The 144,179-nt window shown below is 48.2% G+C and overlaps 2 protein-coding genes across 2 annotated transcripts; one reads left to right on the top strand and one right to left on the bottom strand.

Annotated features, from left to right (window-relative positions):
* The first annotated feature begins 54,933 nt into the window (after nt 1-54,933).
* LOC141197781 (microtubule-associated serine/threonine-protein kinase 3-like) lies at nt 54,934-86,820 on the top strand. The gene is made up of 8 exons (XM_073662867.1): nt 54,934-54,960; nt 55,459-55,624; nt 55,731-55,829; nt 56,072-56,194; nt 56,339-56,448; nt 56,551-56,642; nt 57,039-57,175; nt 86,729-86,820. Exons 1-8 carry the CDS (start codon nt 54,934-54,936, stop codon nt 86,818-86,820), a joined length of 846 nt encoding a protein of 281 aa, XP_073518968.1.
* An 8,133-nt stretch (nt 86,821-94,953) lies between these two features.
* LOC141197780 (microtubule-associated serine/threonine-protein kinase 3-like) lies at nt 94,954-135,057 on the bottom strand. Its single transcript, XM_073662866.1, has 9 exons — nt 135,049-135,057; nt 131,494-131,659; nt 131,289-131,387; nt 130,924-131,046; nt 130,670-130,779; nt 130,476-130,567; nt 129,943-130,079; nt 129,362-129,454; nt 94,954-95,045 (listed from the first exon to the last, which is right to left on the bottom strand). Exons 1-9 carry the CDS (start codon nt 135,055-135,057, stop codon nt 94,954-94,956), a joined length of 921 nt encoding a protein of 306 aa, XP_073518967.1.
* Between the last annotated feature and the right edge of the window lie 9,122 nt (nt 135,058-144,179).

The following is a 144,179-nucleotide window of genomic DNA, read 5'->3' as shown; positions in this document are numbered from 1 at the left end:
TGGCACGGGCAGGAGCGGACTGGCCGTGTCGGCTTCTCACTTTTTGGATTTTAGAAGGGCATGACATGCCTATATCTGTGTCTCCCCCTCCTTTTACTCCTCCACCTCTTTTATTTTCGCATGACTATATGTACTTGTCACTTTTCCATGTGTTAGTTATGTCTTCTGAGCAGTTTGTCAGCTTTTGGACACCTTTGAAGGTGTTTTCTATGTGTTTCTATGTGTTTTTGTTTGCCTGCCATTGGTTTTAACGGTGTTCGAAGGTGTTCGACGAACAGTTCGACGAACAGTTCGGCGAACACACGGGTGTTCGACGAACCGAACCGAACTCGAACACTACGGGGGTGGCTCAACACTACTTTTAATCCACCCCTGTGTATATACATCATATAGGATACGTTGGGGACGATGTATATATGACGCGCCCCCTGGGCCATGTTCAAGGGACACCCGGAGCCGGATCTGGATAGGGGTAGTAGTCCTTGTGGCGGTGACCCGGTCCGTGCCCAGGGTGGTCAAACTAAGTGTGTGGCAGTCTTTTGTAGATGTTGTTTAAGTGTCGACTACGCCACCCGTTGATTGCGGCTAGGAGGCCGCCGCTGCAGAGCAGTCCGCTGAGGCCGGTGGTAGGATTGTGCAGCAAGGATGGTATAACCCCCAACGGGAGGGGTATGGCCTCAGGGCAGCAGATGTGGAAGATGGTGGTTGTGATGGTGCAGCAAGGAAGCTCAGAGACATGCGATGCAGTTTCAGGGTTTTTACTCACAGGTGTTGTTCCGGTCACTCCGGCCTTGAGTGACCACCCGAGCCGTGCTGCGTCCACCAGGTGTGGGACTCGGCCAACTCCCAGGCAGTCCAGAGCGTGGTCCTGAGCTCCCCTCTCTTCCTTCCTACTGGCCGTTCCCACCAGGGATCCACCTTTGTCCGGCTCCCTCGGGCCTCTTGGTGGTAAAACCTTCTCTGGCTTTCCTGACCCTATTCGTGGTGTGCCTTCCTGGTGGATGTGGTGAGGGTCGCGCCAAAACTTGACCACGACCTCCGGTTCCTGGCTGAGGATCATTAGCCTCCACCAGTTTGGGTTCCGGTACCCTTTTCTGCCAACCCTTCACCCCTTTTGGTTTACTTCTGGGATCTCAGGGTTCCCTCTTGTCTTGCGTCTCTGGGCCTCTCTTCCTCCTCCTTTCCACTGCAGGCCTGGCCCTGGAGCTGGGCCCAGCCGGAGCCACAGCTCCCTGTCAGCCCTCCTGGCTGAACTCTCCCTCTGACTCCCTCAGCTCTGCTCTCCCTGTCTCTAGATGGTGCCCACCATATATACTCCCTCTATGTGTGAGCCCAGGTGACTAGCACCCAATGGGCTCCTACCTCTATGCCCAGAGTCCCTCCCCTATCTGCCCCTACACTACTGGGATGTTCCTCCCCCCCTCCCACTCCAGCCAGGGACAGACGCTGTCGTACCTGCACATCTATCTGGTGGGAGTACCGTTGTTCTGTCCCCCGGAAATGGGATGAGTGTAGTGCATGCAGCTAGCTGAGCTCAGTCCCACACTCCATCCTTACCCGAGAGTGGAATACCACACCTCTGGATCGAGGTGCAATACCCCTGTAGCAGCCGAGTCCTCGGGGTGCTACATATACATCACATGGGATACACTGGGGCCGATGTATATATAGGTGCATCTCACTAAATTATAATATCATCAAGAAGTTAATTTATTTCAGTTCTTCAATACAAAAAGTGAAACTCATATATTATATAGAGTCATTAATATAATTGTCTTATCCCGTCTGTCTGTCTGTCCTTCTGTCCAGGAAATCCTGCGTCGTTGATTGGTCCGGCGCTGTCAATCAGCGAGGCGGCATTTCAGAAAAAGATGGCGGATGTTAGCGGCTCATCTGCCGCACGGAGGTCAGCGGCGATGCAGCCGGGAGATGCAGCCGGCTGCTCGCAGCATAAGTCCCCCACCGGAGGCGCTGCTGACCTCCATGCGGCTACCGTCGGGAGATCAGCGGCTACGGCCGCTTATCTCCCGACGGCAAGTGTGACGCCCCCCCTCCCCTCTCCTCTCCCCCCCTCTCCCCTCCTCTCCCCTCTCCCCCCTCCCCTCTCCCCGCTTGCTCAGGGCCCCGGCACCCGGCGCCATACTTACCCCTCCCTGTGCCTCCGCAGCAGCTCCTGTGTCTGCCGCTGCTGCTCTGTGACGTCTCAGGTCAGAGGGCTCAGTGACGTCTTTACACTGCGCTCTCTCCTGAGCGGTCACAGCGTGCAGCGGGAAGATGCCGGCTACGCTGGAGTCCGGAGCAGCAGCTGAGAAGTGAGGTGAGTATTGGATTTTTTTTTTTTATTGTATGGGGGCATAGGGCATTAAATGGTGGGGTGGGGGTGTGTGACATTGTGGAGGGGCCATTATAAGCGAGGGGGGGGTGTGACATCCTGCATGGGCCACTATGGGGGGATGTGACATCCTGCATGGGGTATTATATAAGGGGGATGTGACTTTCTGCATGGGGCATTATCAGGGAGGGGGGGATGTGACATGCTGCATAGGGCACTATGGGGGGGATGTGAGTTCCTCCATGGGGTATTATATAGGGGGGATGTCACTTCCTGCATGGGGCATTATAAGGGAGGGGGCGATGTGACTTCCTCTATGGGGCATTATAAGGGGGGTGGTGACATCCTGCATGGGGCATTTATATGGTGGGGGGGAGTGACATCCTGCATGGGGCATTATAAGGGAGGCGGGGATGTGACATCCTGCATGGGGCACTATGGAGGGGATGTGACTTCCTCTATGGGGCATTATATAGGGGGGATGTCACTTTCTGCATGGGGTATTATATAGGGGGGATGTGACTTCCTGCATGGGGCATTCTATAGGAGGGATGTGACATCCTGCATGGGGCATTATAAGGAAGGGGGGGGATGTGACATCCTGCATGGGGCATTATACAGGGGGGGGATGTGACATCCTGCATGGGGCATTATCCTGCATGGGCCATTATATGGGGGGGATGTGACATCCTTTTTGGGGCATTATAAGGGAGGGGGGATGTGACTTCCTGCATGGGGCATTATAAAGGAGGGGGATGTGACATCCTGCATGGGGCATTATATGGGAGGGGGGTGACATCCTGCATGGGGCATTATAAGGGATGGGGGGATGTGACATCCTGCATGGGGCATTATATGGGGGGGGGGAGTGACAACCTGCATGGGGCATTATAAGGCAGGTGGATACTCCCCGGTCCTCACTAACACGGTTCGCTGATTGGTCGCAGCCGCGACCAATCAGCGATTTCGGCGCCAAATTTAAACACCGCTCTGCTGATTGCTCGCGGCCGCCCGCGGCGACCAATCTGCGATTGTGGCGCCAAATTTATACACGGTCTCCGGCCAATTGGCGGCAGATTTAAAATAAGTATGCCACCGTCGGGAGACATTCTAGAATACCCGATGCGTTAGAATCGGGCCACCATCTAGTATATTATATAGAGTCATTACAAACAGAGTGATCTATTTCACGTGTTTATTTCTGTTAATGTTGATGATTATGGCTTACAGCCAATGAAAACACAAAAGCCATTATCTCAGTGAATTAAAATAATTAACAAAAAAACACATGCAAAGGCTTCCTAAGCATTTAAAAGGTCCCTTAGTCTGTTTCAGAAGGCTCCACAATCATAGGAAAGACTGCTGACATGACAGATGTCCAGAAGGCAGTCATTGACACACTCCACAAGGTCCCAGAGTTCCAATTTTCATTTGGAAATCAAGGTCCCAGAGTCTCGAGGAAGAGTGGAGAGGCCACAATCCAAGCTGCTTGCGGTCTAGTGTGAAGTCTCCACAATCGGTGATAGTTTGGGGAGCCATGTCATCTGCTGGGACTTGACACTAGAGTTGAGCGAGTATGTTCTATTAACCCTTTCGCCGACTATGCTCGGGCCGAGCTCCGAGTATTTCCAGCTGCTCGGTGATAAGGTTAAATTGCTTCTGTGTGCATGATTTGCAACTGTTTGACAGCTTTATTACATGTGAGGAATGTCTATTTCTTACACATTCCTCACATGTAATAAAGCAGTCAAACAGTTGCAAATCATGCACACGGGAGCAATTTAACCTCATCACCGAGCAGCTGGAAATACTCGGAGCTCGGCCCGAGCATACTCGGTCAGAACATACTCGCTCAACCCTACTTGGCACCTGTCCACACTGCCAAAAATACCAATACCTGGTTTAAAAACAACAGTATCACTGTGCTTGATTGGCCAGCAAACTCGCCTGACCTAATCCCCATAGAGAATCTATTATAGAGAATCTATGGGGTATTGTCAAGAGGAAGATGAGAGACACCAGACCCAACAATGCAGACGAGCTGAAGGCTGCTATCAAAGCAACCTGGGCTTCCATAACACCTCAGCAGGGCCACAGGCTGATCACCTCCATGCCACATTGCCGCATTGATGCAGTAATTGATGCAAAAGGAGCCCCGACCAAGTATTGAGTGCATTTACAGAACATACATTTCAGTCGGACAACATTTCGGATGTTAAAAACATTTTTCAAGCTGTTGTTATAAAGTATTCTAATTTACTGAGATAATGACTTTTGTTCATTGGCTGTAAACCATAATCATCAACATTAACAGAAATAAACACGTGAAATAGATCACTCTGTCTGTAATGACTCTATATAATATATGAATTTCACTTTTTGCATTGAAGAACTGAAATAAATTAACTTTTTGATGACATTCTAATTTAGTGAGATGCACCTGTACATCATATAGGATGCTGGGGCTGATCAGTATACATAATGTAAGATACACTGGGGCTGATGTATATACGTCATGTAGGATACACTGGTGATGATGTACATACATTACATAGGATATGCTGGAGACTATGTATATACATCATATAGGATACGCTTGTGCCAGTGTATATGCATCTCTATAGGATACCTTGGGAGCGATGTACATAGATCATATAGGATATGCTGGGGCCGATATATATACATCATATAGAATACACTGGGGCTGTGTCATGGTGTGACTGTGGGATAGCAAGTGTGCTCCTATTCTGACCCTCAGGCTAGGGGTCCCTAGCTATTTCTGTTCCCAGGATTACTCCTGAATGTGGAGATGCCCGAGCCTCGTTCCTTACTATGCTCCTAAGCAGCACTAGTTTGTACAGTGTATGGGGGGAATACAAAACAAGATAGGACAGAACTGAAGCACAGTCACACAACACGCTCTCAGGGAAATACACAAAGGAATATAAAGTCTAAAACCTGAGAGGCAACAAAGTAATATAAAGACACCTAGGGAAAAAGGAAAGGGTTACCAAACAACGCTTGCAACAACTTTAGCAATAACCACTAAACCAGTATGTGTTCACCTTTCCAGAACAGGATAGAGAAAAACGATACTGGCATTGCCAGCAAAGCACAGCCGGCTTAAATGGAGAAACAGCAGACACGACTGGTTCTCCTCTAGCATGTGATCAAAGGCAGTCAACAACCTCAGCCCAGCAAAGACTAACTTTTGCTCACCTGCCAAGGAGCTGCAGCTCTAAGAGTCGATGCCCTAGTCACCCTGCACTGACCATAGCTATCAATGGAGTTACAAGGAGCAGTATATGAATCTGTGGAATCCACAGACTTGGACGCCGCCATCACAGTTTGTGATGTTAGAGAAAACCTCCTTGTGACATGCTGATGTACAAACATCATATAGAATGCACTAGGGCTGATGTATATATATCATATAGGATACACTAGGGCTGATGTATATATAGTACATCTTAAAGGATATACGGGTGCTAATGTAGAGTATATACATCATATAGGATACACTGGGGCTGATGTACAAACATCATATAGGATACACTAGGGCTGATGTATATATAGTACATCTTAAAGGATATACGGGTGCTAATGTAGAGTATATACATCGTATAGGATACACTGGGGCTGATGTATATATATCATATAGGATACACTAGGGCTGATGTATATATAGTACATCTTAAAGGATATACGGGTGCTAATGTAGAGTATATACATCATATAGGATACACTGGGGCTGATGTACAAACATCATATAGGATACACTAGGGCTGATGTATATATAGTACATCTTAAAGGATATACGGGTGCTAATGTAGAGTATATACATCATATAGGATACACTGGGGCTGATGTATATACATCGTATAGGATACACTAGGGCTGATGTATATATATCATATAGGATACACTAGGGCTGATGTATATACATCACATAGGATACACTGGGGCTGATGTATATACATCGTATACGATACACTAGGGCTGATGTATATATAGTACATCTTAAAGGATATACTGGTGCTAATGTACAGTATATACATCGTATAGGATACACTGGGGCTGATGTATATACATCATATAGGATACACTAGGGCTGATGTATATATAGTACATCTTAAAGGATATACTGGTGCTAATGTACAGTATATACATCGTATAGGATACACTGGGGCTGATGTATATACATCGTATAGGATACACTAGGGCTGATGTATATATAGTACATCTTAAAGGATATACGGGTGCTAATGTAGAGTATATACATCATATAGGATACACTGGGGCTGATGTATATACATCGTATAGGATACACTAGGGCTGATGTATATATATATCATATAAGAGATACTGGAGCTAATGTACAGTATATACATCGTATAGGATACACTGGGGCTGATGTATATACATCATATAGGATATACAGGTGCTGATGTACAGTATATACATCGTATAGGATACACTGGGGCTGATGTATATACATCATATAGGATATACAGGTGCTGATGTACAGTATGTACATCACATAGGATACACTGGGGCTGATGTATATATATCATATAAGAGATACTGGAGCTAATGTACAGTATATACATCATATAGGATACACTGGGGCTGATGTATATACATCATATAGGATATACAGGTGCTGATGTACAGTATATACATCATATAGGATACACAGGTGCTGATGTACAGTATGTACATCACATAGGATACACTGGGGCTGATGTATATATATCATATAAGAGATACTGGAGCTAATGTACAGTATATACATCGTATAGGATACACTGGGGCTGATGTATATACATCGTATAGGATTGACTGGGGCTGATGTATATACATCATATAGGATATACAGGTGCTGATGTACAGTATGTACATCACATAGGATACACTGGGGCTGATGTATATATATCATATAGGATATACAGGTGCTGATGTACAGTATGTACATCACATAGGATACACTGGGGCTGATGTATACACATCATATACAGTAGGATACACTAGGGCTGATGGTACATACATTACATGGCCTCAGCTTGTTAACTCATCCATAGCCTGGAGATGAATCAGTGTAGCATGCAGCCCTCCCAGAGCTTGAAGATGAGTCTGCAGGAAAGTAAGGAGGCGGCGCGCAGAGAGCGGTAGCCCCTCCTACCAAGAACATCCTGATAACACTATCTGGCACTAGGCCTGGCAAAGAGTACGCCACTGCGGTGTACTGAACGCTGTGCGTGTGCGTCGTGCATGGGCGCGCATGGGCGGGTACACACGACATGGACATGAAAAAATATTAAAAGGCCAGCAGCTGCAAAACCACGGCCGATGGCCCACAATGTAGGTGAGGGCTGCAGCCCAGTGAGCATGTGCCTGTTGGGCTTGTAGTAGTGGCATGGTTCTAGAGGTCAATATATCTTTGAACATAAGTATGAGATATACAACCAATACCATTTTAATGGCAACTCTCGTATATATATATATAGACAGTGTCGGACTGGGGTGTCTGGGGCCCACAGGAGGAATTTATCCTCAGGGCCCACCCTACAGCTATATGTAAATACCTGATAGCCGATATCCCCGTTATAGTGGAGCGTCTGCTGTAAATCACAGGCGGCTCCTGCACATCTACTGTGCACATGCTATAACTAGGATGTACAATTACGGTAGTTTGCAGTAAAGGGGTTCTTTGGTTAAAACAAGTTATCACCGATCCAAGGGCTCCATGGGATAGGTGATAACTGACTGATCGTTTGGGTCCGAACATTGGAAACCGCACCGATCAGAAGAATGGGGAAGTTTTATCCCTGTCAGGACACTTATCCCCATTTTAAAATGCAGCGGCAGGTGGGACGTCTGACTGCAGCTCCCTTCATTCTCTTTGGGGTTTCCAGATAAAAAACAAGAACAGCCACTGAGGGAATGAATGGATCAGTGGTCAAGTCGCACATGAGCTCCAGTCTAATGGGGATAAAAGCTCCACATTCTACCAATCGGTGCAGGTCCCAGCATTCAGACCCCCACTAATCAATAACTTATCACTTATCCTGTGGAGAGGTGATTACTTGTTTTCATCGGAGAACCCCTGTAAGTGCATCTTGTTCCAAGTATTTAATTAATCACTAATGGAAATAAAGAATCTTCTCCTAATTAATATCAGAGAGAACAAATGACTGCCATACACAACACAATCCACTGTACCAACACAAACAGTACTACATACAAGGGAGAAATACTGCCACACCATGACTGGACTACATATTACTACCACATAGTGACCGAATAATACTACGTATAAGGGAGAAATACCACCACACGATGACCAGACCACATATTACCACCTCATAGTGACTGAATAATACCACATACAAGGGAGAAATACCACTAAACCATGACCAGACCACATATTACCACCACATAGTGATCGAATAATACTACATATAAGGTAGAAATACCACCACACCTTGACCAGGCCAGATATTACCACCCCATAGTGACCGAATATTACTACATACAAGGGAGAAATACCACCATGCCATGACCAGACCAGATATTAACAGCAAATAGCGTCCAAATAATTCCCCATCATTTCTCTCTACTACCTCCATAATTGCTCTTCTCCATCCCAATCATTGCTCTCCCCCACCTTCTCCAACATTGTCATATCTCCCCCACCTTCTCCATCATTGCCATATCTCCCCCCACCACCTCCATCATCATTGCCATATCTCCCCCCACCACCTCCATCATTGCCATATCTCCCCCCACCTGCTCCGTCATCATTGCCATATCTCCCCCACCTGCTCTGTCATCATTGCCATATCTCCCCCAAACTGCTCCGTCATCATTGCCATATCTCCCCCCACCTACTCCATCATCATTGCCATTTCTCCCCCCACCTGCTCCACCATCATTGCCATATCTCCCCCACCTCCTCTATCACTAATGCCATGTCATATCTCCACCTACCTCCTCCATCACCATGCCATGCATATCTCCCCCCACCTCCCCCATTGCCATGCCATATATCCCCCACCATGTCATATCTCGCCGCACCTGCTCAATCACCATTGTTCTCCCTCAAAAAAACCCAAAACTTGTCTCTCAGCGCGCTCCCCCGCAGCACTGTCCTCTGCTTCCTGCCCGGCATCTTTCTCCCTGACACAGGCCCATGCTGCATGATGACATCATCAAGCAGCGCGAGCCTGTGTGAGGGAGGAAACGCCGGGCAGAAAGCAGAGGTGAGGACGGATCCCTGCAGCTATGCTGCCATTTTCCTCCTGTCGGCAGTGGAGCTGGAGGGATCGCTCCTTGCCTGCCGCACAGGATGAGGGCAATCTGCCCATGGGACCGAGAAGCAGGCCAGATTGCCTTCATCAGCCGCACTGCAAGGGCCCCTCTGACCCTCCAGGCCCTTGCAGTGCGGAGCACCGGCGGCCATGTTAACCAGGGGCACCCGTGTGTCCTGCTCGGGGGCCCGCTGAGGACCCGGGCCCACCGGAGAATTCTCCGGTGTCTCGGTGCCCCAGTCCGACCCTGTTTATAGACACACTTACACATTGGTGTGTACATACAGTACATGTGCATGTGTGTGAGTATATACTGTATGTGTATATGTGTATAGTGGCGTTGCTCGCAGTTTATAGACCCTGTAAGGCAGCGCTAGTCATCATGCTGGGGGACACTCGCTGCATCGGGTCAATTAAAGCACACCAGCCACGTTTTCCAGTATTTCACAATCCAGCAGTTTATTACACTTCACTACTGCTTATCACCGAGTCCAACTCAGTGGCTCACCGACATACACATATAATGTCCAGGAGCCTTTCAAGTGGCAGACAGGCCCACTTGGCTCCAGTTACAGCCATCAGCAAAGTCACTTATATCAACGTCCATATAATGCAGTGCTTTACCTTTGCCCGGTTTTAGCTGCTTCAGTCAGATTTGTTCTGCCACCACTGTGGCTTTACGGCTTCCCAGATGGGGGTCTCCAGCCCTCGTTCCTTCAAAGGCTACTGGTATGTTTTCTCACCTAACATCCAGCCTATGCCTTCCAGGGCTCTTGCCTTTCAAGCCTCTGGCCCTCCAAGGCTACTGGTATCGCTTACACGTAAGGATCCAGCCTCTGCCTTTCAGGCTTCACTAGGCCTCACTAAGCCTCTCCAGGCTAACAGTGTCCCACACACGGGAACAGGCCTCACGCCTTTCACACCTGTCTCAAATCTACCAGGGTTTATATATCCTCTAGTGCACACACAGGACCTGTGCTGATGTCACAGTCATGTGATAAGACCTTCTGTATGCACAGGACCTGTGCGATGTCACAGTCATGTGATCAGTAACCTCGGGAGGTACATGGCCGGCCAAAACACACCCTGGACCATTACAGTAATGCCGCAAGCCGCTGCCCCCAACCATTACAGATCTTTAATAGTACTGGTGTTCTCTTATGGGCCAAAAGGATATTTTGGCCCCATAGGCTCCAGGGCTAAGTGCGACTGCAACACATGTACCTACTATAGTTATGTCTCTATGTTTGTATCTGGACAATCAGACAGGCATTTACCATGTAGCCTATAGTTATTCTGTCCTATTCTGTAGTAGATGTGTAGGTACTGTAATAATCTGGCAATTCACCTATATCTCTGCTCTGTACAACAGCTGCATTTGCTCCTTGGTCTGAAATACGTGAGCTGCGGGGACTTTTACAGCTACTTACTGATGAAGGGGCAGCTTGACATCCCCAGTGCAAGGTAAAGTTTTATTTTTATGTAATTATACACGAATAGAAATATACAGTATATATAAACAGCAGTTCCGTCATCAGTATTGATTGCTCTTTGATGCCAATATGGATTAGACTAAAGCAATATATTAGTCATCAGAACCTGGACAGAATCCTGACCGGCCACTTTATTACACTATGGATATGTAGCACCCCGAGGACTCGGCTGCTACAGGGGTATTGCACCTCAGACCAGAGGTGTGGTATTCCACTCCCGGGTAAGGATGGAGTGTGGAACTGGGCTCAGTTAGCTGCATGCACTACACTCACCCCATTTCCGGGGGACAGATCAACGGTACTCCCACCAGATAGATGTGCAGGTACGACAGCTTCTGTCCCTGGCTGGAGTGGGGAGGGGGGAGGAACATCCCAGTGGTGTAGGAGCAGATAGGGGAGGGACTCTGGGCAGAGGTAGGAGCCCATTGGTTGCTCGTCACCTGGGCTCGGGTGTCAGAGGTAGTATATAAGGTGGGCACCATCTTAGGACAGGGTCTTTTTGGTCTGCTCTGTGCAGAGAGGAGCTCAGCCAGAGAGGGCTGACAGGGAGCTGTGGCTCCGTCTGGGCCCAGCTCCAGAGCCAGGCCTGAAGCAGAGAGAGAGAGAAGTCAGAGGAAGAAGGAACAGAAACACCAGGAAAGGCCCAGAGACGCAAGAGAAGAGGGAACCCTGAGATCCCACGAGTTAACGGGTGAAGGGTTGGCAGAACAGGGTACCGGATCCCAAACTGGTGGAGGCCAATTATCCTCAGCCAGGAACCGGAGGTCGTGAACAAGTTTTGGCGCGACCCCTCGCCATATCCACCAGGAAGGCATACCACGTATAGGGTCAGGGAAGCCGGGAGAGGTTTCACCACCAGAAGGCCCGAGGGAGCTGGACAAAGGTGGATCCCTGGTGGGGACGGCCAGTAGGAAGGAAGAGAGGGGAGCTCAGGACCACGCTCTGGAACTGCCTGGGAGTTGGCTGAGTCCCGCACCTGGTGGACGCAGCACGGCTCGGGTGGTCACTCTTGGCCGAAGTGATCTGAACACCAACTGTGAGTAAAGCTGTGAAAACTGCAATGCACGTCTCTGAGCTTCCTTGTCACACCACTACCACTATCATCTTTTCCTGCTTCATCAGCTGCCCTGAGGCTATACCCCTCCCGTTGGGGGTTATACCATCCACGCTGCACATCCGTACCACCGGCCTCAGCGGACTGCCCTGCAGCGGCGGCTTCATAGCCGCATTCAACGGGTGGCGTAGTCGGACACTAATACCATCATATCAATAACGCCACTTAGTTTGACACCCTGGGCACGGACTGGGTCACCGCCACGAGGACTACTACCCCTATCTGATCCGGCTCCGGGTATTCCCCGCGTGCGCAACGCTACACAAACATGGCCCAGGGGGCGCGTCACCTTTGGCGTAGTCGGCAGGATTACGTGCCCGCAACCACCGGGTACTGCGTGCCTGAAGAAAAGTTCACATTTACCTCAAAAAGGAGTCTCCCGCCAATTCCAGAGGGTTCCCGCCATCAGACGCCGTCCGGAGTCGTTTCCCGCCGTTTGCCCGCCATCTGCAGCCTTTGCCCGCCATCCACGAAGTTTCCCGCCATCAGTGGACGATTCCCGCCATCTTGGGCAGTTTCCCGCCCTGGCAGAGCGGACGCCATTGTGGGCGTGCCAGAGAGTGGCAAGAGACCACCTCCCATCGTGGGCGCGGTCCCAGAAGGGCGCCAAAAGCGGAGACCGCCCCCACCAGCCGAGACTACCACCATGGAAATGTCCATCAAGGTGGGGGGTCTGCCCCTGAAACTGACTGTCACTAAGTTGCCCCGGGACCACTCCCAAGGGGGGCGGATAGAGAACAAAACGGAGAAGATGGGTGCAGCCTGGAGGAGTCTGGACAGATCGCACCCGGGGATGGAGGAAGAGACAAGCGGTACCGACCCCGTGGTCCGGGGCCTGCTGCAGGCCGCCACCCCAGAAGGCCTGGTGGAGATCCTGGCACAGCTCCCCAGAGATCGGGAGCGTGCACAGACCGCGCTGGAGGCCTTGGCCCGGAAGATGGCCCGAGTACAGCAGGAAGCACTGGCCGAATGGGGGAGGGAGATGGCCCAGCAGGCTGGAACCCGCCAGCAGAGGACGCCACCCGCAACGTGGAGCATGTCTGCCCCTGAGGATGGTGCAGGAGGGACGAAGGCCGGAGACGACGCCGCGGAGGGAGCCGCAGGGATGGAAGCAGGTAATGGGGACGTCACCACCCTGAGCCCAGTAGCCGAAAACCTGCCCCAGCTCCCCGTCGCAGAGCCCGAAGTCCCACTCACCGCGCCCGTTGCCGCACCGCCACTGCTCCCAACTAGGCCTCAAGCGGCCGGAGCCGCGGTCACGCCCCCTTCCGCGCGCCACGCCCCTTGACCCTGAGCGCGGCAAAAGAGGAAGTGCCCCCGGCCTGGTCGCAAGGCCGAGTACCCCCGGGCGCCGCGGTCTCAACAGCGCCCTCCTCCCGGAAGGCGCCATATTTGAATCCAGACAGGATGCCTACGGCCTGGACACAAGGCCGAGCACCCCCGGGCGCCACTGCCCCTACAGCGCCCTCTACCTCCACCGTGCCACCCCTGGGTGAAGATCTGTTTGCACAGCATACTAGCCCGGATGGGCTGCCCTTCGTTTGGCCACCGGAGTACATCAATTCCCGACTCCGGAGGGAACGGCCCCTGTGTGAGCCTCTAATCCCGGCTCCGGCGCCCGCCAAAATTGTCCCACTCCCGTTGGAGGAAGCCCAGTTTGCATGGGACCCCACTGGTGAGAACCTAATGGGGTTTACCCAGGAGACCCGGGCGGACGCAGCCCGGCGTGAGGAGTGCTGCCGTCAACAGCTAGAGGTCTTCGGGAGAGAACGACGAGAGAGGCGGATCCGCGAAGAACAGCTGCAGGTCCGGAGCGCGGAGCAGAAACGCCGAGCCCGACGAAACCCCGGTGCGGCCCACGGTCCCCGCGCCACCGGGACCGTAATAAAGTTCCAGCTGGAGCATGGCTGGGGCTTTATCCGGGATCACCGAACCCCCGGCGACGTCTTTGTCAACCGCAGGGATGTCGAGAGTCACCTTCCAGAAGGACACCGAGGATGCGACCTCTACTCAGGTGATGAGGTCACCTTCACCCGGCATCAGTGTGCCAAAGGACCGTACGCCCTTCACGTACACCGGCTGACTGAGGAGGAGATACAATATGAGGAAAGCCAAGAGGACCCGGACGGGTCTGAAGACTACCCTCAGGAGGAGGCAAGGAGAGGATACCGCTACTGAAGGAAGTAGCCTAAACAAAGTACTGTATATAGTTACCCGTCAGGGAATGAGAACTGTTGCTGAAGTTGTTGCTGAGTGAAGTGTGGTCCCCGTTGGGACTAGTGTGGGACTGTTAAAGAACTGTTTCCTGTGTGCCCCTATCCATTACCAGGCTGAGGACTGTGAGCAGCCATTCCCCTATTCCCACTGGCCGAGGACTGAGAGCGGCCATACCCTGTAAATAGTTGCGCTTCTTAAGGCGCCCCCTACTGGTTTTAGAGAAGAACTGCTTTTCTACTTTGGAACTAGTGACTGTTGCACTTTACCTGGTCACAAGTTGCACCGTGGCCAGAAGATCAAGAATATGTTTGAAAATGTTTTATTTGAGAATGTCTTATAATGGAAAGTTAAATATGCTGCTAAAATAATAATGCCAAAAGTTTTAAATGGTGTTTTTCAAAAAGAGTTCCGGTGGCATTAGGAAAATGTTTTATACCTGTAACGTTTAAAAAGAGTAGAGTACCTCCCATAAAGGGATGAGTTCATAAGTTAATATCTTATATATGAGTGCACTTTAAAAATTTTGTATGTTGTAATTTGCTTTTGCTCTATTCCAGCCCGAGGACGTGCTGTGGTTTACCAGGGGGGAATGTAGCACCCCGAGGACTCGGCTGCTACAGGGGTATTGCACCTCAGACCAGAGGTGTGGTATTCCACTCCCGGGTAAGGATGGAGTGTGGAACTGGGCTCAGTTAGCTGCATGCACTACACTCACCCCATTTCCGGGGGAAAGATCAACGGTACTCCCACCAGATAGATGTGCAGGTACGACAGCTTCTGTCCCTGGCTGGAGTGGGGAGGGGGGAGGAACATCCCAGTGGTGTAGGAGCAGATAGGGGAGGGACTCTGGGCAGAGGTAGGAGCCCATTGGTTGCTCGTCACCTGGGCTCGGGTGTCAGAGGGAGTATATAAGGTGGGCACCATCTTAGGACAGGGTCTTTTTTGGTCTGTCTGTGCAGAGAGGAGCTCAGCCAGAGAGGGCTGACAGGGAGCTGTGGCTCAGTCTGGGCCCAGCTCCAGAGCCAGGCCTGGAGAGGAGGCCTGAAGCAGAGAGAGAGAGAAAGGAGAAGAAGGAGGAACAGAAACACCAGGAGGGGCCCAGAGACGCAAGAGAAGAGGGAACCCTGAGATCCCACGAGTTAACGGGTGAAGGGTTGGCAGAACAGGGTACCGGATCCCAAACTGGTGGAGGCCAATTATCCTCAGCCAGGAACCGGAGGTCGTGGACAAGTTTTGGCGCGACCCCTCGCCATATCCACCAGGAAGGCATACCACGTATAGGGTCAGGGAAGCCGGGAGAGGTTTCACCACCAGAAGGCCCGAGGGAGCTGGACAAAGGTGGATCCCTGGTGGGGACGGCCAGTAGAAAGGAAGAGAGGGGAGCTCAGGACCACGCTCTGGAACTGCCTGGGAGTTGGCCGAGTCCCGCACCTGGTGGACGCAGCACGGCTCGGGTGGTAACTCTTGGCCGAAGTGATCTGAACACCAACTGTGAGTAAAGCTGTGAAAACTGCAATGCACGTCTCTGAGCTTCCTTGTCACACCACTACCACTATCATCTTTTCCTGCTTCATCAGCTGCCCTGAGGCTATACCCCTCCCGTTGGGGGTTATACCATCCACGCTGCACATCCGTACCACCGGCCTCAGCGGACTGCCCTGCAGCGGCGGCTTCATAGCCGCATTCAACGGGTGGCGTAGTCGGACACTAATACCATCATATCAATAACGCCACTTAGTTTGACACCCTGGGCACGGACCGGGTCACCGTCACAAGGACTACTACCCCTATCGGATCCGGCTCTGGGTATTCCCCGCGCGCACGCGCGCCGCACCCCAGACATGGCCCAGGGGGCGAGTCAGATAGGGCAGGATTTCTTGTATTTCTGTAGACCGTCACTAATTTCTTGTCTCTCTGTCAGATTCTATGCTGCTGAACTCGTCTGTGGAATCCAACATCTCCACTCAAAGGGCGTCATCCACAGAGACCTCAAGCCCGAGAACATCTTGGTGGCTGAAACGGGCCATATTAAGATCACAGATTTCGGTCTCTCAATTGACAACATGCATGGAGACCGAACAGCCACTGGATACGCTGGAACTGCAGGCTACATGGCTCCTGAGGTGAGAAGAACAAGGATTTTCTCTTTTCTTCATACTATAATTGTATGTCTGCCTGGATCACACACATAATCCAACAAATGTCCATTACAGTAAATGGGACATTCTGACATTGACATCTGGCATGCCATACACATTAGATAGGCAGCTTGCCTCAGCTGAGTGTACATGCGTTCTGAATGGGAGGGGGGAGTATGACCATGCCAGACACAAAGGATCGGGCACTGAAATTCAGCATCCAGTGTTTGAGCTGAATTGGGATGTCTCCATACACATTAGATGATCTCTCCGGAATCTGTGAGTCCGGCCACAATACATGATCATGCTATATGTTTTGCCAGCATTAGAGACCCAAAGAGTTACAAGTCAGCCAGCAAAGGTTCTGGAGCTCAGAAGAGCAGCATGGCTCCTTTCAGTCATTAGTGTGGTAATCATAATATTCAAGTGATGCCACAACCAGAGGAATCATCCACTCTCACTATATTACATAGTCTTACAATTATTATACTGAGAACTTTGTTACACTGAAGATATGGAACTTTTTGACCAACTCTTTATCTATTTTCTTCTTCTTTATGTAGATTTTGGCTGGGAAGGAGTATAACGCCGGAGTAGACTGGTATTCTTTTGGTGTCATCTTAAAAGAAATGGTTACCGATGAGTGCGCCTACCATCAGACACTCAACGATAAATCCTCCGGCATCAGGAACATCATTAAACAGGTCAGTTGTCTTAACAGTCATTAGTACTATGATGTATACAATGTTATAGTTGTAGAGATGAGCAAACCTTTTGAAATTCAAATTAACCAGCTTGTTCCAATTTTTTCCCAAAAATGTTAAAATCGCAAGTACTCAACATAAATGGGTAAACTTGTGGTAACCGTTCTTTACTGCTGTGCTGTCACATACTATCTGTGCAGTCTTTTACTGTTTTATGTCTTTCTCTCTCAATCTCTACTGCTAAGCTGTGATGTGCTCTCCCTATCCAGATTCACCACAAAATGACTCCTACATTCATTGCTTTGGCTTTCATACAGGCTATGATAGTCCCTCCTGATTGTGCTATAACATGTGATGTGACACCTTAAAGCATTATGGTGAAGCCTGGACGGCTTACATCAGAGGTCCCATAAGTCTTCTCTGACTGATGTAATTTTTAGTAATACTGTATGAAAATTGGCTGCAATCATTTTAGGTGATTCCCAAGAAGCAAATCACAAATTGTTGAAATTCACCGGGTTCAGCAGATTCACAAAAATTCAACACAAATTCAGTTCGCATCAAGTGGATTTGCTCATCTCTGCATAGTAGTCATCATTTTCTCTCCAGTTTACATTCATGGATTTTGGTTTTATCTTTATTAGCTCCTTCAGAAAGATCCTGCCAGTCGCTTAGGAGCCAACGGTAACATCAGAAAGCACAGGTTTTTTCAGCGTATCGACTGGGTCTCTGTGGAAGCCCTGAAACTGCCTCCACCATACGTCCCTGCAGTAAGTATATGAGCAGATATGGTTTCTTAGTATTAAAATCTTTGTGTCTATTCTTTTACTAGTTTTCAATCAACACAACTTGTTATAATTCCTTTTTTCCTTTATAGCCATCTGAGCCTCCCCGTCGTCATAAACCATTCCATCTGGAGAAACTAGAAGCAGCAGAGGCCACAGCACCTATATCAACAAAGGACCAGGCATTGTTTGAGGGATTTTCATTTGTCAACTTGGAAACCCTTGAGCAGACCCCAGCTCTATAGTCATCAGAGCGAGCGGCCCACCTGAGCCTCCGGAAGACTGAAAATCAGAAGACTGGACATCACTGGAACAAACGCTGCAAGAATGAAGGTGACCATGGAGACGTCGAGGGACCCCGAATGAAGACACAGAGAATGACGGAGCCAGCAGATCCACCTATGGGCTGGCGGTAAGAATAAGCGCCATAATATCTGCGCTTTATTCCAATCATAGGCATGTGCCAAACATTTTTCACTGACCGGTAATAGGATTTCCTCCTGCTCATTTTAGCTCCAATTTTTGGTGCTGTCTTGGGCAGCGATGAAATACTGAGGTGCGTGATGGCCGGCTATTAAGGGGTGGCAGGAGGCCGGATTTTTTTTTTTTAACAACATCTTGCACTTGCCTATGATAAATCTACCATTACCGGCAGTTGGATTTCCTCATACTTATGACAGTGTTGTCATAGGAGTGGGGAAAAAGGTGAGAGATGGCCGGCTATTAAGGGGTGGCAGGAGGCCGGATTTTTTTTTTTTTTTTTAAAATAGGGAAAATTTGACCTATGGAGAACACAAGAGCTTACAGCTAGTGGACTTGCACATCCTCCAGATGTAAGTGTAAAATGAGAGCCGCAGTCTTAAAAAGTACATTTTGTTAAGACCCTGAGGATGGCAGAGCCGGCAGATCCACCTATGAGCTGGGGGTAAGAATGGAGGACTATTTCATCAAAGTCCTGTGAAGACACCCATGCCAATGTCATTCCAGTCCATGCCAGGGGTACCTATTCCAGAAGCCATTGAGCCTTCTCATGGAACATCTATATAGTTAAACAAAACAAAAAAACCTGCAAAGCTTTTTAATGCAACTAAAACCTCTTACATTTTTCTTACATCTGTAAATAACAACAGAATGAAGTGGGTTAAAAGTGTATTTTGAATATTCCCATTTTTTAAGGCACCTAAACAGGAAAGGGTTCTTTACAGTCAGAGCAGTGGGACTGTGGAATTCCCTACCACAAGAGGTAGTGATGGCAGACACTATAACAGCTTTCAAAAAAGGGTCTGGATGATTTCCTCGAAACACATAACATTGAGGGTTACAGTTAAATTAGACAAAATGTTACAACTATAGAAGTACATTTAATACCATAATAGTAATTACATAATTAGTATCATAATTAGGTTTGATCCAGGGTTCCTGGACTGATCGCCTATTTTCGGGGTCAAGAAGGAATTTTTCCCCTGTGACACAAATTGGCTGAAGGTGTCCTGGGGTTTTTGCCTTCTTCTGGATCAACAATGTAGGCATAGGGCAGTATTATTAGTGATAGGAAAGTTAGAATAATACTGTAATAAGATAGCAGGATGTTAATAATAGTAACGATATCAAATAGTCACATTTATAAAAATAAAAACAAATTAATTAATAACTGCAGTAGTACAATAAGTAGTGTAATATTAAATATATAACTAGTAATAACATAATTAGGTTTGATCCAGGGTTCTAGGACTGATCGCCTTTTCTCGGGGTCAAGAAGGAATTTTTCCCTGTGATGAAAATTGGCTGAATGTGTCCTGGGGTTTTTGCCTTCTTCAGGATCAACAGATTTAGGCATAGGGAGTCTAGTAATACCATTATTAGAATCACAAGAGTAATACAAAATATAAAACTAATTAAAAAATTAAATTATAAACGGGTACATTCTTAATTGTTATAGTGCAGCAATAATAAAAAAGGTAATAATAATAATAATAATAATAATAATACATTTGTGAGGCCTAGTGCCAGTTAGTTAGTAAGTTAGTGTAGTGTTAGTGTACGGAGTACAATTGGGGGAGGAAAGTTGAACTTGATGGACCGAGGTCTTTCTTCAACCTACGTTACAATGTTACTAATATCTGCGCTTTATTCCAATCATAGGCATGTGCCAAATATTTTTCACTGACCGGTAATAGGATTTCCTCCTGCTCATTTTAGCTGCATTTTTTGGTGCTGTCTTGGGCAATGATGAAATACTGAGGTGCGTGATGGCCGGATATTAAGGGGTGGAGGAGGTTGGATTTTTTTTTTTTAAATAGAGAAAGTGTTTGACAAGTCAATGTATTGTTCAACCCGGCCACACAAGGCTTCAATACTTTATAACCCTAGAGACATTGCTTCATCTTCCGGCTCAGCTGTAAATGGAGAAAATCATAATCTTTGAATGGGCGTTAATATACTTTTTTTTTTTTTAAATCAAAGCAGCAAAAGCATATATAAATATAAGAGCTATAAAATACATACACATTTTGCCAAGATGTTCTTTCTGTAGGCTTTAATTCTGAAAAAGAAGAGGTATAATATAGCAGCACAGGCAGAAATAAGCATGCTGTTACAGTGTAACCCAAAGAATGAGGTTATGACCCGGAAATATGAGCCCCGAGTCGCCGTCTGCTGTAAAGACTTAATATTCTATTCTGTATTGAATGATCTTAAGGGCAATAAGCACAAGAAGAACAGTTACTCGCTCCAACACTTTTAATGCTCTCACTATTGTAAGGCTACAATATGTTTACATGGGGCGTAATTACTGAGGATTCACCATCCAAATCTGCAATAAAGTTCAGTACAGAATTTGTGTTTATAAAGGAAAAATATCTCAGCAGATTTGAGAATTTCTTGTAAGGCATGGATGCTCCTAAAAAATATATATTTAAAAAATAAATCCAACGCAGTTCGCTCTGAGGTCGGTGCTGCCTGCTCCGTTTGGAGGACCCAAGACTGCTAAAGCCTGTGATTGGCAGCAGCGCTCAGGTGACTAGAATTGGATGTTTCTTTATTGTCCCCATCACAGCCTCGGTGCAGGAGATTTTGGGAAGCGAGTGACGTCTTACACTAAAACTATGACAGGGACATTGAACTCTTCTTCAGTCACAAAGAGGGGGCATGATTATAGCACATGAGGCCGGGCTAGTCCCGGCCAATAGATGCTCACCCCCCTCTGGACTAGTATTGGCGGCCAATAGATTGCGCATCCCCACTTCCCCCTCTGGACTAGTCGCAGACAATAGATGCCGCTGCCCCCCCCCTCCAGACTAGTCCCAGCCAATAGACCCCCCCCTCTGGACTAGTTCCAGCCAATTTGCATATTGCTAGCAGCGATGTAAGAAATGTTTTTACTGCACGTAGCAATCAACTTTTGGTTCCTGCATCATAATGAAGGATAATAACAGTTTGGGAGACTTGGAAGACATCACAGGTTTCCTTTGATAGGAATATCCCATAAAGTGTCATACATGACAAATCTATAGCCTGCGTCTCTTGTTGGGATACCCCTTTCACTTTCCAGTAGAATAGGATTTTATAGCATAAGTATAAAAAAAAGTGCTAGGGGCCACACATGCTCAGTCTCCACAGCCAGATCTCTGTGTCCGTGCACAGGAAACTATTCCCATTGGTCCTTTACAGTGAACAGAGGATAACTGTGCAGAGGACAGGATGGGGGGACATAGGTCCATTAGCATTAAGCTTATTAGATGGACATGCAATTTGATACACACTTTGAGCACTGTTAAATGGTTAATTATGGAAATTCATTTGGAATGTTAATTAATAATGGATATTCATTTTATCCTTAATTTTGAGTTCTATACAAGGATTGCCTCAGCCATTGTGTCTAGTTGACATGCGCTATTTGTGTGTGCATTTTTGGTTCACTACCATATGTAGAACAGGTGTGCCATACGACTGGCTATAAAAGCCCATGGTACAGAAAGGGGGGGGCTCTCTTGCTCTTCCCACCCCACAAGAAGAATCTTCATGCTGAGAAGTATCTGACATGTAGGCCTGGACACGTGCTGGATAAAGACATGATTTACCAGCCAGGATCCAAGGAAAGATGGGTGAATCTCAACAATTAAGCTAATTATGGACAAATGGACAATTACTTTATAACTAATTATTGTATGTACCTGCTGCAATTTGATTCTTTTTAATGGACAATCCAAGAATAAATAGATACATTTTTTTATAAGAATATCGTGATATTGATACTTTGCGAAGTCCTCAGTAGGAAAAAATAATACAGGAAGAGTATTATTTTACAATGGTGAGCCAGCCAGTCCTGTTTTTTCGTTTTTTTAAATTAAGTAAGTGAATTTCTTCCGTGAACAAGGGGGGAAGTCCTGACGAGCTGAACAGCTGTTGTTCACGTGTCAGTAAATTCACTAGTTTGTCACGAGAAGCAGAAAGGAACCTATAGACTGAGGACTAACAGGAAGCAGAGGTACTAACAAGGAACAGAATCACACAGGAAAAGAATCAGACGAACTGAAGACAGGACGTGCTGATAAAGGGAAGCCAAGGAATCTTAAGGTAAGCAAAATATGGATATAATTTCTTCTTTTGCTAAACAAAGTAATATTAATTTCAAAGTTAATGTAGGAGATGACATAGAAGTTTTGTGGCTCAGTTTATACAAAGAATGTGAATTGCAGAATTTACAGTTAACTTTTAAATTGGTAAATAGAGACAAACAGAAATTGAGAAATATTCTACATTTGGTAGATTTTTTTCATAGTCTTGTGTTAGAGATTTCTAAGCAGGAAAATAGTGTAGAAGTGTCAGATGGTGATACTGATTCTGACTGTAATGTGGAAAATGAACAAGAAGTAAGACACGTGTCTGTAACTGAAGGTGACCTTGGGTCTGACCAAGAGACGGACATACAGAAACCTGACATGGGAGGAGACATGACTGACATACGAGAAACCGACATACTAGGTGATGTGGGAGGAGACGTGAGTGACGTAGGAGGAGCGGACGTACAAGAGCCACTAAAAATATCAGAGAATTCAGGAATTACCCAGGCTCAACTGCAAATTAAAATGAGGAAAAATTTGCTGAAATTATACAAAATCATGCCAAAATATGATGTCAAAATCCATGCCTGTAGAAATTCAGAGACATTTGAGAGCTTTTCTGATAAGTTTGATCTAACCAATGAGGAGAGGAATCAATTATTTAAAATATGGATTCCTGTGACATTGTCCAGACGTTTACATTTAATGCCCTGTGAAAATGACTCTCCTAATGGATGGGAAAATGATTTGGACAGGTTAAGATATTTGATTTATTGTGTCACAAAGGATTTTCCCAACATAGAAGATCTGCAGAAACTAAGGATTGGTAGGAAGGAATGTACATATACATTCATGTCCATATTTGAACGGTTGTACAAAGCTCTCATCAAAAATGGAAAAGTACAACAAATGGTAACAACTTTTGTACAAAAATTCAAATTTCTAGATCCAGTATCTAGAGTTATAGCGTCACAAAAAGAATCCCTATTCAAATGTGCGCAGTTGCTGGATTCTGTTAGAAAACATGAGAATCGTGAAAAGAAAATAAATCAAGTTAAATTTATAAAACCAGGAAAGGTAAAATCTTACCAAAAGCCAATATCAAACTCTCCTAGACTGAGTCATCCCCATAGTGAACTCTATCAAATACGCAGGAGATTTCATATCTGTTATAAGCCATATCAGATGATTCAAAACTCCATATCTCCACAGAAAGAGTTAAAAATGCAAAGCTGTGACTTTTCCCTAGAAAAGAAAATGGCCGAAATAGACGGACAGAGACAGGTGAGACGACCAGGTGAGAGTGACGTCAGGGAATGTGGACAGAAGGACAGGCAGTTCTCTGAGGTTTTGAAGGATAGAAAAATGTCTTTCCTAAATAGGACGTTCCTGGAGATATTTGAGAGAGACAGAAGATTTGGTTTAGGGAGTGGCTAAGGAAAAACTGTAATTATAATGTAGCATAGAAGTGTTATAATGTCTCAATATTTATTTATAATCTTATACAGTAAAATTGTAGTTACATAGTTTCTAATAGTTCATATATATATATATATATATATATATACACTTGTCTAAGTAGAGATTGTGTATAATTGTATTTATATATATATTTATAAAAAATATATATATATTAATTAATAAATTAGAACTTCATATATAAATTTAAGTAGCAATATTTTGAATTACATTAGAACCAACCAATATATGTATAAGATATTTAAATAATTCTTTTTCTGTATGAATTTGATATTTAATTTTATCTTCTTATATTTCCTTAGAGGTTTCATTCCAAAGCAGGATTTGATCAAACAACTCTAAAATGGATTTATTTCTTTATTCACACAGGAAGTTGAAAAATTGCATGATTTTATGTGTATAACATTTTAAAATAATAACAATATAACTAGTTGGATCATTATGTGTAGCACTTATGAATTAATATTTTCTGTGCATGAAGTGTTCGTTATAACAAGTAGCTTTACAGCATGACGTGTGACAGCTGCGGCCTTTGAACTTTGAGCTAATAGTATAGATCCCATTCATTCTATTTTCAGCTGATGTAACTTAAAACCTGGCAGCCAGTGAAAAAAGAATCTAAGTCAAGAGTTTTTTCAAGTGTCTGAAATTCCAGTGACTTACTCTCATATTATATAATATGTACTTGGGGAATATTCAAAGAAATATTAAGATATGACAATGCGCATTAATAAATTGGGATACAACAATTTTGGGTTAAATATATATATATATATCTAAAACTTCATATGTGGAATGTTTGAGTTGAACAGATCTGTGAATGTCAGAGTGAAGGTGACAGATGAGTAAATCAGCAGCTGCTAAGTGTGATTGATGTGACAGAGGCCTCGTATGTTTGTATGTTTGGAAAGAAAAAAAAATGTTTCTTTATGTGAAGGTACAAAAATATATTTAATTCTGAGGAAATTATAATACATAATTAGGTATTATCTACATATATATATTTCTATATTTCTTTAATAATTATTATTTCTTGATTTAACTAATAGTGGATAAGAGCAACCACACATCAAATGGTTTACAAAGCAAATTTACATTTAGAATAATTTTCCACATGATAATATTCTTGAATAACTATGATATTATTTTTAATGGTTACCTAAATAGGTACACACCTCTCTTTAGACAAATCTATGCTACTCATCGATATGAAATTTATGCAAAATATTTCTAGAAGAATAATTATTTTAATTTGGTTCTGATATATACATAAATTTTATAAAATAATATTTTTTGGTATTAAGGGGGAAAATGTGTTTTTGATCCTGATTACATAATCACTTTTGATCAATACTTATTTTCCACACATTTTAATAAAGAAGAAATAATAATAAGGTACTATGGTATAATTAAGAAGGGTATTACATGCAAAGTTGCATAGTTTAATAATTTTTTGGTGATACAAGGTTATGACAAATATGAAATCATCCAGATAATGGAGATATAAGGGTATTTTTTATGGAGAATATAATTACTCTGCATTTGTCATTACAATTTAAAGGCCTTATTTTTATTTTTATTCTTATTTTTACTCTTAATTTTATTTTTCATTTTTAAAATTGTATTCTTACTTATTTTCTTATTTTTCCATTTTTCATTTTTAATTCTCAATTTTTGATTTTAATTCAGTTCAAGATTTCAATTGAGAAAACACATTAATATTTAATGGGGTAATGTCAAGTACAAGAATATTGCTTCATCAAATATAATGATGATTTGAATTAATATAAGAAAAATGTTTACATTTTCTGAGTAAACACAACAATTCATTCATTCATTCATTCCTTCATACATTCATATATTTATTCATTTTAGTTCAGCAGTATACATTCTTTGGTATTATTGGTTTAATAAAGATATAAACACTTGTTTCAAAACACACTGACACCTATGGGTTGGAAAAGGTAATTACCCCTATGACATAAAAATGTTCTATCATATGGAGAACTTGATTAATAATGAATTATTATCTATTATTGTTTATTATTCCAAACATAATTTATTTTAATATTTTGATAATAATTAGATGGATATTATTGATTGCTATGGTACGCTGTGATATTATAGGTTAGGAAAAACTGCCAGATTTGGTACCAGATTAGGGAATGAAGACATCAATCAAGACATCGCAATTATGAATTCTATCTTAATAAAGACTTTTCATATTTATAAATCAAAGAGACTCTCAAAAGTTACAAGAAGAAGCAACTGATATCCGGAAGTCTCAGAAGGTAACAGGTGTGAATGCTGAGTGTTATAATAGACTGTGTCCATTACATACAATACAATTGTAATGCACACGCCCGGGATGAGCGGCGTGTGCGTGTGATTGTAGTGATTCCACTGGACCGTGCCGGAGAGTGAATGCCTGGAGGGGCGTAACTAGGTATTCACCCGATCCGACCAGGGTCGCACGACGGCATACGACGCCAGTGCACCAAGGAGGAACCGAGCAGAGGGACCAGGTGCTACTCCAGGACAGACCCCGGACACGGCTGTTGACCCACACAGGGGAATACAGGAACAGACTGGTAGGCTGGCACACAGACTGGTGGGTATAGGCAGGCACGACTGGTATGCAGGCAGGCGGGTATGCAGGCAGGGGGGTACAGGCAAGCACAGATAGAGTGCAGACAGGGAGGCACTAGCAGGTAGGAACACAGGCGGGATAGGACCCAGTACACACTGGGACTCAGGAACAGAACCACAGATGTGGCGGACAAACACAGCAGAGTGAGACCTCCCAGAGAGGTGAGCGAGAACAGGGCAGGACAAGGCCGCCTGGAGCGGTGAGCAAGAGTAGAGCAGGACAAGGCCGCCAGGAGCGGTGAACAAAGGGTCAGAGCTGAGCGAGACTGCCGGAGCATTGAGCAAGAGTAAAGCAGGACGAGGCCGTCTGGAGCGGTGAGCAAGAGTGGAGCAAGACTGCCGGAGCAGTGAGCAAAAGGATAAGAGCGGAGCGAGACTGCCGAAGCAGCGAGCAAAAGGGTCAGAGCGGAGCAAGGCTGCCGGAGCAGCGAGAAAAGGAGTCAGAGCAGGCTAGAACCGCCGGAGCGGTGAGCAAAGGAGTCAGAGCAGGCTAGAACCGCCGGAGCGGTGAGCAAAGGAGTCAGAGCAGGCTAGAACCGCCGGAGCGGTGAACAAAGGAGTAGGAGCAGGCAAGAACCGCCGGAGCGGTAAGCAAGGCAGAGCAGAGGGGACAGGGCTCTGTTCACACGGAACAGACAGGAAGAGAAAGGCAGAGCCAGATACCCACAGGATACTTGCAGTGAAGTAGCGAGTGGACCAAAAACTCACAAACGGGAGTACAGAGACAACAAGCAGGAGTTAGGTACGAGTTCAGACTCTGCAGAAAAAGGAAGGGAACGGACATAGAGGCAAAACAGGTAAAGGATAGGAAAGAGTACAGACTGGAACTGAGTGTACAGAGGAGACCGACACTGCAGCGGGATACAGGAGCGGGTCTGGGAATACGGCCCCCAGAGAGGCGGGACGAACAGGCAAGGAGCGTGTTCAGACAGGACAGACAAGATACAGGAACAGGTCTAGGTAATCGGCCCCTAGAAGGCGGGAGGAACAGGCTAGGAGCGTGTTCAGACAGGACAGACAAGATACAGGAACGGGTCTAGGTAATCGGCCCCTAGAAGGCGGGAGGAACAGGCTAGGAGCGTGTTCAGACAGGCCTGGAAATACAGCCTCCAGGATAGGCAGACAAGAGAACACAGACAGGACTCAGTTCAGACACGGGAACTGATACCGCAAGGCAGGAGACATAGACAGGACTCAGTTCAGACACGGGAACTGATACCGCAAGGCAGGAGACATAGACAGGACTCAGTTCAGACACGGGAACTGATACCGCAAGGCAGGAGACAAAGAACGGGACCTGGCACCTACAGAGTGCAAGCACACACTGAATGAAACACTATGCTCAGGCAGGGATTGATTGCCGCAGCTGGGTTATATACCAGGTGACAGACAGCAATAGGCTGAGGACGCACAAGGGGTGTGACCCACAGCAGGTACAAAAAGCAGGAAGTGATCGGGTGCCGCCCTTAAGCAGCAGAAACAGACACAAACAGACAGCATGGAGGGAAGCCAGAGAGACATTCTGGACAGGAGATCAAGTGCGCGCTCTTGCACAGTGGGAGATGGACCACTATGCAAGGACGCCGCCAGGTATGTTACAGTACCCCCCCCCTTACGCCCCCTCTTCTTCAGGCCTGCCAGAATCTTCCGCAGGGAATTCGAGGGCCAATTCTTCACTTCGAAGAGATCACTTCCACTGTCCACCGGAAAAACTGGTCTCCTCTGGGTAGCTAGGATGCTACCTCCCATCCAGCCACCCTTAGCAACAGACGAAACGGGTGGAGTACCAGGAACAGCACACAAGGAAGTCTCTCTCCACATATTTTCAGGTGGCACCCCAGAGAGTACAGGAGACAACTGGAAGTCCTCCACCGGGTTGGAGGGGGACAGAGACTTGGGGGTAATCTCTGCTTCAAGGTACATCTTGTCAAGCTCACAGGAAGAAATAGACGGGTTATCAGGTACATAATGAGGAAAAGTCACTGTCTCTTTGTTATCTGGTGGTACCCCGGAGGATTCAGGAAACAACTGGAGGTCCTCCGCCGGGTCAGAAGAGTGCAGAGGCTCAGAGAAAACATCTGCTTCAGAGAACACTAGGTCGGACTCACTGGACGAAGCAGGCGAGGTATCGGGTACCGAGTATAGGAAAGTCTCTGTCCATTCACCACCAGGTGGCACCCCGAAGGGTTCTGGAGACAACTGGCGGTCCTCCGCCTGGTCAGAGGGGTGTAGAGACTCACCGGTAACCTCTGCTTCAGAGTACACTAGGTCGGACTCACTGGACGAAGCAAGCGAGGTATCAGATCCAGGATATAGGAAAGTCTCTGTCCATTCACCACCAGGTGGCACCCCAAAGGGTTCTGGAGACAACTGGAGGTCCTCCGCCTGGTCAGAGGGGTGTAGAGACTCATGGTTAACCACTGCTTCGGAGTACACTAGGTTGGACTCAGTGGACGAAGCGAGCGAGGTATCAGGTACAGAGTATAGGAGAGTCTGTCCTTTCGCTACCAGGTAGCACCCCGAAGGGTTCTGGAGACAACTGGAGGTCCTCCGCCTGGTCGGAGGGGTGTAGAGACTCGGGAGTAACCTCTGCTTCGGAGTACACTAGGTTGGACTCACTGGACGAAGCGAGCGAGGTATCAGGTACAGAGTATAGGAGAGTCTCTGTCCTTTCGCTACCAGGTAGCACCCCGAAGGGTTCAGGAGACAACTGGAGGTCCTCCGCCTGGTCGGAGGGGTGTAGAGACTCGGGGGTAACTACCACTTTGGGGTACCCATTGTCATGCTCACAGGACGAAGCGGACAAAGTATCGAGTACCGGGTGTAGAGAAGTCTCTCTCCATTTGTCATCGAGTGGTATCCCGGAGGATTCAGGAGGCAACAGGGGGTCCTCCACCAGGTAGTAGAGGTGCACAGACTCTGAGGTAACCACAGCTTTGGAGCATCATTGGACATGCACACCGGTTAAAGTGGGTGAGGCATCTGATGCCGGGTGCAGGAAGTTCTCCTGTGTGGAGTCTGGATGGGCAGAAGTCTCTTCGGGCAGGAGAACTAGTGCACTACCCACGCACATTACCCGTTGGGGCTTCTCCGGGATACAGGGAGATGAAGCTTCAGTAGGGACTTCAAGGTTGGGGTCAGGAGGTCTCAGGGAGGACAGACCCTGGCGTGACGGCTTGCCTCTACGTCTAGCACGTCTGGACTGCCTCTTGAGGTTGGGAGAAGTATTCCGGAAAGCGTAGTCACCCTGTGAGGATTCTGGGTGGGCAGTAGTCTCATTGGGCTGAAGGACTATTGCGCTACCCACACACATTACCCGTCGGGGCTGCTCCGGGATATTGGGAAGTGAAGCTTCAGCAGGGGCTTCAGGGTTAGGGTCCTCGAAGACCATACGAAAGGCCACCAGGAAGGCCTGCAGGTCAAGGACGACAGGATCCCATGCTTCCCATAGGGGGGTGACCCATTTCAAGGCATCACCCGCTAGGTAGTCAATCATAAAGGCCACTTTAGCCCAATCGGAAGGAAAATAGAGAGGGTAGGCCTTAAAGTGTAGCATGCATTGCTCCACAAATGCACTACACTGTCTTGGATCCCCATAGTAACGTGGCGGATGCGCAGGAACGAGAGCTGATAGATCCATCTGGACGGTGCGTAATTCGCCTGGAACTCAGCTAAGGAAAAAAAAAAAAATTATTTATTTATTTTAATGCATGTATTCGCTGGAAAACTTCTCAGAGAGCGAAGGCCGTGGGGCTCAACGGGAACCATGGCCTGAGCATGCTGTAATGCACACGCCCGGGCTGAGCGGCGTGTGCGTGTGATTGTAGTGATTCCACTGAACCGTGCCGGAGAGTGAATGCCTGGAGGGGCGTAACTAGGTATTCACCCGATCCGACCAGGGTCGCACGACGGCATACGACGCCAGTGCACCAAGGAGGAACCGAGCAGAGGGACCAGGTGCTACTCCAGGACAGACCCCGGACACGGCTGTTGACCCACACAGGGGAATACAGGAACAGACTGGTAGGCTGGCACACAGACTGGTGGGTTTAGGCAGGCACGACTGGTATGCAGGCAGGCGGGTATGCAGGCAGGGGGGTACAGGCAAGCACAGCTAGAGTGCAGACAGGGAGGCACTAGCAGGTAGGAACACAGGCGGGATAGGACCCAGTACACACTGGGACTCAGGAACAGAACCACAGATGTGGCGGACAAACACAGCAGAGTGAGACCTCCCAGAGAGGTGAGCGAGAACAGGGCAGGACAAGGCCGCCTGGAGCGGTGAGCAAGAGTAGAGCAGGACAAGGCCGCCAGGAGCGGTGAACAAAGGGTCAGAGCTGAGCGAGACTGCCGGAGCATTGAGCAAGAGTAAAGCAGGACGAGGCCGTCTGGAGCGGTGAGCAAGAGTGGAGCAAGACTGCCGGAGCAGTGAGCAAAAGGATAAGAGCGGAGCGAGACTGCCGGAGCAGCGAGCAAAAGGGTCAGAGCGGAGCAAGGCTGCCGGAGCAGCGAGAAAAGGAGTCAGAGCAGGCTAGAACCGCCGGAGCGGTGAGCAAAGGAGTCAGAGCAGGCTAGAACCGCCGGAGCGGTGAGCAAAGGAGTCAGAGCAGGCTAGAACCGCCGGAGCGGTGAGCAAAGGAGTCAGAGCAGGCTAGAACCGCCGGAGCGGTGAGCAAAGGAGTCAGAGCAGGCTAGAACCGCCGGAGCGGTGAACAAAGGAGTAGGAGCAGGCAAGAACCGCCGGAGCGGTAAGCAAGGCAGAGCAGAGGGGACAGGGCTCTGTTCACACGGAACAGACAGGAAGAGAAAGGCAGAGCCAGATACCCACAGGATACTTGCAGTGAAGTAGCGAGTGGACCAAAAACTCACAAACGGGAGTACAGAGACAACAAGCAGGAGTTAGGTACGAGTTCAGACTCTGCAGAAAAAGGAAGGGAACGGACATAGAGGCAAAACAGGTAAAGGATAGGAAAGAGTACAGACTGGAACTGAGTGTACAGAGGAGACCGACACTGCAGCGGGATACAGGAGCGGGTCTGGGAATACGGCCCCCAGAGAGGCGGGACGAACAGGCAAGGAGCGTGTTCAGACAGGACAGACAAGATACAGGAACAGGTCTAGGTAATCGGCCCCTAGAAGGCGGGAGGAACAGGCTAGGAGCGTGTTCAGACAGGACAGACAAGATACAGGAACGGGTCTAGGTAATCGGCCCCTAGAAGGCGGGAGGAACAGGCTAGGAGCGTGTTCAGACAGGCCTGGAAATACAGCCTCCAGGATAGGCAGACAAGAGAACACAGACAGGACTCAGTTCAGACACGGGAACTGATACCGCAAGGCAGGAGACATAGACAGGACTCAGTTAAGACACGGGAACTGATACCGCAAGGCAGGAGACATAGACAGGACTCAGTTCAGACACGGGAACTGATACCGCAAGGCAGGAGACAAAGAACGGGACCTGGCACCTACAGAGTGCAAGCACACACTGAATGAAACACTATGCTCAGGCAGGGATTGATTGCCGCAGCTGGGTTATATACCAGGTGACAGACAGCAATAGGCTGAGGACGCACAAGGGGTGTGACCCACAGCAGGTACAAAAAGCAGGAAGTGATCGGGCGCCGCCCTTAAGCAGCAGAAACAGACACAAACAGACAGCATGGAGGGAAGCCAGAGAGACATTCTGGACAGGAGATCAAGTGCGCGCTCTTGCACAGTGGGAGATGGACCACTATGCAAGGACGCCGCCAGGTATGTTACAACAATTCACACCACTGATCACCGGGACGGCAGAGGACGATGATCCTATATGAACTGTGTTGTGTTCAAGTTTCATCACGTTCCAGTGGTTTCCTATCACCTGCAACGCTTCAATGAAAGCTGGTGAACAGGTAATACCTGGCATATGTGTCCTGTATATAAAGGACTGAGTACTGGTTATGGGGCTATATAAAGCAGGGAAGTGTCAAGTTAACCCTTGCTTTACTGACCAAAGACGTCACATCTGTTCCAAAAGTGACACGAGACCAGTGCGGACGACACGGAAGATTCCAGAACTATCCAACGTAAGTCCAGGTGACATCACACAGATATTAAAGCTACATTTCATCCATGGACTTTGTTTTTTCTTATCAATTGACACATGATCTTTCTAATAAAGAATACTGTTTATAGACTGCACAATAATGAATACAATTATGGACTGTACAATATCTACACGCTGTCATTTATTTCAAAGGAGTTTTCATCTAAAGACTGTTATAAAAGAACCAAGAAGAAGACGAGACGACGACCCGATGACATCAGATGATGACGATTGGACCCGCGATTGCTTCGATTTAGATATAGGGAAGTATAATTATACATATTAAATGAATATTAGTCACGGCTTACCATAACATGAATTCACATCATTATATAACAATAATCAGATATTGATATTATTATTATTATTATTATTATGGAAATTTAATAATATTGCCAAGGAAGAAGAAAAGGAAAAAAAATGATTGTTATCCTAATGATAAACCTGTCTTCTTTTGAGGATTTTTCAGTCCTTTTTATCCTCAAAAAGGGGGGAATGTTAAATAATTATTATTCGATAATCATTTTTCTTAAATCTGAGTTCTATGCCTCAGCCATTGTGTCTAGTTGACATGCGCTATTTGTGTGTGTATTTTTGGTTCACTACCATATGTAGAACAGGTGTGCCATACGACCGGCTATAAAAGCCCATGGTACAGAAAGGGGGGGGCTCTCTTGCTCTGCCCACCCCACAAGACACAGAATCTTCATGCTGAGAAGTATCTGACATGTAGGCCTGGACACGTGCTGGACAAAGACATGATTTACCAGCCAGGATCCAAGGAAAGATGGGTGAATCTCAACAATTAAGCTAATTATGGACAAATGGACAATTACTTTATAACTAATTATTGTATGTACCTGCTGCAATCTGATTCTATTTAACCCCTTAATAACATCTGACGTACTAATACACGTCTGTGCCCTGGGACTTAAGAGCCAGACCCGTATTAGTACGTCATCGCGATCGCGCGCGCACACAGGCTGTGCGGGCGCGATCGCCGCCGGGTGTCAGCTGATTGTCACAGCTGACACCCGGTACTATGTGCAGGGAGCGGTCTTGCACCGCTCCCAGCACATTAACCCCCGCGATGCTGCGATCGAAGTCGATCGAAGTCGATCGCGGCATTGCGGGGGCAAGGGGAGGTGATCGCCGATACTCACCTCCTCTTCCGGCTTCCAGCGCAGTCTGCAAAGGCTTCCCGGGTGTTGCCATGACGACCCGATGTCGTCATGACAACATCCGGGTCACCAGAGAGCAGGAAGATTGCTTGGACATGCGCAGTGCATCTCCAAGCAATCTTCACACTGTGCACTTCTGACAGCCTTCATGGCATAGGGATGGTGCTCCATTCCTGTGCCATGCAGGCGATCAGAAAAAAAAAAGTGAAAGTCCCAGAGTGGGACAAAGTAATAAAGTGTATAAACTGTGTGAAAGTGAAAAAAAAAAAAAAAAAAATGTGCAAAAATATTATAAAAAAATAAAAAAAATAATACACCAAAAATAAAAATATAATGTACCCAGCAATAAATATTATTATAAAAAAAATAAAAAAAAAACAATAAAAGTACACATATTTGGTATCGCCGCGTCCGGAACAACCTGACCTATAAAACGGTCCCACTAGTTAACCCCTTCAGTGAACACGGTAAAAAAAAAAAAAAAAAAACGAAGCAAAAAACAATGCTTTATCACCATACCTCCAAACAAAAAGTGGAATAACACGCGATCAAAAAGACGCATATAAATAAAAATGATACCGTTGAAAACGTCATCTCGTCCCGCAAAAAACAAGCCGCCATACAGCTCCATCAGCCGAAAAATAAAAAAGTTATAGCTCTCAGAATAAAGCGATACTAAAAAATATTTTTTTCTATAAAATAGCTTTTATTGTGTATAAGCGCCAAAACATAGAAAAATGATACAAATGTGGTACTGCTGTAAACGTACTGACCCGAAGAGTAAAGCTGCCTCATCAATTTTACCACACGCGGAACAGAATAAAAAAAAAAAAAAAAAACAATTCCTGAATTGTTGGTTTTTGTTTATTCTGCCTCCCAAAAATCGGAATAGAAAGCGATCAAAAAATGTCACGTGCCTGAAAATGGCACCAATAACAACGTCAAGTCATCCCGCAAAAAACGAGCCGTCACATGACTGTCTGCCAAAATCTGGAAAAATTATAGCTCTCAAAATATGGCGATGCAAAAACTAGATTTTATAAAAAATGCGTCTTTTAGTGTGTGACAGCTGTCAGTCATAAAAACCCCATATGATTCTGGCATTGCTGTAATCGCACCGACCCGAAGAATAAAGTCGTCTAATCACTTATACCGCACAAGGAACGGCGTCAAAAATAAACTCTTGGGTTAGGATTGGGCTAGGGTTAGGGCTGGGTTTGGGGCTAGGGTTGCGCTGGGGCTAGGGTTGTGCTGGGGCTAGGGTTGTGCTGGGGCTAGGGTTGTGCTGGGGCTAGGGTTGTGCTGGGGCTAGGGTTGTGCTAGGGTTAGGGCTGGGGTTGGGATTTTTTTCAAAAGTAAGAAAAAAAGATAACAATATGGCGACTAGTGTTGAGAGCAAGTGCTTGCTACTTGAGTTTGCATCGGGTGCTCTGGTATGCATTGAGTATCGTGGGTATTTGAGTGACATGCTCGAGTCTCTGCCCCATATGCTTCGCGGCCAAAAAACTTTACGGGGATTGCCTGCCATGCACGAGCGATCCCCGCATGTTTTTTTTTGGGTGTCTAATAACCGTGAAACATGCGGAGCAGGGACTCGAGCATGTCACTCGAGCACACGCTGTACATGGTGCATACCTGAGTACCCGATGCAAACTCAAGTAGCGAGCACTTGCGCTCAAGAATAATGACAACTTATTCAATATGATGACCTAATGTAAACAAATAATGTGCCGTACCTCTGGGTTCAAAATGTTCACTATACACCTTAATAAAATCCTTGAGGGGTATAGTTTCCAAAATGGGGACACTTGTGGGGGAGCTCCACTGTTTAGGCACATCACGGGCTCTCCAAACGCGACATGGTGTCCGCTAACAAATTGAATGGAAAATCGGCTCAAATTGTTAGCGGACGCCATGTTGCGTTTGGAGAGCCCCTGTGTGCCCAAACATTGGAGCTCCCCCACAAGTGACCCCATTTTGGAAACTAGACCCCCCAAGGCACCTATCTAGATGCATAGTGAGCACTTGGAACCCCCAGGTGCTTCACAAATTGATTCGTAATAATGAAAAAGTGAAAAAAAAAACACTTTTTCATTTTTATGAATCAATTTGTGAAGCACCTGGGGTTCCAAGTGCTCACTATGAATCTAGATAGGTGCCTTGGGGGGTCTAGTTTCCAAAATGGGGTCACTTGTGGGGGAGCTCCAATGTTTGGGCACACAGGGACTCTCTAAATGCAACATGGTATCCGCTAACAAATTGAATGGAAAATCGGCTCAAATTGTTAGCGGACACCACATTGCATTTGGAGAGCCCCTCTGTGCCCAAACTTTGGAGCTCCCCCACAAGTGACCCCATTTTGGAAACTAGACCCCCCAAGGCACCTTTCTAGATGCATAGTGAGCACTTGGAACCCCCAGGTGCTTCACAAATTGATTCGTAAAAATGAAAAAGTGAAAAAAAAAACACTTTTCCATTTTTATGAATCAATTTGTGAAGCACCTGGGGTTCCAAGTGCTCACTATGAATCTAGATAGGTGCCTTGGGGGGTCTAGTTTCCAAAATGGGGTCACTTGTGGGGGAGCTCCAATGTTTGGGCACACAGGGACTCTCCAAATGCAACATGATATCCGCTAACAAATTGTCGGCTCAAATTGTTAGCGGATATCATGTTGCATTTGGAGAGTCCCTGTGTGCCCAAACATTGGAGCTCCCCCACAAGTGACCCCATTTTGGAAACTAGACCCCCCAAGGCACCTATCTAAATGCATAGTGAGCACTTGGAACCCCAGGTGCTTCACAAATTGATTCATAAAAATGAAAAAGTGTTTTTTTTTTCACTTTTTCATTATTACGAATCAATTTGTGAAGCACCTGGGGGTTCCAAGTGCTCACTATGCATCTAGAAAGGTGCCTTGGGGGGTCTAGTTTCCAAAATGGGGTCACTTGTGGGGGAGCTCCAATGTTTGGGCACACAGGGACTCTAAATGCAACATGGTATCCGCTAACAAATTGAATGGAAAATCGGCTCAAATTGTTAGCGGACACCACATTGCGTTTGGAGAGCCCCTCTGTGCCCAAACTTTGGAGCTCCCCCACAATTGACCCCATTTTGGAAACTAGACCCCCCAAGGCACCTTTCTAGATGCATAGTGAGCACTTGGAACCCCCAGGTGCTTCACAAATTGATTTGTAAAAATGAAAAAGTGAAAAAAAAAAACACTTTTTCATTTTTATGAATCAATTTGTGAAGCACCTGGGGTTCCAAGTGCTCACTATGAATCTAGATAGGTGCCTTGGGGGGTCTAGTTTCCAAAATGGGGTCACTTGTGGGGGAGCTCCAATGTTTGGGCACACAGGGACTCTCCAAATGCAACATGATATCCGCTAACAAATTGTCGGCTCAAATTGTTAGCGGATATCATGTTGCATTTGGAGAGTCCCTGTGTGCCCAAACATTGGAGCTCCCCCACAAGTGACCCCATTTTGGAAACTAGACCCCCCAATGCACCTATCTAGAGGCATAGTGAGCACTTGGAACCCCAGGTGCTTCACAAATTGATTCATAAAAATGAAAAAGTGTTTTTTTTTTCACTTTTTCATTATTACGAATCAATTTGTGAAGCACCTGGGGGTTCCAAGTGCTCACTATGCATCTAGAAAGGTGCCTTGGGGGGTCTAGTTTCCAAAATGGGGTCACTTGTGGGGGAGCTCCAAAGTTTGGGCACAGAGGGGCTCTCCAAACGCAATGTGGCGTCCGCTAACAATTTGAGCCGATTTTCCATTCAATTTGTTAGCGGATACCATGTTGCATTTAGAGAGTCCCTGTGTGCCCAAACATTGGAGCTCCCCCACAAGTGACCCCATTTTGGAAACTAGACCACCCAAGGCGCCTATCTAGATGCATAGTGAGCACTTGGAACCCTCAGGTGCTTCACAAATTGATTCATACAAATGAAAAAGTGTTTTTTTTTTCACTTTTTAATTGTTACGAATCAATTTGTGAAGCACCTGGGGGTTCCAAGTGCTCACTATGCATCTAGATAGGTGCCTTGGGGGGTCTAGTTTCCAAAATGGGGTGACTTGTGGGGGAGCTCCAATGTTTGGGCACACAGGGACTCTCTAAATGCAACATGGTGTCCTCTAACAAATTTAACGGAAAATCGGCTCAAATTGTTAGCGACACCATGTTGCGTTTGGAGAGCCGCTGTGTGCCCAAACATTGGAGCTCCCCCACAAGTGACCCCATTTTGGAAACTAGACCCCCCAAGGCACCTATCTAGATGCATTGTGAGCACTTGGAACCCTCAGGTGCTTCACAAATTGATTCATACAAATGAAAAAGTGTTTTTTTTTTTTCACTTTTTCATTGTTACGAATCAATTTGTGAAGCACCTGGGGGTTCCAAGTGCTCACTATGCATATAGATAGGTGCCTTGGGGGGTCTAGTTTCCAAAATGGGGTGACTTGTGGGGGAGCTCCAATGTTTGGGCACACAGGGACTCTCTAAATGCAACATGGTGTCCTCTAACAAATTTAACGGAAAATCGGCTCAAATTGTTAGCGACACCATGTTGCGTTTGGAGAGCCGCTGTGTGCCCAAACATTGGAGCTCCCCCACAAGTGACCCCATTTTGGAAACTAGACCCCCCAAGGCACCTATCTAGATGCATTGTGAGCACTTGGAACCCTCAGGTGCTTCACAAATTGATTCATAAAAATGAAAAAGTGTTTTTTTTTTTTCACTTTTTCATTGTTACGAATCAATTTGTGAAGCACCTGGGGGTTCCAAGTGCTCACTATGCATCTAGATAGGTGCCTTGGGGGGTCTAGTTTCCAAAATGGGGTGACTTGTGGGGGAGCTCCAATGTTTGGGCACACAGGGACTCTCTAAATGCAACATGGTGTCCTCTAACAAATTTAACGGAAAATCGGCTCAAATTGTTAGCGACACCATGTTGCGTTTGGAGAGCCGCTGTGTGCCCAAACATTGGAGCTCCCCCACAAGTGACCCCATTTTGGAAACTAGACCCCCCAAGGCACCTATCTAGATGCATTGTGAGCACTTGGAACCCTCAGGTGCTTCACAAATTGATTCATAAAAATGAAAAAGTGTTTTTTTTTTTCACTTTTTCATTGTTACGAATCAATTTGTGAAGCACCTGGGGGTTCCAAGTGCTCACTATGCATCTAGAAAGGTGCCTTGGGGGGTCTAGTTTCCAAAATGGGGTCACTTGTGGGGGAGCTCCAAAGTTTGGGCACACATGGGCTCTCCAAACACAACATGGCGTCCGCTAATTATTCAAGCAAATTTTACAATCAAAAAGTCAAATGGCGCTCCTTCCCTTCCGAGCCCTGCCGTGCGCCCAAACAGTGTTTTTTCCCCAAATATTGGGTATCTGCGTGCCCAGGGGAAATTGCACAACAAATTTTGGGGTCCATTTTTTCTTGTTACCCCTGTGAAAATAAAAAAAATTGGGTCTAAAGTAACATTTTTGTGAAAAAAGTTAAATGTTCATTTTTTTCTTCCACATTCAAAAAATTCCTGTGAAGCACCTGAAGGGTTAATAAAGTTCTTGAATGTGGTTTTGAGCACCTTGAGGGGTGCAGTTTTTAGAATGGTGTCACTTTTGGGTATTTTCTGTCATAAAGACCTCTCAAAGTGACTTCAAATGTGATGTGGTCCCTAAAAAAATGGTTTTGTAAATTTTGTTGGAAAAATGAGAAATCGCTGGTCAACTTTTAACCCTTATAGCTCCCTAACAAAAAAAAATTTTGGTTCCAAAATTGTGCTGATGTAAAGTAGACATGTGGGAAATGTTATTTATTAACTCTTTTGTGTGACATATCGCTCTGATTTCAGGGCTTAAAAATTCAAATTTTGAAAATTGCAAAATTTTCAAAATTTTCGCCAAATTTCCGTTTTTTTCACAAATAAACGCAAGTGATATCGAAGAAATTTTTCCACAATCATGAAGTACAATATGTCACGAAAAAACAATCTCAGAATCAGGGGGATCGGTTGAAGCGTTCCAGAGTAATTACCTCATAAAGTGACAGTGGTCAGAATTGTAAAAATTGGCCCGGTCATTAACGTGCAAACCACCCGCGGGGCTTAAGGGGTTAATGGACAATCCAAGAATAAATAGATACATTTTTTTTATAAGAATATCGTGATATTGATACTTTGCGAAGTCCTCAGTAGAAAAAAATAATACAGAAAGAGTATTATTTTACAGTGTTACAGGGGCCCACTGAGACCCTTTCGCCCAGGGCCCACGAAAACCTGGAGCCGGCCCTGGTTGAAAGCAATGATGGAGGAGGGAGCTTCATGTGACACTCCCTCTCCCATCATTCCTCCTCTGCGTCTGACGCAGCGGCATGATGACGTGCCACGCTGTGTCAGACAGTGGAGCTGGCAGCTGCTGAGGTGATCAGCTGCAGAGACTGAAGCAGCAGGGAACGAGGAGCGGTAAGTATGTATTTATTTATTTATTTATTTTTAAATCAGTGTGTCCTGATAATACTGGAGGACTGGGGCTGCATTTTACCCTATGGTGGGGGACCGCATTTTACTCTTTGGGGGGCTGCACTATACTGCGTACAGGACCATGGGGAGTGCATTATACTGTGTGCAGGACCATGGCGAGTGCATTATACTGTGTGGAGGACCATGGGGTGTGCATTATACTGTGTGGAGGACCATAGGGTGTGCATTATACTGTGTGGAGGACCATAGGGAGTACGTTATACTGTGTGGATGACCATAGGGAGTGTATTATACTGTGTGGAAAACCATAGGGAGTGAACTATACTGCGTGGAAGACCATAGGGAGTTCATTATACTGCGTGGAGGACCATAGGGAGTGCATTTTACTGCATGGAGGACCATAGGGAGTGCATTATACTTAGTGGAAGACCATAGGGAGTGCAATGTACTGTGTGGAGAACCATAGGGAGTTCATTATACTGTGTGGAGAACTGTGGCACCCCAGGGGTCTGGTTTCCACAGTAACAGCAATGTTATGTCTGAGAGCAGGTGGGAGGTCTCTTGGTCAGGAATCCTATGCATGCCACACCTCCTGCCCAGTCCTGGGAGGGGAAGAACTTCCCCTGTATAAACCTGGGGCTGAGGCAGGGTTAGAGGGTTCAGAGGGAGAGTTCAGCCAGGAGGGCTGACAGGGAGCTGTGGCTCCGGCTGGGCCCAGCTCCTGGGCCATGCCAGAAGTAGAGAAGAGAAGCAGCATAGGAAGAAACAACAGGAGCTCTGTGGGAGCAGTGTTACAAAGAGTCAGGGGCTGGCAGCTGCAGAGCTCGCCCTGACTGAGAAGATTTCTTACCGGACCCGGAGTCCGAGGCTGTGGGGACTAACTCCTACCCAGCAGCAGAATCCGTCAGGCAGGGGATTTCAGGTCCTCTGGCCAAGAAACCCGAAGGCACGGTCACACGCATGGGACCAGCACCGCCGTCGTGGAGCGGAAGCTACTAGAAGGCCCCGAGTCACCGGCCATACGGGTGAGCACCACACGGTACACTCAGGGACGTGGGCTACTTATACTCGCTTCTAGCAAGGTAGCCAGAAGAGTATCGTTAGTTTGGGAGGCCTACAACTCCGCCTGGCCAGGGGAGATCCCATCTGCTCAAGGACTGACCAGGCCCCAACCGCTAGCCAGTACTCCGGGAGGGTCTATCTTTGTCACCAGTAAAGACCCTGAACTACACCGCATCGTCTCTGAGTGGTTCCTGCTACCCCCATCATCCACGTCGGCTGCCCTGAGGCCATACCCCTCCCGTTGGGGGTTATACTGTCACGCTGCACAATCCTACCACCGGCCTCAGCGGTCTGCCCTGCAGCAGCAGCTCCTTAGCTGTACTCAACGGGTGGCGTAGTCGTCCAACATCTACCGCTAATACAGCGCCACTTAGTCTGACTCCCTGGGCACGGACCGGGTCACCGCCACGAGACTACAACCCTCAACAGATCCGGCTCCGGGTAAGCTCCCGCGTGTGCAACGCTGCGCGACACAGGCCCAGGGGCGCGTCAGAACTATAGGGAGTTCATTATACTGTGTGGAGGACCTTAGGGAGTGCATTATACTGTGTGGAGGACCTTAGGGAGTGCATTAATCTGCGTGGAGGACCATGGCGAGTGTCTTATACTGTGTGGAGGACCATGGCGAGAGTCTTACACTGTGTGGAGGACCATGGTGAGGATCTTACACTGTGTGCACTTTCTGCTGCTCACGGCACTTTACTAAAACTGTGGATGGATGTTAGCAGAAATAACCATATCAAACCCACTAAAATGTAACGCTAATTCCCAGGTGCCGGTACGTGTGATCCTGATGCGGCACACTGTTGCCACACGTGTGACAAACAGGGACACACGGGACACGGATATCTCTGGTACCGTTTTTTCCTTTCCGGTACTGGAAATATATGGACGTGTGAAACCGGCTTTATAGGGAGTCTGGCCGACTGACAGCGGCTCACCGCTCCTGCAGCTGCACGATCTCGCGACCTAAACACAACAAGGTAAAGGATTGAACTTTATAAAGACACAACGATCAATGACAATGATGTAAATGATTTATCACTTTTTATTAATTCTTCAATACCTTCAATATTTGTCACAGTTGTTAATAGTAAACTAAAATGTTCTATGGAGAAAAAAAAGACAAATGAGGAATAAACCTACACATTATTTCCCATATGACGGAGTATATCTTTTGGGTGTGTTCACAATTGGCTGTTTTTCTGCGGCAATAACACTGCACTTTAAAGTACGAGCTTAGTGAATGAGATTTCTGAAGTCTCATTCACATGCTGCATTTCTTTTCTAGTGTTTTTTGTATTCTGCAGCTTGTCAATCCTTTTAGGGCCGTTGCAGCGTTTTTCACCAATTCAAATGAATGAGAAAAAAAACAATTAAAAACACAGCAAAAACGTGCGTATTTTACTCAGTGTTTTTCCTGCCACCAGTTTGGTTTTTGTTGAGCAAAAAATGCTGCAAAAATGCAGCGTGTGAACATACCCTTATACTGGTTGTGTTCTAACTGGAAATAAAAGAGAACGGTCATGATAACATGGAGATGGATTTTATTCTATGGAGTTTCCACTGTACACATTGCTCGGCAGCATCTGTTTGTGCAGAGTCGCCTCTTGAAGATTCTATCACAAGATTCTATCATGACATCACTGGTGATGCTCGCCCATTATGACATCACAGCTCACAGTCACTACTTCTACAATGTACACAGGGTAGCGGGTGCCATTTTGGCTCCATAGCTAGTTACTGAGCGCACTTACAGTTTCTCACTATGGCCGGATTTTTTCTGGATAATTTTCAGGTACAAGCGCTATGGGGTATTCTTATCAACAATCGCCCTAACATTGTGCTTCTACCACCCGATGGCGTCCTCAGCTTCACTCACCGGCTGGTGGTGCAGCTAGTAAGGAACTGCCTGACCAAATACCAACAAGGTCATCTCACCTCAGAGTATGTGACGGATTTACTTCATAACATCAGGACATTACTACAGCAGGTAAATAGCGGACACTCCGCACAAAACTTCTCCATATAGATAATTGAACCCGTTCTACACCCTAGTGACAAGCATTTTTATTGGTACAATTTCGGCACCATTTTTTTAAAGACACTGTGTCTGCGAATTCACACATAGAGTGTCTTCAATAAAATGCAGCCGGATAGCGTAGTATGCGCACATGCAAACCCCCATAGCCTCCCCACGTCCAGCAGGAGACCCCCATACCCTCCCCACGTCCAGCAGGAGAACCCCATAACCTCCCCACCTCCAGCAGGAGACCCCCATAGCCCCCCCACGTCCAACAGGAGACCCCCATAGCCTCCCCACGTCCAGCAGAAGACCCCCATAGCCTCCCTACGTCCAGCAGGAGACCCCCATAGCCTCCCTACGTCCAGCAGGAGACTCTCATAAACTCCCCACGTCCAGCAAGAGACCCCCATAGCCACCCCACATCCAGCAGGAGACCCTCATAGCCTCCCTACGTCCAGCAGGAGACCCCCATAGCCTCAATGCATCAAGCAGGAGACCCCTATAACCTCCCCACGTTCAGCAGGAGACCCCTATAGCCTCCGCACGTCTAACAGGAGACCCCCATAGTCTCCCCCGGTCCAGCAGGAGACCCTCATAGCCTCCCCACGTCCAGCAGGAGACCCCCATAGCCTCCCCATGTCCATCAGGAGACCCCATAGCCTAAACACGTCCAGCAGGAGACCCCCATAGCCTCCCCACCTCCAACAGGAGACCCCCCATAGTCTCCCCACGTCCAGCAGAAGACCCCCATACCCTCCCCATGTCCAGCAGGAGAACCCCATAACCTCCCCACCTCCAGCAGGAGACCCCCATAGCCTCCCACCTCCAACAGGAGACCCCCATAGCCTCCCCACATCCAGCAGAAGACCCCCATAGCCTCCCTGCATCCAGCAGGAGACCCCCATAGCCTCAATGCATAAAGCAGGAGACCCCTATAACCTACCCACGTCCAGCAGGAGACCCCTATAGCCTCCACACGTCTAGCAGGAGACCCCCATAGTCTCCCCCAGTCCAGCAGGAGACCCTCATAGCCTCCCCACATCCAGCAGGAGACCCCCATAGCCTCCTCACGTCCATCAGGAGACCCCCAGAGCCTCCACACATCCAGCAGGAGACCCCTATTGCCTCAATGCATCGAGCAGGAGACCCCTATAGCCTCCCCACGTCCAGCAGGAAACCCCCATAGCCTCCGTAGGTCTAGCAGGAGACCCCATAGCCTCCCGTGGTCCAGCAGGAGACCCTCATAACCTCCCCACATCCAGCAAGAGACCCCCATAGCCTCCCCACATCCAGCAGGAGACCCTTATAGCCTCAACGCATAGAGCAGGAGACCCCCATAGCCTCCCCATGTCCAGCAGGAGAACCCCATAGCCTCCCCACGTCCAGAAGGAGACCCCTTTAGCCTCCACACATCCAGCAGGAGACCCCATAGCCTCCCCATGTCCAGCAGGAGAACCTCATAGCCTCTGCACATCCAGCAGGAGACCCCCATAGCCTCCCCTGGTCCAGCAGGAGACCCTCATAGCCTCCCCACGTCCAGCAGGAGACCCCCATAGCCTCCACACATCCAGCAGGAGACCCCCATAACCTCCCCACATCCAGCAGGAGACCCCCATAGCCTCCATACATCCAGCAGGAGACCCCCATAGCCTCCCCACATCCAGCAGGACACCCCCATAGCCTCTATACATCCAGCAGGAGACCCCCATAGCCTCCGCATGTCCAGCAGGAGACCCGCATAGCCTCCCCACCTCCAGCAGGAGACCCCCATAGCCTCCATATGACGCGCCCCTGGGCCTGTGTCGCGCAGCGTTGTGCACGCGGGAGCTTACCCGGAGCCGGATCTGTTGAGGGTTGTAGTCTCGTGGCGGTGATCCGGTCCGTGCCCAGGGAGTCAGACTAAGTGGCGCTGTATCAGCGGTAGATGTTGGACGACTACGCCACCCGTTGAGTACAGCTAAGGAGCTGCTGCTGCAGGGCAGACCGCTGAGGCCGGTGGTAGGATTGTGCAGCGTGATAGTATAACCCCCAACGGGAGGGGTATGGCCTCAGGGCAGCCGACGTGGATGATGGGGGTAGCAGGAACCACTCGGAGACGGTACGGTGTAGTTCAGGGTCTTTACTGGTGACAAAGATAGACCCTCCCGGAGTACTGGCTAGCGATTGGGGCCTGGTCAGTCCTTGAGCAGATGGGATCTCCCCTGGCCAGGCGGAGTTGTAGGCCTCCCAAACTAACGATACTCTTCTGGCTACCTTGCTAGAGGCGGGTATAAGTAGCCCACGTCCCTGAGTGTACCGTGTGGTGCTCACCCGTATGGCCGGTGACTCGGGGCCTTCTAGTAGCTTCCGCTCCACGACGGCGGTGCTGGTCCCACGCGTGTGACCGTGCCTTCGGGTTTCTGGGCCAGAGGACCTGCAATCCCCTGCCGGTCGGTTTCTGCTGCTGGATAGGAGTTAGTCCCCACAGCCTCGGACTGCGGGTCCGGTGATAACTTCTCAGTCAGGGCGAGCTCTGCAGCTGCCAGCCCCTGACTCCTTGTAGCACTGCTCCCACAGAGCTCCTGTTGTTTCTTCCTATGCTGCTTCTCTTCTCTACTTCTTCTCTACTCACTAACCCTGCCTCAGCCCTAGGTTTATATAGGGGAAGTTCTTCCCCTCCCAGGACTGGGCAGGAGGTGTGGCATGCATAGGATTCCTGACCAAGAGACCTCCCACCTGCTCTCAGACATAACATTGCTGTTACTGTGGAAACCAGACCCCTGGGGTGCCACACATACATCCAGCAGGAGACCCCCATAGCCTCCACACGTCCAGCAGGAGACCCCCATAGCCTCCGCACATCCAGCAGGAGACCCCCATAGCCTCCCCACATCCAGCAGGAGACCCCCATATCCTCTGCATGTCCAGCAGGAGACTCCCATAGCCTCTGCACGTCCAGCAGGAGACTCCCATAGACTTCTCACGTCCAGCAGGAGACCCTCATAGCCTCCACACGTCCAGCAGGAGACCCCCATAGCCTCAATGCATTGAGCAAGATACCGCATAACCTCCCCATGTACAGCAGTAGAACCCCATAAACTCCTCATGTCCAGCAGGAGACCCCCATAGCCTCGCAACATCCAGTAGAAGACTCCTATAGCCTCCCCACGTCCAGCAGGAGACCCCATAGCCTCTGCACGTCCAGCAGCAGACCCCCATAGACTCCCCACGTCCAGCAGGAGACCTCCATAGCCTCCACCCCTCCAGCAGGAGACCCCCTTAGCATCCGCATGTCCAGCAAGAGACCCCGATAGCCTCCCCACGTCCAGCAGAAGACCCCCATAGCATTCGCACGTCTAGCAGGAGACCCCCATAGCCTTCCCCGGTCCAGCAGGAGACCCTCAAAGCCTCCCCACGTCCAGCAGGAGACCCCCATAGCCTCCCCACGTCCAGCAGGAAACCCCCATAGCCTCCCCACGTCCAGCAGGAAACCCCCATAGCCTCTGCACGTCCAGCAGGAGACTCCCATAGACTCCCCATGTCCAGCAAGAGACCCCCATAACCACCCCACATCCAGCAGGAGACCCTCATAGCCTCAACGCATCGAGCAGGAGACCCCCATGGCCTCCCTACGTCCAGCAGGAGACCCCCATAGCCTCCGCACGTCCTGCAGGAGACCCCCATAGCCTCTGCACGTCCAGCAGGAGACCCCCATAGCCTCCGCACGTCCAGCAGGAGACCCCCATAGCCTCCGCATGTCCAGCAGGAGACCCTCATAGCCTCCGCATGTCCAGCAGCAGACCGCCATAGCCTCCTCACGTCCAGCAGGAGACCCCTATAGCCTCTGCATGTCCATCAGGAGACCCCCATAGCCTCTGCATGTCCATCAGGAGACCCCCATAGCCTCCGCACATCCAGCAGGAGACCCCTATAGCCTCCCCACGTCCAGCAGGAGACCTTCATTGCCTCCCCACGTCCAGCAGGAGACCTCCATACAGAGGCGTACATAGGAATCATGGGGCCCCATAGCAGAAGCGCTAAATGGAGCCCCTCCAAAAAAGTGAAAATTGTCGGGGGTCAAGGAAGAGCATATCTCATAACTTTCCAGCCTTTACACAGTAATTTTTCTCCTGCTGAAGTCCTAGATTCTTCTTTTATTTCCCCATAAGGTATGATGCCAACAACAGTGCCCCCCCTAAACACAGTATGTTACCCCCATGGTGAATTCCTCCACATGCACAGTATAATGACTCTACCGTACCCCACCTCAACTCTCAAGGCAAAGTATGGTGACTCCAACACAGTATGATCCCCCAACTGTGACCCCCACACAGCCCTCCATGTAGTATAATGGCCCCACACCTCTCCACACAGTATAATGCACTCGCCATGGTACTCCACACAGTATAATGCACTCGCCATGGTCCTCCACACAGTATAATGCACTCGCCATGGTCCTCCACACAGTATAATGCACTCCCTATGGTCCTCCACGCAGTATAATGCACTCCCAATGGTCCTCCACACAGTATAATGCACTCCCTATGGTCCTCCACACAGTATAATGCACTCCCTATGGTCCTCCACACAGTATAAGATATTCTTCATACAGAATACTGGCCCCCATATAGTCCTCTCCATACAGTATACTGGCCTGCATATAGTCCTCCATACAGTGTACTGGCCCCCATATAGTCCTCCATACAGTATACCGGCCTCCTTATAGTCCTCTATAGAGAATACTGGCCTCATATAGTCCTCCACACAGTGTATGGGTCCCAATATAGCCCTCCATACAGTGTATTGGCCCCCATATAGTCCTCCATACAGTATACTGGCCCCCATATAGTCCTCCATACAGAATACTGGCCCCCATAGAGAATACTGGCCCCCATATAGTCCTCCATACAGTGTACTTCCCCCATATAGTCCCATATAGTCCTCAATACAGTATACTGGCCCTCATATAGTCCTCCACACAGTGTATGGGCCCCCATATAGTCCTCCCTACAGAATACTGGCCCCCATATAGTCCTCCCTACAGAATACTGGCCCCCATATAGTCATCCATACAGTATACTGCCCCTCATATAGTCCTCCACACAGTGTATGGGCCCCCATATAGTCCTCCATACAGTGTACGAGCCCTTATATAGTGTATGGGCCCCAGGCCTCCATACATTAAAAAAAAAAAAAATTACATACTCACCTTACCTCACCTGCTGCCGCTGCTCTGCTCTGGACTCCTCAGCGTCGCTGTCTTCCCGCTCTGCACTGTGACTGCTCAGCAGAGGGTGTGGTGGAAAGACGTCATCCCACCCTCTAACCTGAGACGTCACAGCACAGGACGCGGAAGACACCGGAGCTGCGGAGGCACGGGGAGAGGTAAGTATTGTGCCGGGGCCCTGAGCGGAGCGGGGCCCCCCGCCTGCTCAGGGACCCGGCACTTGCCCGGGTGCTAACGCCGGGCCTGGGAGCGGAGCCTGTTGCAAGGGCCCCGCTGCGGGGCATACACGGTGCAGGCGACTGCTATGGGCCCCCCCCCCGGCTCACGGGCCCCATAGCAGTGGCGTGGCCTGCCGCCATTGGCGGTACGCCACTGCCTCCATAGCCTCCCCACTTTTAGCAGGAGACCCTCCATAGCCATGATGAAATGACGCATACCTCTATTTCTGGCACCACACTCCTCCTCCATCCCCATCCGCCTCCCGGTCTGGATGTGTTCTTCTATCTGCGGCCACATTGTGCAGGTACAGTGCGCTTGCGCAGTCTATAGAGGCTTCGGAAAGAAGGACCCATCCCTGGTTATATTATAGATAATGGTGGGATAGAAGTTTCTTTCCTCCAATATAAAACACGATGAGTCCCCAGAGTTATTGTATCTGCAGAGAGGAGCAAATGTCACATACAATGGCGGCCTCCTCCATTGTGACCTTTCTCATCTCAAAATTTTCCTTTTTGTTTCTTTTCCTCTTTTTAGGCTGAAGAAAGATCTCAATATGGAGATTTGGCTTTTATTAAAGACCTGGCCGAAAAAGTCCTGTGTGTACTGGAGCGTCCGGCTCGCTCATTGGAACGCCTGGTAAGGAGCCGTCATCTTCTCTAGCACACGTCTGATTTGTACAGTTACAATTGGCTGCATCTGTAAATGCAGGTTTAGTCCTTCCTGATTTATCTATGTGATGATTTAGTGTAAGGTTCCACATGTTAATTATATATATTATATCTACCAGGAAACAGCAGAAGGCGACACCAAAGACGAGCAAAATCTAATCCCGGGACTGAACAGCAATCTGACTACAGGTAAGCCGATCACCCGACCTCCTACAAGAAATATCCAGATATTATACAGAACAGGGAATAATCTTACATTTACTCTGTATATTCTGTGTAATGGGAACCTGTCAGCACATTTTTGCATATTGTGGTATGACTGTACTGGCCATTTCTCTGTAATAATTTTTTGCAGAAATCCAATGTCTCAGTCAAGGGAAATCTAATGTAGAAGCCGTATACAAATCAGCATGGAAGTGCACTGGGGGCGTGGAAGAAGAAATCCATACTGTGACACGCCCCCAGTGCACTTCCAGGATAATCTGCATATGGCTCCTACGCTTCAGCTCTCTTACCATCACTCACATGTACAGCGAGGGTGGGGGGGTCCTCATTCATGTGATGATTGGGGGGTCCTTCATCATTTCCATTACATTTATTCATGGATGCGCCGTACGTTCACATATTTGGAATCCCTATATAATAAGTATTATTCCCATTTACAGACATCTTGTCATGTCTGAGTTATATTGTTGTAATATATATGTAGGATTAATATCGTCTAATACATTTTATTTCTTCATAATTTTTTCACTCTTTTAGAAACAACTGTGTTGGCGGATGCTGACAGTAGAATCTGTGAGATCCCGGAGATCCAACAATCTGACGGTGTAAGTATCATGGAGAGAGATGACGGTGTATCACCAGATTATGGGGTGGGAATGACACCTCCAGTATTGTCTCCCATATAACCATGGGATGTCTCTATTCTAAGAGGAGATGACAGAAGGGAGACGTTTTTGCATCTGGAGCTTTTTTCCAGCAGCTTCTATATCTTTATATAATTTCTTATTCTTTTATAGAGCGTGATCAAATCATTGACCCCGTCAAGACAGCCGCATAAGAGCGACTATGGGACATCCAAACTGATCAGCAGTGGAAGTTTTGGGTGAGTTTTCTGTTGGCATAATCCACATTTCTCAAGGTTCCCAATGACAATGCTCCAGACTCTGTGCTCTTCCCTTCAGTGTTATCATAGGGAAATTATATGATCTGTAGGAAAACAAACTATTAAGGAAAGGGATTAAAATAGAATAATATATTACACCTGCCTGTCCTAGACCCTCATCTGTTCTTACACTGCCACCCCCATCAGAGCTTCCCGATCCTCCGCACCGGTCTGTTCTTTTCGGGATCCATTAGCGAACTGATAAGAGTAATTGGCAACACATGGTCAAGTGAGGGGGTGACACGAAATTTCATCAATGACATCTGCACCCCCCAACCTCCACCATGACCATGTGAGTCTACTCCCTGGTCTCAGCAATAAAGACTGGCACAGAGGACAAGTGGCTATAATGGGTTTCATTTTTTGTAACTCCTTCGCTCCCCTCCATTTATTATGTTGTTATGTCTTGGGGTATGCGGGAGCATAATTAACGTCATGTTATGGCAATTGGACCACTTTTAATTTGGACCAACTTTTATTTGCACTGAATCGTATCTACTGGTCTAATGTAGTGAATCTGCCCAAGAATAATTTCAGTAGATTCTCTCATCTGTAATGTGACCTGGGTGAGGGCTCCGGCGGACGTGGCATTGTGGACACCTCCCATAGGTGATCTATGTAGTGATCTTTTATCAAATTCTAGACATGGACTTCCAGTGACGGACAGACTTCTAGCATTAAACATTAGTACAAAACATTATATAATGACTTCTATAGATGTTCTTGTAGTAAAGATTCATTCTAACCATTGATTCTCTTTCTCTCCAGTGCCGTCTACTTAGCGCACCATAAAGACTCACACCAGATCTTTGCTTTGAAGAAAATGTTCAAGCGAAACCTGAACACTCCAAAAAGAGTGGCATTGGCCTTTCTGGAGAGGGACATCCTAACATTCGCTGATTGTCCCTTCGTGGTCTCCATGCTCTGCTCCTTTCCAACAAAATCTCACCTGTGTATGGTCATGGAGTATGTAGGAGGTAGGACATGTATATTGTAGTATATTCAGCCCATGTCTGCTTACATCTTATCACTGCTCTTATAATTAGGATAATTAGGACAGTTACATCCTCACAGTGCGTTTACTGTAGGTTTTCTATTACCAAGATGCCTGGAAATTCATTGATCTGTGTGCAGCAGTGCTATGGTGCCAGTGAGTCAGATCGGGCCTGGCACCGCTCGGCACTGGGCCCCATTCCACCACCTGTCATCACAATTTCAGTGGTATTCACATTGTCAGAATATGAATACCGATGAAAACAATGGTGGATCAGGGAGCCAAAGGTTCCTAAATCCACCATTCAGCCTCCGCAGATGGGTCCGAGACTCCGTGTACTGCAGGTTCTTCGATGTCGCCACAATATTGCATCTGTAGTGTGGAGTCTCAGTACTTACACTGCACAGGTGGGGCTGGTGGGGGCCATAACACTGAGTGATGGGGCAGGTGGAGACCATATGCTGAGTAGTAGGGCTGGTTGGGGCCATAATACTGAGTGGTGAGGCTGGTGAGGGCGATAATTCTAAATGGTGAGGCTGATGGGGGCCATAACACTAAGTAGTGGTGGGGGCCATAATACTGAGAGGTAGGGCTGGTGGGGGCTATAGTACTGAATGGTGGGGCTGGTGGGTGCCTTACTACTAAGTGGTGGGGCTGGTGGGGGCCATAACACTGAGTGGTGGGGCTAATAAGGGTCATAATTCTGAGTAGTGGGGTTGGTGAGAGCGATAATACTGAGTGTTGATACTGGTGGGGGCCATAATACTGAGAGGTGGGGCTGGTGGAGGTGGTAGTACTGAGTGGTGGGTGCCTTACTACTAAGTGGTGGGGCTGGTAGGGGCCGTAACAATGAGTGGTGGGGCTGGTGAGGGCCATAATACTGAGTGTTGAGGCTGGTGGGGGCCATAATACTGAGTAGTGGGGCTATTGTGTGCCTTACTACTAAGTGGAGGGACTGTTGGGGGCAATAACACTGAGTGGTGGGGCTGCTGAGGGCCATAATACTGAGTGGTGGGGCTGGTGAGAGCAATTATACTTAGTTGTTGGGCTGGTGGGGGCATAATACTGAGTTGCGAGATTGGTGGAAGCCATAATACTGAGAATTGAGGGTTGTGGGTACCATAATACTGAATGGTGTGCCGTGTGAGGGGCTATAGGGGACTGTGAATGCCGCTATATTGAGTTGGTGACTGTACATGCCCCTACACCCCCTGGGCGTCCTCATATTGAATGGTGTGCAGTGGGGGTCCTTATTCTGTGTGGGGATCCTAATTCTGTTTGATTGGCTTTGGGGGCCATCATACTGAGTGGGCAGTGGTGGAGACCATTATATTGTCTGAGGGGCTATGGGGGCCATTATATTAAGTAGGGGGGGCTGTGGGCGCCATTATACTGAGTAGGGGGCTGTGACTGGCCTCATACTGAGTGGGGACATTATAGACAGGTGCTACATTATATCTGTAAGGTGAAACTGGATTAAGATTTCACTGTGGGGATATCTAACTCAGTCTGTGGGTGGGGGCATTTTTGGGAGCATCATATGCTAAAATGGCTATAAAAGGTGTATTGCTGTTGAGAACATCGATTGACTTCAGTAAGGGTTTTTTTTGAAGGGGCGTGCAGTTAGAACTTTTGCTATGGGGCCCTGAGATTTCTCTGTACGCCACAGTCTGTGTGATCTCCCTGTAAGTCCGCACTGAGCATGTCAGTATCTCCAGCTGTAGACGAGATGTGACATCACTTTATGTTATTAGTTACATGGAGGACATTTCTCCATCGATTCAGACTAATATTATGTGCACTATACATTATATCTGTTTATATTCTCTCCTATCCCAATGTCTCTGCTCACTTCCCATTATACATCATGGTGATCTGCTGTATAAACCACTCACCGGTCACATTTCCTTTTTATTCTATAGGTGGTGACTGTGAGACCCTCCTAAGCACCAGGGGTCCTCTATCTGTCCCCTTGGCCCGCTTATACTTTGGAGAAGCGGTTCTTGCTGTGGAATACCTCCATAGCTACGGTGTGGTGCACAGAGACCTGAAGCCGGATAAGTAAGTGCCCCTCGTAGTATAATAAAGGGGGGAAGTTATCATTTATCATACGGTCTGTGAGGCTAAAACCATCTTCTCTTTCACAGCCTCCTGATTACATCTGCTGGACACATAAAAGTTACCGATTTTGGGATTTCAAAAGTTGGTGTCATGATACCAAAAACCAACACCTACAAGGAATTAGCGGAGGACATCACCAGGGAGTTCCTGGACCGTGAGGTGGGTAACACTTACAGGAATTTAGATTGTTCTTTACAAATCTCCAAGGACCAAAGCAAAGAAAGATCTTAAATATAACTTTTAATAGATACATTTAAAAGCACCCATATCAATATATAAAGACAAAATCCATAAAATGTGGCGGCAGCAGTATTCTCCGATCGGGGTGTATTTATCTCCCGCGTCTGTCCACTGACTCATTGTGGCTATCTCCTAATATGATCCCCTGATGAACCCCAAATTAGGAGGGGGAGAAACGTGTTGGGACAATTTACAGATAAGTCCTCTGGTTACTGCTGACTAAAATGCTTTTTTGGCAACTTTTTTTGTAATTCGCACACTGGATAATGCTCTGTCCCAACATTTGGACGTGTCCTGTGTAGATCAGTCCTGATTATAGATTAGCCAGGGGGATTTTGAGGTTGTCTATATATACCGTCTGTCCTAGACTATTATCTTCATGCTCAATGTCATTATATAGGTGACTTGTTACTACTTTGGACATATTTATGTTCCTATGTTTACCGTTAATTGAGCACACGTGCTTTTATAATATTGTTCTTGTTGCCCGTAATTGCCAGCACTAATGTACTTTATGTATCTATAATAGGCTTCTGAATGATGGTTTATATATCATACTGAATTGTGTATAGATTGGTGCATTTGATATCCTATCTGTACTAGTGGAACTACATTATATCAGCTTCCCTGTTTCCATATAATTGATACATTGAATATTGCCTTTTTTTCATTCAGCATGTTAGCAGCAACATGACTGTCTGCCTTTCATCATTATCTGTATATGTGTATGTCTGTCTAGGGGTGGATAGCGTCACGGAGGGAGTGCCGATGTGGAGGGGGGCGCCAAACCGATTAGCTAGGGTGTCAACCTCCACTGGCAGGCGGGATCTCAGCCCATTTGGGATCTCTAGGGCAAGCCTGCATGTCAATTATCCTACGTTTATCCCACTACCCATATATTGTACATTTTATGCATTTTGTCTTCATATATTGATATGGGTGCTTTTAAATGTAGCTATTAAAGATTATATTTTAAGGGGTTTTCTTTGTTTTGCTTTGGTATTTGGTTAACTAATATACCCCATCTGTTCACCTTGCCTTTGGCATATGTTTTTTTTTCTTTACAAATCTCATCACACTATTGTGTCTTCTCTACATTCTTCATTTCTAGAGAACGTTTCCATTGATATTTTATCTTTTGTCATTGTGTTTTTATGGCGAGAACGTGTTATAATAACCATTTTATCATTTTCATCTCTATCTTCTGTTTTCCAGTTATGTGGCACCCCATATTACATCGCCCCAGAGGTCATCCTGAAAGAAGGCTATGGAAGACCTGTTGACTGGTGGTCAATGGGGATAATCCTACATAAATTTCTCACGGGATCTGTACCATTTGATGGAGATTCTGTAGCTGAGCTTTATGACAGGATTGTCATTGGTAAGTGGAATGATCCGACCATTGCTTTGATCAGTTACATTGGTTTAGGTGTTTACTTTGCTTTACCTTACAGTCCAGTAAAGAGATTTTATTTTCTGTATAACAGGTGACATAATTTGGGATTGTAATTCCGCTCCTACTCCCAATGCACAGAACCTGATTACTGAGCTGCTCAGAACAAATCCTGCAGATAGACTTGGGACAGGTAAGAGATATAATACTATTCATATTAGTATTAATATTCACCTATCACACTTATCACTCATGTCCTTGAGGATCAACACTTCTCTATCAGATTGTCCATTTCTAGTTCTCCACACTATGACTTTCAGTCTTCTTCCTTCATGTTGACTCAGTTATGTCATTAATTCAGATTAAGTTAAACTGTTCAGATGTGAAGCAATCTCTGAAAATGTCCACATCACTTTTGTTTTGTTCTTTTTCCAGGAGGATCACTTGAGATCAAGAGTCATCCATTCCTGAGTGACTTAGATTTTAACAACCTTCTAAGTCAGAAGCCAGAGTACATTCCTCAGCTTGCCTCAGATGTGGACAACAGCTTATTTATCGGTAAGTAGAAGAAGACATCATCTAGACTAAGCGGCTGTTTGTCTTGTCTTCCATAAAATGTAATAATCAGTACCCACTAATATTGTGATAAATGACGCCTGTTTTATACTAACAACCTCTAATAATACTTCATTACTTTTGTAGATCACTCTGAAATAGACCATTCGGTCTCAGAGGATGAGGAGGGTACAAGTGTGAACAATGAGAACCTTGACTTCCAAAATTTTACATCTTCTTCTGAAAGGCTTTCTAAAGTAAGTACCGTATGTGCGCAATAAATCCAAAATATGTGAAACAAAAAAGACCTCTAAAAGTAAAAAAAAAGTATTTCATATCTTGTTTTTGTCCATGTTTAGCTCTGTACCATCACTACCAGAAAGATGAATGATGAGGACCAGAAGTCTCCTCCAGAGTGTACGCCAGCAACCAATACAAATATCTCAGAAATGTGAGTAGATTATGGGGTCATTAATGGGAGTTCCAGGCTGATATATATGCACAACACATAATATAGGACATAAATACCATAATATCAAATTCAGCCTCAATGATTAGCGGTCATTGTGCTTTTGGCTTCAGAAACCGTTGGTGATAATAGCCCATAATTGCAGCCATTCACACGTATTAGAGCTGCCCATACTGTAGGAGAGATGTAGTATTACATGCCAGCCATTATTGCTAGTTGTTTTTCGCTCTGATCCATAGAAGGTAGATTGGAGCATAAAACCTTCCTCACTATGACTGTCATATGTCCTATTAGGCCCTCTAGTCGGTGTTCTTCTAGTGAGACCACCCCTTTTATTCTGCATTGACTTGTGATTTACATGTTTTTCTTAAATCATAGAATGGGAGAGTTGGAAGTTACCTCCTGGGTCTTCTGGTCCGACCCCCTGATTCTTCCTGACAGGCAGAAAGAATCGTTTTCTGAATCTGATAGCGACAATGCTATAAACAGCTTGTCATCCTCGTCCCCATCATCAGGTATGTATGTACAGCATCAAAAGGTGAATGTTGACTTCAAGGCTCAAATATTTGTTTTTTCTGTATTAGGTCTCCTATGTTGTCCAGGTTTCATGGATCCCAATTATGTTTTCCATGGGCCCATACTGTATTTCTATTTCCTTAATTTTATCCAGGAATTGTTTTCATGGATTCTGTAAAATACGTTTTAGCATCCAGGAACTCACTTCAATATAAGAAGACATTGTCTCCTATAGTAGAATATCGCTCATTAGTGATGCACCACGTGGCGGCACACAGGGCGCTTACTGCTCCATATCAGTGATACATCTAATGCCCCTCAGATTAGGTCATGAACGGTATATAGGACTTATTCTGCCCTATAATAATGTAATGCCAGATTATCAGGACTATAGGGGACAGGACTAGAACAATTCTTCTATATACAGTACACAAAGCAGATCCTATAAGAATATTTCTTTACTGAGTTTTTTTACTTTCTCATCAGAATTTACAACTGAAGAGGAAAGAAAATCTGAAATGAATCTGAGTATAGACCAACAAAACTCAGAAAATGGGAAAAAGGGGAAAAAGAGACGAGGTAAGTGTGAGAATCATCTCCATGTTGTGTGATGTTAGTGATGAGAATAAGTCATGGGGAGCAGATGTCATCTGTCAGTGATGGGATTGTCACATGTATGATGGCTGACAATGACCCCGGACATCTGTGTGAATAAGATTCCTCTGCTGTCCGGCCGGCCACACTGACCGCACAGTAGTATCATGTAATATGGAGTCCCATCACTTACATTGTATTTATTTCTCTTCTCTTAGGTTCCATCTTCCGCCGGATCTTATCATCCTGCCGGCGTGGACTATCCAGGGCTGCTCGCGCATTTGCATGCTGTCGCTGTTGCCCAAGTGTCATCTAAAAGACGGAAAAGCTCCGCATCTAGCGGAGTACAGCCGATCCACCATCACTGCTGGACCTGTAAAGAAGGACCTTCACCATCTACCTGTGGCCTTCTAACTGTAACATCTCTACCCGGACTTGTTTCGGTAATGCCTCTGTCACCAGGCTCCGCTGTATCCAAACTGCTCGCCTGACTTGGCTTTTTTTACTGATCACCTGGTATCTGATCCGGATTTCTTACTGACTATGATTTTGTCTACTGATTCTGTCCCTGATTTTGTTCATCCCTTATCCTTCTACCCTATCCCTAATAAAAAAAAAAAACAACTCCTATATTTATTGAGATTTTCTTATATCTATCAAACTTCACTCTGCATTCTGCTAAGCGATAAAAAATACATATTAACACTTCTGCTTTTAAAAGAATTTTAATTATATATATATATATATATATATATATATATATATATATATATATATATATATAGATCAGGGCTGGACTGGGATGAAAAATGAAAAAGCACGCCTGTCACACAAACCCCACCATCCCACATACCACATCACCGCCCCCCTCATCCCATTGAGGCACAATGAAAAGTTCAGCACATTTTGCTTTCTTGTTCATGCCCCTCACCACTCCATTATAGGGGATGTTTATTAAGCCACGTGTGAATGGAGCTGCAGTGCGAATGATCGACTACCGCTCCATTCACCCAGAGCTCTTCAGATCCCTGGTTCTCGGAAACAGTGGGGGTTCCGGCTGTTGGACCCCCAGCAATCAGAAAATTATTCCATATCCCAATGATAGAGGACAATTTCCAACCTTCAGATAACCCTTTTAAACAAGTTGTTCAGGATTAAGTTTTATTTAACCATAGGATTGTAGACATAGAAAATAATAAACCCATCAGTACTGACCCTCCACAAAGCCAATGCCACCTCTTCTTCAGCAGAACAGGAGAAGTGGTACTGTGCAATGTATATATACAGAATAATACAGATACTGAGAATTACACCCAGTATACAGGACAAGAGAAGTGGTACTGTGCAGTGTATATATACAGAATAATAGAGATACTGAGAATGACACCCAGTATACAGGACAAGAGAAGTGGTACTGTGCAGTGTATATATACAGAATAATAGAGATACTGAGAATGACACCCAGTATACAGGACAAGAGAAGTGGCACTGTGCAGTGTATATATACAGAATAATACAGATACTGAGAATTACACCCAGTATACAGGACAAGAGAAGTAGTACTGTGCAGAGTATATATACAGAATAATACAGATAGTGAGAATTACACCCAGTATACAGGACAAGAGAAGTGGCACTGTGCAGTGTATATATACAGAATAATACAGATACTGAGAATTACACCCAGTGTAATATACAGAATAATACAGATACTGAGAATTACACCCAGTATACAGGACAAGAGAAGTGGTACTGTGCAGCGTATATATACACAGAATAATACAGATACTGAGAATGACACCCAGTATACAGGACAAAAGAAGTGGTACTGTGCAGTGTATATATACAGAATAATACAGATACTGAGAATTACATCCACTATACAGGACAAGAGAAGTGGTACTGTGCAGTGTATATATACAGAATAATACAGATACTGAGAATTACATCCACTATACAGGACAAGAGAAGTGGTACTGTGCAGTGTATATATACAGAATAATACAGATACTGAGAATGACACCCAGTATAATATACAGAATAATACAGATTGTAAGGCAGCGCTAGTCATCATACTGGGGGTTACTCGCTTCGCTGCGTCAATCAATGCACACGTGCAATGTCTTTACATTTTTCTCACAATGTTGCAGTTTATTACATCATAAGCCACAGTTCACCAGGTCCAACTCCGTGGCACGCCGACACACATATCTACAACATTCATGAGACAAGTGGCACACAGGCCCACTTGCTCCAGGTTACAGCCTACGGCAAGGTAATAAATTATCAATGACCATAACACAGTCCATGTAACAAAGTGTACTACCTTTGCCGGTTTAGTTGCTGCAGTCCATTTTAATCCGCCACCACTGTGGCTTTGTGGCTTCCCAGGTAGGGGTCTCCAGCCGTCGTTCCCTCAAAGGCCACTGACATCCACACAGGATCCAGGCTCTGCCTTTCAGGACTCTTCCTCAATAATCCGCCACCACTGTGGCTTTGCGGCTTCCCAGGTAGGGGTCTCCAGCCGTCGTTCCCTCAAAGGCCACTGACATCCACACAGGATCCAGGCTCTGCCTTTCAGGACTCTTCCTCAATAATCCGCCACCACTGTGGCTTTGCGGCTTCCCAGGTAGGGGTCTCCAGCCGTCGTTCCCTCAAAGGCCACTGACATCCACACAGGATCCAGGCTCGACCTTTCAGGTACCAGGCTTCACTCCAAAGCCGCTGCCTTCCAAGGCCACTAGCATCCGCACATTATCCAGTCTTTGCCTTTCAGGCTGCCAGGCTTCACTCGGCCTCACTAGGCCTCTCACAAACGGTGTCCCACACACACGGAGCACAGGCCTCACGCCTCACACCGAACACACCTGTCTCCAATTACCGGGGTTTATATATCCTGTGCACACATACACCCATACTGACAGGACCTTGCTGATGTCACAGTCATGTGATCAGTCAGCTGTGTGTATAGGTCCTGTGTGCTGTCCCAGTCATGTGTACAGACCTTTACTGTGCATACAGGACCTGTGTGATGTCACAGTCATGTGACCAGTCAGTTAAAGGGGAAGGTACATGGTCAGGTAAAACACATCCTGGACCATTTACAGTAATGCTAGCAAGCTGCTGCATTACAAGATACTGAGAATTACACCCAGTATACAGGACAAGAGAAGTGGTACTGTGCAGTGTATATATATAGAATAATACAGATACTGAGAATGACACCCAGTATACAGGACAAGAGAAGTGGCACTGTGCAGTGTATATATACAGAATAATACAGATACTGAGAATTACACCCAGTATACAGGACAAGAGAAGTAGTACTGTGCAGAGTATATATACAGAATAATACAGATACTGAGAATGACACCCAGTATACAGGACAAGAGAAGTGGCACTGTGCAGTGTATATATACAGAATAATACAGATACTGAGAATGACACCCAGTATACAGGACAAGAGAAGTGGCACTGTGCAGTGTATATATACAGAATAATACAGATACTGAGAATTACACCCAGTATACAGGACAAGAGAAGTAGTACTGTGCAGAGTATATATACAGAATAATACAGATACTGAGAATGACACCCAGTATACAGGACAAGAGAAGTGGTACTGTGCAGTGTATATATGCAGAATAATACAGATACTGAGAATTACACCCAGCATACAGGACAAGAGAAGTAGTACTGTGCAGAGTATATATACAGAATAATACAGATACTGAGAATGACACCCAGTATACAGGACAAGAGAAGTGGCACTGTGCAGTGTATATGACGCGCCCCCTGGGACATATTCCTTTTTGAGGGGAATACCCGGCACCGGATCAGATGGGGGGTTGTAGTCTCCGAGCGGCTGTGACCCGGCCCGTGCCCAGGGCGTCAAACTCAGTGTTATGTGGCAGTCCTACAGATGTTATTAAGAGTTCTTTTGTGTCGACTACGCCACCCGTTGTGATGCGGTCACTGTGGCCGCCGCTGCAGCAGGGTCCGCTGAGGCTGATGGTGGGTGCGCAGCTTGGTGGGATAACCCCCAACGGGAGGGGTATAGCCTCAGGGGGGACAGGTGCAGAGGATGGGGGTTGTGGTGGTGCAGTGCAGACGGCAATTAAGACAGAGTCGGGTTGTGCAGTTAAGGGTGTTTACTTACTGCAGATGTTGTACTGGTCACTCCAGCTTTGAGTGACCACCCGAGCCGTGCTGCGTCCACCAGGTCCTGGATCCAGCCAACCCCCAAACAAGTCCGGAGCGTGGCCCTGAGCTCTCCTTCTGTCCCGTTCTCTGGCCGTCCCCACCAGTGATCCACCTAGGTCCAGCTCCCTCGGGCCCTCTGTTGGGACACCCTTGGCCTTGGGTTCCCTGACCCTTCATGTGGTATGCCTTCGGGGTGGATGTGGTGGGTGACCGTGGCAGACGCTGCCCACGGCCTCCGGTCTCTGGCTAGGGTGTGTTTTCTGCCCCCACCAGTTTGGGATCCGGTACCCTGTGCCGACTCTTCACCCGGGGATTTAATTTGGGTTCTTGGAGTCCTCTTTTCTGTTTCCCCCTCTGGGTCTCTCTTCTCCTCTCTCACTCTGGGTCTCTCTTCTCCTCTGCTCGCTGACTTGTTCTCTGCATCTGACCCTGATCTTAGTTGGTGCCCACCTTATATATCCCTCTATGTGTGAGCTCAGGTGACCAGCACCCAATGAGCTCCTATCACTACCCAGACTGCACCCCCTATCTGCCCCTACACTACATGGGATGTTCCAACCCCCTCCCACTCCAGCCAAGGACAGACTCGGTCGTACCTGCACATTTCTAAGTGGGAGTACCGTTGGTCTGCCCTCCGGAAATGGGATGTGTGTAGTGCATGCAGCCTACCGAGCTCAGTCCCACTCTCCATCCTTGCCCGGGAGTGGAATATCACACCTCTGGGTTGAGGTGCAATACCCCTGTAGCAGCCGAATCCTCAGGGTGCTACATATATATACAGAATAATACAGATACTGAGAATGACACCCAGTATACAGGACAGGAGAAGTAGTACTGTGCAGAGTATATATACAGAATAATACAGATACTGAGAATTACACCCAGTATACAGGACAGGAGAAGTGGTACTGTGCAGTGTATATATACAGAATAATACAGATACTGAGAATGACACCCAGTATACAGGACAGGAGAAGTGGTACTGTGCAGTGTATATATACAGAATAATACAGATACTGAGAATGACACCCAGTATACAGGACAGGAGAAGTGGTACTGTGCAGTGTATATATACAGAATAATACAGATACTGAGAATTACACCCAGTATACAGGACAGGAGAAGTGGTACTGTGCAGTGTATATATACAGAATAATACAGATACTGAGAATTACACCCAGTATACAGGACAATAGAAGTAGTATTATGCAGAGTATATATACAGAATAATACAGATACTGAGAATGACACCCAGTATAATATACAGAATAATACAGATACTGAGAATTACACCCAGTATACAGGACAAGAGAAGTGGTACTGTGCAGTGTATATATACAGAATAATACAGATACTGAGAATTACATCCACTATACAGGACAAGAGAAGTGGTACTGTGCAGTGTATATCTATATATATAATCGTCTTATCCCGTCTGTCTGTCTGTCTGTCTGTCTGTGTGTCTGTCGGTGTGTCTGTCTGTCCAGGAAATCCCGCGTCGCTCATTGGTCCGGCAGCGGCCAATCAGCGCCGGGGGATTTCTAAAAAAAGATGGCGGCCGTTAGCGGCTCATCTGCGGGACGGAGCTGAGCGGCGATGCAGCCGGGAGATGAGTGCCGCGAGGCGCTCATCTCCCGGCCGGCAACAGCAGAAGGAACCCGACCGCCGGACCCATCTGCGGGAAGGAGATGCATCCGGGAGATGAGCGGCGCGAGGCGCTCATCTCCCGGCCGGTAGCAGCGGAAGGACCGCCGGCGCCGCTGACCTCCATGCGGAAGGGAGGAACGGGGACCAGCGCTGCGGGTCGGGATACTTCTGCTGCGAGCGCCCGCGATGTCCCGGGTTCTCGCAGCGTAAGTAGCCGCACAGGCAGCGCCGCTCCCCGGTCCTCACCAAGACGATTCGATGATTGGTCGGGGTCTTCGGACCCGACCAATCACTGATCTTGGCGCAAAACTTAAACACCGCTGTGCTGATTGGTCGCTGACGCTGCCCGCGACCAATCACCGATTTGGGCGCCAAATTTAAATATCGTCCGCGACCAATCACCACAGCGGTGTTTAAATGTGGAGCCAAGATCGGTGATTGGTCGCGGCCGATATTTAAATTTGGCGCCCAAATCGGTGATTGGTCGCGGCCGATATTTAAATTTGGCGCCCAAATCGGTGATTGGTCGCGGTCAGCGTCCGCGACCAATCAGCACAATAGTGTTTAACTTTGGCGCCAAGATCAGTCATTGGTCGCGGGCCAAGACAGCGACCAATCAGCGATTTGTGCGGCAATTTTAAATAGCGTCCGCGACCAATTGGATGTCAGCGCCGCTGCTTGTGCGGATACTTCCGCTACAAGAACCCGGGACATGAGCGGGCGCTCGCAGCAGAAGTATCCAGATTTGCAGCGCCGCTCCCCGGTCCTCCCTTCACACCCTAGCCACTGATGTCCCCACTGTATCCGCATGGTGTTACAAAGGTCCGGAAATTTGTGTTAAAAATCGCTGATTGGTCGCTGGCGCTGCCCGCGACCAATCACCTATTTGGGCGCCAAATTTAAATATCGGCCGCGACCAATCAGCACAGCGGTGTTTAAATGTGGAGCCAAGATCGGTGATTGGTCGTGGCCGATATTTAAATTTGGCGCCCAAATCGGTGATTGGTCGCGGGCAGTGCCAGCGACCAATCAGCGATTTTTAACACAAATGTCCGGACCTTTGTAACACCATGCGGATACTGTGGGGACATCAGCGGCTAGGGTGTGAAGGGAGGACCGGGGAGCGGCGCTGCGGGTCGGGATACTTCTTCTGCCAGCGCCCGCTCATGTCCCGGGTTATCGGAGCGGAACTATCCGCACAGGCAGCGCCGCTGACATCCATGCGGCTATGGTGTGAAGGGAGGACGGGGGAGCGGCGCTGACATCCAATTGGTCGCGGACGCTATTTAAAAGTGCCGCACAAATCGGTGATTGGTTGCGGTCTTGTCCCACGACCAATCACGGATCTTGCCGCAAAAGTTAAACACTACGGTGCTGATTGGTCGCGGATGCTGCCCGCGACCAATCACCGATTTGGGCGCCACATTCAAATATCGGCCGCGACAAATCACCGATCTTGGCTCCACACCGCTGTGCGGATTGGTCGCGGACGCTATTTAAATGTGGCGCCAAAATCGGTGATTGGTCGTGCCCAGCGTCGGCGACCAATCAGCACAGCGGTGTTTAAATATGGAGCCAAGATCGGTGATTGGTCGCGGCCGATATTTAAATTTGGCGCCCAAATCGGTGATTGGTCGCGGGCAGCGTCCGCGACCAATCAGCACAGTACTGTTTAACTTTGGCCGCAAGATCAGTGATTGGTCGCGGGCCAAGTCGGCGACCAATCACCGATTTGTGCGGCACATTTAAATAGCTGCCGCGACCAATTGGATGTCAGCGCCGCTCCCCGGTCCTCCCTTCACGCCCTAGCCGCATGGATGTCAGCGCCGCTGCCTGTGCGGATACTTCCGCTCCGAGAACCCGGGACATGAGCGGGCGCTCGGAGCAGAAGTATCCCGACCTGCAGCGCCGCTCCCCGGTCCTCCCTTCACACCCTAGCCGCTGATGTCCCCACAGTATTCGCATGGTGTTACAAAGGTCTGGACATTTGTGTTAAAAATCGCTGATTGGTCGCTGTCGCTGCCCGCGACCAATCACCGATTTGGGCGCCAAATTTAAATATCGGCCGCGACCAATCACCGATCTTGGCTCCACATTTAAACACCGCTGTACTGATTGGTCGCGGACGCTATTTAAATGTGCCGCCAAAATCGGTGATTGGTCGCGCACAGCGTCGGCGACCAATCAGCACAGAGGTGTTTGAATTTGCCGCCAAGATCGGTGATTGGTCGCGGCCAGCGCCAACGACCAATCAGCGATTTTTAACACAAATGTCCGGACCTTTGTAACACCATGCGGATACTGTGGGGACATCAGCGGCTAGGGTGTGAAGGGAGGACCGGGGAGCGGCGCTGCGGGTCGGGACACTTCTGCTGCGAGCGCCCTCTCATGTCCCGGGTTCTTGCAGCGGAACTATCCGCACAGACAGCGGCGCTGACATCCATGCGGCTAGGGTGTGAAGGGAGGACCGGGGAGCGGCGCTGACATCCAATTGGTTGCGGCCGCTATTTAAATTTAAATGTGGCGCCAAAATCGGTGATTGGTCGCGCCCAGCGTCGGCGACCAATCAGCACAGCGGTGTTTAAATGTGGAGCCAAGATCGGTGATTGGTCGCGGCCGATATTTAAATTTGGCGCCCAAATCGGTGATTGGTCGCGAGCAGCGCCAGCGACCAATCAGCGATTTTTAACACAAATGTCCGGACCTTTGTAACACCATGCGGATACTGTGGGGACATCAGCGGCTAGGGTGTGAAGGGAGGACCGGGGAGCGGAGCTGCGGGTCGGGATACTTCTGCTCCGAGCGCCCGCTCATGTCCCGGGTTCTCGCAGCGGAAGTAGCCGCACAGGCAGCGGCGCTCCCCGGTCCTCACTAATACGATTCCGCTCCCCGCTCCTCCCCAATACGATTCGCTGATTGGTCGCGCTCTCCACACCCGACCAATCAGTGATCTTGGCGCTAAAGTTAAACACCGCTCTGCTGATTGGTCACGGCCGCTGCCCGCAACCAATCACCGATTTGGGCGCCACATTTAAATACTGCTGTGCTGATTGGACGCGGACGCCGGACGCGTCCAATCAGCGAGATTGGCGCCAAGTTTAAACAATGCTCTGCTGATTGGTTGCGGACTCCAGCCGCGACCAATCAACGAGATTGGCGCCAAATTTAAGCAACGCTCTGCCGATTGATCGCGGTCGCTGGCCGAGATCAATCAGCAGTATTGGCGCAAAATTTAAACACCGCTCTGCTGATTGGTCGCGGTTGTCGGCCGTGACCAGTCAGCAGTATTGGCGCCAAATTTAAACCTCACTCTGCTGATTGGTCGCAACCACCGGCCTCGACCAATCTGCGTTTTTTGTGCCAAATTTAAACAACGCTCTGCTGATTGGTCGCGGTCGCCGGCCGCGACCCATCAGCATTATTGGTGCCAAATTTAAACCCTGCTCTGCTGATTGGTCGCGGCCGCCAGCCGCGAACAATCAGCGAGATTGGCGCAAAATTTAAACACCGCTCTGCTGATTGGTCGCGGTTGTCGGCCGTGACCAATCAGCAGTATTGGCGCCAAATGTAAACCTCACTCTGCTGATTGGTCGCAACCACCGGCCGCGACCAATCAGCACTATTGTCGTCAAATTTAAACACCTCTTTGCTGATTGGTCGCGGTCGCGACTAATCAGCGATTTTGGTGCCAAATTTAAACACCGCACTGCTGATTGGTCGCGGCCGCCGAACGCGACCAATCAGCGATTTTGGCCCCAAATTTAAACACAGCTCTGCTGATTGCACCCGGTCAGCCGCATACCTATTCTAGAATACCTGATGCATTAGAATCGGGCCATCATCTAGTCTATATATATAATCGTCTTATCCCGTCTGTCTGTCTGTGTGTCTGTGTGTCTATGTGTCTGTCTGTCCAGGAAATCCCGCGTCGCTCATTGGTCCGGCAGCAGCCAATCAGCACCGCGGGATTTCTGAAAAAAGATGGCGGCCGTTAGCGGCTCATCTGCGGGACGGAGCTGAGCGGCGATGCAGCCGGGAGATGAGCGCCGCGAGGCGCTCATCTCCCGGCCGGCAACAGCAGAAGGAACCCGACCGCCGGACCCATCTGCGGGACGGAGATGCAGCCGGGAGATGAGCGGCGCGAGGCGCTCATCTCCCGGCCGGTAGCAGCGGAAGGACCGCCGGCGTCGCTGACCTCCATGCGGAAGAGAGGACCGGGCAGCGGCGCTGCAGGTCGGGATACTTCTCCTGCGAGCGCCCGCTCATGTCCCGGGTTCTCGCAGCGGAAGTAACCGCACAGGCAGCGCCGCTCCCCGGTCCTCACCAAGACGATTCGATGATTGGTCGCGGTCTTCGGACCCGACCAATCACCGATCTTGGCTCCAGATTTAAATACCGCTGTGCTGATTGGTCGCCGACGCTGCCCGCGACCAATCACCGATTTGGGCGCAACATTTAAATATCGGCCGCGACCAATCAGCACAGCGGTGTTTAAATCTGGAGCCAAGATCGGTGATTGGTCGCGGCCGATATTTAAATTTGGCGCCCAAATGGATGATTGGTCGCAGGCAGCGTCCGCGACCAATGAGCACAGTAGTGGTTAACTTTAGCCGCAAGATCAGTGATTGGTCGCGGGCCAAGACCGCGCCCAATCACCGATTTGTGCGGCACATTTAAATAGCGGCCGCGACCAATTGGATGTCAGCGCCGCTCCCCAGTCCTCCCTTCACACCCTAGCCGCATGAATGTCAGCGGCGCTGCCTGTGCGGATACTTCCGCTGCGAGAACCCGGGACATGAGAGGGCGCTCGCAGCAGAAGTATCCCTACCCGCAGCGCCGCTCCCCGGTCCTCCCTTCACACCCTAGCCGCTGATGTCCCCACAGTATCCGCATGGTGTTACAAAGATCCGGACATTTGTGTTAAAAATCGCTGATTGGTCGCCGGCGGTGCCCGCGACCAATCACCGATTTGGGCGCCAAATTTAAATATCGGCCGCGACCAATCACCGAACTTGGCTCCACATTTAAACACCGCTGTACTGATTGGTCGCGGCCGATATTTAAATTTGGCGCCCAAATCGGTGATTGGTCGCGGGCAGCGGCCGCGACCAATCAGCAGAGCGGTGTTTAACTTTAGCGCCAAGATCACTGATTGGTTGCGTGCGGAGAGCGCAACCAATCAGCGAATCATATTGGTGAGGAGCGGGGAGCGGAATCGTATTAGTGAGGACCGGGGAGCGCCGCTGCCTGTGCGGCTACTTCCGCTGTGAGAACCCGGGACATGAGCGACTGCTCGCAGCAGAAGTATCCCGACCCGCAGCGCCGCTCCCCGGTCCTCCCTTCACACCCTAACCGCTGATCTCCCCACAGTATGCGCATGGTGTTACAAAGATCCGGACATTTGTGTTAAAAATCGCTGATTGGTCGCTGGCGCTGCCCGCGACCAATCACTGATTTGGGCGCCAATTTTAAATATCGGCCGCGACCAATCAGCACAGCGGTGTTTAAATCTGGAGCCAAGATTGGTGATTGGTCGCGTCCGATATTTAAATTTGGCGCCCAAATTGGTGATTGGTCGCGGGCAGCGCCAGCGACCAATCAGCGATTTTAACACAAATGCCGCGACCAATCAGCAGTATTGTCGCCAAATTTAAACACCTCTTTGCTGATTGGTCGCGGTCGCGACTAATCAGCGATTTTGGTGCCAAATTTAAACACGCTCTCCATTCCTCACTAACACGGTTCGCTGATTGGTCGCGGCCGCCGCCCGCGACCAATCAGCGATTTTGGCGCCAAATTCAAACACCGTTCTGCTGATTGGTCGCGGCCGCCATCCGCGACTAATCAGCGAGATTGGCGCCAAATTTAAACAACGCTCTGCTGATTGGTCGAGGCCGGCGACCGCGACCAATCAGCAGAGCGATGCAGAGCGGGGTTTAAATTTGGCCCCAAAGTCGCTGATTAGTCGCGTATGACGACCACGACCAATCAACAGAGCGTTGTTTAAATTTTGCGCCAAAATCGCTGATTGGTCGCGGCCGTCAGACGCGACTAATCAGCGACTTTGGGGCCAAATTTAAACCCCGCGCTGCATCGCTTTGCTGATTGGTCGCGGTCGGCGGCCGCGACCAATCAGCAGTATTGGCGCCAAATTTAAACACCGCTCTGCTGATTGGTCGCGACTAATCAGCGATTTTGGTGCCAAATTTAAACACGCTCTCCAGTCCTCACTAACACGGTTCGCAGATTGGTCGCGGCCGCCGCCCGCGACCAATCACCGATATTGCCGCCAAATTTAAACACCGCTTTGCTGATTGGTCGCGGTTGCCGAACGCGACCAATCAGCGATTTGGGCGCCAAATTTAAACGCCGCTCTGCTAATTGCGCCCCGTCGGCCGCATACCTATTCTAGAATACCCGATGCGTTCGAATCGGGCCACCATCTAGTATACAGAATAATACAGATACTGAGAATTACACCCAGTATACAGGACAAGAGAACTGGTACTGTGCAGTGTATATATACAGAATAATACAGATACTGAGAATGACACCCAGTATAATATATAGAATAATACAGATACTGAGAATTACACCCAGTATAAAATACAGAATAATACAGATACTGAGAATTACACCCAGTATACAGGACAAGAGAAGTGGTACTGTGCAGTGTATATATACAGAATAATACAAATACTGAGAATTACATCCACGATTCAGGACAGGAGAAGTGGTACTGTGCAGTGTATATATACAGAATAATACAGATACTGAGAATTACATCCACTATACAGGACAAGAGAAGTGGTACTGTGCAGTGTATATATACAGAATAATACAGATACTGAGAATGACACCCAGTATACAGGACAAGAGAAGTGGTACTGTGCAGTGTATATATACAGAATAATACAGATACTGAGAATTACATCCACTATACAGGACAGGAGAAGTGGTACTGTGCAGTGTATATATACAGAATAATACAGATACTGAGAATTACATCCACTATTCAGGACAGGAGAAGTGGTACTGTGCAGTGTATATATACAGAATAATACAGATACTGAGAATTACATCCACTATACAGGACAGGAGAAGTGGTACTGTGCAGTGTATATATACAGAATAATGCAAATACTGAGAATTACATCCACAATTCAGGACAGGAGAAGTGGTACTGTGCAGTGTTTATATACAGAATAATACAGATACTGAGAATTACATCCACTATACAGGACAAGAGAAGTGGTACTGTGCAGTGTATATATACAGAATAATACAGATACTGAGAATTACATCCACTATACAGGACAAGAGAAGTGGTACTGTGCAGTGTATATATACAGAATAATACAGATACTGAGAATGACACCCAGTATAATATACAGAATAATACAGATACTGAGAATTACACCCAGTATAATATACAGAATAATATTGACGCGCCCCTGGGCCTACTTGGTGTAGCGTTGCGCACGCGGGGACTACCTGGAGCCGGGCCTGTTGGGGGTAGTAGTCTCGTGGCGGTGACCCGGTCCGTGCCCAGGGAGTCAAACTGTGTGGCTGAGTATTAGCAGTAGATGTTGGAGGACTACGCCACCCGTTGAACGCAGCTATGGAGCTGCCGCTGCAGGGCAGACCGCTGAGGCCGGTGGAAGGATTGTGCAGCGTGGATGGTATAACCCCCAACGGGAGGGGTATGGCCTCAGGGCAGCCGACGTGGATGAAGGGGGTAGCAGGAACCACTCAGAGACGGTGCGGTGTAGTTTTGGGTCTTTACTGGTGACAAGGTAGACCCTCCCGGAGTACTGGCTAGCGATCGGGGCCTGGTCAGTCCGTGAGCTGATGGGATCTCCCCTGGCCAGGCGGAGTTGTAGGCCTCCCCAACTAATCGTACTCTTCTGGCTACCTTGCTAGAGGCTGATAAAAGTAGCCCACGTCCCTAAGTGTACCGTGTGGTGCTCACCCGTATGGCCGGTGACTCGGGGCCTTCTGGTAGCTTCCGCTCCACGTCGCGGTGCTGGTCCCTTGCGTGTGACCGTGCCTTCGGGTTTCTTGGCCAGAGGACCTGAAATCCCCTGCCAGGCGGTTTCTGCTGCTGGGTAAGGATTAATCCCCACAGCCTCGGACTCCGGGTCCGGTAAGAACTCTTCAATCAGGGCGAGCTCTACAGCTTCCAGCCCCTGATCTCTTTTAGCACAGCTCCCACAGAGCTCCTGATCTTTCTTTCCCTAAAGCTGCTCCACTACAGACCAGACTGTGTCTCTGTCTGTGTTCTCTGCTCTTTCTTTCTCTAACCCTGCCTCAGCCCTAGTTTTATATAGGGGAAGTTCTTCCCCTCCCAGGACTGGGCAGGAGGTGTGGCATGCATAGGATTCCTGACCAGGAGACCTCCCACCTGCTCACAGACGTAATATTGCTATTACTGTGGAAACCAGACCCCTGGGGTGCCACAATATAGATACTGAGAATTACATCCACTATACAGGACAGGAGAAGTGGTACTGTGCAGTGTATATATACAGAATAATACAGATACTGAGAATTACATCCACTATTCAGGACAGGAGAAGTGGTACTGTGCAGTGTATATGTATTTCACCCAAAATTGTACTAATAAAAGCATCATCTAGCCAAGGCAAAAATAAGCCATCACACAGCTCCAGTATATAGAGGAAATGTCCAGTGCGCTGTAGTATATAGAGGATGTGTCCCGTGTGGTGTAGTATATAGAGGATGTGTCCCGTGTGGTGTAGTATATAGAGGATGTGTCCCGTGTTGTGTAGTATGTTATGCACACACCTGGGCTGACTGGCATGTGCGTGATTTAGTGATTCCACTGTGCCATGAACCGGAGAGTGTCTGGAGGGGCGTAACTAAGTATCAACCCGATCCGACCAAGTTCGCACGACGGCTAACGACGCCGTGCACCAGGGAGGAACCGAGCAGTGGGACCAGGTGCTACTCCAGGCCAGATCCCGGACACGGCTGTTGACCCACACCGGGGAATACAGGAACAGGCGGGTTAGTCTTGCACACAGACAGGTGGGTATTGGCATGCACGGCTGGAGTGCAGACAGGAGGATACTGGCAGGCACGGCTGTTATGCAGACAGGAGGGTACTGACCAGTGCGGCTGGCGTGCAGACGGGGAGGTACTAGCAGGTTGAAGCACAGGCTGGATAGAGTCCAGTACAGAATGGGATACAGGAACAGAACCGCAGATGCGGTAGACAAGCAGAGCAGAGAGGTACCACCGGAGTGGTGGGAAAGGCGGAGCAGAGAGGTACCGCTGGAGCTGTGAGCAAGCAGAGCAGTTAGAAACCGCCGGAGCGGTGAGCAAGGCAGAGCAGGCAGGAACCGCCGGAGCGGTGAGCAAGGCAGAGCAGGCAGGAACCGCCGGAGCAGTGAGCAAGGCAGAGTAGGCAGGAACCGCTGGAGCGGTGAGCAAGGCAGAGCAGGCAGGAACCGCCGGAGTGGTGAGCAAGGCAGAGCAGACAGGAGCCGCCGGAGTGGTGAGCAAGGCAAAGCAGGCAGGACCCGCCGGAGCGGTGAGCAAGGCAGAGCAGGCAGGAACCGCTCGAGTGGTGAGCAAGGCAGAGCAGGCAGGACCCGCCGGAGCGGTGAGCAAGGCAGAGCAGGCAGGAACCACTGGAGCGGTGAGCAAGGCAGAGCAGGCAGGAACCGCCGGAGCGGTGAGCAAGGCAGAGAAGAGGGGACAGGGCTCTGTTCACACAGAACAGACTGGAAGGGAAAGGCAGAACCAGATATACACAATATACTTGCAATGAAGTAGCGAGTGGACTCTTAACTCACAAACGGAAGTACAGCGACAACGAGTAGGAGTTAGGTGCAGGTTCAGACTCTGCAGAAAAAGGGAAGGTACGGACATAGAGAAAAACAGGTAACAGGCTTGGAGAGTGTTCAGACAGGAACTGAGTGTTCAGACAGGAACTGACACTGCAGCGAGATACAGGAGCGAGTCTGGGTATGCGGCCCCCAGAATGGCGGACAAACAGGCTAGAAGACACAGATAACAGGTCTGGGTATGCGGCCCCCAGAAGGCGGGACGAACAGGCTAGGAGCGTGTTCAGACAGGCCTGGGAATACAGCCTCCAGGAAGGCGGACAGGCAGGAAAAACAGAACAGGACCGGGCACATCAGGCAAGAAGCCCTCGGAGGATAAGAGTTGCTCAGGCACCAGCTTCAAGGTGGAGCTGGTTTAAATATCCAGTGACAGACAGAAATAGGCTGAGGACGCATTAGGGGTGTGCCCACAACAGCTACAAAAAACAAGAAGTAACCGGGCTGCTGCCCTAAGCAGTCAGAACAGAGACAAACAGACAGCATGAATAGAAGCCAGACTAGCAGACTGGACTGAAGATCAAGTTTGCAATCTTGCATAGTGAGAGATGGTGCACCATGCAAGCCCGCCACCAGGTATGTTACAGTGTATATAGAGGATCTGTCCCGTGTGGTGTAGTATATAGAGGATGTGTCCCGTGTGGTGTAGTATATAGAGGATGTGTCCCGTGTGGTGTAGTATATAGAGGATGTGTCACATGATGCGTAGTATATAGAGGATGTGTCCCTTGTGGTGTAGTATATAGAGGATCTGTCAGCTCTCCTGTGTGGTGTAGTATATAGAGGATCTGTCCTGTGCGCTGTAGTATATAGAGGATGTGTCCCGTGTGGTGTAGTGTACAGAGGATCTGTCGGCTCTCCTGTGGGGTGTAGTATATAGAGGATCTGTCCTGTGCGCTGTAGTATATAGAGGATGTGTCCCGTGTGGTGTAGTATATAGAGGATCTGTCCCGTGTGGTGTAGTATATAGAGGATGTGTCCCGTGTGGTGTAGTATATAGAGGATGTGTCCCATGTGGTGTAGTATATAGAGGATGTGTCACATGATGTGTAGTATATAGAGGATGTGTCCCTTGTGGTGTAGTATATAGAGGATCTGTCAGCTCTCCTGTGTGGTGTAGTATATAGAGGATCTGTCCTGTGCGCTGTAGTATATAGAGGATGTGTCCCTTGTGGCGTAGTATATAGAGGATGTGTCACATGATGTGTAGTATACAGAGGATCTGTCCCGTATGGTGTAGTGTATAGAGGATCTGTCGGCTCTCCTGTGTGGTGTAGTATATAGAGGATCTGTCCCGTGTGGTGTAGTGTATAGAGAATCTGTCGGCTCTCCTGTGTGGTGTAGTATATAGAGGATCTGTCCTGTGTGGTGTAGTATATAGAGGATCTGTCCCATGTGGTGTAGTATATAGAGGATCTGTGCCGTGTGGTGTAGTGTATAGAGGATCTGTCGGCTCTCCTGTGTGGTGTAGTATATAGAGGATGTGTCACTTGTGGTGTAGTATATAGAGGATGTGTCCCGTGTGGTGTAGTATATAGAGGATGTGTCCTGTGTGGTGTAGTATATAGAGGATGTGTCCCGTGTGGTGTAGTGTATAGAGTATCTGTCGGCTCTCCTGTGTGGTGTAGTATATAGAGGATCTGTTCTGTGCGCTGTAATATATAGAGGATGTGTGGCGCCCTGCTGCGCAATAGTGCCACAGATCCTAGAGGGGTGCTTGGACGGATTTCTCCACAAGAGGCCCTCAGAGCATACACACACCTCCACCCTACCTCAGACCACCAGACGGAGCCCGGATAGGGACATATATATACGGAGGGTGGAGTTAGGCAGGCAGAACAGAGCAGGAAGCTCCTGCAAGTACAGCCTGTGAGTCTGCTGCAGCCACAGAGCAGAACAGTCTAGTTGTGTTTTAGTGTAGGCTCAGACACAGAAACAGGTCTGCAGCCAGTTCCTGCAGGAGTCAGTCTGCAGAGGTAGGCCAAGCTAGACTCAAGTAGCTCAGGTTAGTGAGCTTAAGGTGTACCAACGCCATAAGAGAGGTGAAGCGCAGCCTGCCAGCTGCTAGTGTGTATAGCCTAGTGAGGGCCCCGAGTAGGCTGAAGGCTAGTGGAGTGAGTAGCATTGGGGGCAGAGGAGCTGTACAAGCTCACCCCAGAAACATATACCGGACACCGGGTCCGCGTCTACAGGGCCATATATTCCCCTGTAGAGACAACCGGATTCCCTGGAAGACTTCAGGTCCCAGGATCACCCAAGAGCTGATACGTACCAGAGCCAGGAGTCACGGAGGCCCCGCAAGCAGGGAGTGTGAACTCCAAGAGAAGGCCCTATCAGAAGATCAGCAGGTGCAGGACAGTGACAAAGTTAGGCCTAGCTCCAGGCAGGTCAGAAACTTACTACACAAAGGCAAGAAACAGGAGGCCCTATACCTGCTCACTGGGGAGAATCCTGATATGCACCCTTCACCCTATAGTGCTCCGGAATGTGACTGAATTTCCACCAGTAAAAGGTACTGAAGTGAACTGTGTGTGGTTGCCAATCCTTCTTCAGACCCGGCTGGGTCCCCTCTGTCCTGCATCCCTACATTTACACTGCCCTGAGGCCCAGCTCCACCTGTGGGGAGCTATACCACCCAAGCTGCCTTAACACCGGCCTCAGCGAACTGCCGCAGCGCTGGTGATCCTCACCAGACACCACAGGTGGCGTCACGAACTTTCACATAATTATCCACCTTTTTAAAGAGAGGCCCAGGGTACGGGCCCGGGAGCCGACTACCGCGACATCCCCCAAGGCCAGGCATCAAGGCCCAGGCGCCAAGTACATCCCCATCCCCTGGGCTCGTCATCTCTTTCCTGGCGTCACGAACAGGATAGCGTGCCCGCGGCTACGGAAGGAGTTGTGCCCGTTGCCACCGGGTACTGTGCGCCTTTATTCACGAACTGTATATTGTACTGTGGCGAAGATTGATGCCATTGTTACGTCACTGTGCGAGAAGAAGGGCGTAACCACGCGAAAACTAGGAGGCGTACCTGTGTAACCGCGCGAAGTCTCTGACACGCCCCACGCACTGACGCAGCGTCAGGTCCTGGCAGGAAGCCCCAACGCACGCTCTGACGTAAGACGAGAAGCGACGCAAGGTCCTATCCGACGACCGTCACCTGCAGAGCTGCGGCCTACGGAAAAAGAAGGTAGGCCACGGTTCGCTAGGGGGATGCCAGGATGTCGCAGGAGCAGCCCGATACCGGGGTTCGGGTCGAGAACCCCGATGATCCCACCGGGGATGATGCCGCGCGGGATGGAGCAACCGCCCCATCAACAGGGCCTGTAGCGCCTATCGTACCATTGACTTTACAGTACATGCCTGGAGCAAAGTGGCTCCCCCAGTACAGCGGCAAGCCAGACACCCTGTCTGGATTCAAGCGAAAAATATGCAGCATACTGGACATGTATTCTATGATGGGCAAACAAAGAGCTGCACTTGTTGTGGGACAATTGACTGGTGCTGCGGAGAGAGAAGTAGAGACTTGGTCAGCCGCAGACCAGGAGTCAGTGTCCGTAATCTTCAAAAAGTTACAAACTTCTTTGAGGCAGACCTCCAGATGAGGTTCTACCACTGCTCACAGAAACCGGTGGACAGTGTTCGGGACTATGCCTGCCGTTTGCAAGGGGCCCTGCGGGCTCTGAAACAGGTCAGTCCAACCAGCATAACTGATGAAAGTAAAATGCTAAAAGAACAATTTGTCCGGGGGCTGAGGTCCCAAGAGGAGAGCAGGACTGTGCGTTGGTGGTCCTTGGATCATCCAGATGCTACCTTTAAGGACATGGCTATAAAGGAACTGCAACCCCTGGAAACAGCAGATACTGCTATACAACATTACCAGGGTAGGGCCACTCCAACGCCCGCAGCACCCACCTTTTCCCCACTGGCTAATGAAGCTAAAGTGCAGGCAGCGCCCCCTTGTGAGCTGGACAGTCTGGGCTCAGAAGTGCGCCAGCTGACTAAAAACCTGGTCACTCTGATGAGTGCCCTGCAGCTACGGACGGAGCCAGAGACGGAGGGAAGGATCCTGCTAGCCGACTGCCCTGAGGATGTCCCCTGGATGAGAGGAAGGAGGAGGACGCCGTCGCCCCGGAGGAGGACAACGCCGCCCGGGAGGAGGAAAACGCCACCTCGTGGAAGGACCAACAATCAGCGCCACCCTCAACGAGAGTTTGTCAGCCACCGCTGCCAGAAGGCAGGCCACACAGTGCGCAATTGCCCTTTAAAAGAGCAAACCCTCGGTCCGAGGGTCAACGCCAAGAACGCCAACGCCGATGCCCTGTCCAGGATGCCTCACCAGTCAGACACAGAAGAAGAAGTGGATGACCTGGAGGAGATTGAGCTACCTGCCTTTCACCGGAATGGGATGATCCACGAGTAATGAGCCTCCAGGAGGCAGCGTGGTAAGACGTTAAACCCTTTGCCTCACCACAGCTGGAAGGAGACCAAGGACAGCGACCTGGTTGTCAGCCGTATCAAGGAGCTGATAACCCAAGAAGGTTCCTCCCTGGAGAAAGATGCATCTTTCCAAGCAAAACAGCTGTGGAATGAGAGAAGCCGGCTGTTCATCTATCGAGAGAAGCTGTGCCGGAGGTACATCAATCCCAAGACCCACGAGATGGTATGGCAGATAGTGGTCCCCAAGATGGACATCCAGATGGTGTTGGAGGCCTACCACAATCAGGCGGGGCACTTTGGCTGGAAAAAGCTAGAAACCCTGCTAAAGTGTCGATTCTACTGGGTGGGAATGCGCAGCTCCATTGAGAAGTGGTGCAGAGACTGTGGATCCTGTAGCCTCAGAAGAAAAGACTACAGCAGCCAGAAGGCGCCCCTGCAACCCATCAAGATGGCTTGACCCCTGGAGATCGTGGCGCTGGACCATGTCAAGCTGTCACCCAGCAGGTCAGGGTACTCCTATGCCCTGACCATGGTAGATCACTACTCCAGGTTCCTGGTGGTCGCCCCTGTCAAAGACCTGACGGCAGAAACAGCAGCAAAAACGTTCCAAGCATATTTCTGCAGACCCCATGGATACCCTGAGCAGGTGCTGACAGACCAAGGCCCAGCCTTCGAGGCCGAGTTGTTCAAAGAGTTCTGCCATTTGTATGTGTGTAGGAAGATAAGAACTATACCGTACCACCCCCAAACCAATGGTCTCTGTGAAAAGATGAACAACATTGTCATCGACCTGCTGAAGACCTTACCACTTGAGGAGAGAAATCAGTGGCCAGACCTACTACCTGACCTGGTAGATCTGTACAATCACATACCTATGAGTTCCACCAATTGCACTCCAGCATATCTCATGCGAACAAGACCAGGAAAGTTGCCCATGGACCTGGAGCTTGGTGTTGCAGAACCAGAAGCAGATATGTCCACTGAGGACTGGGACACGTCCAGACAGGAGCAGTACAGAAGAGTACAAGCCTGTGTCGAAGACAGTCTCGCTAGGGTGAAGGACAAGCAGGAAGACCACTATAATAAGAGTGCGCCAGCAGAACCCTTCACACCAGGATAAGTGGTATTGAAAAGGAAAAGGAGAAACCACAAACTTGATGACCAGTGGGAGACAGAACCCTACCCTGTGTTGAATTTATAGGTTTGATAACAGGAAGACGTGTTTGATTAGCAAAGATGAAGGAAGAACAACTGCAACGGTATCTAGAGACCACCTGAAGTTGTGTCCAGAACTGCTAAAGCCCCAAGAAGAAGTGCCTCTCATCACCCCGGAGGAACCTGAAGAAGCAGTAATACATACTGATTTAGGAGATTTCCCGGCAGATTGGCCTCAAATAGGAGGAGCAGTCATAATCCCAGTACTCCACTTCTTTCGACAGCCAGAAGACCCTCCACAGCCAGATGAACCTGTAAGTGCTGCAGAAGAGCCTAGTGCTGCAGAAGAGTCAGCTCAAGAAGAATCCCCGGACGAAGCATCCCCGGCAGGAGCAGAGCAAGAAGGCCCAGCCAATGGTGAACTTGCCAGGCCAAAGGGAGGTTAAGGCAGTTTTTCAATACCATCACTAGTAGAACAAATCGGGTAACTGACAACACAGATACCACACATTCTATGAAGAATCCTTTATCGTGATTAGTAATTCTTCTATATAAAGTAAATGACATGTGGGAGTATGGTGATGATTACCGCACCCATCCTTCTAAAATAATTCCAGTGCAGAAGAACAGCATGTAGTCTGACCTGGGTATCAGGGGTGTATTAAGGATAGCCAGGGCCCCGCGTGGCCCCCCCACGTGACGGGTCGGAGGTCACCATATACCTGAAACATTATTATTGAAAAAAATAGCTGCCGAGTGAAACTAACCTAAAAAACATCCATTAATCTAAAATTTACCTTCAGTTAAAAAAAATACTTTACCCATAGTATTGAACAGACCAACTTTAATATGTAATCAAGTCTCTTGCCAATTTTCACAAGGTTTTCATATCAATAGTGCAACAAACACAGAATACAGTAGAAAATATTAACAATATAACACTTCCATTACAATAGAAACATCAGTCATTATATCAATAAAGTGTCAAATGCATAACAATAAATAAATATATATTTTTCAAAAGCTGTCAGAACCATAAACTGTAGAAGCAAAGTATCCTCTCCCTAAGCCTAAGCTCCAGCATACCAGATAGTTTTGGGGTATGTTACTTGCTACATTTAATAGGTTAATTTGAACTTTAGCCTAGGGATGTTAGTAAAGATTTGTCTCTGGAAGTGTCACCCATTTCCCCTGTATGAGGCTGACCAACCAAACTGGAGGCATGAAGGAAAAAAAAAAGAAAAACCAACAGATTAAGGCAAGACCTCACCTTTTCTGAGTAATATAAGACTCATGTTTAAAGCAATACTGCAGTTTTTTTGTATTACGGCACTGGAGTAGAGCCACTAATCTAAGTTCCCTGCCCCTAGTCTCATCCTTACCAACCGGCATCTTCATCTGTATTCCGTGAGGCTCCTGACGTTCTCCAGCAGTTTGTGACCTGCCAGCTTGCTCCAGTGTTTGCTGGCCTATCAGGAAGTCAGAACTCAATTTAAGCCCATGAGATCCAGAACAAGGCCAGCAACAGGCCCCCACACTTACACTGAGAGCTTCTGACCATTACTTCAGGTCAGTCCAAAGTTGCAGTCAAAACATGGCTGTGGGACTGAAGCGGCGCTGGGAAGAGCTGAAGACAGTGGCTAGTAAGTATAATAATAGGGTTAAGGAACCACTAGTTTAGTTGCACCACACCAGCGCTGAAATAAAAAAAAACAAACCCTGGAGTGGGGCTTTAACCAGGTGACAAAACTGTCACTATCAGTGATTACTGTGCAGGCGGAGGAGAGCAGAAGTGTGTGATTCCATATACTGCTCTGCATCTATCTCAGGCTGTGTGGAATAATGCCCTGGTACCTGAGGTAGATGCTGAGCGCTGTATGTGACACGTGCTGATCGGACACTGCAGCTCTCATCTCAGTACTGTCCTGCTGCTGTGAGACAAGAACTGTAATGTGCCATCAGCACTTGTAACAAACAGCGCTCAGCATTTAGCCCAGGTGCCTGAAAGTTATTCCCCAAAGCCTGGGATGGATGCAGAGCAGTATATAGAATCATACACCACTGCACAGCAATCAATAGAAGGCAGATTTTTTTTTTAACTAGTTAGACAAGAGTATTATATACAGAGAAAGCCAGCTCTCATACCCTCTGCGATTGTGCGCTTTATCCTCTGCCTGACACCTCCTGCACATTATTGGGTAACATCATACAGGGAAAAAAGTAAATGCCCCCTTAGTTGAAGGGGAAATTGGCATAAAGTTTTCAAGTAATTGTAAAAACTAAAAATGGCTGCTGTGTCAGTCTGTGTGTTTTGTGAGTAACTTACAGTTTGGCTGGTACTTTGAAGAGGAAACACACGATGGTATGTGCTGTGCTTGAATTTTCAATACCTAAAAGAAATGAGGCAAAAAATAATTTTTCTTAACATCTGTTTACACATATACATAGTAACAGTCATCCTTCAACCTTAAAAAATAAGTCCATCTAGTTCAAGCCATAGCCTAACATGCTGATCCAGAGGAAGGCAAAAAAAAACCATGTGGCAAACACTAAGCTCCACATTGGGGAAAAAAATTCCTTCCTGACTCCATACGACAATCAGACTAGTTCCCTGGATCAACGCCCTATCAAGGAATCTAGTATACAGTGCTGTGCAAATTAATTGGGACAAAGCCAAAAAAACCCATATTTTTGAATATTTAATAATAAAATGTTATAATGCACTGTTACATACAAATTATAGTAAGAAATATGTCCTCCTTTAGCAGATATGAGATTTTCAATGCGTTTTGGCATTGATTCTACCAAGTTTTTGCATAAATTCTTCCATTCTTCATCATGGAACCACACTTGTATGGCACTGTTTATCATGCGTTCTTTGGTTGTACAGTCCATTTTGCCAAGACGTCTCTTCACAATGCTCCACAAATTTTCTATAAGATTTAAGTCTGGTGAATTGCCAGGCCAGTCCAGCACTTTTACTTTATTTTCTTCCAGGAATTTCTTCACACACTTGGAATTGTGGCATGGAGAAAAAGTACACTAAACCACTCCTCACAGAAACAAGCTCTCAACTGAAGCTGAGGGGGCAGCTAGCTGTTATTTTCTGACTAAAACCAGTCAAACCACATTTTGTTACTCACGGTTGTACACTCACACCTGTTCAAAAAAGTTAAAACTGGTTTGAATCACTGACTGGTAACCAACTTACGATTTTACTTAAAAAATGCTTTGTCCCAATTAATTTGCACAGCACTGTATATAATCTGTAATATTATACTTATTAAGAAAGGCATCCATGCCCTTCTTAAATGTTAGTAGTGAATCCCTCATTACAACATCATGCGGCAGAGAGTTCCATAGTCTCACTGCTCTTACAGTAAAGAATCCACGTCTGTGATTATCATTAAACCTTCTTTCCTCCAGATGTAGAAGATGCCCCCTTGTCGGCGTCTCAGGCCTCAGAGTAAAAAGATCAGTAGAAAGGTCTTTGTACTGTCCCCTCATATACTTGTACATAGTAATAAGATCACCCCTAAGCCTTCGTTTTTCCAAACTAAATAACCCCGAGTGAAATTGATAAGAAAGTGTGTGTCATATGCGAGTGTACTTGAGAAACACTTACTAGAAAGTCACTGGATCTCTGTTTTGTCTTTCTCCAAGAGCTTCTTGGTCCTGACACATGTTCCATTGATCAAAGCATGAGAGAAGTTCCTGCAGACAAACCCTGAAAAACATAATGCGAGTCAGTTCTGACCAGATTGTCATCTACTTTTCTCAGAACGTCTACTTCTACTTCTCTTAACGTGAGAAAATGGCTGTGGATTTTTAACATTTCTTTTACTTTGTTAGTCCCCTTAGGCAACTTGAAACTGAACGTTAGATCACTTGTCTATATTCAAAAGTACTTTTGCATTGCTACATATAAAATCACTATTGCCTGTGAAGCCCAACCTCAGAATGACAGTGGCATGTGAAGAGAACCTAGTATGTCCATATCCTCAAACGCTATTGACGCGCCCCCTGGGCAGCGGGGTACTCGCCAACCGGGCCTTGATGGATTTGGGGGATGTCACATTCCGTGACCCAGGGTGGTCAGTCCAAAAATAAAAGGGGAGATAAAAATGTAAACTAAAAAGGGGAAGTAGGGTAGGTTTGTAAATGTTCGTGACGCCACCCGTGGTACCCGGTAATGACTACCGGCGCTGCGACAGTTCTCTGAGGCCGGTGTTCCGGGCAGCTTAGTTGGTGCTACTCTCCACGGGTAGAGTAGGCCTCAGGGCAGTGTAGATGTGATGTAGAGTGGTGGCGGGTGCTGTGCCGCTGTAGAAAGAACAGGCAGAGATAGCGGTTGAAGTCATCCGAGTCTTTACTCACTTTTTATCAGCTCAGAGCTTCTCTCTGCTGTCACACGGCGAGCTGCGGCCGCCAGGGTGGGGCTCAGCACTTTCCAGGTAGTTCAGGAGCACCTGCCAGGACCCCGCTCTAGTGTGTTCCTCTCTTGCTCAACTTCTCCCGCCGTGTGTTCCCCACTGAGTCCCGTACGGGTGCTGCAATCTCTCTATGGGCAACGTGTAGTTCCCGGACCGACTGGGCGCCCTTTTTGGTGACTTGTGGTGAGGCTGAGGCGTAAGGCTGGGTCCCTCTGGGTAAATTCAGATTAGGGCATACAGGTGGCGACTCCGCTCCATCCATATCCCCCTGGGATCCACATAAGCCTCCGGATTCTTCCGACAGAGACGTGAAGTACAAAGTCAGATTGGGGACCGGTTACCCCTCTTGCGGCCGGGTCCCTCTGGCTAGGCCAGAATAAGGTATGCAGGTGGTGGCTCCGCTCTGTCCATATCCCCTGGGATCCTTTCGCCTGTGAATCTTGACTCCTCTGCTCCCCTCCTGGGCCTCCTACTCTCAGGACCCTGACCGAGACAGAGCCTACAGCAACTCTGCCCTGCTCCTCGTCTCGAGGCCTGAGACCGAGGACTGTGGACCCTCAGCTGGCTGCAGCGTTGTGCTGTCTACCGACCAACGACCCACAACCAAAGACAATGATACCAAGATGGCCTCCATATATATATGATCCAGCTAAGTGCTCAAAATAAATGCTTCCTCCACCCTCACTCACTACATGGTTCCCCCCAACTCCTCCATTCCGGCCCGGGGCGGCACTATGGTGCATATAGGCCCCCTTCAGAACTGGAGTGGTGTAGTGTTGAGTGTGTGTTTGGGGTCCTGTATGGTACTCCATCCTTACCTGGAAGAGGAGATATCACACCCTTAAGTGGGGTGCAATAACTCTGTGGCGACTGAGCCCGCAGGGGCGCCACATTATTGACCTGCAGTGCAGGTTAATAGTATAGAAAAGTGCCCAACCGCTGTACTGAACGTGCAGCTCATGGGAAAAAAATGGAATTTAAATCATTCCAAGAACCTTTACTGGCCTTCAGTCATACAGGTGTGTACAAAGCATCTACAATTGCAGCCCATAGCACTGCGAGTGGCTCCTGCAAGCACGTGTGACGCTCATAGCCCTCCCTGGGAAGATGGGGGGGTACTCGGAGCCGGGTCAGATGTTGGGGAATGTAGCCGTGGCCTGGACCCGTTCCGTGCCCAGGGCCGTCACATTAAAAGATTTAATGGGCTTTCAGGGTTGGTGTTAATCGAGTGGTTGTATTGACTACACCACCTGTGGTGCCTGGTGATTCTCCACCAGCTCTGCATTCAGTCCTCTGAAGCGGGATGTAGCGGCAGCAGAAGATGGTACTACTCTCCACAGGCGGAGCAGGGCCTCAGGGCAGAGAGGACAAGAGGATGGGAGCTGTTGTGGAAGATGTTGTGCGGTGTAGTGCGGTGCCGCGTTGCAATAAGAAACCGGAGGCCATAGGGGTAGTCTTCCAAGCTTTACTCACGGTAGAATGCTCAGCTGCAAGGCTTCTCCCTGCTCCTCACGGCACGCTGCGGCCACCAGGACCGGGGGTCCGACAACCTCCGGGTAGTTCAGGTGCTTTGGTCAGGACCCCGCACCAGAGTGTTCCTAGACTTTCCCACTAGGTCCTCTCCTGTCCGTTTGTGGTGCGTGTACTAAGGCCGGGTCTCCCTCTGGACTATGCACAGAACAAGGGTACGGGTGGCGACTCCGCTCCGTTACCCGGTGGGATCCACTGAGCCTCCGGGCTTCTCTGACTAAGACTTGTAATGACAGAGTCAGATATCGGGGACCGGTACCCCTTTTGCAGCAGGAATCCCTCAGACTAGGCCAGAATAGTGAGGACAGGTGGCGTATACCGCTCTGTCTTCATCCCCCTGGGATCCTTTTGCCTGCGGAGCTATACTCCTCCGCTCCCCTCCAGACCTTCTTAAGTAAGGACCTTGACCGGGTAGAGACAGCCGTTAACTCTTGCCCGTTCCTCGACTCAAGGCCAGAGTTCGAGGACCGTGTCCCCATCAACTGCAGGTTCACACAGAAAGCCACGTTCAGCGATGAAGATCACAATCAAAGACCTTGAACTTAAGATGGCTGGCTATTAAATATGAATTTAGTACGTGTAACCTCTAAGTGTATCCTCCACCCTCACCCACTACTAGGTTCCCCCTTACTTTGGTTCCCCCATCTCCACTTATCCCGGCTGGGGCAGCACCCTGGTGCCTTAAAGCCCCCCTACAGGTGGGAGAGATGTAGTGTTGAATGCAGAGGTGGGGTCCTGACAGCTGCACCATCTTTACCTCGAAGGAGAGATACCACACCTCATTAAAGAGATGCAGTACCCCTTTGGCGACCGAACCCTCAGGGGCGCCACACACGCCCTGGCACTTTGACTGATAGCTGACTCTACAGTGATGCACTGCATCGCGAGAGGTCAAATTGCTAGGGTGTGCTTACAGCAGCCACTCGCATGTATGACTGAAAACCGGCAGTTCTTGTGATGAAGTCTATTTCTCTCTTCTCATCTCTCAAACAATCCTGCTATTACATATAGACGCTCAAAAAAATTAAAATATCTTCTGGTAAACAGCCACCTTGGGGGGCCAGCAGCTAAGGGTTTATTTGGATCCAAGGGCCCAAGCTGGGGCTGCCACCCATGTGGCTCTTGCGTGGCGTGCCTCAATAAAGAGTCTACGAAAATCTTTACAAATTCAAATGGTACGAAGCAATATAAGATTACTCATACTATCACATGTACCACAGTTGGGGTGATCTACAGTGCAAAATGCCCTTGCAACAGAATATATGTAGGCCTTACATCAAGAGAACTCCGAAGAAGAACTAGAGAACGCGTCTTGGATATCAAGGCAGCAAAAGAAATTTACAATGTGGATGAGCTCAAGACATTACCGCGTCACTTTATGAAGTTTCATAACAGTGACCCTTCTGGTCTCCAGTTGAGTGGTTTTGATAGGGTCTACCCAGGCACTAGAGGAGGTAACTGGAAAAAAATCCTGGCACAGAAGGAGGCAAGGGGGATCACTGTGTTGAACACCTTAACCCTCCATGGTCTCAATGAGACAAATAGTTTTGTTTCATTTCTTTAATATTGTTGGGTGGTTCCTAGTGGAGTGCATTGTATTATGGTCATTTTACTTTTAATCTTATTTTAATTGTTTTTATTCGTTTATACTTACGTTTTCTTCTTTCCTTCTCTTCTTAGTTCTTTCGCCTGACGTTTGCTATTTTTCAGAGTTGGTCATCTTCTTGAGCGTCATCATCACCAGTGCATTTGAACCTCTTTTTATATTTTAAAGAATTTAAATATCTTCTAGTAATATATGTATAATGTCATGCATTTATGTGCCCCATGCCTTTTTGTTATATAAATATATTTTTCATCTCATCATATTTTTCACTATATATTCACTAGCACAATTGCACTGTATGGGTCATATTATATGATAGGTGTCACACTATCTATCATATATCATAGATATATAATTTTTTCATATGATATATATTCTCCTATAACATTTTCACGTTATTATCTCATATACGTCCCTGGTATCCTGTTATTAATTTCCAGGGCAGGTCCTTGTTAGCTAGTGGACTGAAAAAAAGGTAATTAGCTCATATCACCTGATACTCACAGGAATCCCAGGCTCACGGATTAGTGTCCAGCATACACTTGTAAGGATATATAGAAAAAGTAAAATCCGGTGCCACAAGCGATAAATCCTTTATTCCAAAAATTAAAAATCACATGTCCCTAGGAGGGGAACAACTGGACGCGTTTCGAGGACACAGCCCCTTAATCGTCAGTATACAAATGAATTAAAAAACAACACATTTATAATAAAAACTGTGACCACCCCTAAGCATGTGTGATAGATTAGTATACACATTAGGATATTAACTCCTACTTAGACAAGATTTGCGTGCAACAAATTCTCATAGAATATACAGACAGAGTTAGGGGAAAAAAAAAACAAAAAAAAAACTTTTATGTAAATAATTTGCCATATAGATGCACAGAACAGAATATGCATATAATATTATAAATGCAAGTATATATATATATAATTCAATAAAAAAACATTAAATCTGATCTATAATTCATACCTTGCGGTATCCGTGCATTTAATTTCAATATCCACAATTTTTCTTTGTTATGGAGCATTTTTTCCCAATTACCGCCACGATGGGGACGTGGTACTCTCTCTATGCCTGTAATATTTAATGTGCTTATATTGCCCGCATGTACCTCTCTGAAATGTTTGGAGAGACCTGATAACCTGATGGATTTTGAGGCAGGATTTGCTCCTGTAATATGTTCTGATATTCTTGCCTTAAGGGCTCTGGTAGTGCGGCCTATAGAATATTCTGAACAGCTGGCACAAGTTGCCATATAGACAATATGGGAGGTGTTACAATTTATATAAGACTCTATGTCATATTTTCTACCTGTATGTAAATCAGAGAAACTTGAACCCATAGCGACATATTTGCACATACAGCATCTATTTTCACCACATTTATACATGCCGACATATTTCAGCCAGGTGGGACTTTGTACTTTATTATCCAAAAATACGCTGGGTGACAACATATTGCGTAGATCCTGACCTTTCCTTGAAACCACCCTACAGCCTGCTTCCAATATATTAGACAATTTGTCATCCTGATATAATATGGGTAAGTTCTTGAGAAAGATTTGTTTAATGTTGTAAAAATGATCACTATATGGCGTAGAGAAAGTTAATGAAGATTTAGCCTTATTGGAACTATGTTTTACTGATTGTGTCAACAAACCTTCTCTATCTTTAAATGTAGCTATAGATATAGCCCTATCGATCATCCATTTTTTATATCCCCTAGACCTCAGTCTCGCTGACATGGTTTTAGTTTCCTCCTCAAAACACTCTTGTTCACTGCAATTGCGTCTAGCTCTAATGAACTCACCCACTGGTAAATTTTTTATAACATGTTTTGGGTGGCTGCTTTCAGCTCTCAAGAGAGAATTGCCGCTAAGGGGCTTGCGGTAAAGTTTAGAGGCAATTTTCCCTGTACTCACACAACCAGTCAATACGACATCCAAAAACGGAGTGGACTCCTTGTGAATCTCCATAGTGAATTTCAAATTGTAGTTGTTATTCTCCAGATAATTTAGAAATTCAGTAACAGGTGGTGCGGGAGACCCCGATGACAGACCCCATATGAGGATCATGTCATCAATGAATCTCCCGCACCACCGAATATTGTTCCTATATGGACAACATTCATTGAAAATATATTCTTCCTCCCATCTTTTCATATAAACATTGGCCAGTGAAGGGGAAAACTTAGAGCCCATCGGACAACCGCAAAGCTGTAAGTAAAATTTATCATTGAAGATGAAAAAATTACTCTTCAAAAGAAATTCCAAACTCAAAAGCAAAAATTCCTTGACACCATCAGTAAAAATGTCAGTTAGATTCAAAAAATATTGCACAACCCTCAATGCCTTATCGTGAGGTATTGAGGAATACAACTGGACAACATCACATGTTATCCAATTACAGTCCTCCTGCCAAGACATAAGATTAATGGCCTGCATTAAATGCTGAGTATCTTTTATCATACCTGGTGATCCCTCCAGTAAGACACGCAATCTGGAATCCACCCACCCTGAAAGTCTCTCATGGAGGGTATGTATACCCGCCACGATTGGCCTCAGGGGAGGTGGAAACACTGACTTATGCGTCTTAGGGAGGGCATGAAAAATCGGAATAACAGGCTGATCTGGAGACAAAAATTCCTTCATTTTGGAATCAATGGCTCCAAGAGCTACTCCTTCCTCCAGTAGCCTGTTTAATTTTATAGTAAAATTCTTTGTGGGATCAGAGACTAAGGGGCGGTAGGTGGTGGAATCAGATAATATATCCTCTACCAATTTTTTATATAATCCTGAATCCAGAATCACCACCGAACCCCCCTTGTCTGAAGGTCTAATGACAATGGTAGAATTAGCCCTTAGGGAAATTATTGCTTCCCTTTCCCTTTTGGAAAGATTATTTGATACTCTCAATTTTCCATCATCCAAGAGATTATTTAGATCCCTTTCCATTGCGGCTTGAAAGGAATCCATAGCTGGTATCCTCGCCGCAATGGGATAATAACTTTCGTTGGATGTAGCAAAATTGAATATTTCCAAGTCATTTCTTAATTTCATACATTTTTTGATCTTAACATTGTTTTCCAAATGATGTAAATCCTTGATGCACATGGTTTCCTGTAACCCCATATGTAATGGATAACAGTCAGGCAATATAGGAGGGACACAATCATGATCTGTAGAGACCTGAAGGATGTTTCTATCATAAAAATGTCTTTTAACTGCTAAATTTCTTGTTTACATCCTTCAATGTTTGAAATAAATCAGCATTTTTATTAGGTACAAAATTTAAATCTTTCTCCAAAACTTTAAGTTCATGTTCAGAAAAAATGCAAGCAGATAAATTGTGAACAGAAACTATATCTATGTTATTTATTTCCTGTGTTTCTCTTTTCCTCCTTCTCCGTGAGCGCCTTTTCGGCCTTTGTAGCAGTTTTTTGAAACAGCAGATGTGGAGGCATATCTAGTATTGTATGCTCTAAAAGAGCCATTTCCATCCTGACCAGAAAACGGCACATCTGATTCATCTGTACTTGCTGATGAGACAGGTGAAGAAAAACTCACATTACGGTTGCTCACTTGTTCAGGTGGATTTCTCAGAATGGATTTTATGGTGCCTGATTTTGTGGAATGTTTAGGAGTTTTAGGTGTGCTAGCGGTAGATAAAAAACGAGTTTTTCCAGGAGTACGATGTTTCCATACATAGACAGAATTACTTTCATAGTCTTTTAAATCTCGTTTGTACTTGGAACTTTTTAAATCAGTGATAGTCTTTTCAAGTTCATCAATTTTTTTATGCATATTCTCATATAGTGATTCATATACATTCTGAGAAATAAACTTATCCGCTGCATCTTGCAAAACCTTGATATCATTCTCTAAAGACTCCAATTTATTTTCCTCCTCCAAAATGATAAGATTCATTAATTTAAAAGAACATTCCGAAAGAACATCGTTCCACTTACTTGTAAATTCATCACTGAACGGAGTAGTTGCAATCTTTTTAATACGGAGGCCTCGAGGAATCATCTTTTTCAAGACGTATTTCTTCAAGGTGGCATGATCCCACCAAACCTTTAGATGCTGAATCAAAGCTTTTTCCAAAGTAAAAAATGCCTCATGAATTTCAGGAGCACTCCTGTCCATATTTCCACCACCAGAGAAAATAGAGTCCAGTTTTTTTGCACGCAAATCCCGGCATAATGATAGGTAGTCTCGCGTGGATTCCATGGGTGAGATTTAACCAGCCCAAATGAAAAGAGCAATGTCTTAAAAATGTGAGAGGTGAGAGCTATGCTGAGTACTAGTGGACTGAAAAAAAGGTAATTAGCTCATATCACCTGATACTCACAGGAATCCCAGGCTCACGGATTAGTGTCCAGCATACACTTGTAAGGATATATAGAAAAAGTAAAATCCGGTGCCACAAGCGATAAATCCTTTATTCCAGAAATGAAAAATCACATGTCCCTAGGAGGGGAACAACTGGTCGCGTTTCGAGGACACAGCCCCTTAATCGTCAGTATACAAATGAATTAAAAAACAACACATTTATAATAAAAACTGTGACCACCCCTAAGCATGTGTGATAGATTAGTATACACATTAGGATATTAACTCCTACTTAGACAAGATTTGCGTGCAACAAATTCTCATAGAATATACAGACATAGACTTAGGGGGAAAAAACAAGAAAAAAAAAAAAACTTTTATGTAAATAATTTGCCATATAGATGCACAGAACAGAATATGCATATAATATTATAAATGCAAGTATATATATATATAATTCAATAAAAAAACATTAAATCTGATCTATAATTCATACCTTGCGGTATCCGTGCATTTAATTTCAATATCCACAATTTTTCTTTGTTATGGAGCATTTTCTCCCAATTACCGCCACGATGGGGACGTGGTACTCTCTCTATGCCTGTAATATTTAATGTACTTATATTGCCCGCATGTACCTCTCTGAAATGTTTGGAGAGACCTGATAACCTGATGGATTTTGAGGCAGGATTTGCTCCTGTAATATGTTCTGATATTCTTGCCTTAAGGGCTCTGGTAGTGCGGCCTATATAATATTCTGAACAGCTGGCACAAGTTGCCATATAGACAACATGGGAGGTGTTACAATGTATATAAGACTCTATGTCATATTTTCTACCTGTATGTAAATCAGAGAAACTTGAACCCATAGCGACATATTTGCACATACAGCATCTATTTTCACCACATTTATACATGCCGACATATTTCAGCCAGGTGGGACTTTGTACTTTATTATCCAAAAAAACGCTGGGTGACAACATATTGCGTAGATCCTGACCTTTCCTTGAAACCACCCTACAGCCTGCTTCCAATATATTAGACAATTTGTCATCCTGATATAATATGGGTAAGTGACTTGGAAATATCCAATTTTGCTACATCCAACGAAAGTTATTATCCCATTGCGGCGAGGATACCAGCTATGGATTCCTTTCAAGCCGCAATGGAAAGGGATCTAAATAATCTCTTGGATGATGGAAAATTGAGAGTATCAAATAATCTTTCCAAAAGGGAAAGGGAAGCAATAATTTCCCTAAGGGCTAATTCTACCATTGTCATTAGACCTTCAGACAAGGGGGGTTCGGTGGTGATTCTGGATTCAGGATTATATAAAAAATTGGTAGAGGATATATTATCTGATTCCACCACCTACCGCCCCTTAGTCTCTGATCCCACAAAGAATTTTACTATAAAATTAAACAGGCTACTGGAGGAAGGAGTAGCTCTTGGAGCCATTGATTCCAAAATGAAGGAATTTTTGTCTCCAGATCAGCCTGTTATTCCGATTTTTCATGCCCTCCCTAAGACGCATAAGTCAGTGTTTCCACCTCCCCTGAGGCCAATCGTGGCGGGTATACATACCCTCCATGAGAGACTTTCAGGGTGGGTGGATTCCAGATTGCGTGTCTTACTGGAGGGATCACCAGGTATGATAAAAGATACTCAGCATTTAATGCAGGCCATTAATCTTATGTCTTGGCAGGAGGACTGTAATTGGATAACATGTGATGTTGTCCAGTTGTATTCCTCAATACCTCACGATAAGGCATTGAGGGTTGTGCAATATTTTTTGAATCTAACTGACATTTTTACTGATGGTGTCAAGGAATTTTTGCTTTTGAGTTTGGAATTTCTTTTGAAGAGTAATTTTTTCATCTTCAATGATAAATTTTACTTACAGCTTTGCGGTTGTCCGATGGGCTCTAAGTTTTCCCCTTCACTGGCCAATGTTTATATGAAAAGATGGGAGGAAGAATATATTTTCAATGAATGTTGTCCATATAGGAACAATATTCGGTGGTGCGGGAGATTCATTGATGACATGATCCTCATATGGGGTCTGTCATCGGGGTCTCCCGCACCACCTGTTACTGAATTTCTAAATTATCTGGAGAATAACAACTACAATTTGAAATTCACTATGGAGATTCACAAGGAGTCCACTCCGTTTTTGGATGTCGTATTGACTGGTTGTGTGAGTACAGGGAAAATTGCCTCTAAACTTTACCGCAAGCCCCTTAGCGGCAATTCTCTCTTGAGAGCTGAAAGCAGCCACCCAAAACATGTTATAAAAAATTTACCAGTGGGTGAGTTCATTAGAGCTAGACGCAATTGCAGTGAACAAGAGTGTTTTGAGGAGGAAACTAAAACCATGTCAGCGAGACTGAGGTCTAGGGGATATAAAAAATGGATGATCGATAGGGCTATATCTATAGCTATATCTAAAGATAGAGAAGGTTTGTTGACACAATCAGTAAAACATAGTTCCAATAAGGCTAAATCTTCATTAACTTTCTCTACGCCATATAGTGATCATTTTTACAACATTAAACAAATCTTTCTCAAGAACTTACCCATATTATATCAGGATGACAAATTGTCTAATATATTGGAAGCAGGCTGTAGGGTGGTTTCAAGGAAAGGTCAGGATCTACGCAATATGTTGTCACCCAGCGTATTTTTGGATAATAAAGTACAAAGTCCCACCTGGCTGAAATATGTCGGCATGTATAAATGTGGTGAAAATAGATGCTGTATGTGCAAATATGTCGCTATGGGTTCAAGTTTCTCTGATTTACATACAGGTAGAAAATATGACATAGAGTCTTATATAAATTGTAACACCTCCCATGTTGTCTATATGGCAACTTGTGCCAGCTGTTCAGAATATTATATAGGCCGCACTACCAGAGCCCTTAAGGCAAGAATATCAGAACATATTACAGGAGCAAATCCTGCCTCAAAATCCATCAGGTTATCAGGTCTCTCCAAACATTTCAGAGAGGTACATGCGGGCAATATAAGCACATTAAATATTACAGGCATAGAGAGAGTACCACGTCCCCATCGTGGCGGTAATTGGGAGAAAATGCTCCATAACAAAGAAAAATTGTGGATATTGAAATTAAATGCACGGATACCGCAAGGTATGAATTATAGATCAGATTTAATGTTTTTTTATTGAATTATATATATATATACTTGCATTTATAATATTATATGCATATTCTGTTCTGTGCATCTATATGGCAAATTATTTACATAAAAGTTTTTTTTTTGTTTTTTTTTTCCCCTAACTCTGTCTGTATATTCTATGAGAATTTGTTGCACGCAAATCTTGTCTAAGTAGGAGTTAATATCCTAATGTGTATACTAATCTATCACACATGCTTAGGGGTGGTCACAGTTTTTATTATAAATGTGTTGTTTTTTAATTCATTTGTATACTGACGATTAAGGGGCTGTGTCCTCGAAACGCGTCCAGTTGTTCCCCTCCTAGGGACATGTGATTTTTAATTTTTGGAATAAAGGATTTATCGCTTGTGGCACCGGATTTTACTTTTTCTATATATCTTTACAAGTTTATGCTGGACACTAATCCGTGAGCCTGGGATTCCTGTGAGTATCAGGTGATATGAGCTAATTACCTTTTTTTCAGTCCACTAGCTAACAAGGACCTGCCCTGGAAATTAATAACAGGATACCAGGGACGTATATGAGATAATAACGTGAAAATGTTATAGGAGAATATATATCATATGAAAAAATTATATATCTATGATATATGATAGATAGTGTGACACCTATCATATAATATGACCCATACAGTGCAATTGTGCTAGTGAATATATAGTGAAAAATATGATGAGATGAAAAATATATTTATATAACAAAAAGGCATGGGGCACATAAATGCATGACATTATACATATATTACTAGAAGATATTTAAATTCTTTAAAATATAAAAAGAGGTTCAAATGCACTGGTGATGATGACGCTCAAGAAGATGACCAACTCTGAAAAATAGCAAACGTCAGGCGAAAGAACTAAGAAGAGAAGGAAAGAAGAAAACGTAAGTATAAACGAATAAAAACAATTAAAATAAGATTAAAAGTAAAATGACCATAATACAATGCACTCCACTAGGAACCACCCAACAATATTAAAGAAATGAAACAAAACTATTTGTCTCATTGAGACCATGGAGGGTTAAGGTGTTCAACACAGTGATCCCCCTTGCCTCCTTCTGTGCCAGGATTTTTTTCCAGTTACCTCCTCTAGTGCCTGGGTAGACCCTATCAAAACCACTCAACTGGAGACCAGAAGGGTCACTGTTATGAAACTTCATAAAGTGACGCGGTAATGTCTTGAGCTCATCCACATTGTAAATTTCTTTTGCTGCCTTGATATCCAAGACGCGTTCTCTAATTCTTCTTCGGAGTTCTCTTGATGTAAGGCCTACATATATTCTGTTGCAAGGGCATTTTGCACTGTAGATCACCCCAACTGTGGTACATGTGATAGTATGAGTAATCTTATATTGCTTCGTACCATTTGAATTTGTAAAGATTTTCGTAGACTCTATATTGAGGCACGCCACGCAAGAGCCACATGGGTGGCAGCCCCAGCTTGGGCCCTTGGATCCAAATAAACCCTTAGCTGCTGGCCCCCCAAGGTGGCTGTTTACCAGAAGATATTTTAATTTTTTTGAGCGTCTATATGTAATAGCAGGATTGTTTGAGAGATGAGAAAAGAGAAATAGACTTCATCACAAGAACTGCCGGTTTTCAGTCATACATGCGAGTGGCTGCTGTAAGCACACCCTAGCAATTTGACCTCTCGCGATGCAGTGCATCACTGTAGAGTCAGCTATCAGTCAAAGTGCCAGGGCGTGTGTGGCGCCCCTGAGGGTTCGGTCGCCAAAGGGGTACTGCATCTCTTTAATGAGGTGTGGTATCTCTCCTTCGAGGTAAAGATGGTGCAGCTGTCAGGACCCCACCTCTGCATTCAACACTACATCTCTCCCACCTGTAGGGGGGCTTTAAGGCACCAGGGTGCTGCCCCAGCCGGGATAAGTGGAGATGGGGGAACCAAAGTAAGGGGGAACCTAGTAGTGGGTGAGGGTGGAGGATACACTTAGAGGTTACACGTACTAAATTCATATTTAATAGCCAGCCATCTTAAGTTCAAGGTCTTTGATTGTGATCTTCATCGCTGAACGTGGCTTTCTGTGTGAACCTGCAGTTGATGGGGACACGGTCCTCGAACTCTGGCCTTGAGTCGAGGAACGGGCAAGAGTTAACGGCTGTCTCTACCCGGTCAAGGTCCTTACTTAAGAAGGTCTGGAGGGGAGCGGAGGAGTATAGCTCCGCAGGCAAAAGGATCCCAGGGGGATGAAGACAGAGCGGTATACGCCACCTGTCCTCACTATTCTGGCCTAGTCTGAGGGATTCCTGCTGCAAAAGGGGTACCGGTCCCCGATATCTGACTCTGTCATTACAAGTCTTAGTCAGAGAAGCCCGGAGGCTCAGTGGATCCCACCGGGTAACGGAGCGGAGTCGCCACCCGTACCCTTGTTCTGTGCATAGTCCAGAGGGAGACCCGGCCTTAGTACACGCACCACAAACGGACAGGAGAGGACCTAGTGGGAAAGTCTAGGAACACTCTGGTGCGGGGTCCTGACCAAAGCACCTGAACTACCCGGAGGTTGTCGGACCCCCGGTCCTGGTGGCCGCAGCGTGCCGTGAGGAGCAGGGAGAAGCCTTGCAGCTGAGCATTCTACCGTGAGTAAAGCTTGGAAGACTACCCCTATGGCCTCCGGTTTCTTATTGCAACGCGGCACCGCACTACACCGCACAACATCTTCCACAACAGCTCCCATCCTCTTGTCCTCTCTGCCCTGAGGCCCTGCTCCGCCTGTGGAGAGTAGTACCATCTTCTGCTGCCGCTACATCCCGCTTCAGAGGACTGAATGCAGAGCTGGTGGAGAATCACCAGGCACCACAGGTGGTGTAGTCAATACAACCACTCGATTAACACCAACCCTGAAAGCCCATTAAATCTTTTAATGTGACGGCCCTGGGCACGGAACGGGTCCAGGCCACGGCTACATTCCCCAACATCTGACCCGGCTCCGAGTACCCCCCCATCTTCCCAGGGAGGGCTATGAGCGTCACACGTGCTTGCAGGAGCCACTCGCAGTGCTATGGGCTGCAATTGTAGATGCTTTGTACACACCTGTATGACTGAAGGCCAGTAAAGGTTCTTGGAATGATTTAAATTCCATTTTTTTCCCATGAGCTGCACGTTCAGTACAGCGGTTGGGCACTTTTCTATACTATTAACCTGCACTGCAGGTCAATAATGTGGCGCCCCTGCGGGCTCAGTCGCCACAGAGTTATTGCACCCCACTTAAGGGTGTGATATCTCCTCTTCCAGGTAAGGATGGAGTACCATACAGGACCCCAAACACACACTCAACACTACACCACTCCAGTTCTGAAGGGGGCCTATATGCACCATAGTGCCGCCCCGGGCCGGAATGGAGGAGTTGGGGGGAACCATGTAGTGAGTGAGGGTGGAGGAAGCATTTATTTTGAGCACTTAGCTGGATCATATATATATGGAGGCCATCTTGGTATCATTGTCTTTGGTTGTGGGTCGTTGGTCGGTAGACAGCACAACGCTGCAGCCAGCTGAGGGTCCACAGTCCTCGGTCTCAGGCCTCGAGACGAGGAGCAGGGCAGAGTTGCTGTAGGCTCTGTCTCGGTCAGGGTCCTGAGAGTAGGAGGCCCAGGAGGGGAGCAGAGGAGTCAAGATTCACAGGCGAAAGGATCCCAGGGGATATGGACAGAGCGGAGCCACCACCTGCATACCTTATTCTGGCCTAGCCAGAGGGACCCGGCCGCAAGAGGGGTAACCGGTCCCCAATCTGACTTTGTACTTCACGTCTCTGTCGGAAGAATCCGGAGGCTTATGTGGATCCCAGGGGGATATGGATGGAGCGGAGTCGCCACCTGTATGCCCTAATCTGAATTTACCCAGAGGGACCCAGCCTTACGCCTCAGCCTCACCACAAGTCACCAAAAAGGGCGCCCAGTCGGTCCGGGAACTACACGTTGCCCATAGAGAGATTGCAGCACCCGTACGGGACTCAGTGGGGAACACACGGCGGGAGAAGTTGAGCAAGAGAGGAACACACTAGAGCGGGGTCCTGGCAGGTGCTCCTGAACTACCTGGAAAGTGCTGAGCCCCACCCTGGCGGCCGCAGCTCGCCGTGTGACAGCAGAGAGAAGCTCTGAGCTGATAAAAAGTGAGTAAAGACTCGGATGACTTCAACCGCTATCTCTGCCTGTTCTTTCTACAGCGGCACAGCACCCGCCACCACTCTACATCACATCTACACTGCCCTGAGGCCTACTCTACCCGTGGAGAGTAGCACCAACTAAGCTGCCCGGAACACCGGCCTCAGAGGACTGTCACAGCGCCAGTAGTCATTACCGGGTACCACGGGTGGCGTCACGAACATTTACAAACCTACCCTACTTCCCCTTTTTGGTTTACATTTTTATCCCCCCTTTTATTTTTGGACTGACCACCCTGGGTCACGGAATGGGCCAGCCACTGTGACATCCCCCAAATCCATCAAGGCCCGGTTGGCGAGTACCCCGCTGCCCAGGGGGTGCGTCAATAGCGTTTGAGGATATGGACATACTAGGTTCTCTTCACATGCCACTGTCATTCTGTGGTTGGGCTTCACAGGCAATAGTGATTTTATATGTAGCAATGCAAAAGTACTTTTGAATATAGACAAGTGATCTAACGTTCAGTTTCAAGTTGCCTAAGGGGACTAACAAAGTAAAAGAAATGTTAAAAATCCACAGCCATTTTCTCACGTTAAGAGAAGTAGAAGTAGACGTTCTGAGAAAAGTAGATGACAATCTGGTCAGAACTGACTCGCATTATGTTTTTCAGGGTTTGTCTGCAGGAACTTCTCTCATGCTTTGATCAATGGAACATGTGTCAGGACCAAGAAGCTCTTGGAGAAAGACAAAACAGAGATCCAGTGACTTTCTAGTAAGTGTTTCTCAAGTACACTCGCATATGACACACACTTTCTTATCAATTTCACTCGGGGTTATTTAGTTTGGAAAAACGAAGGCTTAGGGGTGATCTTATTACTATGTACAAGTATATGAGGGGACAGTACAAAGACCTTTCTACTGATCTTTTTACTCTGAGGCCTGAGACGGGGACAAGGGGGCATCTTCTACATCTGGAGGAAAGAAGGTTTAATGATAATCACAGACGTGGATTCTTTACTGTAAGAGCAGTGAGACTATGGAACTCTCTGCCGCATGATGTTGTAATGAGGGATTCACTACTAACATTTAAGAAGGGCATGGATGCCTTTCTTAATAAGTATAATATTACAGATTATATACAGTGCTGTGCAAATTAATTGGGACAAAGCATTTTTTAAGTAAAATCGTAAGTTGGTTACCAGTCAGTGATTCAAACCAGTTTTAACTTTTTTGAACAGGTGTGAGTGTACAACCGTGAGTAACAAAATGTGGTTTGACTGGTTTTAGTCAGAAAATAACAGCTAGCTGCCCCCTCAGCTTCAGTTGAGAGCTTGTTTCTGTGAGGAGTGGTTTAGTGTACTTTTTCTCCATGCCACAATTCCAAGTGTGTGAAGAAATTCCTGGAAGAAAATAAAGTAAAAGTGCTGGACTGGCCTGGCAATTCACCAGACTTAAATCTTATAGAAAATTTGTGGAGCATTGTGAAGAGACGTCTTGGCAAAATGGACTGTACAACCAAAGAACGCATGATAAACAGTGCCATACAAGTGTGGTTCCATGATGAAGAATGGAAGAATTTATGCAAAAACTTGGTAGAATCAATGCCAAAACGCATTGAAAATCTCATATCTGCTAAAGGAGGACATATTTCTTACTATAATTTGTATGTAACAGTGCATTATAACATTTTATTATTAAATATTCAAAAATATGGGTTTTTTTGGCTTTGTCCCAATTAATTTGCACAGCACTGTATACTAGATTCCTTGATAGGGCGTTGATCCAGGGAACTAGTCTGATTGTCGTATGGAGTCAGGAAGGAATTTTTTTCCCCAATGTGGAGCTTAGTGTTTGCCACATGGTTTTTTTTTGCCTTCCTCTGGATCAGCATGTTAGGCTATGGCTTGAACTAGATGGACTTATTTTTTAAGGTTGAAGGATGACTGTTACTATGTATATGTGTAAACAGATGTTAAGAAAAATTATTTTTTGCCTCATTTCTTTTAGGTATTGAAAATTCAAGCACAGCACATACCATCGTGTGTTTCCTCTTCAAAGTACCAGCCAAACTGTAAGTTACTCACAAAACACACAGACTGACACAGCAGCCATTTTTAGTTTTTACAATTACTTGAAAACTTTATGCCAATTTCCCCTTCAACTAAGGGGGCATTTACTTTTTTCCCTGTATGATGTTACCCAATAATGTGCAGGAGGTGTCAGGCAGAGGATAAAGCGCACAATCGCAGAGGATATGAGAGCTGGCTTTCTCTGTATATAATACTCTTGTCTAACTAGTTAAAAAAAAAATCTGCCTTCTATTGATTGCTGTGCAGTGGTGTATGATTCTATATACTGCTCTGCATCCATCCCAGGCTTTGGGGAATAACTTTCAGGCACCTGGGCTAAATGCTGAGCGCTGTTTGTTACAAGTGCTGATGGCACATTACAGTTCTTGTCTCACAGCAGCAGGACAGTACTGAGATGAGAGCTGCAGTGTCCGATCAGCACGTGTCACATACAGCGCTCAGCATCTACCTCAGGTACCAGGGCATTATTCCACACAGCCTGAGATAGATGCAGAGCAGTATATGGAATCACACACTTCTGCTCTCCTCCGCCTGCACAGTAATCACTGATAGTGACAGTTTTGTCACCTGGTTAAAGCCCCACTCCAGGGTTTGTTTTTTTTTATTTCAGCGCTGGTGTGGTGCAACTAAACTAGTGGTTCCTTAACCCTATTATTATACTTACTAGCCACTGTCTTCAGCTCTTCCCAGCGCCGCTTCAGTCCCACAGCCATGTTTTGACTGCAACTTTGGACTGACCTGAAGTAATGGTCAGAAGCTCTCAGTGTAAGTGTGGGGGCCTGTTGCTGGCCTTGTTCTGGATCTCATGGGCTTAAATTGAGTTCTGACTTCCTGATAGGCCAGCAAACACTGGAGCAAGCTGGCAGGTCACAAACTGCTGGAGAACGTCAGGAGCCTCACGGAATACAGATGAAGATGCCGGTTGGTAAGGATGAGACTAGGGGCAGGGAACTTAGATTAGTGGCTCTACTCCAGTGCCGTAATACAAAAAAACTGCAGTATTGCTTTAAACATGAGTCTTATATTACTCAGAAAAGGTGAGGTCTTGCCTTAATCTGTTGGTTTTTCTTTTTTTTTTCCTTCATGCCTCCAGTTTGGTTGGTCAACCTCATACAGGGGAAATGGGTGACACTTCCAGAGACAAATCTTTACTAACATCCCTTGGTTAAAGTTCAAATTAACCTATTAAATGTAGCAAGTAACATACCCCAAAACTATCTGGTATGCTGGAGCTTAGGCTTAGGGAGAGGATACTTTGCTTCTACAGTTTATGGTTCTGACAGCTTTTGAAAAATATATATTTATTTATTGTTATGCATTTGACACTTTATTGATATAATGACTGATGTTTCTATTGTAATGGAAGTGTTATATTGTTAATATTTTCTACTGTATTCTGTGTTTGTTGCACTATTGATATGAAAACCTTGTGAAAATTGGCAAGAGACTTGATTACATATTAAAGTTGGTCTGTTCAATACTATGGGTAAAGTATTTTTTTTAACTGAAGGTAAATTTTAGATTAATGGATGTTTTTTAGGTTAGTTTCACTCGGCAGCTATTTTTTTCAATAATAATGTTTCAGGTATATGGTGACCTCCGACCCGTCACGTGGGGGGGCCACGCGGGGCCCTGGCTATCCTTAATACACCCCTGATACCCAGGTCAGACTACATGCTGTTCTTCTGCACTGGAATTATTTTAGAAGGATGGGTGCGGTAATCATCACCATACTCCCACATGTCATTTACTTTATATAGAAGAATTACTAATCACGATAAAGGATTCTTCATAGAATGTGTGGTATCTGTGTTGTCAGTTACCCGATTTGTTCTACTAGTGATGGTATTGAAAAACTGCCTTAACCTCCCTTTGGCCTGGCAAGTTCACCATTGGCTGGGCCTTCTTGCTCTGCTCCTGCCGGGGATGCTTCGTCCGGGGATTCTTCTTGAGCTGACTCTTCTGCAGCACTAGGCTCTTCTGCAGCACTTACAGGTTCATCTGGCTGTGGAGGGTCTTCTGGCTGTCGAAAGAAGTGGAGTACTGGGATTATGACTGCTCCTCCTATTTGAGGCCAATCTGCCGGGAAATCTCCTAAATCAGTATGTATTACTGCTTCTTCAGGTTCCTCCGGGGTGATGAGAGGCACTTCTTCTTGGGGCTTTAGCAGTTCTGGACACAACTTCAGGTGGTCTCTAGATACCGTTGCAGTTGTTCTTCCTTCATCTTTGCTAATCAAACACGTCTTCCTGTTATCAAACCTATAAATTCAACACAGGGTAGGGTTCTGTCTCCCACTGGTCATCAAGTTTGTGGTTTCTCCTTTTCCTTTTCAATACCACTTATCCTGGTGTGAAGGGTTCTGCTGGCGCACTCTTATTATAGTGGTCTTCCTGCTTGTCCTTCACCCTAGCGAGACTGTCTTCGACACAGGCTTGTACTCTTCTGTACTGCTCCTGTCTGGACGTGTCCCAGTCCTCAGTGGACATATCTGCTTCTGGTTCTGCAACACCAAGCTCCAGGTCCATGGGCAACTTTCCTGGTCTTGCTCGCATGAGATATGCTGGAGTGCAATTGGTGGAACTCATAGGTATGTGATTGTACAGATCTACCAGGTCAGGTAGTAGGTCTGGCCACTGATTTCTCTCCTCAAGTGGTAAGGTCTTCAGCAGGTCGATGACAATGTTGTTCATCTTTTCACAGAGACCATTGGTTTGGGGGTGGTACGGTATAGTTCTTATCTTCCTACACACATACAAATGGCAGAACTCTTTGAACAACTCGGCCTCGAAGGCTGGGCCTTGGTCTGTCAGCACCTGCTCAGGGTATCCATGGGGTCTGCAGAAATATGCTTGGAACGTTTTTGCTGCTGTTTCTGCCGTCAGGTCTTTGACAGGGGCGACCACCAGGAACCTGGAGTAGTGATCTACCATGGTCAGGGCATAGGAGTACCCTGACCTGCTGGGTGACAGCTTGACATGGTCCAGCGCCACGATCTCCAGGGGTCAAGCCATCTTGATGGGTTGCAGGGGCGCCTTCTGGCTGCTGTAGTCTTTTCTTCTGAGGCTACAGGATCCACAGTCTCTGCACCACTTCTCAATGGAGCTGCGCATTCCCACCCAGTAGAATCGACACTTTAGCAGGGTTTCTAGCTTTTTCCAGCCAAAGTGCCCCGCCTGATTGTGGTAGGCCTCCAACACCATCTGGATGTCCATCTTGGGGACCACTATCTGCCATACCATCTCGTGGGTCTTGGGATTGATGTACCTCCGGCACAGCTTCTCTCGATAGATGAACAGCCGGCTTCTCTCATTCCACAGCTGTTTTGCTTGGAAAGATGCATCTTTCTCCAGGGAGGAACCTTCTTGGGTTATCAGCTCCTTGATACGGCTGACAACCAGGTCGCTGTCCTTGGTCTCCTTCCAGCTGTGGTGAGGCAAAGGGTTTAACGTCTTACCACGCTGCCTCCTGGAGGCTCATTACTCGTGGATCATCCCATTCCGGTGAAAGGCAGGTAGCTCAATCTCCTCCAGGTCATCCACTTCTTCTTCTGTGTCTGACTGGTGAGGCATCCTGGACAGGGCATCGGCGTTGGCGTTCTTGCGGCCCGCCCGGTATTTAATTGTGAATTGGTAATTGGACAGCCGAGCCATCCATCGCTGTTCCATGGCTCCTTGCTTGGTTGTTTCAAGATGAGTCAGGGGGTTATTGTCAGTGTAGGCAGTGAACTTGCTGGAGGCTAAGTAGTGCTTGAACCTTTCAGTGATGGCCCAGACCAAGGCCAGGAACTCTAACTTGAAGCTGCTATAGTTCTCTGGGTTCCTCTCAGTCGGGCGGAGCTTCCTGCTTGCATAGGCTGTCACTTTCTCTAGGCCATTCTGCTTCTGACTTAGGACAGCTCCTAATCCTTCATTGCTGGCATCAGTATACAGCAAGAACGGTTGGCTGTGGTCAGGGTAGGCTAGGATCTCGTCGCCTGTCAGTATCTCCTTCATCTCTTGAAATGATTCGGCTTGCTCCTCACCCCAGTGGAATGGGGGATTTCTGCCTTTGGGGGGACTGTCCTACCAGGAGGTCTTGCAGAGGCGCTGCTTTCTTGGTGTAATCTTTTACAAACCTCCGGTAGTATCCTACTAGTCCCAGGAACTGACGTACCTCCTTGAGGTTCTTCGGCTCCGGCCATTTCTGGATGGCAGTGACCTTCTCCGGGTCTGGTGCCACTCCCTCTGGACTGACAATGTGCCCCAGGTACTGTACCTTTCTCTTGAGCAGGTGGCACTTTGAGGGCTTCAGCTTCATCCCATACTGGGACTGTGACTCAAATACCTCCGCCAGGTGCTTCAAGTGGTCCTCATACGTCTTGGAGTACACAATCACGTCGTCCAGGTATAGTAACACAGTCTCGAAGTTGTGGTGTCTCAGGCAGCACTCCATCAATCTCTGAAACATTCCAGGTGCATTGCAGAGTCCAAACGGCATACTGTTGAACTCGCAGAGTTCCATCGGGGTGGTGAAGGCCGTCTTCTCCCTATCCTCCTCAGCCACAGCTACTTGCCAGTACCCACTAGTGAGGTCAAGGGTGGAAAAGTAATTTGATTTGCAGACTTTAAGGCAGCCAGGGATTCCTCTATTCGTGATAAAGGGTATGCATCTTTATGTGTAATGCGATTTACTTTTCTGTAATCTACACACATCCTCATGCTTCCATCCTTCTTCCTGACTAACACTAGGGGAGCTGCCCAGGGACTACAACTATCCCTTACTACCCTGCCTTTTTCATGTCGTGCAACATCTCCTTGGCTTTCTGGTAGTGTGCTGGTGGTATAGGCCTGTACCGTTCTTTGATGGGGGGATGGTTGCCTGTGGGGATGTGATGTTGTACCCCCTAAATCCTCCCAAAGTCAAGTGGGTGCTTGCTGAATACCTGCGCGTATTCCTGAACCACCCGGTGTACCCCCTGTTTCTGGTGAGCTGGAGTGGTGTCTGTCCCAACATGGATCTGTTGACACCAGTCCTCCACCTGGGTTGCCGGGTCATTATCCTCCACTTGGTCTGGGGAGGTTAAGGACTCCACCGTGTGGATGGAGTTGTTATTTACAGCATGTAACTTGGCAACAGTGGTATATCGTGGTAATCTGACCTCGTCTTCCCCATAGTTGAGAAGACGGACGGGCACCCTCCCATTGCGTACATCCACTACCCCTCTGGCAGTTAAGAGTGTAGGTCTGTGCTCTGAGCTAAGGGGTTCTACTACCGCCTGGTAACTCTGTCCTTTAAGACCTATTGCTGCTCTACACCATATAAGCATTTCACTCATTGGGGGAATCACAATGGGCATCGGGTCTGCTACCCGCACATTACCAATCTCACCACCGGATAACTTTACTTGCTGCTGGTACATCAGGGCTCGAATCTCCTTCTGGAGGGCTCTCCTCTGCCCCGGTCTGGCGACGTCAGCGAGCTGTTGGAGTAAAAACACCACTTCCTCCAAACAGTTATCAACAATATTAGTACCTGGTACCATATACAGTCCATTCTCATCAGAGAGAGTCTCTACTACAATGAACCCCTGGTCCTTCAGCTCCACTCTCCCCACCTTTACCGCCACATCCTTAACCCCGACTAGGTTAAGAGGGAGGTTGTTAGAGGCATAAACGGAGAAATCTGTATCTGGGGGTTGGAGATTGTCCATGGACCAGAATCTCTTGTAAAGGGCATCAGGCATTATGGTTACCTGAGATCCAGTGTCCAGCAGGGCAGGTATCTCAATGTCGTCCAGGATTATGGACAGGAAAGGTCTTCCTCCCACGAACCTGCTGTGCCAGTCTGAGGGGCCTGCTGAGTCTATTCCCGGGTGTTGACCCTCGGACCGAGGGTTTGCTCTTTTAAAGGGCAATTGCGCACTGTGTGGCCTGCCTTCTGGCAGCGGTGGCTGACAAACTCTCGTTGAGGGTGGCGCTGATTGTTGGTCCTTCCACGAGGTGGCGTTTTCCTCCTCCCGGGCGGCGTTGTCCTCCTCCGGGGCGACGGCGTCCTCCTCCTTCCTCTCATCCAGGGGACATCCTCAGGGCAGTTGGCTAGCAGGATCCTTCCCTCCGTCTCTGGCTCCGTCCGTAGCTGCAGGGCACTCATCAGAGTGACCAGGTTTTTAGTCAGCTGGCGCACTTCTGAGCCCAGACTGTCCAGCTCACAAGGGGGCGCTGCCTGCACTTTAGCTTCATTAGCCAGTGGGGAAAAGGTGGGTGCTGCGGGCGTTGGAGTGGCCCTACCCTGGTAATGTTGTATAGCAGTATCTGCTGTTTCCAGGGGTTGCAGTTCCTTTATAGCCATGTCCTTAAAGGTAGCATCTGGATGATCCAAGGACCACCAACGCACAGTCCTGCTCTCCTCTTGGGACCTCAGCCCCCGGACAAATTGTTCTTTTAGCATTTTACTTTCATCAGTTATGCTGGTTGGACTGACCTGTTTCAGAGCCCGCAGGGCCCCTTGCAAACGGCAGGCATAGTCCCGAACACTGTCCACCGGTTTCTGTGAGCAGTGGTAGAACCTCATCTGGAGGTCTGCCTCAAAGAAGTTTGTAACTTTTTGAAGATTACGGACACTGACTCCTGGTCTGCGGCTGACCAAGTCTCTACTTCTCTCTCCGCAGCACCAGTCAATTGTCCCACAACAAGTGCAGCTCTTTGTTTGCCCATCATAGAATACATGTCCAGTATGCTGCATATTTTTCGCTTGAATCCAGACAGGGTGTCTGGCTTGCCGCTGTACTGGGGGAGCCACTTTGCTCCAGGCATGTACTGTAAAGTCAATGGTACGATAGGCGCTACAGGCCCTGTTGATGGGGCGGTTGCTCCATCCCGCGCGGCATCATCCCCGGTGGGATCATCGGGGTTCTCGACCCGAACCCCGGTATCGGGCTGCTCCTGCGACATCCTGGCATCCCCCTAGCGAACCGTGGCCTACCTTCTTTTTCCGTAGGCCGCAGCTCTGCAGGTGACGGTCGTCGGATAGGACCTTGCGTCGCTTCTCGTCTTACGTCAGAGCGTGCGTTGGGGCTTCCTGCCAGGACCTGACGCTGCGTCAGTGCGTGGGGCGTGTCAGAGACTTCGCGCGGTTACACAGGTACGCCTCCTAGTTTTCGCGTGGTTACGCCCTTCTTCTCGCACAGTGACGTAACAATGGCATCAATCTTCGCCACAGTACAATATACAGTTCGTGAATAAAGGCGCACAGTACCCGGTGGCAACGGGCACAACTCCTTCCGTAGCCGCGGGCACGCTATCCTGTTCGTGACGCCAGGAAAGAGATGACGAGCCCAGGGGATGGGGATGTACTTGGCGCCTGGGCCTTGATGCCTGGCCTTGGGGGATGTCGCGGTAGTCGGCTCCCGGGCCCGTACCCTGGGCCTCTCTTTAAAAAGGTGGATAATTATGTGAAAGTTCGTGACGCCACCTGTGGTGTCTGGTGAGGATCACCAGCGCTGCGGCAGTTCGCTGAGGCCGGTGTTAAGGCAGCTTGGGTGGTATAGCTCCCCACAGGTGGAGCTGGGCCTCAGGGCAGTGTAAATGTAGGGATGCAGGACAGAGGGGACCCAGCCGGGTCTGAAGAAGGATTGGCAACCACACACAGTTCACTTCAGTACCTTTTACTGGTGGAAATTCAGTCACATTCCGGAGCACTATAGGGTGAAGGGTGCATATCAGGATTCTCCCCAGTGAGCAGGTATAGGGCCTCCTGTTTCTTGCCTTTGTGTAGTAAGTTTCTGACCTGCCTGGAGCTAGGCCTAACTTTGTCACTGTCCTGCACCTGCTGATCTTCTGATAGGGCCTTCTCTTGGAGTTCACACTCCCTGCTTGCGGGGCCTCCGTGACTCCTGGCTCTGGTACGTATCAGCTCTTGGGTGATCCTGGGACCTGAAGTCTTCCAGGGAATCCGGTTGTCTCTACAGGGGAATATATGGCCCTGTAGACGCGGACCCGGTGTCCGGTATATGTTTCTGGGGTGAGCTTGTACAGCTCCTCTGCCCCCAATGCTACTCACTCCACTAGCCTTCAGCCTACTCGGGGCCCTCACTAGGCTATACACACTAGCAGCTGGCAGGCTGCGCTTCACCTCTCTTATGGCGTTGGTACACCTTAAGCTCACTAACCTGAGCTACTTGAGTCTAGCTTGGCCTACCTCTGCAGACTGACTCCTGCAGGAACTGGCTGCAGACCTGTTTCTGTGTCTGAGCCTACACTAAAACACAACTAGACTGTTCTGCTCTGTGGCTGCAGCAGACTCACAGGCTGTACTTGCAGGAGCTTCCTGCTCTGTTCTGCCTGCCTAACTCCACCCTCCGTATATATATGTCCCTATCCGGGCTCCGTCTGGTGGTCTGAGGTAGGGTGGAGGTGTGTGTATGCTCTGAGGGCCTCTTGTGGAGAAATCCGTCCAAGCACCCCTCTAGGATCTGTGGCACTATTGCGCAGCAGGGCGCCACACATCCTCTATATATTACAGCGCACAGAACAGATCCTCTATATACTACACCACACAGGAGAGCCGACAGATACTCTATACACTACACCACACGGGACACATCCTCTATATACTACACCACACAGGACACATCCTCTATATACTACACCACACGGGACACATCCTCTATATACTACACCACAAGTGACACATCCTCTATATACTACACCACACAGGAGAGCCGACAGATCCTCTATACACTACACCACACGGCACAGATCCTCTATATACTACACCACATGGGACAGATCCTCTATATACTACACCACACAGGACAGATCCTCTATATACTACACCACACAGGAGAGCCGACAGATTCTCTATACACTACACCACACGGGACAGATCCTCTATATACTACACCACACAGGAGAGCCGACAGATCCTCTATACACTACACCATACGGGACAGATCCTCTGTATACTACACATCATGTGACACATCCTCTATATACTACGCCACAAGGGACACATCCTCTATATACTACAGCGCACAGGACAGATCCTCTATATACTACACCACACAGGAGAGCTGACAGATCCTCTATATACTACACCACAAGGGACACATCCTCTATATACTACACATCATGTGACACATCCTCTATATACTACACCACATGGGACACATCCTCTATATACTACACCACACGGGACACATCCTCTATATACTACACCACACGGGACAGATCCTCTATATACTACACCACACGGGACACATCCTCTATATACTACAGCGCACAGGACAGATCCTCTATATACTACACCCCACAGGAGAGCCGACAGATCCTCTGTACACTACACCACACGGGACACATCCTCTATATACTACAGCGCACAGGACAGATCCTCTATATACTACACCACACAGGAGAGCTGACAGATCCTCTATATACTACACCACAAGGGACACATCCTCTATATACTACGCATCATGTGACACATCCTCTATATACTACACCACACGGGACACATCCTCTATATACTACACCACACGGGACACATCCTCTATATACTACACCACACGGGACAGATCCTCTATATACACTGTAACATACCTGGTGGCGGGCTTGCATGGTGCACCATCTCTCACTATGCAAGATTGCAAACTTGATCTTCAGTCCAGTCTGCTAGTCTGGCTTCTATTCATGCTGTCTGTTTGTCTCTGTTCTGACTGCTTAGGGCAGCAGCCCGGTTACTTCCTGTTTTTTGTAGCTGTTGTGGGCACACCCCTAATGCGTCCTCAGCCTATTTCTGTCTGTCACTGGATATTTAAACCAGCTCCACCTTGAAGCTGGTGCCTGAGCAACTCTTATCCTCCGAGGGCTTCTTGCCTGATGTGCCCGGTCCTGTTCTGTTTTTCCTGCCTGTCCGCCTTCCTGGAGGCTGTATTCCCAGGCCTGTCTGAACACGCTCCTAGCCTGTTCGTCCCGCCTTCTGGGGGCCGCATACCCAGACCTGTTATCTGTGTCTTCTAGCCTGTTTGTCCGCCATTCTGGGGGCCGCATACCCAGACTCGCTCCTGTATCTCGCTGCAGTGTCAGTTCCTGTCTGAACACTCAGTTCCTGTCTGAACACTCTCCAAGCCTGTTACCTGTTTTTCTGTATGTCCGTACCTTCCCTTTTTCTGCAGAGTCTGAACCTGCACCTAACTCCTACTCGTTGTCGCTGTACTTCCGTTTGTGAGTTAAGAGTCCACTCGCTACTTCATTGCAAGTATATTGTGTATATCTGGTTCTGCCTTTCCCTTCCAGTCTGTTCTGTGTGAACAGAGCCCTGTCCCCTCTTCTCTGCCTTGCTCACCGCTCCGGCGGTTCCTGCCTGCTCTGCCTTGCTCACCGCTCCAGTGGTTCCTGCCTGCTCTGCCTTGCTCACCGCTCCGGCGGGTCCTGCCTGCTCTGCCTTGCTCACCACTCGAGCGGTTCCTGCCTGCTCTGCCTTGCTCACCGCTCCGGCGGGTCCTGCCTGCTTTGCCTTGCTCACCACTCCGGCGGCTCCTGTCTGCTCTGCCTTGCTCACCACTCCGGCGGTTCCTGCCTGCTCTGCCTTGCTCACCGCTCCAGCGGTTCCTGCCTACTCTGCCTTGCTCACTGCTCCGGCGGTTCCTGCCTGCTCTGCCTTGCTCACCGCTCCGGCGGTTCCTGCCTGCTCTGCCTTGCTCACCGCTCCGGCGGTTTCTAACTGCTCTGCTTGCTCACAGCTCCAGCGGTACCTCTCTGCTCCGCCTTTCCCACCACTCCGGTGGTACCTCTCTGCTCTGCTTGTCTACCGCATCTGCGGTTCTGTTCCTGTATCCCATTCTGTACTGGACTCTATCCAGCCTGTGCTTCAACCTGCTAGTACCTCCCCGTCTGCACGCCAGCCGCACTGGTCAGTACCCTCCTGTCTGCATAACAGCCGTGCCTGCCAGTATCCTCCTGTCTGCACTCCAGCCGTGCATGCCAATACCCACCTGTCTGTGTGCAAGACTAACCCGCCTGTTCCTGTATTCCCCGGTGTGGGTCAACAGCCGTGTCCGGGATCTGGCCTGGAGTAGCACCTGGTCCCACTGCTCGGTTCCTCCCTGGTGCACGGCGTCGTTAGCCGTCGTGCGAACTTGGTCGGATCGGGTTGATACTTAGTTACGCCCCTCCAGACACTCTCCGGTTCATGGCACAGTGGAATCACTAAATCACGCACATGCCAGTCAGCCCAGGTGTGTGCATAACATACTACACAACACGGGACACATCCTCTATATACTACACCACACGGGACACATCCTCTATATACTACACCACACGGGACACATCCTCTATATACTACAGCGCACTGGACATTTCCTCTATATACTGGAGCTGTGTGATGGCTTATTTTTGCCTTGGCTAGATGATGCTTTTATTAGTACAATTTTGGGTGAAATACATATACACTGCACAGTACCACTTCTCCTGTCCTGAATAGTGGATGTAATTCTCAGTATCTGTATTATTCTGTATATATACACTGCACAGTACCACTTCTCCTGTCCTGTATAGTGGATGTAATTCTCAGTATCTATATTGTGGCACCCCAGGGGTCTGGTTTCCACAGTAATAGCAATATTACGTCTGTGAGCAGGTGGGAGGTCTCCTGGTCAGGAATCCTATGCATGCCACACCTCCTGCCCAGTCCTGGGAGGGGAAGAACTTCCCCTATATAAAACTAGGGCTGAGGCAGGGTTAGAGAAAGAAAGAGCAGAGAACACAGACAGAGACACAGTCTGGTCTGTAGTGGAGCAGCTTTAGGGAAAGAAAGATCAGGAGCTCTGTGGGAGCTGTGCTAAAAGAGATCAGGGGCTGGAAGCTGTAGAGCTCGCCCTGATTGAAGAGTTCTTACCGGACCCGGAGTCCGAGGCTGTGGGGATTAATCCTTACCCAGCAGCAGAAACCGCCTGGCAGGGGATTTCAGGTCCTCTGGCCAAGAAACCCGAAGGCACGGTCACACGCAAGGGACCAGCACCGCGACGTGGAGCGGAAGCTACCAGAAGGCCCCGAGTCACCGGCCATACGGGTGAGCACCACACGGTACACTTAGGGACGTGGGCTACTTTTATCAGCCTCTAGCAAGGTAGCCAGAAGAGTACGATTAGTTGGGGAGGCCTACAACTCCGCCTGGCCAGGGGAGATCCCATCAGCTCACGGACTGACCAGGCCCCGATCGCTAGCCAGTACTCCGGGAGGGTCTACCTTGTCACCAGTAAAGACCCAAAACTACATCGCACCGTCTCTGAGTGGTTCCTGCTACCCCCTTCATCCACGTCGGCTGCCCTGAGGCCATACCCCTCCCGTTGGGGGTTATACCATCCACGCTGCACAATCCTTCCACCGGCCTCAGCGGTCTGCCCTGCAGCGGCAGCTCCATAGCTGCGTTCAACGGGTGGCGTAGTCCTCCAACATCTACTGCTAATACTCAGCCACACAGTTTGACTCCCTGGGCACGGACCGGGTCACCGCCACGAGACTACTACCCCCAACAGGCCCGGCTCCAGGTAGTCCCCGCGTGCGCAACGCTACACCAAGTAGGCCCAGGGGCGCGTCAATATTATTCTGTATATTATACTGGGTGTAATTCTCAGTATCTGTATTATTCTGTATATTATACTGGGTGTCATTCTCAGTATCTGTATTATTCTGTATATATACACTGCACAGTACCACTTCTCTTGTCCTGTATAGTGGATGTAATTCTCAGTATCTGTATTATTCTGTATATATACACTGCACAGTACCACTTCTCTTGTCCTGTATAGTGGATGTAATTCTCAGTATCTGTATTATTCTGTATATAAACACTGCACAGTACCACTTCTCCTGTCCTGAATTGTGGATGTAATTCTCAGTATTTGCATTATTCTGTATATATACACTGCACAGTACCACTTCTCTTGTCCTGTATAGTGGATGTAATTCTCAGTATCTGTATTATTCTGTATATATACACTGCACAGTACCACTTCTCCTGTCCTGAATAGTGGATGTAATTCTCAGTATCTGTATTATTCTGTATATATACACTGCACAGTACCACTTCTCCTGTCCTGTATAGTGGATGTAATTCTCAGTATCTGTATTATTCTGTATATATACACTGCACAGTACCACTTCTCTTGTCCTGTATACTGGGTGTCATTCTCAGTATCTGTATTATTCTGTATATATACACTGCACAGTACCACTTCTCTTGTCCTGTATAGTGGATGTAATTCTCAGTATCTGTATTATTCTGTATATATACACTGCACAGTACCACTTCTCCTGTCCTGAATCGTGGATGTAATTCTCAGTATTTGTATTATTCTGTATATATACACTGCACAGTACCACTTCTCTTGTCCTGTATACTGGGTGTAATTCTCAGTATCTGTATTATTCTGTATTTTATACTGGGTGTAATTCTCAGTATCTGTATTATTCTATATATTATACTGGGTGTCATTCTCAGTATCTGTATTATTCTGTATATATACACTGCACAGTACCAGTTCTCTTGTCCTGTATACTGGGTGTAATTCTCAGTATCTGTATTATTCTGTATACTAGATGGTGGCCCGATTCGAACGCATCGGGTATTCTAGAATAGGTATGCGGCCGACGGGGCCAAATTTAAACCCCGCTCTGCATCGCTCTGCTGATTGGTCGCGGTCGCCGGCCTCGACCAATCAGCAGAGCGTTGTTTAAATTTGGCGCCAATCTCGCTGATTAGTCGCGGATGGCGGCCGCGACCAATCAGCAGAACGGTGTTTGAATTTGGCGCCAAAATCGCTGATTGGTCGCGGGCGGCGGCCGCGACCAATCAGCGAACCGTGTTAGTGAGGAATGGAGAGCGTGTTTAAATTTGGCACCAAAATCGCTGATTAGTTGCGACCGCGACCAATCAGCAAAGAGGTGTTTAAATTTGGCGACAATACTGCTGATTGGTCGCGGCATTTGTGTTAAAATCGCTGATTGGTCGCTGGCGCTGCCCGCGACCAATCACCAATTTGGGCGCCAAATTTAAATATCGGACGCGACCAATCACCAATCTTGGCTCCAGATTTAAACACCGCTGTGCTGATTGGTCGCGGCCGATATTTAAAATTGGCGCCCAAATCAGTGATTGGTCGCGGGCAGCGCCAGCGACCAATCAGCGATTTTTAACACAAATGTCCGGATCTTTGTAACACCATGCGCATACTGTGGGGAGATCAGCGGTTAGGGTGTGAAGGGAGGACCGGGGAGCGGCGCTGCGGGTCGGGATACTTCTGCTGCGAGCAGTCGCTCATGTCCCGGGTTCTCACAGCGGAAGTAGCCGCACAGGCAGCGGCGCTCCCCGGTCCTCACTAATACGATTCCGCTCCCCGCTCCTCACCAATATGATTCGCTGATTGGTTGCGCTCTCCGCACGCAACCAATCAGTGATCTTGGCGCTAAAGTTAAACACCGCTCTGCTGATTGGTCGCGGCCGCTGCCCGCGACCAATCACCGATTTGGGCGCCAAATTTAAATATCGGCCGCGACCAATCAGTACAGCGGTGTTTAAATGTGGAGCCAAGTTCGGTGATTGGTCGCGGCCGATATTTAAATTTGGCGCCCAAATCGGTGATTGGTCGCGGGCACCGCCGGCGACCAATCAGCGATTTTTAACACAAATGTCCGGATCTTTGTAACACCATGCGGATACTGTGGGGACATCAGCGGCTAGGGTGTGAAGGGAGGACCGGGGAGCGGCGCTGCGGGTAGGGATACTTCTGCTGCGAGCGCCCTCTCATGTCCCGGGTTCTCGCAGCGGAAGTATCCGCACAGGCAGCGCCGCTGACATTCATGCGGCTAGGGTGTGAAGGGAGGACTGGGGAGCGGCGCTGACATCCAATTGGTCGCGGCCGCTATTTAAATGTGCCGCACAAATCGGTGATTGGGCGCGGTCTTGGCCCGCGACCAATCACTGATCTTGCGGCTAAAGTTAACCACTACTGTGCTCATTGGTCGCGGACGCTGCCTGCGACCAATCATCCATTTGGGCGCCAAATTTAAATATCGGCCGCGACCAATCACCGATCTTGGCTCCAGATTTAAACACCGCTGTGCTGATTGGTCGCGGCCGATATTTAAATTTTGCGCCCAAATCGGTGATTGGTCGCGGGCAGCGTCGGCGACCAATCAGCACAGCGGTATTTAAATCTGGAGCCAAGATCGGTGATTGGTCGGGTCCGAAGACCGCGACCAATCATCGAATCGTCTTGGTGAGGACCGGGGAGCGGCGCTGCCTGTGCGGTTACTTCCGCTGCGAGAACCCGGGACATGAGCGGGCGCTCGCAGGAGAAGTATCCCGACCTGCAGCGCCGCTGCCCGGTCCTCTCTTCCGCATGGAGGTCAGCGACGCCGGCGGTCCTTCCGCTGCTACCGGCCGGGAGATGAGCGCCTCGCGCCGCTCATCTCCCGGCTGCATCTCCGTCCCGCAGATGGGTCCGGCGGTCGGGTTCCTTCTGCTGTTGCCGGCCGGGAGATGAGCGCCTCGCGGCGCTCATCTCCCGGCTGCATCGCCGCTCAGCTCCGTCCCGCAGATGAGCCGCTAACGGCCGCCATCTTTTTTCAGAAATCCCGCGGTGCTGATTGGCTGCTGCCGGACCAATGAGCGACGCGGGATTTCCTGGACAGACAGACACATAGACACACAGACACACAGACAGACAGACGGGATAAGACGATTATATATATAGACTAGATGATGGCCCGATTCTAATGCATCAGGTATTCTAGAATAGGTATGCGGCTGACCGGGTGCAATCAGCAGAGCTGTGTTTAAATTTGGGGCCAAAATCGCTGATTGGTCGCGTTCGGCGGCCGCGACCAATCAGCAGTGCGGTGTTTAAATTTGGCACCAAAATCGCTGATTGTTCGCGACAATAGTGCTGATTGGTCGCGGCCGGTGGTTGCGACCAATCAGCAGAGTGAGGTTTACATTTGGCGCCAATACTGCTGATTGGTCACGGCCGACAACCGCGACCAATCAGCAGAGCGGTGTTTAAATTTTGCGCCAATCTCGCTGATTGTTCGCGGCTGGCGGCCGCGACCAATCAGCAGAGCAGGGTTTAAATTTGGCACCAATAATGCTGATGGGTCGCGGCCGGCGACCGCGACCAATCAGCAGAGCGTTGTTTAAATTTGGCACAAAAAACGCAGATTGGTCGAGGCCGGTGGTTGCGACCAATCAGCAGAGTGAGGTTTAAATTTGGCGCCAATACTGCTGACTGGTCACGGCCGACAACCGCGACCAATCAGCAGAGCGGTGTTTAAATTTTGCGCCAATACTGCTGATTGATCTCGGCCAGCGACCGCGATCAATCGGCAGAGCGTTGCTTAAATTTGGCGCCAATCTCGTTGATTGGTCGCGGCTGGAGTCCGCAACCAATCAGCAGAGCATTGTTTAAACTTGGCGCCAATCTCGCTGATTGGACGCGTCCGGCGTCCGCGTCCAATCAGCACAGCAGTATTTAAATGTGGCGCCCAAATCGGTGATTGGTTGCGGGCAGCGGCCGTGACCAATCAGCAGAGCGGTGTTTAACTTTAGCGCCAAGATCACTGATTGGTCGGGTGTGGAGAGCGCGACCAATCAGCGAATCGTATTGGGGAGGAGCGGGGAGCGGAATCGTATTAGTGAGGACCGGGGAGCGCCGCTGCCTGTGCGGCTACTTCCGCTGCGAGAACCCGGGACATGAGCGGGCGCTCGGAGCAGAAGTATCCCGACCCGCAGCTCCGCTCCCCGGTCCTCCCTTCACACCCTAGCCGCTGATGTCCCCACAGTATCCGCATGGTGTTACAAAGGTCCGGACATTTGTGTTAAAAATCGCTGATTGGTCGCTGGCGCTGCTCGCGACCAATCACCGATTTGGGCGCCAAATTTAAATATCGGCCGCGACCAATCACCGATCTTGGCTCCACATTTAAACACCGCTGTGCTGATTGGTCGCCGACGCTGGGCGCGACCAATCACCGATTTTGGCGCCACATTTAAATTTAAATAGCGGCCGCAACCAATTGGATGTCAGCGCCGCTCCCCGGTCCTCCCTTCACACCCTAGCCGCATGGATGTCAGCGCCGCTGTCTGTGCGGATAGTTCCGCTGCAAGAACCCGGGACATGAGAGGGCGCTCGCAGCAGAAGTGTCCCGACCCGCAGCGCCGCTCCCCGGTCCTCCCTTCACACCCTAGCCGCTGATGTCCCCACAGTATCCGCATGGTGTTACAAAGGTCCGGACATTTGTGTTAAAAATCGCTGATTGGTCGTTGGCGCTGGCCGCGACCAATCACCGATCTTGGCGGCAAATTCAAACACCTCTGTGCTGATTGGTCGCCGACGCTGTGCGCGACCAATCACCGATTTTGGCGGCACATTTAAATAGCGTCCGCGACCAATCAGTACAGCGGTGTTTAAATGTGGAGCCAAGATCGGTGATTGGTCGCGGCCGATATTTAAATTTGGCGCCCAAATCGGTGATTGGTCGCGGGCAGCGACAGCGACCAATCAGCGATTTTTAACACAAATGTCCAGACCTTTGTAACACCATGCGAATACTGTGGGGACATCAGCGGCTAGGGTGTGAAGGGAGGACCGGGGAGCGGCGCTGCAGGTCGGGATACTTCTGCTCCGAGCGCCCGCTCATGTCCCGGGTTCTCGGAGCGGAAGTATCCGCACAGGCAGCGGCGCTGACATCCATGCGGCTAGGGCGTGAAGGGAGGACCGGGGAGCGGCGCTGACATCCAATTGGTCGCGGCAGCTATTTAAATGTGCCGCACAAATCGGTGATTGGTCGCCGACTTGGCCCGCGACCAATCACTGATCTTGCGGCCAAAGTTAAACAGTACTGTGCTGATTGGTCGCGGACGCTGCCCGCGACCAATCACCGATTTGGGCGCCAAATTTAAATATCGGCCGCGACCAATCACCGATCTTGGCTCCATATTTAAACACCGCTGTGCTGATTGGTCGCCGACGCTGGGCACGACCAATCACCGATTTTGGCGCCACATTTAAATAGCGTCCGCGACCAATCCGCACAGCGGTGTGGAGCCAAGATCGGTGATTTGTCGCGGCCGATATTTGAATGTGGCGCCCAAATCGGTGATTGGTCGCGGGCAGCATCCGCGACCAATCAGCACCGTAGTGTTTAACTTTTGCGGCAAGATCCGTGATTGGTCGTGGGACAAGACCGCAACCAATCACCGATTTGTGCGGCACTTTTAAATAGCGTCCGCGACCAATTGGATGTCAGCGCCGCTCCCCCGTCCTCCCTTCACACCATAGCCGCATGGATGTCAGCGGCGCTGCCTGTGCGGATAGTTCCGCTCCGATAACCCGGGACATGAGCGGGCGCTGGCAGAAGAAGTATCCCGACCCGCAGCGCCGCTCCCCGATCCTCCCTTCACACCCTAGCCGCTGATGTCCCCACAGTATCCGCATGGTGTTACAAAGGTCCGGACATTTGTGTTAAAAATCGCTGATTGGTCGCTGGCACTGCCCGCGACCAATCACCGATTTGGGCGCCAAATTTAAATATCGGCCACGACCAATCACCGATCTTGGCTCCACATTTAAACACCGCTGTGCTGATTGGTCGCGGCCGATATTTAAATTTGGCGCCCAAATAGGTGATTGGTCGCGGGCAGCGCCAGCGACCAATCAGCGATTTTTAACACAAATTTCCGGACCTTTGTAACACCATGCGGATACAGTGGGGACATCAGTGGCTAGGGTGTGAAGGGAGGACCGGGGAGCGGCGCTGCAAATCTGGATACTTCTGCTGCGAGCGCCCGCTCATGTCCCGGGTTCTTGTAGCGGAAGTATCCGCACAAGCAGCGGCGCTGACATCCAATTGGTCGCGGACGCTATTTAAAATTGCCGCACAAATCGCTGATTGGTCGCTGTCTTGGCCCGCGACCAATGACTGATCTTGGCGCCAAAGTTAAACACTATTGTGCTGATTGGTCGCGGACGCTGACCGCGACCAATCACCGATTTGGGCGCCAAATTTAAATATCGGCCGCGACCAATCACCGATTTGGGCGCCAAATTTAAATATCGGCCGCGACCAATCACCGATCTTGGCTCCACATTTAAACACCGCTGTGGTGATTGGTCGCGGACGATATTTAAATTTGGCGCCCAAATCGGTGATTGGTCGCGGGCAGCGTCGGCGACCAATCAGCACAGCGGTGTTTAAGTTTTGCGCTAAGATCAGTGATTGGTCGGGTCCGAAGACCCCGACCAATCATCGAATCGTCTTGGTGAGGACCGGGGAGCGGCGCTGCCTGTGCGGCTACTTACGCTGCGAGAACCCGGGACATCGCGGGCGCTCGCAGCAGAAGTATCCCGACCCGCAGCGCTGGTCCCCGTTCCTCCCTTCCGCATGGAGGTCAGCGGCGCCGGCGGTCCTTCCGCTGCTACCGGCCGGGAGATGAGCGCCTCGCGCCGCTCATCTCCCGGATGCATCTCCTTCCCGCAGATGGGTCCGGCGGTCGGGTTCCTTCTGCTGTTGCCGGCCGGGAGATGAGCGCCTCGCGGCACTCATCTCCCGGCTGCATCGCCGCTCAGCTCCGTCCCGCAGATGAGCCGCTAACGGCCGCCATCTTTTTTTAGAAATCCCCCGGCGCTGATTGGCCGCTGCCGGACCAATGAGCGACGCGGGATTTCCTGGACAGACAGACACACCGACAGACACACAGACAGACAGACAGACAGACAGACGGGATAAGACGATTATATATATAGATATACACTGCACAGTACCACTTCTCTTGTCCTGTATAGTGGATGTAATTCTCAGTATCTGTATTATTCTGTATATATACACTGCACAGTACCACTTCTCTTGTCCTGTATACTGGGTGTAATTCTCAGTATCTGTATTATTCTGTATATTATACTGGGTGTCATTCTCAGTATCTGTATTATTCTGTATATATACTCTGCATAATACTACTTCTATTGTCCTGTATACTGGGTGTAATTCTCAGTATCTGTATTATTCTGTATATATACACTGCACAGTACCACTTCTCCTGTCCTGTATACTGGGTGTAATTCTCAGTATCTGTATTATTCTGTATATATACACTGCACAGTACCACTTCTCCTGTCCTGTATACTGGGTGTCATTCTCAGTATCTGTATTATTCTGTATATATACACTGCACAGTACCACTTCTCCTGTCCTGTATACTGGGTGTCATTCTCAGTATCTGTATTATTCTGTATATATACACTGCACAGTACCACTTCTCCTGTCCTGTATACTGGGTGTAATTCTCAGTATCTGTATTATTCTGTATATATACTCTGCACAGTACTACTTCTCCTGTCCTGTATACTGGGTGTCATTCTCAGTATCTGTATTATTCTGTATATATATGTAGCACCCTGAGGATTCGGCTGCTACAGGGGTATTGCACCTCAACCCAGAGGTGTGATATTCCACTCCCGGGCAAGGATGGAGAGTGGGACTGAGCTCGGTAGGCTGCATGCACTACACACATCCCATTTCCGGAGGGCAGACCAACGGTACTCCCACTTAGAAATGTGCAGGTACGACCGAGTCTGTCCTTGGCTGGAGTGGGAGGGGGTTGGAACATCCCATGTAGTGTAGGGGCAGATAGGGGGTGCAGTCTGGGTAGTGATAGGAGCTCATTGGGTGCTGGTCACCTGAGCTCACACATAGAGGGATATATAAGGTGGGCACCAACTAAGATCAGGGTCAGATGCAGAGAACAAGTCAGCGAGCAGAGGAGAAGAGAGACCCAGAGTGAGAGAGGAGAAGAGAGACCCAGAGGGGGAAACAGAAAAGAGGACTCCAAGAACCCAAATTAAATCCCCGGGTGAAGAGTCGGCACAGGGTACCGGATCCCAAACTGGTGGGGGCAGAAAACACACCCTAGCCAGAGACCGGAGGCCGTGGGCAGCGTCTGCCACGGTCACCCACCACATCCACCCCGAAGGCATACCACATGAAGGGTCAGGGAACCCAAGGCCAAGGGTGTCCCAACAGAGGGCCCGAGGGAGCTGGACCTAGGTGGATCACTGGTGGGGACGGCCAGAGAACGGGACAGAAGGAGAGCTCAGGGCCACGCTCCGGACTTGTTTGGGGGTTGGCTGGATCCAGGACCTGGTGGACGCAGCACGGCTCGGGTGGTCACTCAAAGCTGGAGTGACCAGTACAACATCTGCAGTAAGTAAACACCCTTAACTGCACAACCCGACTCTGTCTTAATTGCCGTCTGCACTGCACCACCACAACCCCCATCCTCTGCACCTGTCCCCCCTGAGGCTATACCCCTCCCGTTGGGGGTTATCCCACCAAGCTGCGCACCCACCATCAGCCTCAGCGGACCCTGCTGCAGCGGCGGCCACAGTGACCGCATCACAACGGGTGGCGTAGTCGACACAAAAGAACTCTTAATAACATCTGTAGGACTGCCACATAACACTGAGTTTGACGCCCTGGGCACGGGCCGGGTCACAGCCGCTCGGAGACTACAACCCCCCATCTGATCCGGTGCCGGGTATTCCCCTCAAAAAGGAATATGTCCCAGGGGGCGCGTCAACTTTGGCGTAGTCGGCAGGATCACGTGCCCGCAACACCCGGGTACTGCGTGCCTGAAGAAAAGTGCAAGTTTACCTCAGAAAGAAGTCTCCCGCCGGTTCCGGAGGGTCCACGCCATCGGACTCCATCACCAGTCGTTTCCCGCCGATTGTCCGCCATTTCCAGCTTGTTCCCGCCATCTGCAGAGTTTCCCGCCACTGGGCGACGCTTCCCGCCAAATCCGAAGATTTCCCGCCTTGGAAGAGCAGCGGACGCCATTATGGGCGTGCCAAAGGAGGGCAGGAGGCCGCCTCCCATCGTGGGCCAGGACAGAAAATGGCGCCAAAAGTGGAAACCGCCCCCACCAACAGAGACTGTGATGCTGGAGGTGTCTGTCAGCGTGGAAGGACTGCCCCTGGAGCTGACAGTCACCGAGTTGCCCCGGGACGGCCCTCGAAGTGGGAGGAGACGAAAGAAAAGAGCAAAGATGGGTGCCGCCTGGAGCAGTCTGGAGCGAGCGCACCCGGAGACAAGAAGTCTAACGAGGAGTAGCGGAGGAGCTTACCCGGAGATGGAGAGAAAGCAGAACAGCACCGGCCCGCTGGCCAGGAGTCTGCTAGAGACCGAGAAAGGAGAGCAGAGCAGCACCGGCCCGCTGGCCAGGAGCCTGCTGGAAGAAGAGCAGAGCAGCACCGACCCGTTGGTCAGGAGCCTGCTAGACACCACGACCCCACTAGGCCTAGTGGAGGTCCTCGCACAGCTCCCCCGAGACCGGGAGTGTGCACAGACTGCCCTGGAGGGCCTCGCACGGAGGATGGCCCGGGTACAGCGCGAGATATTGGCGGAGTGGAGCCGAGAGATGGCCCAGCAAACCAGTCAACGGAGCACGCTACCCTGGAAGAGGAAACAGACCGCCTCTGAGGATGGCGCGGGAGGACCCAAGGCCGGAGACGGCGCCGAGAAGGGAGCCGGACGCAAGGAGGCAGGTAAAGGGGACGCCTATACCCCAAGCCGGGAAACCGCCCACCTGCCCCAGCTCCCCGTCGCAGAGCCCGAAAGTCCCCCTGCTGTGCCCGTAGCCGCCATGTCACCGCTATGGACTAGGCCCCGACCGGAAGCCGCCGCAGCGACCCCTGTGACGTCACACGCCTCGACCCGGAGCGTGACAAAGCAGGAAGAGCCTCCGGCCTGGTCGCAAGGCCTAGTACCCCCGGGCGCCGCATCACCAACAGCGCCCCCTACCTCCGCGGAGCCTCCGGCCTGGTCGCAAGGCCAGGTAGCCCAGGGCGCCGCCGTGTTAACGGTGCCCTTCACCTTCCAGATGCCCCAGGCCTGGCCGCAAGGCCTGGGCAACCCGGGCGTCGCCAACACCGCGCCCGCGCCCGCGAAACCAAGGGTGCCACATCTGGGGGAGGACTTGTTCAGCCAGCTCACATGGCCGGACGGGCGGCCCTTCATCTGGCCCGAAGAATTCCATGAGCTGGAGCGGCAGCAGAGACAAAGGCCCTTGTGTGAGCCCCTGATTCCGGCTCCGAAGCCCGTGGCACGGGTCTCGCCTCCTCTGGAAGAAGCCCAATTTGCGTGGGACCCCACGGGAGAAGATCTAATGGGGTTCACCGGAGAAACCCGGGCAGCTGCGGCAGAGCGCGCTGAGTGCTGCCGTCAGCAGCTCGCGGAGTTCGCAAGAGAGCGGGAAGAGAGGCGGGTCCGAGAGCAACAGGCCCAAGTACGGAGCGCCGAGCAGAAGAGCCGGACCAGGAGGGACCCCCGTGCAGCGCATTGTCCCCGCACCATCGGGACAGTGATCAAGTTCAACCAGCAGCATGGGTGGGGCTTCATCCGAGACCGCAACACCTTCGGTGACGTTTTTGTAACACGCAGAGACGTTGAATCCCATCTGCCGGAGGGTCACAGAGGTCGTGACCTCTACATCGGAGACGAGGTCACCTTCACCCGGCACAAGTGTGCCAAAGGACCTTACGCCCTCCACGTACACCGCCTGACGGAGGAGGAGTTGCGGTGCGAGGAGGAGGAGCAAGAGGACCCGGACGGGTCTGAAGCTACTACCAGCTACAAGCAAAGAGCAGGAGGAAGACGCCGTTGAGTGCGGCAGAGCAGGTGCTGTAAATAGTTACCCGACCGGGTACCAAAGAAACTGTTGCTACATATATAGTCCCCGTTGGGACCAGCATGAGTGAACTGTTTACCCGTTATCCCGTATCCATACCAGGCTGAGGACTGTGAGCAGCCATTCCCTTCCCTTTACCTGGCCGAGGACTGAGAGCGGCCAACTTCCCCTGTATATAGTTGCGCTTCCTAAAGCGCCCCCTACTGGTTTTATAGGAAAGCCACGTGTTCCAGAGACTGTCGCGTTTTACCTGGTCACACGTTGCACAGTGACCGGAGGAGGAGCCAGAAGCGACGAGAAAGTTATTTTTATGAAAAGTTTTATGCTGCATATATTTAAAAAGTTTTATATGTTTTATTATGTTGATATTGAAAAAAAAAAAAAAAAAAATTGCATGTATGGTGTTTTGTCTTTACAGCCCGAGGACGTGCTGTGATTTACCAGGGGGGAATGTAGCACCCTGAGGATTCGGCTGCTACAGGGGTATTGCACCTCAACCCAGAGGTGTGATATTCCACTCCCGGGCAAGGATGGAGAGTGGGACTGAGCTCGGTAGGCTGCATGCACTACACACATCCCATTTCCGGAGGGCAGACCAACGGTACTCCCACTTAGAAATGTGCAGGTACGACCGAGTCTGTCCTTGGCTGGAGTGGGAGGGGGTTGGAACATCCCATGTAGTGTAGGGGCAGATAGGGGGTGCAGTCTGGGTAGTGATAGGAGCTCATTGGGTGCTGGTCACCTGAGCTCACACATAGAGGGATATATAAGGTGGGCACCAACTAAGATCAGGGTCAGATGCAGAGAACAAGTCAGCGAGCAGAGGAGAAGAGAGACCCAGAGTGAGAGAGGAGAAGAGAGACCCAGAGGGGGAAACAGAAAAGAGGACTCCAAGAACCCAAATTAAATCCCCGGGTGAAGAGTCGGCACAGGGTACCGGATCCCAAACTGGTGGGGGCAGAAAACACACCCTAGCCAGAGACCGGAGGCCGTGGGCAGCGTCTGCCACGGTCACCCACCACATCCACCCCGAAGGCATACCACATGAATGGTCAGGGAACCCAAGGCCAAGGGTGTCCCAACAGAGGGCCCGAGGGAGCTGGACCTAGGTGGATCACTGGTGGGGACGGCCAGAGAACGGGACAGAAGGAGAGCTCAGGGCCACGCTCCGGACTTGTTTGGGGGTTGGCTGGATCCAGGACCTGGTGGATGCAGCACGGCTCGGGTGGTCACTCAAAGCTGGAGTGACCAGTACAACATCTGCAGTAAGTAAACACCCTTAACTGCACAACCCGACTCTGTCTTAATTGCCGTCTGCACTGCACCACCACAACCCCCATCCTCTGCACCTGTCCCCCCTGAGGCTATACCCCTCCCGTTGGGGGTTATCCCACCAAGCTGCGCACCCACCATCAGCCTCAGCGGACCCTGCTGCAGCGGCGGCCACAGTGACCGCATCACAACGGGTGGCGTAGTCGACACAAAAGAACTCTTAATAACATCTGTAGGACTGCCACATAACACTGAGTTTGACGCCCTGGGCACGGGCCGGGTCACAGCCGCTCGGAGACTACAACCCCCCATCTGATCCGGTGCCGGGTATTCCCCTCAAAAAGGAATATGTCCCAGGGGGCGCGTCATATACACTGCACAGTGCCACTTCTCTTGTCCTGTATACTGGGTGTCATTCTCAGTATCTGTATTATTCTGTATATATACTCTGCACAGTACTACTTCTCTTGTCCTGTATGCTGGGTGTAATTCTCAGTATCTGTATTATTCTGCATATATACACTGCACAGTACCACTTCTCTTGTCCTGTATACTGGGTGTCATTCTCAGTATCTGTATTATTCTGTATATATACTCTGCACAGTACCACTTCTCTTGTCCTGTATACTGGGTGTAATTCTCAGTATCTGTATTATTCTGTATATATACACTGCACAGTGCCACTTCTCTTGTCCTGTATACTGGGTGTCATTCTCAGTATCTGTATTATTCTGTATATATACACTGCACAGTGCCACTTCTCTTGTCCTGTATACTGGGTGTCATTCTCAGTATCTGTATTATTCTGTATATATACTCTGCACAGTACTACTTCTCTTGTCCTGTATACTGGGTGTAATTCTCAGTATCTGTATTATTCTGTATATATACACTGCACAGTGCCACTTCTCTTGTCCTGTATACTGGGTGTCATTCTCAGTATCTGTATTATTCTATATATATACACTGCACAGTACCACTTCTCTTGTCCTGTATACTGGGTGTAATTCTCAGTATCTTGTAATGCAGCAGCTTGCTAGCATTACTGTAAATGGTCCAGGATGTGTTTTACCTGACCATGTACCTTCCCCTTTAACTGACTGGTCACATGACTGTGACATCACACAGGTCCTGTATGCACAGTAAAGGTCTGTACACATGACTGGGACAGCACACAGGACCTATACACACAGCTGACTGATCACATGACTGTGACATCAGCAAGGTCCTGTCAGTATGGGTGTATGTGTGCACAGGATATATAAACCCCGGTAATTGGAGACAGGTGTGTTCGGTGTGAGGCGTGAGGCCTGTGCTCCGTGTGTGTGGGACACCGTTTGTGAGAGGCCTAGTGAGGCCGAGTGAAGCCTGGCAGCCTGAAAGGCAAAGACTGGATAATGTGCGGATGCTAGTGGCCTTGGAAGGCAGCGGCTTTGGAGTGAAGCCTGGTACCTGAAAGGTTGAGCCTGGATCCTGTGTGGATGTCAGTGGCCTTTGAGGGAACGACGGCTGGAGACCCCTACCTGGGAAGCCGCAAAGCCACAGTGGTGGCGGATTATTGAGGAAGAGTCCTGAAAGGCAGAGCCTGGATCCTGTGTGGATGTCAGTGGCCTTTGAGGGAACGACGGCTGGAGACCCCTACCTGGGAAGCCACAAAGCCACAGTGGTGGCGGATTAAAATGGACTGCAGCAACTAAACCGGCAAAGGTAGTACACTTTGTTACATGGACTGTGTTATGGTCATTGATAATTTATTACCTTGCCGTAGGCTGTAACCTGGAGCAAGTGGGCCTGTGTGCCACTTGTCTCATGAATGTTGTAGATATGTGTGTCGGCGTGCCACGGAGTTGGACCTGGTGAACTGTGGCTTATGATGTAATAAACTGCAACATTGTGAGAAAAATGTAAAGACATTGCACGTGTGCATTGATTGACGCAGCGAAGCGAGTAACCCCCAGTATGATGACTAGCGCTGCCTTACAATCTGTATTATTCTGTATATTATACTGGGTGTCATTCTCAGTATCTGTATTATTCTGTATATATACACTGCACAGTACCACTTCTCTTGTCCTGTATAGTGGATGTAATTCTCAGTATCTGTATTATTCTGTATATATACACTGCACAGTACCACTTCTCTTGTCCTGTATAGTGGATGTAATTCTCAGTATCTGTATTATTCTGTATATATACACTGCACAGTACCACTTCTTTTGTCCTGTATACTGGGTGTCATTCTCAGTATCTGTATTATTCTGTGTATATATACGCTGCACAGTACCACTTCTCTTGTCCTGTATACTGGGTGTAATTCTCAGTATCTGTATTATTCTGTATATTACACTGGGTGTAATTCTCAGTATCTGTATTATTCTGTATATATACACTGCACAGTGCCACTTCTCTTGTCCTGTATACTGGGTGTAATTCTCACTATCTGTATTATTCTGTATATATACTCTGCACAGTACTACTTCTCTTGTCCTGTATACTGGGTGTAATTCTCAGTATCTGTATTATTCTGTATATATACACTGCACAGTGCCACTTCTCTTGTCCTGTATACTGGGTGTCATTCTCAGTATCTCTATTATTCTGTATATATACACTGCACAGTACCACTTCTCTTGTCCTGTATACTGGGTGTAATTCTCAGTATCTGTATTATTCTGTATATATACATTGCACAGTACCACTTCTCCTGTTCTGCTGAAGAAGAGGTGGCATTGGCTTTGTGGAGGGTCAGTACTGATGGGTTTATTATTTTCTATGTCTACAATCCTATGGTTAAATAAAAATTAATCCTGAACAACTTGTTTAAAGGGGTTATCTGAAGGTTGGAAATTGTCCTCTATCATTGGGATATGGAATAATTTTCTGATTGCTGGGAGTCCAACAGCCGGAACCCCCACTGTTTCCGAGAACCAGGGATCTGAAGAGCTCTGGGTGAATGGAGCGGTAGTCGATCATTCGCACTGCAGCTCCATTCACACGTGGCTTAATAAACATCCCCTATAATGGAGTGGTGAGGGGCATGAACAAGAAAGCAAAATGTGCTGAACTTTTCATTGTGCCTCAATGGGATGAGGGGGGCGGTGATGTGGTATGTGGGATGGTGGGGTTTGTGTGACAGGCGTGCTTTTTCATTTTTCATCCCATTCCAGCCCTGATCTATATATATATATATATATATATATATATATATATATATATATATATATATATATATAATTAAAATTCTTTTAAAAGCAGAAGTGTTAATATGTATTTTTTATCGCTTAGCAGAATGCAGAGTGAAGTTTGATAGATATAAGAAAATCTCAATAAATATAGGAGTTGTTTTTTTTTTTTATTAGGGATAGGGTAGAAGGATAAGGGATGAACAAAATCAGGGACAGAATCAGTAGACAAAATCATAGTCAGTAAGAAATCCGGATCAGATACCAGGTGATCAGTAAAAAAAGCCAAGTCAGGCGAGCAGTTTGGATACAGCGGAGCCTGGTGACAGAGGCATTACCGAAACAAGTCCGGGTAGAGATGTTACAGTTAGAAGGCCACAGGTAGATGGTGAAGGTCCTTCTTTACAGGTCCAGCAGTGATGGTGGATCGGCTGTACTCCGCTAGATGCGGAGCTTTTCCGTCTTTTAGATGACACTTGGGCAACAGCGACAGCATGCAAATGCGCGAGCAGCCCTGGATAGTCCACGCCGGCAGGATGATAAGATCCGGCGGAAGATGGAACCTAAGAGAAGAGAAATAAATACAATGTAAGTGATGGGACTCCATATTACATGATGCTACTGTGCGGTCAGTGTGGCCGGCCGGACAGCAGAGGAATCTTATTCACACAGATGTCCGGGGTCATTGTCAGCCATCATACATGTGACAATCCCATCACTGACAGATGACATCTGCTCCCCATGACTTATTCTCATCACTAACATCACACAACATGGAGATGATTCTCACACTTACCTCGTCTCTTTTTCCCCTTTTTCCCATTTTCTGAGTTTTGTTGGTCTATACTCAGATTCATTTCAGATTTTCTTTCCTCTTCAGTTGTAAATTCTGATGAGAAAGTAAAAAAAACTCAGTAAAGAAATATTCTTATAGGATCTGCTTTGTGTACTGTATATAGAAGAATTGTTCTAGTCCTGTCCCCTATAGTCCTGATAATCTGGCATTACATTATTATAGGGCAGAATAAGTCCTATATACCGTTCATGACCTAATCTGAGGGGCATTAGATGTATCACTGATATGGAGCAGTAAGCGCCCTGTGTGCCGCCACGTGGTGCATCACTAATGAGCGATATTCTACTATAGGAGACAATGTCTTCTTATATTGAAGTGAGTTCCTGGATGCTAAAACGTATTTTACAGAATCCATGAAAACAATTCCTGGATAAAATTAAGGAAATAGAAATACAGTATGGGCCCATGGAAAACATAATTGGGATCCATGAAACCTGGACAACATAGGAGACCTAATACAGAAAAAACAAATATTTGAGCCTTGAAGTCAACATTCACCTTTTGATGCTGTACATACATACCTGATGATGGGGACGAGGAGGGCAAGCTGTTTATAGCATTGTCGCTATCAGATTCAGAAAGCGATTCTTTCTGCCTGTCAGGAAGAATCAGGGGGTCGGACCAGAAGACCCAGGAGGTAACTTCCAACTCTCCCATTCTATGATTTAAGAAAAACATGTAAATCACAAGTCAATGCAGAATAAAAGGGGTGGTCTCACTAGAAGAACACCGACTAGAGGGCCTAATAGGACATATGACTGTCATAGTGAGGAAGGTTTTATGCTCCAATCTACCTTCTATGGATCAGAGCGAAAAACAACTAGCAATAATGGCTGGCATGTAATACTACATCTCTCCTACAGTATGGGCAGCTCTAATACGTGTGAATGGCTGCAATTATGGGCTATTATCACCAACGGTTTCTGAAGCCAAAAGCACAATGACCGCTAATCATTGAGGCTGAATTTGATATTATGGTATTTATGTCCTATATTATGTGTTGTGCATATATATCAGCCTGGAACTCCCATTAATGACCCCATAATCTACTCACATTTCTGAGATATTTGTATTGGTTGCTGGCGTACACTCTGGAGGAGACTTCTGGTCCTCATCATTCATCTTTCTGGTAGTGATGGTACAGAGCTAAACATGGACAAAAACAAGATATGAAATACTTTTTTTTTACTTTTAGAGGTCTTTTTTGTTTCACATATTTTGGATTTATTGCGCACATACGGTACTTACTTTAGAAAGCCTTTCAGAAGAAGATGTAAAATTTTGGAAGTCAAGGTTCTCATTGTTCACACTTGTACCCTCCTCATCCTCTGAGACCGAATGGTCTATTTCAGAGTGATCTACAAAAGTAATGAAGTATTATTAGAGGTTGTTAGTATAAAACAGGCGTCATTTATCACAATATTAGTGGGTACTGATTATTACATTTTATGGAAGACAAGACAAACAGCCGCTTAGTCTAGATGATGTCTTCTTCTACTTACCGATAAATAAGCTGTTGTCCACATCTGAGGCAAGCTGAGGAATGTACTCTGGCTTCTGACTTAGAAGGTTGTTAAAATCTAAGTCACTCAGGAATGGATGACTCTTGATCTCAAGTGATCCTCCTGGAAAAAGAACAAAACAAAAGTGATGTGGACATTGTCAGAGATTGCTTCACATCTGAACAGTTTAACTTAATCTGAATTAATGACATAACTGAGTCAACATGAAGGAAGAAGACTGAAAGTCATAGTGTGGAGAACTAGAAATGGACAATCTGATAGAGAAGTGTTGATCCTCAAGGACATGAGTGATAAGTGTGATAGGTGAATATTAATACTAATATGAATAGTATTATATCTCTTACCTGTCCCAAGTCTATCTGCAGGATTTGTTCTGAGCAGCTCAGTAATCAGGTTCTGTGCATTGGGAGTAGGAGCGGAATTACAATCCCAAATTATGTCACCTGTTATACAGAAAATAAAATCTCTTTACTGGACTGTAAGGTAAAGCAAAGTAAACACCTAAACCAATGTAACTGATCAAAGCAATGGTCGGATCATTCCACTTACCAATGACAATCCTGTCATAAAGCTCAGCTACAGAATCTCCATCAAATGGTACAGATCCCGTGAGAAATTTATGTAGGATTATCCCCATTGACCACCAGTCAACAGGTCTTCCATAGCCTTCTTTCAGGATGACCTCTGGGGCGATGTAATATGGGGTGCCACATAACTGGAAAACAGAAGATAGAGATGAAAATGATAAAATGGTTATTATAACACGTTCTCGCCATAAAAACACAATGACAAAAGATAAAATATCAATGGAAACGTTCTCTAGAAATGAAGAATGTAGAGAAGACACAATAGTGTGATGAGATTTGTAAAGAAAAAAAAACATATGCCAAAGGCAAGGTGAACAGATGGGGTATATTAGTTAACCAAATACCAAAGCAAAACAAAGAAAACCCCTTAAAATATAATCTTTAATAGCTACATTTAAAAGCACCCATATCAATATATGAAGACAAAATCCATAAAATGTACAATATATGGGTAGTGGGATAAACGTAGGATAATTGACATGCAGGCTTGCCCTAGAGATCCCAAATGGGCTGAGATCCCGCATGCCAGTGGAGGTTGACACCCTAGCTAATCGGTTTGGCGCCCCCCTCCACATCGGCACTCCCTCCGTGACGCTATCCACCCCTAGACAGACATACACATATACAGATAATGATGAAAGGCAGACAGTCATGTTGCTGCTAACATGCTGAATGAAAAAAAGGCAATATTCAATGTATCAATTATATGGAAACAGGGAAGCTGATATAATGTAGTTCCACTAGTACAGATAGGATATCAAATGCACCAATCTATACACAATTCAGTATGATATATAAACCATCATTCAGAAGCCTATTATAGATACATAAAGTACATTAGTGCTGGCAATTACGGGCAACAAGAACAATATTATAAAAGCACGTGTGCTCAATTAACGGTAAACATAGGAACATAAATATGTCCAAAGTAGTAACAAGTCACCTATATAATGACATTGAGCATGAAGATAATAGTCTAGGACAGACGGTATATATAGACAACCTCAAAATCCCCCTGGCTAATCTATAATCAGGACTGATCTACACAGGACACGTCCAAATGTTGGGACAGAGCATTATCCAGTGTGCGAATTACAAAAAAAGTTGCCAAAAAAGCATTTTAGTCAGCAGTAACCAGAGGACTTATCTGTAAATTGTCCCAACACGTTTCTCCCCCTCCTAATTTGGGGTTCATCAGGGGATCATATTAGGAGATAGCCACAATGAGTCAGTGGACAGACGCGGGAGATAAATACACCCCGATCGGAGAATACTGCTGCCGCCACATTTTATGGATTTTGTCTTTATATATTGATATGGGTGCTTTTAAATGTATCTATTAAAAGTTATATTTAAGGTCTTTCTTTGCTTTGGTCCTTGGAGATTTGTAAAGAACAAGCTAAATTCCTGTAAGTGTTACCCACCTCACGGTCCAGGAACTCCCTGGTGATGTCCTCCGCTAATTCCTTGTAGGTGTTGGTTTTTGGCATCATGACACCAACTTTTGAAATCCCAAAATCGGTAACTTTTATGTGTCCAGCAGATGTAATCAGGAGGCTGTGAAAGAGAAGATGGTTTTAGCCTCACAGACCGTATGATAAATGATAACTTCCCCCCTTTATTATACTACGAGGGGCACTTACTTATCCGGCTTCAGGTCTCTGTGCACCACACCGTAGCTATGGAGGTATTCCACAGCAAGAACCGCTTCTCCAAAGTATAAGCGGGCCAAGGGGACAGATAGAGGACCCCTGGTGCTTAGGAGGGTCTCACAGTCACCACCTATAGAATAAAAAGGAAATGTGACCGGTGAGTGGTTTATACAGCAGATCACCATGATGTATAATGGGAAGTGAGCAGAGACATTGGGATAGGAGAGAATATAAACAGATATAATGTATAGTGCACATAATATTAGTCTGAATCGATGGAGAAATGTCCTCCATGTAACTAATAACATAAAGTGATGTCACATCTCGTCTATAGCTGGAGATACTGACATGCTCAGTGCGGACTTACAGGGAGATCACACAGACTGTGGCGTACAGAGAAATCTCAGGGCCCCATAGCAAAAGTTCTAACTGCACGCCCCTTCAAAAAAAACCCTTACTGAAGTCAATCGATGTTCTCAACAGCAATACACCTTTTATAGCCATTTTAGCATATGATGCTCCCAAAAATGCCCCCACCCACAGACTGAGTTAGATATCCCCACAGTGAAATCTTAATCCAGTTTCACCTTACAGATATAATGTAGCACCTGTCTATAATGTCCCCACTCAGTATGAGGCCAGTCACAGCCCCCTACTCAGTATAATGGCGCCCACAGCCCCCCCTACTTAATATAATGGCCCCCATAGCCCCTCAGACAATATAATGGTCTCCACCACTGCCCACTCAGTATGATGGCCCCCAAAGCCAATCAAACAGAATTAGGATCCCCACACAGAATAAGGACCCCCACTGCACACCATTCAATATGAGGACGCCCAGGGGGTGTAGGGGCATGTACAGTCACCAACTCAATATAGCGGCATTCACAGTCCCCTATAGCCCCTCACACGGCACACCATTCAGTATTATGGTACCCACAACCCTCAATTCTCAGTATTATGGCTTCCACCAATCTCGCAACTCAGTATTATGCCCCCACCAGCCCAACAACTAAGTATAATTGCTCTCACCAGCCCCACCACTCAGTATTATGGCCCTCAGCAGCCCCACCACTCAGTGTTATTGCCCCCAACAGTCCCTCCACTTAGTAGTAAGGCACACAATAGCCCCACTACTCAGTATTATGGCCCTCACCAGCCCCACCACTCATTGTTACGGCCCCTACCAGCCCCACCACTTAGTAGTAAGGCACCCACCACTCAGTACTACCACCTCCACCAGCCCCACCTCTCAGTATTATGGCCCCCACCAGTATCAACACTCAGTATTATCGCTCTCACCAACCCCACTACTCAGAATTATGACCCTTATTAGCCCCACCACTCAGTGTTATGGCCCCCACCAGCCCCACCACTTAGTAGTAAGGCACCCACCAGCCCCACCATTCAGTACTATAGCCCCCACCAGCCCTACCTCTCAGTATTATGGCCCCCACCACTACTTAGTGTTATGGCCCCCATCAGCCTCACCATTTAGAATTATCGCCCTCACCAGCCTCACCACTCAGTATTATGGCCCCAACCAGCCCTACTACTCAGCATATGGTCTCCACCTGCCCCATCACTCAGTGTTATGGCCCCCACCAGCCCCACCTGTGCAGTGTAAGTACTGAGACTCCACACTACAGATGCAATATTGTGGCGACATCGAAGAACCTGCAGTACACGGAGTCTCGGACCCATCTGCGGAGGCTGAATGGTGGATTTAGGAACCTTTGGCTCCCTGATCCACCATTGTTTTCATCGGTATTCATATTCTGACAATGTGAATACCACTGAAATTGTGATGACAGGTGGTGGAATGGGGCCCAGTGCCGAGCGGTGCCAGGCCCGATCTGACTCACTGGCACCATAGCACTGCTGCACACAGATCAATGAATTTCCAGGCATCTTGGTAATAGAAAACCTACAGTAAACGCACTGTGAGGATGTAACTGTCCTAATTATCCTAATTATAAGAGCAGTGATAAGATGTAAGCAGACATGGGCTGAATATACTACAATATACATGTCCTACCTCCTACATACTCCATGACCATACACAGGTGAGATTTTGTTGGAAAGGAGCAGAGCATGGAGACCACGAAGGGACAATCAGCGAATGTTAGGATGTCCCTCTCCAGAAAGGCCAATGCCACTCTTTTTGGAGTGTTCAGGTTTCGCTTGAACATTTTCTTCAAAGCAAAGATCTGGTGTGAGTCTTTATGGTGCGCTAAGTAGACGGCACTGGAGAGAAAGAGAATCAATGGTTAGAATGAATCTTTACTACAAGAACATCTATAGAAGTCATTATATAATGTTTTGTACTAATGTTTAATGCTAGAAGTCTGTCCGTCACTGGAAGTCCATGTCTAGAATTTGATAAAAGATCACTACATAGATCACCTATGGGAGGTGTCCACAATGCCACGTCCGCCGGAGCCCTCACCCAGGTCACATTACAGATGAGAGAATCTACTGAAATTATTCTTGGGCAGATTCACTACATTAGACCAGTAGATACGATTCAGTGCAAATAAAAGTTGGTCCAAATTAAAAGTGCTCCAATTGCCATAACATGACGTTAATTATGCTCCCGCATACCCCAAGACATAACAACATAATAAATGGAGGGGAGCGAAGGAGTTACAAAAAATGAAACCCATTATAGCCACTTGTCCTCTGTGCCAGTCTTTATTGCTGAGACCAGGGAGTAGACTCACATGGTCATGGTGGAGGTTGGGGGGTGCAGATGTCATTGATGAAATTTCGTGTCACCCCCTCACTTGACCATGTGTTGCCAATTACTCTTATCAGTTCGCTAATGGATCCCGAAAAGAACAGACCGGTGCGGAGGATCGGGAAGCTCTGATGGGGGTGGCAGTGTAAGAACAGATGAGGGTCTAGGACAGGCAGGTGTAATATATTATTCTATTTTAATCCCTTTCCTTAATAGTTTGTTTTCCTACAGATCATATAATTTCCCTATGATAACACTGAAGGGAAGAGCACAGAGTCTGGAGCATTGTCATTGGGAACCTTGAGAAATGTGGATTATGCCAACAGAAAACTCACCCAAAACTTCCACTGCTGATCAGTTTGGATGTCCCATAGTCGCTCTTATGCGGCTGTCTTGACGGGGTCAATGATTTGATCACGCTCTATAAAAGAATAAGAAATTATATAAAGATATAGAAGCTGCTGGAAAAAAGCTCCAGATGCAAAAACGTCTCCCTTCTGTCATCTCCTCTTAGAATAGAGACATCCCATGGTTATATGGGAGACAATACTGGAGGTGTCATTCCCACCCCATAATCTGGTGATACACCGTCATCTCTCTCCATGATACTTACACCGTCAGATTGTTGGATCTCCGGGATCTCACAGATTCTACTGTCAGCATCCGCCAACACAGTTGTTTCTAAAAGAGTGAAAAAATTATGAAGAAATAAAATGTATTAGACGATATTAATCCTACATATATATTACAACAATATAACTCAGACATGACAAGATGTCTGTAAATGGGAATAATACTTATTATATAGGGATTCCAAATATGTGAACGTACGGCGCATCCATGAATAAATGTAATGGAAATGATGAAGGACCCCCCAATCATCACATGAATGAGGACCCCCCCACCCTCGCTGTACATGTGAGTGATGGTAAGAGAGCTGAAGCGTAGGAGCCATATGCAGATTATCCTGGAAGTGCACTGGGGGCGTGTCACAGTATGGATTTCTTCTTCCACGCCCCCAGTGCACTTCCATGCTGATTTGTATACGGCTTCTACATTAGATTTCCCTTGACTGAGACATTGGATTTCTGCAAAAAATTATTACAGAGAAATGGCCAGTACAGTCATACCACAATATGCAAAAATGTGCTGACAGGTTCCCATTACACAGAATATACAGAGTAAATGTAAGATTATTCCCTGTTCTGTATAATATCTGGATATTTCTTGTAGGAGGTCGGGTGATCGGCTTACCTGTAGTCAGATTGCTGTTCAGTCCCGGGATTAGATTTTGCTCGTCTTTGGTGTCGCCTTCTGCTGTTTCCTGGTAGATATAATATATATAATTAACATGTGGAACCTTACACTAAATCATCACATAGATAAATCAGGAAGGACTAAACCTGCATTTACAGATGCAGCCAATTGTAACTGTACAAATCAGACGTGTGCTAGAGAAGATGACGGCTCCTTACCAGGCGTTCCAATGAGCGAGCCGGACGCTCCAGTACACACAGGACTTTTTCGGCCAGGTCTTTAATAAAAGCCAAATCTCCATATTGAGATCTTTCTTCAGCCTAAAAAGAGGAAAAGAAACAAAAAGGAAAATTTTGAGATGAGAAAGGTCACAATGGAGGAGGCCGCCATTGTATGTGACATTTGCTCCTCTCTGCAGATACAATAACTCTGGGGACTCATCGTGTTTTATATTGGAGGAAAGAAACTTCTATCCCACCATTATCTATAATATAACCAGGGATGGGTCCTTCTTTCCGAAGCCTCTATAGACTGCGCAAGCGCACTGTACCTGCACAATGTGGCCGCAGATAGAAGAACACATCCAGACCGGGAGGCGGATGGGGATGGAGGAGGAGTGTGGTGCCAGAAATAGAGGTATGCGTCATTTCATCATGGCTATGGAGGGTCTCCTGCTAAAAGTGGGGAGGCTATGGAGGCAGTGGCGTACCGCCAATGGCGGCAGGCCACGCCACTGCTATGGGGCCCGTGAGCCGGGGGGGGGGCCCATAGCAGTCGCCTGCACCGTGTATGCCCCGCAGCGGGGCCCTTGCAACAGGCTCCGCTCCCAGGCCCGGCGTTAGCACCCGGGCAAGTGCCGGGTCCCTGAGCAGGCGGGGGGCCCCGCTCCGCTCAGGGCCCCGGCACAATACTTACCTCTCCCCGTGCCTCCGCAGCTCCGGTGTCTTCCGCGTCCTGTGCTGTGACGTCTCAGGTTAGAGGGTGGGATGACGTCTTTCCACCACACCCTCTGCTGAGCAGTCACAGTGCAGAGCGGGAAGACAGCGACGCTGAGGAGTCCAGAGCAGAGCAGCGGCAGCAGGTGAGGTAAGGTGAGTATGTAATTTTTTTTTTTTTTTAATGTATGGAGGCCTGGGGCCCATACACTATATAAGGGCTCGTACACTGTATGGAGGACTATATGGGGGCCCATACACTGTGTGGAGGACTATATGAGGGGCAGTATACTGTATGGATGACTATATGGGGGCCAGTATTCTGTAGGGAGGACTATATGGGGGCCAGTATTCTGTAGGGAGGACTATATGGGGGCCCATACACTGTGTGGAGGACTATATGAGGGCCAGTATACTGTATTGAGGACTATATGGGACTATATGGGGGAAGTACACTGTATGGAGGACTATATGGGGGCCAGTATTCTCTATGGGGGCCAGTATTCTGTATGGAGGACTATATGGGGGCCAGTATACTGTATGGAGGACTATATGGGGGCCAATACACTGTATGGAGGGCTATATTGGGACCCATACACTGTGTGGAGGACTATATGAGGCCAGTATTCTCTATAGAGGACTATAAGGAGGCCGGTATACTGTATGGAGGACTATATGGGGGCCAGTACACTGTATGGAGGACTATATGCAGGCCAGTATACTGTATGGAGAGGACTATATGGGGGCCAGTATTCTGTATGAAGAATGTCTTATACTGTGTGGAGGACCATAGGGAGTGCATTATACTGTGTGGAGGACCATAGGGAGTGCATTATACTGTGTGGAGGACCATTGGGAGTGCATTATACTGCGTGGAGGACCATAGGGAGTGCATTATACTGTGTGGAGGACCATGGCGAGTGCATTATACTGTGTGGAGGACCATGGCGAGTGCATTATACTGTGTGGAGTACCATGGCGAGTGCATTATACTGTGTGGAGAGGTGTGGGGCCATTATACTACATGGAGGGCTGTGTGGGGGTCACAGTTGGGGGATCATACTGTGTTGGAGTCACCATACTTTGCCTTGAGAGTTGAGGTGGGGTACGGTAGAGTCATTATACTGTGCATGTGGAGGAATTCACCATGGGGGTAACATACTGTGTTTAGGGGGGGCACTGTTGTTGGCATCATACCTTATGGGGAAATAAAAGAGGAATCTAGGACTTCAGCAGGAGAAAAATTACTGTGTAAAGGCTGGAAAGTTATGAGATATGCTCTTCCTTGACCCCCGACAATTTTCACTTTTTTGGAGGGGCTCCATTTAGCGCTTCTGCTATGGGGCCCCATGATTCCTATGTACGCCTCTGTATGGAGGTCTCCTGCTGGACGTGGGGAGGCAATGAAGGTCTCCTGCTGGACGTGGGGAGGCTATAGGGGTCTCCTGCTGGATGTGCGGAGGCTATGGGGGTCTCCTGATGGACATGCAGAGGCTATGGGGGTCTCCTGATGGACATGCAGAGGCTATAGGGGTCTCCTGCTGGACGTGAGGAGGCTATGGCGGTCTGCTGCTGGACATGCGGAGGCTATGAGGGTCTCCTGCTGGACATGCGGAGGCTATGGGGGTCTCCTGCTGGACGTGCGGAGGCTATGGGGGTCTCCTGCTGGACGTGCAGAGGCTATGGGGGTCTCCTGCAGGACGTGCGGAGGCTATGGGGGTCTCCTGCTGGACGTAGGGAGGCCATGGGGGTCTCCTGCTCGATGCGTTGAGGCTATGAGGGTCTCCTGCTGGATGTGGGGTGGTTATGGGGGTCTCTTGCTGGACATGGGGAGTCTATGGGAGTCTCCTGCTGGACGTGCAGAGGCTATGGGGGTTTCCTGCTGGACGTGGGGAGGCTATGGGGGTTTCCTGCTGGACGTGGGGAGGCTATGGGGGTCTCCTGCTGGACGTGGGGAGGCTTTGAGGGTCTCCTGCTGGACCGGGGAAGGCTATGGGGGTCTCCTGCTAGACGTGCGAATGCTATGGGGGTCTTCTGCTGGACGTGGGGAGGCTATCGGGGTCTCTTGCTGGACATGCGGATGCTAAGGGGGTCTCCTGCTGGAGGGGTGGAGGCTATGGAGGTCTCCTGCTGGACGTGGGGAGTCTATGGGGGTCTGCTGCTGGACGTGCAGAGGCTATGGGGTCTCCTGCTGGACGTGGGGAGGCTATAGGAGTCTCCTACTGGATGTTGCGAGGCTATGGGGGTCTCCTGCTGGACATGAGGAGTTTATGGGGTTCTACTGCTGTACATGGGGAGGTTATGCGGTATCTTGCTCAATGCATTGAGGCTATGGGGGTCTCCTGCTGGACGTGTGGAGGCTATGAGGGTCTCCTGCTGGACGTGAGAAGTCTATGGGAGTCTCCTGCTGGACGTGCAGAGGCTATGGGAGTCTCCTGCTGGACATGCAGAGGATATGGGGGTCTCCTGCTGGATGTGGGGAGGCTATGGGGGTCTCCTGCTGGATGTGCGGAGGCTATGGGGGTCTCCTGCTGGACGTGTGGAGGCTATGGGGGTCTCCTGCTGGATGTATGTGTGGCACCCCAGGGGTCTGGTTTCCACAGTAACAGCAATGTTATGTCTGAGAGCAGGTGGGAGGTCTCTTGGTCAGGAATCCTATGCATGCCACACCTCCTGCCCAGTCCTGGGAGGGGAAGAACTTCCCCTATATAAACCTAGGGCTGAGGCAGGGTTAGTGAGTAGAGAAGAAGTAGAGAAGAGAAGCAGCATAGGAAGAAACAACAGGAGCTCTGTGGGAGCAGTGCTACAAGGAGTCAGGGGCTGGCAGCTGCAGAGCTCGCCCTGACTGAGAAGTTATCACCGGACCCGGAGTCCGAGGCTGTGGGGACTAACTCCTATCCAGCAGCAGAAACCGACCGGCAGGGGATTGCAGGTCCTCTGGCCCAGAAACCCGAAGGCACGGTCACACGCGTGGGACCAGCACCGCCGTCGTGGAGCGGAAGCTACTAGAAGGCCCCGAGTCACCGGCCATACGGGTGAGCACCACACGGTACACTCAGGGACGTGGGCTACTTATACCCGCCTCTAGCAAGGTAGCCAGAAGAGTATCGTTAGTTTGGGAGGCCTACAACTCCGCCTGGCCAGGGGAGTTCCCATCTGCTCAAGGACTGACCAGGCCCCAATCGCTAGCCAGTACTCCGGGAGGGTCTATCTTTGTCACCAGTAAAGACCCTGAACTACACCGTACCGTCTCCGAGTGGTTCCTGCTACCCCCATCATCCACGTCGGCTGCCCTGAGGCCATACCCCTCCCGTTGGGGGTTATACTATCACGCTGCACAATCCTACCACCGGCCTCAGCGGTCTGCCCTGCAGCAGCAGCTCCTTAGCTGTACTCAACGGGTGGCGTAGTCGTCCAACATCTACCGCTGATACAGCGCCACTTAGTCTGACTCCCTGGGCACGGACCGGATCATCGCCACGAGACTACAACCCTCAACAGATCCGGCTCCGGGTAAGCTCCCGCGTGCGCAACGCTGCGCGACACAGGCCCAGGGGCGCGTCATATGGAGGCTATGGGGGTCTCCTGCTGGAGGTGGGGAGGCTATGCGGGTCTCCTGCTGGACATGCGGAGGCTATGGGGGTCTCCTGCTGGATGTATAGAGGCTATGGGGGTGTCCTGCTGGATGTGGGGAGGCTATGGGGGTCTCCTGCTGGATGTATGGAGGCTATGGGGGTCTCCTGCTGGATGTGGGGAGGTTATGGGGGTCTCCTGCTGGATGTGTGGAGGCTATGGGGGTCTCCTGCTGGACGTGGGGAGGCTATGAGGGTCTCCTGCTGGACCAGGGGAGGCTATGGGGGTCTCCTGCTGGATGTGCAGAGGCTATGAGGTTCTCCTGCTGGACATGGGGAGGCTATGGGGTCTCCTGCTGGATGTGTGGAGGCTAAAGGGGTCTCCTTCTGGACGTGGGGAGGCTATGGGGTTCTCCTGCTGGACATGGGGAGGCTATGGGGGTCTCCTGCTCTATGCGTTGAGGCTATAAGGGTCTCCTGCTGGATGTGGGGAGGCTATGGGGGTCTCTTGCTGGATGTGGGGAGGTTATGAGGGTCTCCTCCTGGACCACGGGAGGCTATGGGGTCTCCTGCTAGACCTACGGAGGCTATGGGGGTTTCCTGCTGGACGTGGGGAGGCTATAGGGGTCTCCTGCTCGATGCATTGAGGCAATAGGGGTCTCCTGCTGGATGTGTGGAGGCTCTGGGGGTCTCCTGATGGACGTGAGGAGGCTATGGGGGTCTCCTGCTGGATGTGGGGAGGCTATGAGGGTCTCCTGCTGGACTGGGGGAGACTATGGGGGTCTCCTGCTAGACGTGTGGAGGCTATAGGGGTCTCCTGCTGGACGTGGGTAGGTTATAGGGGTCTCCTGCTTTATGCATTGAGGCTATGGGGGTCTCCTGCTGGATGCAGGGAGGCTATGGGGGTCTTCTGCTGGATGTGGGGAGGCTATGGGGGTCTCCTGTTGGAGGTGGGAGGCTATGGGGGTCTCCTGCTGGAGGTGGGGAGGTTATGGGGTTCTCCTGCTGGACATGGGGAGGGTATGGGGGTCTTCTGCTGGACGTGGGGAGACTATGGGGGGTCTCCTGTTGGAGGTGGGGAGGCTATGGGGGTCTCCTGCTGGACGTGTTTAGGCTATGGGGTCTCCTGATGGACATGGGGAGGCTATGGGGGTCTCCTGCTGGACGTGGGGAGGCTATGAGGGTCTCCTGCTGGACCGGGGGAGACTATGGGGGTCTCCTGTTAGACGTGCGGAGGCTATAGGGGTCTCCTGCTGGACGTGGGGAGGTTATAGGGGTCTCCTGCTTGATGCATTGAGGCTATGGGGGTCTCCTGCTGGACGTAGGGAGGCTATGAGGGTCTCCTGCTGGATGTGGGGTGGCTATGGGGGTCTCTTGCTGGACGTGGGGAGTTTATGAGAGTCTCCTGCTGGACGTAGGGAGGCTATGGGGGTCTCCTGCTGGACGTAGGGAGGCTATGGGGGTCTTCTGCTGGACGTGGAGAGGCTATGGGGGTCTCCTGTTGGACGTGGGGGGGGCTATGGGGGTCTCCTGCTGGAGGTGGGGAGGTTATGGGGTTCTCCTGCTGGACGTGGGGAGGGTATGGGGGTCTCCTGCTGGACGTGGGGAGGCTATGGGGGTTTGCGTGTGCGCATACTACGCTATCCGGCTGCATTTTATTGAAGACACTCTATGTGTGAATTTGCAGACACAGTGTCTTTAAAAAAATGGTGCCGAAATTGTACCAATAAAAATGCTTGTCACTAGGGTGTAGAACGGGTTCAATTATCTATATGGAGAAGTTTTGTGCGGAGTGTCCGCTATTTACCTGCTGTAGTAATGTCCTGATGTTATGAAGTAAATCCGTCACATACTCTGAGGTGAGATGACCTTGTTGGTATTTGGTCAGGCAGTTCCTTACTAGCTGCACCACCAGCCGGTGAGTGAAGCTGAGGACGCCATCGGGTGGTAGAAGCACAATGTTAGGGCGATTGTTGATAAGAATACCCCATAGCGCTTGTACCTGAAAATTATCCAGAAAAAATCCGGCCATAGTGAGAAACTGTAAGTGCGCTCAGTAACTAGCTATGGAGCCAAAATGGCACCCGCTACCCTGTGTACATTGTAGAAGTAGTGACTGTGAGCTGTGATGTCATAATGGGCGAGCATCACCAGTGATGTCATGATAGAATCTTGTGATAGAATCTTCAAGAGGCGACTCTGCACAAACAGATGCTGCCGAGCAATGTGTACAGTGGAAACTCCATAGAATAAAATCCATCTCCATGTTATCATGACCGTTCTCTTTTATTTCCAGTTAGAACACAACCAGTATAAGGGTATGTTCACACGCTGCATTTTTGCAGCATTTTTTGCTCAACAAAAACCAAACTGGTGGCAGGAAAAACACTGAGTAAAATACGCACGTTTTTGCTGTGTTTTTAATTGTTTTTTTTCTCATTCATTTGAATTGGTGAAAAACGCTGCAACGGCCCTAAAAGGATTGACAAGCT

This window comes from Phyllobates terribilis, unplaced genomic scaffold, assembly GCF_046119375.1.
Source record: "Phyllobates terribilis strain yellow unplaced genomic scaffold, ASM4611937v1 Scaffold_87__1_contigs__length_6367161, whole genome shotgun sequence".
NCBI lineage: Eukaryota > Metazoa > Chordata > Amphibia > Anura > Dendrobatidae > Phyllobates > Phyllobates terribilis.
The sequence above is the reverse complement of the archived record's forward strand: the minus strand, read 5'-3'. Positions and strand labels throughout refer to the sequence as shown.

Bases quoted from the DNA above. Each gene is read 5' to 3' on its own strand.
- LOC141197781 (XM_073662867.1), top strand. From the start codon at position 54,934: ATGACTGTCTGCCTTTCATCATTATCT. The intron at 54,961-55,458 runs GTATATGTGTAT...TCTGTTTTCCAG, and splicing joins TCTGCCTTTCATCATTATCT to TTATGTGGCACCCCATATTA. The intron at 55,830-56,071 runs GTAAGAGATATA...TTCTTTTTCCAG, and splicing joins TGCAGATAGACTTGGGACAG to GAGGATCACTTGAGATCAAG.
- LOC141197780 (XM_073662866.1), bottom strand. The intron at 131,388-131,493 runs GTAAGTGGAATG...TCTGTATAACAG, and splicing joins TTATGACAGGATTGTCATTG to GTGACATAATTTGGGATTGT. The intron at 130,568-130,669 runs GTAAGTACCGTA...GTCCATGTTTAG, and splicing joins CTTCTGAAAGGCTTTCTAAA to CTCTGTACCATCACTACCAG.